Raw genomic sequence first — 144,179 nt, 5'->3', positions numbered from 1 at the left:
GCCTGTCCCAGGTGGCTCTGTGCCAGGCCCAGAGGGCTGCTGGATTTATTACTCATAACTACCACTTTTGTCCAGATTTATCACACCTCACTGTGACTGTTAGCACCCTTGATTACCTCTTCATCTTCACTGGTTTGAAACATGAGTTTGATGTATAAGTTCTCCTCAAGCAAGGACGTTTCCTCTCCAGCAGTGATGCTGAATGGTAGACGAACAACTGAAAATATCCCATCAGCTTTTTCAGATACACGGTTTGGGGCAAAACTTTCACTCAGGTCTCTGAATTTTATTTTAGATTTCATTTAAGAATATTGAGGGTTTTTTTCAGATGGCTATTCCATTCTACCGAGTAGCCATCATTGTATGCCTATGTTGTGCCCTTAATTTAGGATTTACCTCAGCAAAGAGAGTTAGTGATATCTAGCTTCCATAATAAGGAAAAAAAGCAAGATTTATCAGGTTTTTTCCCTCTCCATCTGCAATGCATGAACCAGTTTCAATAAATTTGTGGTGTGGAATTTTTCAATCATAATAATCCAAATGTGGGACAAAAATCTTAAATAATGAACAGTAAAGGGAAGGAAGCTTAGCTAGGAGTCACAGGACTCTATTAATTCTTCACACAAAAATCTTACTCAATACAATCCCCTGTGTTTTGACAGGCCTACCCAGAAACATCCACAAAGCTCCCTAACAATTGTCCATTAACTCTCAAATGAACAGCAAAAAACAGGCTGACTCTGGTATATTGAGGCTACTGCTTCTTTCACTGACACAGGGCTGTTGCAGGTTTTCCTTGTATTCTCTTGTCTGCCTGAATTCACCCATTGTCTCTTGCTGCATGCTGCAAAAACTGCTTGGAGCAGAAAACAGGTGGTTTTGTCCTGTGTTTAGACAACACCCAGTAAAAATTCATGCTAGGTCATAGCTATGTATCCAGTGATAACAGTAACAGTAAAGATGTCTCTAAAGCATACTGCAGAATAAAAGAAATTCTACTGAGCTTGTTTTGTACCCCCAGTGAAACATATTCCTATCACAGTAGCAGCAAACCTCATGGAAGACACCCTGAGGGACTGGGTGCTCCTGCTTCTCTGCCTGGAATTGATGGCAGGTAAGTTGTTGCATAAGACTTCTACAGGATTTGTGTTTAGATATATCTATTCTTGAGGGACATGATTCACTCATGCAATGTTATACAGGGAAAAACAGCTGGACAACTATGAACATTCAGAAGGTCCTGGGCCTGGCAGTACCAGGGCAACAGACCAGCTCAGTTACCTTGCCTCAAACAACTTGCTTTTCTCTCCGGCACACCAAAAAACCCCAGTGACTAGTGGGCACTGAACTATCTGTGAGCATGGCTACATGCAGGCACAGCGCTCACAGAAGCAAGGCTATGGAGACAGCACATTTCCCACCACTTTACACGAAATAGTATTTACCACATGAGGCAGTGCTAACACAGGGGATACCAGCCTGGTAAATCCACCTCTGGTAAGAAGCAAAACCATAGAAAATACCACAGCATGACATCTGACGAACTTTGCTTCCTTCACTCTGCCAATTTTAACTGCCTACGCTTCTCTTTGAGCTGTAGAATGCCCTGGTTCTCTCCCACAACAGTGAGGACCACAGGCTAAAAAACAGTTGTTTCAGAGCAGTATTTCAGGCAAACCTGGTGAAGAAAAAGGTGACAAAAAGTCATCTTATTAGGATACTGTAAAAGGCAGAGGTGTCATAGAAAGGGCACCCCAATAAATGGGAACATGGCAGAATAGGCTCCATCTTCACTGGGTATCAGAAAATACAATTACAAAACATGGTGAATAGAAATTCAGTTGCAATAACCATTGGAGTGCTTGTTTCACCATCTGCTTACAGGGAAATCCATACACATCTTTCCTCTGTACACTTTATCTCCAGTATCCTGAATCATTTTATTGTCATTCTAGACACCTCTTCTGCTTTTGCTCCATTCCCTCTTTCCTAGCCTGGCAATTTCTTATGTATGTGCCTTCTCCATAACTATAAATAGTCACACTGAGGAGGGCTGAAATGGCCATTGCCATGTCAGATGTAATAAAGATTACAGCTGATGGATAAGGAAGAGGTTCAAACAGTAAAATTGTAGTAATGAGTCCATCCAGTAGCCTGCACTGTCTTAGTTCGCTTGCCACTTGGATTCTAACAGCCACCAGACCACCTGCTTTCTGTCACTGCAGTTCAGCTGTTCCTCACAAATTTCAGATGTTTGTGCCAGTAATTAAATTGTGCCAGCAAAGCACTATTAAATTTAGTTATTGCAGAAAGGAGCTAAAATAATTGATCAGATCTGAGTGTATCATCAATGTGTTTTTGAATATAATGAAAATGAGAATTGGGTCAGCAGAAGGAAGAGGAGACATCAATTAAAAAATATATCTATACTGGAGTCTCAAAAGCCATTAACATTGATTTCAATCCATGACACAGGGCCTGTCTGGCAAAAAGAGTAGAAGGATAATTAAAGAGGATTTTTTTTTTTTATTATTTCTGTGGCAGAATACAATAACAGAGCTGCAAGAAGTGGAAGTAAATAGGATATAATCACTCCAGAGAGCTATAAAGAGTTATGGGAAGCTGTTGATGCTACTGCTTTTGTTTGGTCTCCTTTTCTATCTTCATTTGTATTTTTAAGGTTGAATATTTGCTCTTAATGGACTTGAATGCAGGACTGGGGCTGGAACTCCTTCTGTCACCTCAGGCTGCTCTTTCCACAGGCTCGTCATTGCCCTGAAGCCCTGTGACAACTCCTGTTGCTGAAGATGAGTCAATCAGTCAGGTTCTTCACAGCTGGATCCTGTTCAGGTAGAGGTGGTAACATGGACTAGCTTATGTTTATAATATCCCCACCATAAATAATGTAATTATTCTATTACTGAGTCAAAAATGTGTCACTTCTGAGTCAGCCCACTTCCATGGAGATTATAGATTACACAGATGTACTTCTGTCCCTCTGCAAGTAAACCTTACTCTCTGCTCTTTATTTTCAGTCTGTATGGTCTTCTTTGAAAAACCCAGACAGGATTCACTTATCAGAAAAAAGATTAGTCACAGAGGTGATAGATAAAATAGATAACCTGATAGGTGAGAACTTCACTGCAGATTGGATCCAAGAAGATTTTCAGGTCTGCTAGCAGCAATCTTTCTGCCTGTGTCTGTAAAGGATTTTCAAAATTGCAAGTACACAGTTACCAAGGCTAATTTTTTTCAGTGTGGCATGGAAATAAAAGTAAAATCACATGAGAAAGAACTGAACTAAAATCCAATCTCCATAAAAATGGAAAGCAATTATTTAATTCTCCCCCCCCCCATACTCTTGAACACATGGCTATAGCTCTGCTTTTGCCTCTTTGTTAGACCTTTTCTAATCTGATTCAACCCATTAATCCTGCAGAAACTCACCCAGGCTCAAGGGGTTTGCTTGTTTATTAGTTTGCAAGATTTTTTTTTTTTCCAGATAATAACTTGAGGTAGCTCACAGAGGTGTCCAACAAGTGCCAACCTCCAATGAGAAGGAAGAGATAGGCAGTACAATGCAGGGGTTGGAGTAGAACCTTCTCTTTTTGTCAGTAGCATACCATTAGTTTGGCCCAAAGATATTGAGCAACATCTCCTTGAGTGTCTGTGACACTCTTATTTCTGACAACCTTCTTGCAAATAGACCAATTCCTTGAAAGATGTGATTGAAGATCTTGACTGAAAATGCTGCAAATACTTGCCAAGAAACTTACATTTTTATATTCAGTCTTCAACCTTTCTTTCCCAAATGCGTCTTTCAACATTTATGATAACATTCACTTTTTTTTTTTTTTTTTTAATCAAGTTTTTGGACAGGGCTTTCCAAAGAACTATAAATATATCAGAGCAGTTTAATTATCCCTGTGGGATATAGATGTTCAATGGGAACACTGAGAGCAATATTGTGATTTGCTCAACATTCAACATGTCCTTTGAATGCTTCTCCAGTGTACTGAGCCGTTTTGTTTAGCAGCAGTTCCATGCATTTTCACCACTGTCAAGATCCATCTCCTTTCCTGGAAGTAGTTCTCAGAAGACTAACCTCACAATATTTAGTTCATACTTCCATAAAATTAGTAATCCCAAAGATATAGCATATGCATCACTTAAATTTTGTTCATATCCTACTTTAAAAGTCTAAGTGAACTTTAAGCCATTCATTGGCATTTGCTAGGCTGTCATTGTAGGGCAACATTCACAAGGAAGGAAGGTTTGTATTCTTCCTAAACTTACTATGTTCAGCCTAAAAAAATCAGAACAAAGCAATTCTGTATGTCCTCTGAGTATGGCCTTGGCTGGCACATTATTAGCCTTAATTCCACTAATTAGTGGAAACCAGCTGTCCAAAACCTCAGAGTATTCTGTTCTCTACACAGGACAACACTTGAAATTGCACTTTTAGTGCACTACCAGGCACACAAGTTAGCAAGTTTATGTGTGCCAAATCAAGTTACCCATCAGAGCTTTTCTGAAAACAGTGAATTACTTCAGAGACAAATGTAATTTAAGAAGTTGCTACCACATACATTTGAACTAGTCATCAGAAGACTGCCACATCTTGATCAGAGATGTTGTTGGTCTAAGATCTCAGAGATGGTGGCCAAACATATTCTGGGGATCTTTGCTTTATTCCATTTGTTTTTCCCATTGACTGCCAAAATCCAAGCTAAACGGTATTTAAGAAACACTGCAAAACTCATATCTCTTGCCAGATTGCTGCCTGTAGGTATGGGAATTGGAGCTAGTTGTTATTTTTGTATCTAGTTATTTCATATGAGCACTGTATCTAAAAAAGATCTTTATCCTGAGATGCCCATTCAGGTCATTTAAAAGAAAAGCAATTCAAATGCAGTTGTAGTTTTGCAAGGTAAACATTCCCTGACATCTGCCTGGTGGATACATTTACACCTGTATAATACCCAAAACATTTCCCTGTACATGCATGAATCCTGCATCAGATACCCACTTTATCAAGTTGGCTTAAAAAAATATCAGAAAAATAACCTAAGATATTATACTGATATTCTTTCTTCGCTATTTTAGATAAAAATCAACTGTGGTATCACTATGGTCTTCATTACATTACAAGTCAATCAGTAACACATTGCATATGACTGTGACACATTGCTGGGAAACAAAACTGTCTGTAAAATGGACAATTGCAGCATGAGCAAAGGATGGAGGAAAATCGGGAGAGACATATTCAAGACAATGCCACACTTTGGTTACTGTTTTGGAAATTAATTTTGCCAGAGTATTACTACACTTAGCAAAATCACTTGACAAATAAATAGCCCAGTAATTACTGTTTTACCATTATAGCTGAAGTCTCATTAAAGCTAAAGTCTCTGACAAAACAAACAAGCATTTTGGTGCAGATTAGATATACTTAATGACATGGAGAGGTCTGCAGATCAGTTGGAATTTGGCTCCTTTTGTTCTCTTGCATGAGCTTGCAGCATATTTTGGCATGATTCCTTGTCTTACATTTAGATCGGTCTGAGAAGAACTGATGAGTGATCTCTGAAACCTCTGGAGATAAACAAATATGTTGATTTGTTAGTCTTGTTTTGTTTTGATGTCTGAAAATTTGGAAACTTCAAGGGAGTACTTTATTAACAATTTCCTAACTCTTAGTAGAATTTTAATCTTTTGATCAAAATCAGAGGCTTAATTTAAAGCCTGTTTGCATCATAGTTATGACATTTATAGGCTTAGTGAGCACTAGACTGGCCCCCAGACCACCTGTTGGGGAAGCCATTCCATTTCTGTATTTGCTTAGGTAAATAAAACTCACTTTTAAACTCTTCTCAAGTGTTCTTTTGCACAGAAATGACCTCATGATAAATTTGAGAGTAAGGTTGGAATGGAGGAAGTGACACAGGAATATTTGCCCTTCACTACTTCTGGAAAAATAAAATCTCATGAGACCTCAGGCTCAATGGTATACCATGTGATAACCCTTCAATCACAGGACTAAAATATTCTTCAGTGTTCAGATATAACCCCATCAGAACAGAATCAAGGTCAAATTAAATATGCAACAGTCAGTGTTAGAAGACAAAAAAAAAAAAAAAAAAGTTTTAAGAGTTTGAGTAGTGAGGTCAGGGTTCATGGATTAGAAAATGAACCTGCACAACTTCTAACATCTCCTGGTTTTAGGCAAGCAGAATCAAGCATTGAACAAATCAGACTGAAGATATCAGTCATATTTCTGAGTCCAAGTCCCATGTACACAGCTAGATTTGCATGTTCAACATGTGTTGCACTTAAAAATTCAGATGCTAAAAAGGGTGTAATTTTTAAAACACAAAATGTCCAGAATATCTGTTTACTGTCTGCTAGACAGCAAGCTAACATATGGAAACCAGTAGGAGGGGTAGATCAGAGGCACAGCAGGCGTAGCAAGGGAACACGAAGAGCCACACCAGTTGAGTAGCCTTAAAGATCTGAGGGGAATGTATAGGTTGTTTGGACCTACACCTATGCAGACTGCACCTTGGACAATAAATAAGTTAGGTCTGAAGATAGACTTTTTTTTTTTTTTTCCTGTAGACTTCCAAGTTTCTTTGATTTAACAACCAAACATTCCCTGGGCTTTTCTGCTTCTTGACAGCAAAAATGCTGTACACTGTCTTGTACTTGTCATACCAAAACCACCGAATGCCCTCTGTTTTCAGAGAAAATGATGAGCCTCCCATTCATCTCAGACACTGGCTGCAAAATGCCTGCCTTGTTACCATACTTCCAGACCTCACATTTGTCTCCCTTGCCTCTTCCATCCATTCCTTTAACACCAGTTTCCACTCTGTCCCTCCCCATAATCTCTTGCCATCTGGAACAGCTTTCTAGTATCTCTCTGCCCCATCTCCTTTCAGATCTCATCTGCAAACATCTCTTCATTCCCCTGCCTGCACCTCTTAATTTCTTCCACTCTCTTCTCTCTGCTACTGGCCTTTATCTCTCTCTAATGTATTCTACAGGAAGCATCTTTCTGCCACAGTTTGTCTGTAGTTTATACAATATAATATCCATGGTCTTATGTTGTTTAAACTTGTAAAGCATTTGGGGATATAGTTCACATGAAAGGAAATATGAAAATTGAAGTTTTATTGCATTAATATTAGACTGTTAAGCAGAACTTGTTCTATAGCCACCTTCTTTTCTCTTTTCCCTTTCCCCTCCTTTCCCCTCCTTTCCCCTCCTTTCCCCTCCTTTCCCCTCCTTTCCCCTCCTTTCCCCTCCTTTCCCCTCCTTTCCCCTCCTTTCCCCTCCTTTCCTTTCCTTTCCTTTCCTTTCCTTTCCTTTCCTTTCCTTTCCTTTCCTTTCCTTTCCTTTCCTTTCCTTTCCTTTCCTTTCCTTTCCTTCCCTTCCCTTCCCTTCCCTTCCCTTTCCTTTCCTTTCCTTTCCTTTCCTTTCCTTTCCTTTCCTTTCCTTTCCTTTCCTTTCCTTTCCTTTCCTTTCCTTTCCTTTCCTTTCCTTTCCTTTCCTTTCCTTTCCTTTCCTTTCCTTCCCTTTTCCCTTTCCCTTTTCTTCCCTCCTAAGAGAAATCACTTCTCAAAAAATAGTATAGATATCACTTTTCAAAACAAGTATACATACACCCACATATTCATATACTTTCTGATTCCAGTTTGATCATGAAGAACACAGATTTAATCTAATCCATTTCTAGGAAGTGGGGACAGATATCCTGGTAAGAGTACAGGGATGATGCCTGGTTGTGTAGGGATGAGATCAGGAAGACCAAGGCTGGAACTGAACTGGGGAACAGATGTAAAAAATAAGAAGAGTTTCAATAGGTGTGTCAGCCAGAAAAAAGGTCAAAAGAAATGTACCCCTCATGATGAACATGACATGCAAACTGGTAGCAATGAACAAGGAGAAGGCTGAGGTACTCAACGGCTTTTTTGCCTCAGTCTTTACTGAAAACGTCTCTTCCCACATCTCTCAAGTGGATGGACCACAGGCCAGAGACTGGGGTAGAAAAATCCCTCCCACTATAAGAGAAGATCGGGTTTGTGACCACCTGAGGAACCTGAACATGCACAAGTCTATGGGACCTGACGAGATGCAGCCCAGAGTCCTGAAGGAATTGGCTTATGTAGTTGCCAAACACTCTCCATGATATTTCAAAAGTTGTGGCAGTCAGGTGAAGTCACCAGTGACTGGAAAAAGGGAAACACTGCACCCATTTTTAAAAGGGTAGAAAAGAGGACTTTGGGAACTACCAGTCTGTCAGCCTCACCTCTGTGCCTGGGAAGATCATGGACTAGATCCTCCTAGAAGCTATGCTAAGGCTCATGGAGGAGGTGATTTGAGGGAGGGAGGTGATTTGAGGGAGGGAGGTGATTTGAGACAGTCAGAACAGCTTCACCAATAGCAAGTCTTACCTGATCAACCTCGTGTCCTTCTATGATGGAGTAACTACATCAGTGGACAAGGGAAGAGCTATGGATGTTGTCTATCTGGTCTTCTGTAAGGCCTTTGACACAGTCCTTTACGGCATCCTTCTTTCTAAATTAGAGAGATATGGCTTTGATGGATGGACTGTTCAGTGAATGAGGAATTTATTGGATGGTCCCATCCAGAGGGTATTGATGTCCAGGTACAGTGTCCAGGTGGAGATCAGCATCAAGTGGTGCTCCCCAGGGGTCTGTATTGGAACAAATGTTTAATATCTTCATCAATGACATAGACAATGGGATCGAGTGCACCCTCAGCAAGTTTGCAGATGACACCAACCTCAGTGGTGTTGTTGACAAACCTGAGGGATGGGATGCCATCCAGAAGGACCTGGACAAGCTCAAGAATTCGTCCCATGTGAACCTCAGGAGGTTCAATAAAGCCAAGTGCCCTGAGGCAGAATATCAGTACAGGCTGGGGGATGAAGGGATTGAGAGCAGCCCTGCAGAGAAGAGCTCGGGGGTACTGGTGGATGAAAAACATGACATGAGTCACCAATGGCCTAGAAAGCCAACCATATCCTGAGCTGCGTAAAAAAGTGTGGCCATTAGGTTGAGGAAGGTGATTCTGTCCCTCTACTCCACTCTGGTAAGATCCCACCTAGAGTATTATGTTCAGCTCTGGAGCCCTCAGCACAGGAAAGGAATGGACCTGTTGGAGTGATCCAGAGGAGGCTCCCAAAAATTGTCAAAGGGTTGGAACCTCCCTCCTATGAGAAAAGGCTGAAAAAGTTGGGTTGTTCTGCCTGGAGAAGAGAAGGCTCTGAGGAGATATTATTGCAACTTGAAGGGGGCTTATAAGAAAGATGGGGTCAGACTTTATCAGGGCCTGTTGTGATAGAACTAAGGGGTAATGGTTTTAAACTAAAAGAGAGTAGATTTAGATTGGACATAAAGAAGATATTTTTTATGATGAGGGTGATGAAACACTGGAACAGGTTGCCTAGAGAGGTGGTAGATGCCCCATCCCTGGAAATATTCAAGGTCAGATTGGATGGGGCTCTGAGCAACCTGATCTAGTTGAAGATGTCCCTGCTCATTGCAGTGGTGTTGGACTAGGTGACCATTAAAGGTCCCTTTCAACCCAAACTATTCTATAATTCTACAATTCTAGTCAAGAAAACTTAGGTCCCTTATTGCTCTTCTACCCCTTAGACTGCTAGAGCCCATCACATGCCTCAGAAATATGTTCTGAGTCCAGAGTATCCACCTCCTATTATCACAACAGTGATGACTTTGCATAGTTAAGTATGCATGATTGGTAGGGTCTGAAAACAATGCCGTCCATGACACCTCAAAAAAAGGATGAAACTTTGAAACACAGGTCACCAAAAGAAAGTGGAAAAAATAATTTAATGTAATTCTCAGGCTCTTATGGCCTTGGAGAATCAAAGTGCATAGTCACACTGCTGGGCATAGAGAAAGAAGAAAGCAGCAGGAGGCTCTGACAGTATTATTTGTTAGCTTGCAGATATACCAGCATCACAGATCTAATATGAATGAGCTAGCAGGTTGGGCTGCACAAATAAGCACTAAGGAAAGATGAGGAGTACAAGTGTCTTCCTCCTTCCTGAAGGTCACTTTTGGGGAGTATGGTATAGGTGGTGGTGTCTCCAGAGCACAATAGTCACCTGACAGATTTCACATTCAGTGTATTAACCAAAAACTCAACAGCCACATTGTTGCCCACAGAGAGGTCTTTAATAAGTTGGCAAAGGGTCTTCCAGAAAGGGACAAGGTGTCAGGTCAGAATGAAACTTGGGAATGAATCTTGTCCGTCTGGTCAACTGAACAACCCAGCTGGATAATTACAAAGAAACAGCAAAAGCAGTCAGGCAGAATAATTTAAAATATATATCTTAAATTTATTCTTTTCATTTCCCTTCCAATTCTTTCTTCATAAACTGCATAAATATGAATATAAGTCATCAATTAGGGTAGAAGATCTTCAAAGTCTTTCATCAAATTCTCATTTTAAGTCTCCATTTTCATTTTGCCTTTCTGTTGCTCTCTTGTTCAGTCTCTTTTTTTTTTTTTTTTTCTCATTTTGCTTGCAATTACCTGCATGAAACTTATTTATATGTTTAATTTACTTTATGATTACAGGTACATTCTCATACTCTGGTAATTATCACTGGAGCAGGATGTGATTGGCATAGGTAACAATGGCTAGTCTCAGCAAGAGTCTGCAGCTCTCTCCCTTCCCCAAGAAATGATGTACAGGTTTCCTCAAAGATTCACAATGAAAAGGAAGTAAGCTCACCTTAGTCTAAAGGTGAATTGTTGTCATAGGTTGTAAGTAAGGTCCTCAGCTGGGGCAAGTCATTGTAACTTTGGGTTACTGTAAATGAGTTACAATGTCTGAAGCTCTGCTCCCTTATTTTTATGTACTGCCTTTCCTGCACTGTTAATATTGCAGAATATTTTATGGACACTTTTATGTTCTGCAGGTAAATGAGATGTTCTGAGATGCTCAGGGAAACTAAAGAAGAAAAAAAAAATATCTCTCATCAAGGTAATATTTATAGAGAAGAGAGTGTAGGAGTAAAGGGTAAAAAGGCCAAATTGCAGCCAAAGAATATCTGAGCAAAACACGCTCTGAGATTTATTGTCTTAATGTAGAGAAGGTTAAGAGTTATTCCACTATGAAAATTGTGTCCTCAGCCAAGAGGTGAAGAAAACAGCCCCACTAGCTGTACCTGGTGGCTGCTAGACAGCAGCATGAGAGGAAGCACTGGGTAGAGAAACAGAGGGGAAAGGAAGTCTGCTGTTAAGAAGCTCAGGATTCGTAGGTCAAGTGCAAACTCAGTCAAGAGAAACAAGAGACATCCCAGTGTCTTGGTCAGTACTGGATCTAGATCTGGCTGAGCTGCCTCATTTGCTACAGGCAGCAGTTCACTTCTGTCAGTGCTGGACTGCTGCTACGGGGTGGGGGGGCAATGAAATTTCAATTTAGGAGAACTACTTTCAATAATATCAGGTGGGTTTCCTTTCCCAGGTGAGTAATACATTTAACGAGTGAAAGAATACTAAGGGCAAATGATCTGATATTTATATTCAGTGATGCCTGGAATGAATCAAGAAAAGGTCCTTGTTTGTACCTCCAGACAAAGCACAGCCTAATCAGCACTACATCTTCTGAATTTGCATTTGAGGACAAAGATGACGGATTTCTTTAATAATCATGTAACAGAAATTGTGATGCAACAGATAAGAAATAGGGCTACACAATGGCTTGTTATGGATGAACTGCTGTGAGGACAAATTATTAGATGACATTTAACCTGTGCTGACATTTTTGTTTGCCCTTAGAACATCACATAATTAAATGTGAATTTATTCTGACAAGCCAGATGGTTCTGTGGTTACTGCACAGGAGTCATGACATACCAGATCTATTCCTGGCTCTTCCACTTATCTGTTCTATGACCTTTGCAAATCACTTAACCTCTTCACACCTCCAAATTCCATTTGTGATACCAGAAGAATAATGTGGTTTTCAGTGTACAAAGGCTTTGTACAGTTTAGTGCATTAAGATCACTAGTTAATAAGAGGACAATGGACTTAAGTTTGTAGAACTACATAGTCAGCTGGCATTAACTGGTCCACCTCTCCTGACTTAAATGGACTCTGACTAATTCATACTGTTTGAGGATTTGCCTTATTTTGTGCTCTCATTTAATTTGTAGTCTGAATATTTCACTGATAGTATTCTTTTCCATTAAGGTCCTATTCTACTACTGTGTTGTTAATAAACTATTAACAGATTTGTTAAAGGGTAAAAAATCATTATGAAGTCCTACAAGTTAATGACTTGCTTATTATCATTACTAATACATAACTCACATTTCAGCAATGTGCTTCCAAGGTATTTTATTAAAAATAATTATTATTATATCAGTCTTTATCAGTAGCCTTTAAAATGTTTTAGAAAGCAACATATGTATTTTTATACAAGTATCAGGGCCTGAACCTTATGATTCTTTGATTAAAAAGATGATAATATTTAACACTTGACTTTTTTTAGTTAATCATTTGAATTACATTTTAGATTAAGTATACTAGTAGATACAATGGAGATTTGTTTCTCATCACAGAGGAAACTAATATCCCATCTTCATAATGATTTTATTTCAAATTGCCCTTTATCTCAACCGTGAAAAAACAGCAGTAATCTGAAAACGAGCAAGAGTTGTATAAAATAAAAGAAAAACATTAACTCCAGTAAAACATGGTTTTAGTAAAGTTTTTCACCTCCATGTCTTTTTTTTTTTTTAATAGTAGTTAACTTCAAATTTTTAAATTATAAGTAATTTTAATCTCTTCCCAGCATTCAGTTTTTTATAAGACACTTCTACACCTTTGAAACTTACAGGGTTTTTTCCCCTTCCAAATGAAAACATTTATAAGAATTAAGAATATATCAAAACCTGCCCTTCCACATTTCTCACATTTTCCAAGAAATACCAGACTTACTCAGAAAATGACCAAATTCTGTGTTTACTAACAAGCTACTGTTAGTATAGTCATCATTTGCCAAAGAATAGATGTGCAAAGTGATTGGTTTTGAAGGAAGGAAATCTGGACAAAAAGCTGTACCATTACATGATGAATTATTTGATTACATTTGATTAAAAATTCTCTCCATTCCTTCATACTTTGCTTTCCCTGGAAACACGGGCTCAGGGTTATTCCTTAGGTTTACATAAATGTAACCCTTTCAATCAGACTAAACATGCAAACAAGTCAGAACTGATAGACTTTTCTTCTTCGCTTCTTCCCTCTTCTCATCTTCATGTGCTGCATTTCTATAATTTTTACATACTTGAACGATCTATTGCACATTTACAGATGGTTCTTTTGATCTACAAACTTCATCAAATGACCTAGCATCACTCTGGCAATAAATGGTTCTTTCAAAGTATTCTGTGTTTATTTACAGCCCTTCCGGTAAAGATATGTAGACTGCAAAGTAGAGGCAACTACTGTTTTTCCCATGTTTTGTTGATGTTGGAACATTCATTTTTCAATTTGAAAAATAATAATTTGCATATTTAATTATTTGCTTCTATAAATTCAGCTTTCAATACCATTGTGTCTACATCTGGATCCTGAGGTCTCTGAAGCATGCAATTAATTGTTAACACATTTCTCTTAAACACTTTGTCTGTTGAGTTATTTACTTGTTAGAAGATAATGGTGATGAGTGTGTCTTTTGCATACGAAATAGCAATAGCATAGTTGATACTCTTCCTACAAATACTTCCTGCCTTCCTGATGCTATGGATACTTGCTTCAACACCTTTAATAAAGAGGCATGATTTAATATGTCATTTTAAATAAAGGAAGGCAAAGTGTGAGAAAAAGGCATTATGACATCACTGATGTATATGGGATACCTACAAGAACACAGCTCAGTTTATTCCATCTTGGATTGTAATTGGCTGCTGGAACTTAAAATCAATAGAAATTGATAAGATGTAGAGGTTTAACCCCAGCTGGCAACTAAGCACCACACAGCCATTTGCTCACTCGGGCTCAGTGGGATGGAGAAGAGAATTGGAAGGGTAAAAAGTGAGAAAATTCATGGGTTGAGATAAAAACAGTTTAACAGGTAAAGCAAAAGCCACATGTGCAAACAAAGTAAACCAAGGAATTCATTCACCATTTGTCACCAGCAGAAGGAGTTCAGCTATCTCCAGGAAAGCAAGGCTCCATCATGCATTAATGGTTCCTTGGGAAGACAGACACCATCACTCCAAACGTGTCCCACTCTTCTTCTTCCCCCAGCTTTATAGGCTGAGCATGACATCATATGGTATGGAATATCCCTGTGGTCACTTGGGGTCAGTTGTCCTGGTCGTGTCCCCTCCCAACTTCTTGTGCACCCCCAGGCTGCTCGCTGGTGGGGTGGTGTGAGAAACAGAAAAGGCCTTGACTGTATAAGCACCGCTCAGCAGTAATGAAAATATCTCTGTATTATCAACACTGGTTCTAGCACAAATCCAGACCATAGCCCCATACTAGCTACTATGAAGAAAATTAACTCTACTCCAGACAAAACCAGCACACAAGGTCAGTATCAGATTAGATATTCCTATTAGAAATCTCTGTGCTTCATCAAGTAGACAGATGGCTACATTTCTGCAGGAGCCCAAGATGTATAATAGAGTTTTAATAACATCCCAAGAATCCAGTTTTAACAGCCTGATTTAAAAATCTTGAGAGGCAGTCTTTCCATTGGCACTACTGAGCTTTCAATCAATATGCTCACACCTCTAGAGAGCTTTCATTTACCCTGGATATACTACTAATGAGTCACCACACTAGATCACTGGCACTGAGCCCAGGCAGCAACATTTGGCTCTAGAACCAAATTTACCTCAGCTGGCGGATGTGTAGATCTGGTGTTTTGACTCAGACTCCTACTTGAAATATTATTCCTTTTTATCTCTTAACTGAGATTTCAAATTATTAAAAGATGGCAATCCGTGGTCTTGGTACCCTTCATTAGCTGTGCAATAGCACACAATTCTAGCAAAACTGAGATACTCCTTCCTGCATGTAACTTCTGTAACCCAACATCCACAGCAACTCTCCCATTGCTTCAGCAGTATGGGCATTATTCAACGTTATGCTTTTCCACACCATTCTCCTGGACTCTCAACACCCTTTCTCAAAGGCTTGCCTCTTACGCTGTAATTTGTTCCCCACCAACAGTGACAACAATCCCACTTTCCCAGGTAAAGGTCTGACACTTGTGAAAAAGATGTGCTTTGGTGACCGTACATGTGTTTCAGTAGGTACAAGAAAAGATGGTCTGTCTAGGGCTCTTAACTGTTTTGTTAGTCTACGCAACTCCGTACTGGAACTGGTTGCAGGCTGTATAAACAGCATCCAAATTATTTAATCTATCTTTTAAAGGCTTCTCAGTTCAGTCATGTTTACTTCTCTTGTCTTTCACGCATTTCACATGGATGCTTGAGGCTTAGCTGTGCATCACCTAAATACCCATCCAAACATCATTCTGTGCAAACAGAAGTGTTCACTTTCCCATTTCCTATTTATTGTGCATTATTGCATGGAATCATAGAACAGTTTGGGTTGGAAGGAACCTTAAATATCATCCCTGCCATGGACAGGGACATCTTCCACCAGACCAGGTTGCTCAAAGCCCCATCTAACGTGACTTTGAACACTTCCAGTGAGGGATCATCCACAACTTCTCTGGGCAACCTGTTCCAGTGTACACAGTTCCACCCTCACAGTAAAGAATTTCTTCCTTAGCTCTGGTCTAAATCTACCCTCTTTCAGTTTAAAACTGTTACTCCTCGTTCTATCCCCACGCTCCCTGACAAAGAGTTCCTCCCCATCTTTCCTGTAGGCCCCCTTTAAGTACTGGAATGTTGCTATAAGGTCTTCCCAGAGTCTCATCTCATCTCTTCTCGTCTCCTCTCCTCTCTGAACAACCTCAACTCTCTCAGCCTGTCCTCATAAGGGAGGTGCTCCAGCTCCCTGATCATATTTGTGGCCTCCCCTGGCCCCACTTGAGCAGGTCTATGTCCCTCTTATGTTGGGGGCCCCAGAGCTGGACACAGTACTCCAGGTGGGGTCTCATGAGAGTGGAATAGAGGGGGAGAATCACCTCCCTTGACCTGCTGGCCACACTTCTCTTGATGCATCCCAGGTTATGGTTGGCTTGCTGGGCTGCAAGAGTACATTGCTGACTCATAGTCAGTTTTCTATCCACTAATATCCCCAAGTTCTTCTCTGCAGAGCTGCATTCCATCCATTCATTGCCCAGTCTGTATTTGTGCTTGGGATTGCACTAGTCCCAATACCAACCCCTGAGGAATGTTACTCGTCACTGCTCTCCACTTGGACATTGAGCTGTTGACCACAACTCTTTGAGTGTGACCATGCAGTCAATTCCTTATCTACAAAAGGCTCCATCGGTCAAATTCATGTCTCTCCAACTTAGAGACAAGAATGTCATGTGGTAGAGGGTCAAATGCTTCACACAAATCCACGAAGATTAGGTCAGTTGCTCTTCCCTTATTCACCAGTGCTGTAACCCCATCATAGAAGGCTCCCAAACTTGTCAGGTACAATTTACCTTCAGTGTAGACATATTGGCTGTCACCAATCACCTCCTTATTTTCCATGTGCCAATTTGACAGTTGTAAAATGTTCACTAATTCAATTGGAGAGCAGAAACCTTGTCATGTGACAACTATTAACCCCCTGTGAGCAACAAGCGATATGTAAACAGAGCCAACTATGTGTGGATCTGCCATATGTTGAAATTTGCTTCTAGAAACTGCTTGATGAGGACTGTGACTAACAGGCACATGCAGTTTGCTTCCCAGACAGAGCCAGGGGAAACATCTGTAGAATGAATACCTTTGACCAGATTTTCTCATAGTATATCTGGGTTTACAATAATATTTTGTATGGAAAGTTACTATAGAAATCTCAAGTAGGACTGAAAGTGTTTTTTTAAAAAAGTCCTAAAAATTTGACATGTTGCTATTTTTTTCAAAATAACATATTCAGTTGGTTTTATTGGTGGCTTTATTGCTCTGAAAATATGAGTTAAATTCCATGTAAAAGTTTGTAACAATATTCTGAAAAATGAAGACTAAACATGGTGATACTTGCTGAGAAGATTGTATAAAGAAGTCCTCCTGCTATGAACAACACTCTGTGGGATTATAAATAAAGAGGTTGCTTCTGTTACATTCCAAACTATATCATGCAAAACAAAGGAATAAGAATGCAAGTGAACTCATCATAGTTTAAATAAAAACTATTTATTTCCTGTGTTTGGAAACAGAAAGTAATCCTTTGCTGCAAAACTAAAAATATCAGGTGTCTTTTCCATGAGTATGGATGAGAATCTGACCCTATGTAACTCAATGAGACTTTTGAAATTCACATTAACAGTATTTGACCCTCTGACCATAAAGGTTGTTACAAGTGTGTCATATCATTTCTGTATGGTAAAATTTCTGCTTAACTAATAAAATAAAAGGAGGAGGTGGGGCTGGAAGAAAAAAATCTTATTATTTTTAATTATTTTTTAGCAAATCAACTACTTTTTTTAATCTCTTTTTCTCTGAACAGAATACCTTCTTTCAGTTTCATTGTTGGGTATGTTTTGAATGTGGGCACCAATCACCTCTCTTGCAAATGACTTTCTGCACTGTGGAACCTGTTTCTCTCTCAGAGAAGGGTTTGTCTTCTGTTCCCTGGTGCCAACACACAGAACTATCCCCTACTTGATATCATTTAAAGATGTTATCAGAATGTTCTAAACTTTCAGCAGCACATTGATTTTCATTTTTTTTTTAATTCTTTGAACATCTGTTCTTCTTTACTTATGGTTTGTCATCAAATATAGTCCTGTCTGTTTGAGGGAATTGAACTTTTATGAAGATACAACGTGAAAGAATTTTCAAAAGGGTAAAGTCTCATTGCACAAGCCTGCATATTAGTTATTATTTTCATGGGCCTTCATAAGATGTTTGGGTTTGGCAAAAATGTTCTTTCAAATTGAAATAAGAGTAGATACAATTAAGAAGAATCTAAAATAAAACCAAATGTATCTTAGGAATTTGTCTGAACTTACATAAAATACTTTGTATGGAAAGTATTCAGTGCTTATTACTATTTTCTCTTCTTAAACCAAAGGCCATGATTCTCCTTTCACTTATATCAGCACTAACTGAGACTAATTACCTTAAAATTCATGGAGCTGGACTGATGTAAAACCATTGTATTTGGCAAAGAAATCAAGCTCCATATATTTATGTTCATTCCTTGATAATACAAATGCTTGATCTTTTTTAAATTTCTGATTCTGTTTTCAAAGCTAGAAGAAAATGACCCAACATGTTTCCTCAGACACACAGCTACAAAGTTCTTAAATTGATATCCACTTTGGTACAAGCTTCAGAAGCTTTATCCTCATTCAGAGCAGAATTCTCAATGAGGCCTTGGGAACATTCAATATCTGCCTCAAACAAATGAATCCCTTGGGAGATAGGTATCCAGCATCTTAGAAGGAATTAAAACTTTTCCTAAGTGAACAATTTTATTGTCTGTTACAGTCCTTGTATAAGTTCACTTAACAGAGAGTTGCCTAGAGGCCACTGACACTGTGTTTTGTGCAGGTGTTGATGCATCTTCTGGAATTCACAGGAAACTGCTGTAAATTTATAGAAGTTTGTTCTGGTGTGTCTTAGTCACAGCCGTGTGTGTTCGTGTCATAAGTAATTAGGCAAGCACAGGAGGTGTATAACATCTTTACTCCATCTAACCAACAGTCCCTTTTCAAATTCCCTCCCATTGTTTCCTCGGGAGGAGGCATGGCAATTTCTTCTAGCACGTCTAATTAAGTAAAGCGGAGATTAGTTAAGACCACTCTAGCTCCTGAAATTAAAGCACATTCTTCCTAGGGAAAAGACCACCAAAGTTTTTCTAGACCTGGTCATGACTGCAGTTTCTGAGTCCTAGAAATTTCCTGAATGCGCTTGATCTGTGTGTGCAAAGGCAAAGTTTGCTGGATTGGTGTGAGATGTACAGTGAAGATCAAATGATGCCATTGATACTATTTTCTCAAGTACTGCCAAAGAAGGGCTTTGAAGCACAGATTTTAGGTGTACCCTAGCTGGAGCCATCAGTTTCCAATCAGTCTATTGTACCTGTTCCACAACCTAGAGCTGCTCTGGGAGATCTGGGCAGTAGCATTTTTCCCTGGGAGGGTTTGTACCCGCTCACCACTGCCAGGGACAGTTCATCCATCAAGGATATGCTGCTGGGAGATGCACTCCAACAGAACTTGCAGCTGGTTGAAGTATTTTCTCTTATGAGGGCTGACTCCTAGACCTAGTAAATCACTGTTTATACTGCAGCATTTTAAAAACACCTGCTAACACAGAGGGAGAAGGCAGTAGGTTGTGAAGCTCTATTTAATGATGTACTTTCTGCTTTAACATGGGGAGAGAAATGAAAGCAAAAATGATACCTCAGATGTGGAAACCACTTTCCTTTTCAGTAATCCAGTGCTCAGATTTTTCACTCACCATGGGAGGCTATACCCTTTATTTTTTAGCCAGAAGCAAGAAAAGGCCTAGTGCTTATTAGATACAATTAAGCACTGTTTCAGTCTGGACACTCTAGAATGAGTGCTCTCTATAGACTATTACCTTTTTCTTTTTTTTTTTTTTTTTCTTCTTTGACTTCTATGCAGCCCATGAGAGATGAGCAATAAGAAATCTAAAGAAATCCAAATCCATAGCTATTCCAGTCAGTGAGATTGTTCTATTAGATAAGCATGGGCTTCCTTAGGGCTTTCTGAGCTGACTAATAAGATCAGTAGGGAGGACCTTGCTGGCAGATGAGGAAGTATTGTTGTTAAGAGTAGATTTTAATCTCTCTCCTTCACTCACCCGAGCTGTTACATTATCTGAAGTGTGAAGCAGCAGGTTTTTAAGAGGAGTGAGTATAATACAAATAAAATCTAGAAAAATCTAGCACACCTAGTGGCATTTACAAACAGGGAGAGAAACTGCTTCATAAGAGTCAGAGTACTACTGTCCCACTACAGCTGCAACAGTGCAATCACTGTGGCTTCACTGCTTCATCCTTTCAACTTAAGGAAAAAGTTCATCCTGTCTGCATTGCTTTCCCATAGACATTTTTCATTTCTTATGAAATTCACAAGGGAACTTCAGACAAGGTCCAACTTCAGAAAGATCTACTGAAAAGTCAGGAGCAATTCAGAACTTGGGAAAATATAGAATGCCTTAGGCCATAAAATTCATTTACCATTAGAAGAAAAAAGAACCTATCCTTTCTCATGCAGACAACTGAAGTTATAAATATATGTCTACGTATATAGAGAGAGATCCCACAATGATTTTATCCAATGATCCCGCAACACATACATTTGCCCTTCTGAAGTCATTATTAAATAAACCTGGAATTATTTATCTAAATTTAATTTCAAATATAAACAACAATTGAGTCTGTAAATGTAATTTCTACTGATTTGTAGTCATATTTAATCTTGGAGTGTGAACTCTTACTGAAAAACAAATGCAAGTGATGCTTTTTTATATTCTGACATATCCTGAAATAGGAACAATAAACACCATCTTTTTCATAATCTGTTTCACCACGGCAAAGAGCCATCTTCTGAGCATGACATAATCACTGAAATATTTGTCAGCTGCTATTGTCACTGATACCCTATTGAGAAATGTAGATCTGAACTAAATGAAATAATTATTGTATGTTACATTAATCAACGTTAGTCTTGCAACCTGTTAGAACACCATACACACCTATGTGCAATTTCCACTGTGTTTTTCTGAATTATCCTAATGGACAGTGTACATAAAGAGCTGAGTCCCAAAAGGTACCCCCCCCTTTCAGTAAAGAAGAATTTTGTATATTATGTTATTGTGCATTGCCTAGCTTGAGACATTGAGATTTGCTCCTGCCATCTTAAAAAAGCCATGTTATACTCCTTAGTATAAAAATACTCTTTCTCTCTCTTTTTGTTACATGTCAGACTGCATCAATTCTCTTCCACAAGATATGTCTTGCTACACAGCCTTACATACATGCTGCCGGAGGAGTCTTCTCAAACCCAAAGCTCTACTGCTCAGATAACACCTGAAATTTTACTTGACTCTAGCTTCAAGGTACAGAAAACTCATCTTATATGCCTCTGTTTTGCGGTTGCTTGTCCACAACCCCCTGGAGATACTTTGGCTATTTCTAGGGAGGGCAGGAAGTATAGTGAAGAAAAACAAAGCTGTTCTCACTAGTCCTATATTTGCAGCTCCATTAGTAATTTTTTAAGAATATATAGAACACAAAAGTTTGAAAACTTCTGCTCTAGGCTCCTACAGTCTACATGAGGCACTTGGCAGGACATGGAAGAAGGTCAAGTAACAAGGGAACTGGGGAAAGAAGGGATGCAACCAGAGGCATTATGATCTAGTAATTTCTCACATTAGAAATGGACATCTCAGTGATCCTGTCAAAGGGGTTGTATTTTATCTCATGAAAAAATATACAAAGCTTATTCTCCATCCTTTTTTAAAACAATGAATTTCTAATAAGTTTACAATGTGCTGTGATGAAGCAGACTGTTGACTATAGGTGGGGTTGCTCTTTTCTAAAAACAAGCATGTGCTTGAATCAGTACCATTTACCCACTTAATTAGTAGATTTCTCTGCCTCCTAAGACAGAAGAACAAATACATAAATTCCTAGGAGTTTCGGGGTGAGGGTGTTCTTTTCCTCATCCATAATGGTGAGCTTTTTTACTGATATTGCAGATGTTGACATGGATGGCATTATTATCATTGTTATTGTTGCTGTTATTGTTATTAATAACCTAAAAAGCAAACCATAATACTTAAGCAGAAAAATATCAACACAGGGAAAGTGTTCCATATGCTAGCGTATAAATTCTCTGGCAGAGAACATAACAATAGCTCTGCTACTGCTCTCTCAGAGCTGAGCTGATCCTGATAAAAACAATGGGTGACTGTTTCCTGCTGTCTTGCACTGTGGATGAGAGGGAGCCATTGTAATGGTATTGCCTATTAAAGAGGATGCAAGTAAACAGTAATTATACAACAGGAAGAACAGACTGAGTAGGTTTAAACATGTTCACAAGTAGGTTGTCTGTGTTGGAAAGCAGTGGCAAGTTCTGCCTCTGCCCCCAATACTTATATAGAAGCACATAGTGCTTTATCACCTCAAGTGGCTGCTGCCCTGTGCTGTGCTGTTAATCCCAGAATTACCACTTTCTGTGAGCAATGTCTGTAGTAACCATATCCTCACTCAGTACACCAGCAATTGGATGTTTTGATGTTGAATTGCCTTGCAGCTGCTGCCTCAAGGTTCCATGACCTAACAACAGTGAACTTTTAGTAAAAGGCAACACACCTGCAGTAGTAAGGGCAGGGAACAAATACAGTCATTAGCAGCGACAACAATTTACTTGTTGACCATGGTCCCCACAACAAATGTAATTTGGTGCTTTGTGATTTTTCTTTGCTATTTTGAGAGGTTGTGTAGCCTAAAGGCTTAAAATAAGGAGTAAATATCACTTACCTCATTTCCCTGCTCTGTACAGTGAAGATGCCAATACTAGCTGCCCATTGCTGAACTCAGGCAGAATAAATTATTTCGTATTAACACAGTTCTTTGAAACCATGCTTGAAACTGTTTACTGTTAAGAATCTTCATCCCAAAAGCAAAAGTAGCCCTGTCCTTCTGAAATGCTGGGGTTTCAACACCAAGCCCCAAATTAAGGTCGACATATAGGTGATTCCCACAGCCCTTCACAAATGGGGGGTGAGTTTACCTTTAGGCTTCCCCCCAGGGTGCTCCGGCCTGGCAGACAGAGCCATTGGGTAAATGAGCCCCAGGTGTCTGCATTAAGTAAACAAAGGTCAGGTGTCCCACTTGGGGATAAAAGCTGGGACCCCTTGCAGGTAGGGGCATTGTCTGTCTGTGAGGTGGATGTCCTGTGTGGAGTTCCCTGTTGGGGAAGGACCTCCTGACTCCCTGGGACTAGGCTCCAGTCAGGTCTGGCTTTTGTAAATGTGGGCTGTGTAGAGATTCAGTATGTGGCTTCCTTGGTCTTATGTGTTTGGCTTGTTGATTTGGTTGTTTCCCAACCCTTCTATGGGAGACTGCATTTCACCATTTATTCCACCCATTGTTGGTCATGTAGTGTCATTGTTGGGGTTAGTGGGCTTGATATCAATTATGTATAATCTGACTCATTTATTTGTACCCCCAGTGCTCACCCCTGTACTGACCCTTTTGTAGCAAATACAATTTAGTTATTGGTTTATCTTTATGCTGGCTGTGTCCTTTATGCTAGGCCTGATAACTGGCAAAACACCTTCATAGATCCAGAGAGGCATGAGGAGCTCTAGACTAATGGTGTCATCAGTGATTTCCCTCATCTAACCTAATTAATCAGAGAGGGCCTTGGAATACCCTGACTGATGAGTGTTCAAAGAATGCACATATGAAAATACTACTCATCAAAGAGGTCTTCCAAATTCACCACGTTGAGGGAAGAGGTGGAATAATTATTGTAACAGACAAAAAGGGAATAAGCATTTAGGCTGCAAAAAATGTTAGATGATACAAAACATCCCACATCCATGTTCATCACACAACATAAGAGGAGCTGAACCCACTATGTGACCTCAGAACCAAGGTAGCTCTAAAGATGCCAGTTATCTGATCACTGTGAAAATAAAGAGGGCAAACTCACATTTAACTTAAGCTAATAAGTATTTTTTTCACCTGGGAACAAATTCTATCAAAATAGCAACTGTTCTTGATTTTTTTGAGTGGGCTATTAATTGTCTATATCCTAAGAGTCATGATCAAAGATAATATATTTCCATTTTGTGGTAATACCCCTGATTACACCATGCAGGGGACCATGCAATGGACAGTACTTGTATGATTTAGTGAAGACAAGTATTTATCTTCCATAGAGGTGTTGTGGCTAGGCAGATCATATGCTCATTACAAAAATCACATCTGGGATCTGTTTCTCAATCTATCATTTTACCTGTTGAAGAATTGGAATGCCAGCTCTGAGCTGTACATTGAATTCTGGAGTACTGATGCATCTAAGGGGTTTTTATATCAGTCTGAGGCTAGATAATGATAAGAATTATTACATCTCTTCAGTTCTTCACCCCTTATTTTTGGTTTCTTTTAATGTCCAGAGTCTACCATTTAGATTGAATGGAAGTATTGTGTGCAGAATATATTTTTTCTATTTTATTGAAGCACATATTTATTTGTGTGTGTTTTCAAGGCAGATGGTATTGGGTACATAAATCTTTCTGGTTACTATTGATTAGGGAGAAAGTCCCTTCTTCCATCCTCCTCCTGAAAAGCTGACTACTTAGGTTTACAAACTGATGTTTCAATACAGGTCTCAGAATAATAAACTTTTTTCAAGTGTTCTCATCTTTATAGTGCAGAACAAAAACAAATTGTGAAACACTGATAGGTGTCACCAGATGAAATTGGCATTCTCCAGCCAGCTCTCATTTCCACAGTAGGCTCACACATGTCTTAGTCCTTTGTGACTTCATCTAACTGTGACTCCCTATGCAGCCATTATTCCACGAGCTGCCACACACTCAAGTGTGTCCTCAAATGGCTTCAGTGCTATTTAACTTCAAAATTTTTATCCAAGAGAAGGATAGCGTGTAGTCCAGATTATTAGACTACTGCTTTTCCAGGATTTCTGATTGGAAAAATAATGTCAGTTTTGCCAGATTTTAAACCATTAGCAAGGAAGTTGTATTAAAACCAACAGTAAATAATCAGGAATTAGTAAATCTAGCCACTTTCCTGCACATGCTTACTTCTACTGAAAAAAAAAACCACAGGTGTCCTACCCAAAGCCTGACCAACCTGAATCCTGGAGTCTAAAGTACATCATGAGATATCCAGAGCTCAGAAGTTCCTCATCATAGTGTGGGAACTATGGCTGGCTAGTGTTGTAGTTTAATCCCAGGCAATTAAGTACCACACAGCTACTCGCTAATTCCCCAAACCAGTGGTATGGGACATAGAATCAGAAGGATAACAGTGAGAAAACTCATGGGTTGAGATAAAGATAGTTTAATAAGTAAAAACAAAAAACAAACAAAAAAACCTCCAAAACAACAAAACCCAAACCAAAGTGAATCAACTAAAAAAAAAAAAAAAAACCCAAACAAACAAAACCCACAAGAAAAACCCCACAACAGCCACAACCAACCCAACAAAAAAAACAGGAAAAACAAGTGATGCAAAAAACCCAAATTGATCACCACCGGTCAACTGATGCCCAGCCAATCCCCAAGCAGCAGCAGCCTTGGCAAACTTCTCCCACCCCTGTATTTACTACTGAGCACATCACATGGTATGGAATATCCCTTTGATCAGCTGGAGTCAGCTGTCCTGGCTGTGTCCTCTCCCAGCTTCTTGTGCACCCATAGCCTGCTCACTGGTGGGTAAGAGTGAAAAGGCCTTAACTCTGTGTAAGCACTGCTCAGCAATAGCTGAAACATCCATGCGTTATCAACACTGTTGTCTTCACAAATCCAAAACATAGCACCATAAAGCTACTATGAAGAAAATTAACTTTATCCCAGTCAAAACCAATAGAGCTAACTACCAACAATATGGACAGAAAATGATGATCAAAAAACCCCAAATCTCCTTGCCCACAGACCCACACAGAGGCTGAAACTTAATCTAGTGGTATATAGTCAGAAGGTTTGAGCACAGAGTCATTCTTCATCTGGATTCTTATTAGTCAATTCATGAAGTTGCCTGTTGACTAAACTACCTTTTATGAATCTTAGGTCTTAAACCTCTACAGGAACACCCATGTACCTGGCTCAGGGCTGTGGAGTCTACAAGTTAATGTGGTACAAACTAGTTCATTTTGCAGGACTAGATCTAGCTGCTTATCCTTCAAAGGCCCAGAGGATGGCTTGGGATGATGAAAAGAGAGTTTCTGTCCTGTATATGTTTCCCCGTTTATTATTATTATTGCCTGAAAATGAGGGGATTTTGGTCTTTGTTCTCCAGCACATTTTGTTTAGGCTCAGTTCAGGTAACAGCTTGTAAAAAAACCTGAGATTGATATAAGGAACACTTTTCTAGGTATTGCTATTTTCTTTTCATAAAAACATGCTCAATGTAGATCAGAATGGTAATCTCTGTCACAAAGGACCACTAGAGAATAAGATGAAGTCTAAAATGTGCTGATGTTCACCAATACATTAATATAGGGAAGACTCTGGGGAAAAAAAAAAAGTTAAAAAACCTGTCAGGGAAAAAACAAACAAAAAAGCAAACCAAAGCACAGTAGTTCACAGGAAAAAAAAAAAAAAAAAAAGGAAATTTTCTGATGCATTTTTCTTTGATTTTAAAGAACAACCCAAACCACAGTATCCATGTTTCTGGTTACTAGTACAGTAGATGGGCCCTAATTCAATGAACCACCAGTACAGAGATGTAGTATTTATCATGTGTTTGAATCTAACCCCATTTCATGAATATTTAGGCATATAAATTTTAACTTTGTTGAGTAGATATATGTCTGGTTGCTGCTCTCTTAATAATTTGTGCTCTAGCACCTTTTCCACATGTTACTTGAAAAAAATTAATTAGAAATGTCTCATAACACTTCTTTGAGAGAGATAATCACTGTAGTGATTTTGCAGATTAGAAAAGGAAGCCAAAACAGATTGTAGCCTGTATTATTAAGTGCTTCACTTTTTTAACAACTAACTTGAAATACCAAAGACTGTATTCTCAGTGCTAACTCCTCTGCACAACAGCCACACACACATTAAACATTCAGCAGTTCAGCCACAGCAGCCTTATGTTTGGAGCACAAGTACTGTATACTTATGCTTGAAGGAACAGTTTTAAAAAGTGGTGTTTAAGTGATTCATTAAAGCAATAATCCTGACACCTGAGCTTATTCTTTAGTCCCTGAGGTCCAGTTGAGAACATAACATCCCTATTCAGGAAAGCAATCAAAGATCTGTTAACCTTGAAACCAACAGTTTTGTGCTGAACATTGAGCACTCACTCAGGTGTTTTCATGAGCTGATATTCTGATTACACCAGTGGGAATCACGACAGAGCATCCCCAGGTGTTAAAAAATTATCAATAAACACAGACCCTAGGTCTGACTTTCATATGGAAATAGGAATGAAAAACCTCTCCCTCATGGTTTACAAAAGTAGCCTTTTTACTTGAGTCAGTTGCTGTGCACAAATTCAGGTTTCATAGTAGTTATATTATTTCAGAAGTTAATGCAGTGACCTTGTGAAATGCTGGGGTTTCAACCCCAAGCCCCAAATTAAGGCTGACATATGGGTGATTCCCACAGCCCTTCCCAAAGGGGGGGTGAGTTTGCCTTTAGGCTTCCCCCCAGGGTGCTCCGGCCTGGCAGACAGAGCCATTGGGTAAATGAGCCCCAGGTGTCTGCATTGAGTAACCCAAGGTCAGGTGTCCCACTTGGGGATAAAAGCTGGGACCACTTGCAGGCAGGGGCAGTGTCTGTGTGTGAGGTGGATGTCCTGTGTGGAGTTCCCTGTTGGGGAAGGACCTCCTGCCTCCCTGGAGCTGGGTTCCAGTCAGGTCTGGCTTTTGTAAACATGGGCTGTGTAGAGATTCAGTGTGTGGCTTCCTTGGTCTTATGTGTTTGGCTTGTTGACTTGGTTGTTTCCCAACCCTTCTATGGGAGACTGCATTTCACCATTTATTCCACCCATTGTTGGTCATGTGGTGGTGTTGTTGGGATCAGTGGGACTGACATTGATCATGTATAATCTGACCGACTTGTTTGTACCCCCAGTGCTCACCCCTGTACTGACCCTTTTGTATCAAATACAATTTGATTGTTGGTTCATCTTTATGCTAGGCCTGATAACTGGCAAAACAGCTTAGCAGTTCAGGGAGTCAGGTATGGTTGTTCCCTGATGAGACAAATCAGGAGTAGAATATTAGCAGTCTTGGTATTTTATGAAGTTTACACTAGGATGTGACTTTTTCTAAAGGTTCTAAAAGACTTTGATGTGAATATTCTGAGTGGGTCATAATGTAAAGCAATTAGATTTACTTCAACTTGTTTGTCACTAACATCAAAAAAGGTCTGTGTATCTACTCTGGAGGAAAAAACATACTTTCTTCTTTTCAGAGAACTTATATAAAACTCTACTGTATCATCTGTTGGCTCTACAAGTGAGGTAAGAAGGAATTGCTCTTAGCAAAGGCTGTTCAATTGTTGAAACATGTGGTACAGTGAGGAAGAGTACAAATTATATGATATTGGTGGTAGAAAAAACAATTTGATAAAAGGACACTTGTTTGATCTAGCAGAAATCCACACTGAGAGCTTGGAAGGTGAAAGAACATATGAAAAGAAGATTTTTAGCTATTTCTCATTCTAAAGGTATTAGGACTAATCCTGCAATGTGGAATCAGGCACCAGTGGATCCAGATCTCTGTTTCTGTGTAAGATTACCACATGTTGTGATCTATAGTCTTGCTGGATCACCAAAAAGTATTAAAAGTGTGCCTGCAAGACACACTTCTAAAATGCTACAGAGCTCATTTGGTTTGCTGGCTGAGCTTGACCACGCATGATTCATTGCTCTTAATAATCATTGCGGAAATGTAGAACTTCATCTGAGACCTTTCTCTTTCTAATTTAAAGGCTTATTAGAAAGGCTGCTTATACTTGATTTAATACCAGCTTGAGCTACAAAACTATTGTCATGTCTCCTCAAGAGAGTCTGTTTCTTTCCATGCAAAGCAATTCAGCCAATAAGCTACTGCACAGGAATGTGAAAACAGGTAGTTTTATGATGTGCAATATTTAAATACTGCCAGGGTGTTGATACATTCTATGTCTGCTGAGTCAAACAGCATCAGAAAATTTTGTTGTTGATTTTATTAATATTATCATTATTAAATATATCTTATTGACAGGAATTAGCCTAAAATAATAGAAGGAAGCAAATAGTAATTTTATTGTTATGTTTCATAGGTGTATTTCACACTTTCTAGGTAGGAACAATATAATTTTCAACAAAGGACATAAGTAAATTCTCCAGGATTCTTAGGAATATACTTAAGTTCTTTCTGTGATGATAATAAAGATAAGGAAGGAAAAAACATAGCAGGGTTTTTAAATTTTACAGAAAAATATTATTGACTACAGTTCAAAACTGTATATATTTAAGAGCAGCAAAGATGAGTTATGGGATATGTGACAGTAACCGTTAATAATCTTATCTTGATTGCAAACTGAAATTTGAGAAGCTGTAAGTATACAGCTGGTATAAGTCAGTACAACTTCACTGCAACTGCTAGAAATAAGGAGAGGAATTCTAAGCAACTCCATTTGATAGACTTCTTTCGAAGAATGGCAGATAAGAGAGTAATGGTATAATAAAGGAAGTCAGACTTAGAATTTAGCACTTGATCATTAGTAATAGAAAGGTTTACGAATCAGTTCTGACAAAGGGACTCCAGTGTCGGTTCAGGAAGAGTGCAGTGAATTGAAAAGGGGCTTTGTACTGGACTAGAATCAATAGAAAAAGTGAAGAAAGTTGAATACATTTAACAAGTTTGGTGGCTGAACAACAGAATAGTGAATGAAGATCAGTGTTGGTAAATACAAAACAGTAGATGCTGAAGAAGAAAATAAGATATACTGATGCATTTTGCTGAAGTTTTTCAGTTAAACATACTAGTGACATAGGTATAATTCCAGACAGATTATCAAAGATGTGTTCAGTTTGGCTAAGAAAAGAAGTCAAAAGGATCTTAAGCAGTGAGGTTTACACCGATTTATTAAAAAAAAAAATATTAGCAATTTTATTAGAGCATGATACAAACCATTTATCTAAGTAGTGTAGTTTCATTTAGAATAGTACCTGCTATAAAATCACCCCATCTCAAGAAAGATACTGTAGAAGGGGATCAGAAGGGGAAGAAGAATTGCCATGAAGCATAAAAAAAGAGACCCTTGGCTGAACAGAGGGTGAAGAAAAAATATGGAATCCTTACCCTTAGAAAGTAGGGACATAGGAAAGAATATGGAAAAATTAAAGATCCAGTTAATCATTTCAATATAGGGATTTGCTTTTCCCACATGGGAAATTGTTTTTCTTGACACTTCAGACAAAAAAAACCTGAACACACCAACATGGTTGGAGCCATCAGTTGAGGTAAAAGAAAACAACTTTGAAACTTATAAAAGAAAATACATTTTTCACAAACTTAAATGAACTAACTGTAGAACACAGAATTACCCTGTACTTCTCAAAGTCAAGGGTGACCCTGAGCATAGACAAGGTTCAAAGAATGAGGCATTTCTATACATAGCAGCAATATCCTAAATAATAGTAGCTAATGCTAAGACAAACAGTAGGAGAGACAACAGAAAACATGCAGGACAATTTATGCAGCTGTAATTCTCTGGAATTAGGAGGAGACTTCTTGGAGGAGGCAGCTTATCTCATGTTTAGGGGAGAAACTGCTTTGTTCTTTCTATAGAAATACCTGATTCTGGCCATTTTTGGAGAAAGGCTCATAAATTTGCCAGTCTATAGATTGGGAATTCTTTACTTTCCTTTTGCTGTGAGTCTAAGGCACACAAAAAAAAAACTTCAAAAGAAATTCCAGCTGTGAAGGAGAGAAAGTGTAACATGTAGATATAATGAATATGGAACTTGCTATAAAGAATGAGATAAATAAAAGATGTATTTCTAAGGCCATATCTACAGAGGACTGTGACGTGTAATGCAGCAGCTTGCAAGCTGGCCATTAGAGAGCTGGCACACCACTCAGTACACTATAATGACTTGGGAGATACCAGCTCAGGTACTGAAAATGGAGCAGTCACAACAACATGAAGCTTCATCTGAGCCAGTAAGCCCTGCTCCATAGGCAAGCTAATTAGAAAATATTGTGCCTAATTGTAGAAGCACCTCTGTCTCTCTTGGCTCAGGACTCCTGGCACTGTGCAGTGTAAAACCTCAGTGAGTGTGTTGCATCACTACCAGTGGGTGAAAGGCAAAGGACAAAACAGTGTGATATTGTTCCTGACAATTGAGTGATGTTTTCCTGTAGTGGTTTGAGCCCAGAGGGCAGCTGTATGCAGCTGCTTGCTCACTGCTTCCCCCTCAGGAATGGGAAGGAGAAAAACCCCAAAGATCTCAGGAGTCAAGATAAGGACAGTGAGTGACTTACCTATTATGGTCATGGGCAAAAGGCAGACTCATTAGGAGAAGAAAAGGAACAACAGTTTAATTTATCACCACCACCAACACTTAATTTAATAATCAGAGTAGGACAGTGAGAAGTATAACCACATCTTAAAAGCACATTCCCTGATCCCTCCCTTCCCAGGCTCAGCTTTGCTCCCAATTTCTCCACCTCCTCCCCACCCAGCAGTGCAGGGGGTCAGGGGGTAGGGGTTGTGGTCAGTTCATCACATGTTGTCTCTGCAGCTCCTTCCTCCTCAGGGGGAGGACTCCTCACACTCTTCCACTGCTCCAGCGTGGGGTCTCTCTCACAGGAGACAATCCTCCATGAACTTTCTCTGATGTGTCTTTCCCATGGGCTGCAGTTCCTCCCAAACTGCACCAGCATGGTCCCCTCCCACACTGCAATCCTTCCAGCAACAAACTACACCAATGGGGGCTTCCCACAGAGTCCTGCCTTCTTCAGGAACAGACACCTGCTCCAGCCTGGGGTCCCCCACAGGCTGCAGGTGGGCATCTGCTCCACCATGGACTGTGTGTGTGTCTCTGCTCTGGTCCACCTCCCCCCCTCTTCCTCTTTTCTCCACTGACTTCAGTGTTTGCATAGGTGTCTCCCTCACAACTCTCTTCCTCCCAGGGTCTCCTTCTTGCTATCACAGAGGTGCAGCCACCATCGCTAATTGGCTTGGTGTTGGCCAGAAGTGGGTTCGACTTGGAGACAGATGAGCTTCAAGAAATTTCTCATGGGGTGAAGCTTCTCTGTAACCCCCTCCCTCATTCCCACACCTCCCCACCACACACACAAACCCAACAGGCTGCCCTAGCACATATGACAAATGAAACTACTTCCACTATCATTCAAATCAGCAACTCACTGGGCACCAAGGAGAAGGTGTTATCCAGCTTAGTTAATGGAAGTTTATCATTAATGTTTCATTTTAAATGAACTTGTTGTTACTATTATTTGAATTCTCATCTCAGCTGAGTGTATGTGTGATCACCATGAAGTTAAGCCATTTAAACAAGCAATGTTCTTCTGTAAGCATCACTGCTCCATTAAGTGACAATAGGCACAAAATACACCACTTGCAGAAGGAGAAATCCAGAGAAAAGAAGTATCCCATAGGAGAATGCTTCATGGGATCCTAAGAGGTGTGGGTTCCAAAGCTCTGTCCCCCCAAAAAACTGCATTCATTTTCCTGTTTGTATTTTCTACAGTTCTCTAAATGTATCTGAGCTACCTACCGAAATAGCTTGCTTAAAAAGTGTTAAGGAGCTCCTATTCTAACAGTTCTGGGTTTGGATTTATGGGCTGCAAAACCAGTAGTCCTCAGCACTCGTCTGGAGTCACTGGAGTTTTGCACATAATGATGCCAAGGATCTAGCTGCCCTGAGAAAAAATTGCATTTGAAATACCTCTTGGTCTTTTCCCAGTTAATTAAAATAAAAAGAAGTGCATGGCTTGCCTGACACCTGCCTTCCTATGTCCACACACCATCTCTGTGTATAATGCAAGTGAAGTGGGCAGGTTTCCAGTAACTGAGGCTCTCTGCAGGAAAATTCCACTGACACTTTTGCAATAACACAACTATTTACTTAGAGCCTGTACTGGAGGTACCTATTCATAGGCTCGAGTGCTTCAGGTTACTGTGTTCTTCAGTGTATGTTAGAGCTTCTCTGTCACTTTTAAAGGATATGATGAAATCTTCATTTCTAGCCACTGCCTCCAGCTAATGGGTACATGCGATGCACAGAAGCAGCCTTCTCCAGCTTGCTGCAGGGAGTCATCTTCCAAGGGGCGCAGCACTAGAAACAACAGATGTGACCTCGAAGGACATCGCACCAGATGTGCATCTAACTCTTGGCTTGCATTTGCCTCAACAGCTGCAGATAGACGCGCAAGTGGCAGCCGTCTGCGCGAAGGTGTGCGGGCGCGCGGACCGCTGTCCCGGCGGCGGGCCGGCCGCTCTCCAGGGTGCTGCAGGCGGCAGCTCCGCGTTCCTCCCGCCGCTCCCGCTGCTCTGCGCGATGCAGGATTTTCCTGTTTTCTCCCGATGAGAGACACTTCAGGCTGTAAACTCCAGAGTTTCAGGTCAAGGAGGTTCTGTGATTCTATGGTCAACGTCAAGTAAATCTTTTATGTGGTAAATAACCCACTCCACACACAATTTAGAAAGGATTTCATTTAACTCTTGGTCTTTTAAAAGCCTTGTGCCACAGCTATAAAACATATCCTGTTATAAACACAATCGTACGACTGCTTGCCCCCTTGTTAATGTTTTTTATGTCCCATATCACATAAATTGAGGCCGTGTTGTTTTCTTTCTCCTGAAAGTCACTTTTCTGTCTGTACTCAGAAATACATCTGACAGCCTTGAACTCACGCTATTCCTTCATTTTCAGCAGCTGTCTTTCCAAGCCTGGACCGGTGACGCTGGTTCTCAGTAAATATATTTTTTCAGATTGTTTTGAAACTGTTTTCAGATCTGCCCACCTATATACTTACTCACTTGGGACACTACAACATTTGCAAAGAGCAATTACTCATTTAAAAAAAAAAAAAAAGTGCAGATCTGCAATTTATAGGGCTTTACTGATAGGCAAACTACTTGCATGCTTACATTAAAAAGTGCCTCCTCAGCTTTGCTGTGCCTAGCGGGATGCTCTTCCAGATACTGTGTTTATCCTTAATAAAACAGTAGGTTTGATTTTCCAGTTCGCCACCTAGCTGCTCTGCAAGATAGGGGATCAGTTTGGCTTTGAAATTAGACTGAGCCCCGTCTAAACCTGCTGGGAATTTCCATTTCATCAGTGCTGTCTGTTTTGAATAATTCCTTGTATGTCGGCCTTTGAAAACAAACGAGCCACGAAAACACTGTCGTCGTGCAGGGGAAACGTGAAAGAAAAGCTTGGTGATTTTCTGTTAGTAAGTCAATCCTTTATGTTGCTGGCGGTGAAAGCAACACACTTCCTTGCTAGCTGTGATGGAGGACTTAAAGGTTTCAACTGGGAAGAAGAAACCGAGATGCTCTAAGCTCCCTAGCGCTAGCGAGATCCAAGCTGCGATGTGTCAATGTTTCAGTGCCTTCCCCTGGCAGATCTAACTGTGCTTTATAACACTCCTATGGGCGCACTGCTCTGGACACAGCTAAGTGATTACATGTCCTTTTCTGTTAAAGGTTTGACCATCAGCTTATTTAACTCATTTAATTTCCGCTAGTAAGTGCCTATTAGCGATGTATTTGCATGGAGTCTGGCTCGCCGTTGCCCCGGTTTGGATTTCTTCCTTCCTTTCGTCTTGCTCCCTGCGGTCCGCACCGTCAGGATGATTTGCTGTTCCGTTGTCCCATTCTAGCCAGCATTTTCTCGTCATCTGTCAAATGCCTGCCTCCCCCGTGGGCAGAACCATTAAAATCAGCTGTCCGTTGCAATGCTGGAGGTAAACGGGCGTGGAAGCCCCGAAGAGAGCTAAATAGCAGCAGAGCAGCGTGCCAGGGGGTGGCGAGCACACAGCCCGCAGCCGGGGTGCCGCGGGCGGGGGTCGGAACCCCGGGGCCTGTGCTGGTCCCTGCTGGGAGCGGGGTGCCCAGCTCGGCTCCCCCTCCCGCTTCGCATCTTGGTTAATGGCCTTGCGCTGTTAGGGGTCAAGCGCCTGTTTGCAGGCATCTCTTCTTCCACAGAGAGATTAGGGGCTTCTCTCTGCTCTTCGCAGTCCCATCGGCCTAAAACTGGTGTCAAAGACGCCAAGGGAAGAGGTGCTCCGAATAAACGTGGCTCTCGGAGCTACTTCTTTCCCCCGGGAGGGGTCCGGACCTCGGAAAGGAAATCATGCGTTCCGGTCTACAGAGCTCTCCGTCTCCTGGGCTTGCTCTCTCAGTCCCTCGAGAAAGCCGTCTGCTGGCCGGCAAGCCGGTCGCCTAAACCGTGGCAAACGAGCTGAGAGGTAGCCGAGCCATCGGGACCCCGTCCGGGATCCTGACGTCTAAGGGCGCACCCTCCCTTCTTCCCTCCTGCTGGGAAATGTGGCAAGTCGAAAATAACAAGCGATAAGGAGCGGAACTGCTCTCCTTACCCATCCTTACCCGTCTGGGGATAGAAGGGGGTAGCGGCAGGGAAGATCTCGTCTGTCCTGGTTCTGGGTAGACATTAAGTGCCTCTGGGAGTGCGAGGGATGACAGAAGTTTAGCCTGAGGTCTTCCGTTTTGTCATACTCCCCCTCTAATCCCAACTCTGTTGCAAGAGGGTGAAGCAAGCGTGAAGGGGCGCTGATTTTTTTTTTTTTTTTTTTTTGGGGGGGGGGGAGGGTCGGAGGGACGGACACGGGGAGGACGGGGAGTAAGAGCTCGGGGATTACCCGACCAGGACACTTTGTTCCCGGTCCCTCGCCCCTGATCTCTGCAGATACTCCTGTGGCCCCCGGGTGCTTAATGCGACAGGGGACGGCACCCCCCTGAGTAAAACATGAACGATCACCTTGGAAGTGCCCGCCGGGGACACCCCTCCTCCCTCTCCACCCCTCGCCACCCAACCTATAAAACACTCGGGACAGGGCTCTCGTCCTGCCGGGGCGCACCCCAACGAGGCAGCTCCACGCCCTGGGGAAGGAGCCATCTGGGACACGTGTAGCTAAAGGAAGGGACACGGCCCGCAGCAAAGTCTCGCTAGAGATCACTCGGCATCTCTGGATACGGATGTGATTTCTTTTAGAAATCTCTTCACTGAAAGTTGCTGTCTTTGCCTCCCCTCCCCGGGATCGTCTCTCGGTCCCTCCGCGGGAGGGGAAGATCACGGTTAGCAAATACTCGCTTCCTCACGCGCGCCTTTTTTTTTTTTTTTTTTTTTTTCTCTGAGAGCGAAGGGCTGAGCGCTTTGTTCTGTGGTTTTACGATGGCTTTCTCTCTACAGCTGTTTAGCACTCTGTAAATGACTGCTCCCCCGCCCTCCCTTCTCTCGCATGAGCTGGGGGCCGGATGAAGGGGACGCATTTTAGATGTTTTAAGCTCAAGAGCAGCATTTTTTTTCCCTCAGAAGGTGTGTCTAGCACGCAGTGCCCTAAAAGAGAGGAGCCGGTAATAACAGATGCTCTGTCAAACTTAAAACGCGCTGCTTACCACGGAGTCACCGGGTGCCATCAAGATATATCTGCTGAGATTGATTAAGAGCAGAGCTGCTCACACGCGTTTCGGGGGCGGGGGAAAGATAGCTCTCCCCGGGCGGGCTGCAGGCAAGGCGAGGTGGAGGTGGGGGTCACACGGCACCGGCCTTTTATTTCCACGGGAGATCACGGGGGGGGGGGGGGGGGGGGGGGGCGGGCGGGGAGAGGGGTAGTGCGTAAGAGGAGAGGAGATGCTCGCCGGCTCTGGCGAGGTTTACACTGCGGAGGATGCCCCTCCAGCCGCCCAGCTCTGCTCGGCGCTGAGCAGCGTGGCATTGGGGAGCCCCCTGCAGCTGGGTAGAGCCGCGCCGAGCCCCAGCCCAGAGGTACCTCCTCCCCTTCCCTCCAGCCGTGGGAAGCAGCGAGCCGCTGGGAGCGGGCCCTGCCCGACACTCCTGCCCCGCGCATGCGACGGAGGGAGGGAGGGAGGAAAGGACAGTCCCGAAGACTGGCCAGGGTCTCCCGGGACAGGACCTCCACCTCCCTCCCTGCTCCTCGCTTTGGGGAGGGCTGACAGTGCTCGCCGTTATTGAAAACAAATTAAATCTTCGAAAATCAGCGCGCACAGTCAAATGCTCGCGACGTCGCTGGAAGGGATAAAGAATAACAATAATAAAGGGAAAAGGAGGTGGGCATTACCCCTTTTGAGGCTGCTGATCATCTTGATTAATGTTAAAACATGTTAAGCGCCGACGTCTCGGAGCCAGCCCGTGGGAAGAGCGGGGGGTGGCCGGGGCTGGGACTGGGGCTCCGTCTCGCAAATGACGGGGTACCCAGGCTATGGGGGTGGCTGTCCACCGCCCCGGTAGCTGCACAGCGCGTTCCCCCACAGGGCCACAGCCAGCTCACGGCTTGCTTCCAACACCCCGCTGCCAAATAGCATCTCTGCCGCCCGGACAGCTGTCCCCTAACTCTGTTGTGAAGTCCAGGCAGAATTTCCTGTGAGAGGGCTAGACGTCAGGTCCCAACTGCCTTGATGCTCCTGAAGAGCTACAAGTGATCCGGCCCTTAAACCCTGTGTAAGTGCTTTCAGGTAAAGAAACACAGACTTGTATAACACTGAAATATGAGTACCTCCAAAATTCAGAGCTCGCCACCTCCAAATTAACCCTGCTACTCATGGCAGGGGAAATACCCACCCTAGGGCCGAGAAGAATATTTCCAGTCTTGCTACCTTGAAGGCACCTCATCCTCTTGGGGGTAAATCCACCTCCAAGATCCTTCCAGAAGAAACAGCTAAACGTATGAGAGTACTGTAAGCAGCTCCTCTGCCTCGGGCAAGGCCAGGCCAAGAAATACTTTCTGCAAAGTGAAGGGGCTTTTGGAGTTGAGAGGAGGGGAGTAGTTGGGGTGTGGCTTTGTCGGCCCTTCAAGAAGAGACGTGGGGCAGGGGAAGCAGCAGCCAGAAACCTGGTTCAGGTTCATAAAGTGCACCTCTCTCTCCTCTCCGCTTATCACTTCCCCTCTATTATTCTTTGGTCAATAGATGAGATGTGTTCCCTTCTCCTGCTTCCCACCCTGACAGCCCCTATCCCAAGGGGAAAGCATCACTCCAGATCACAAATCAATTCCTGTCCAGGCAAGACACAAAGACAAAGCAAACTTAAAGATGCTTATATCTAGATTTCCATCAAACTGGCAAGTTCCTTAACCAAAGTGAATGCTTCGAGCGTAGTGACTAGTAATTAAAGGGAAATGCTTTACACCCAAGGAGAATTAACTCTTATTCACAAAATGTAACTGCTTCCCCTAATTCATTTGTCGCTGTGCCGGGGAAGCAGCTTTCCATTAAAATTTCAGCACAGTAATCAGTTAAAAAAACAAAACTGGATTTAGTGTAACAACATTTTTTTCATAGTGCACGGAGACTCTGATGACTGCAATAATCTAAAAGCAAGATCTCTTTCTCCCTTCTGTTCATCTCTTTAGACTTACAGCTATCATGGAACTGCGGAGAAAAAAAAAAAAAAAAAAAAAAGTAAGCAGAAATAAAGAGAAGAACGTTGAGGGGAAAGATGGGAAAGAGGTAACTGAAAAAAAATAAAAAATATCGGTTCTGATGTGCAAATTATAGATAAAGACTTCTGATGAGGAAGAGAGTGTGTTGAGAGATAACAAGAACCACTAATTTCTATTCAGCAAAGCCACCAAATCAGAGAGCAGTGCTGATCTTATTGGAGGAGAGCCTTCAACAGCAACTAATCCTGTCATATTGAAAGAAAATTGTAAATGTTCTCTGCAGAAATTGCCTGCCCATTGCAGCTAATCGAGCCCACTTGGCGCTCACACACCCCCACGCACCACACACCCCCCCACACCCCCGCAGGCGGGCAGCAAAGGGACCCACAGCCGCAGCACCCCGGCAAGGACACTCACCCGAGATGCTCACCTAGGCGCCCCGCTTCCCTACCTCCCCACCACCCCCACGAAGGTGGCAGCTTGCCCTCATTTCCTCAGAAGCGCCGGGGGAAGTATGAATTATTACCAGCTCACTTGCCGGTCCCAGCTTCTGCTATTTTTAATTTCTCCAGTTCTGCCTAAACCCGTTAAGCCAGGTTTGATAGCACTATTGCTCTAAACATTTTATTTATTTTTTTCTTAAGATCAACTTGGCTGAACTGAGGCAGAGGCTCCCAAGGGCCAGAGCCACGGCGGGGGTGCGTGTATATGTGTGTGCCTGGGCGAGTGGGAGGGAGAGAGCGAGCGGGGGAGAGACAAAAACTCCATCAGCCCGGACAATGCCACCTCTCGTTTAAAGCTTCCAAACTGTAATTCTTTCCCCCCATTACCACGGTACCAAGTAATCTGTTTTTCCCCCACCCCAACCCCCCTCCCTCCTCTTGGAAGATATGGAAGAGAAAGATAAAGCGGCTGCCGCCGGGCTCTGACTGCGCGCCGCCCGCATGCCGCTGCCGCCCGCGCAGGGGCCACTCCGCAGCTGCCGCTCGCAACGGGATGGGATGCAACTTCTGGTAACTGGATCACAGGTAGGAAAGCTTTTTATTGACATTTACACTCTCTGGGTTTTGTGTGGTTGGTTGTTTTGTTTTGGGTTTTTTTTTTAAATATCTTTTTTCCTCTCTTCCATTTTTTTGTCTTTTTTTTTTTTTTTCCCTCCCCTTTTCTTTCTCGTCCTCCACCCTCCGCCCCTTCTTCGCCGCACCTAGGATTTCATCCGCTGCTGTCATAGGAAATCTCCCGCCAAGAAAATAATGTCCAAGAAACGAGCTTACGTTTTGCTTCCTGGTAGCAGGAGCAGAACAAAACATAGGGAAACTTTTGCTGAAAGGGTCCATAGCGGTGCGGGTCACTGGGGGAAAGACAGCTAGAGGACAGAAGGCAAAGCGATTGCCTCCAGCACAGAGCCTTCCCCTGCTGAGTTACAGTTACGATATTAATCCCAGAATCGAGTCTGCATGGTATAGCAGGGAAGGCGAGACGCAGTAGTCTGGTTTAGAGAAATCCTCGCATTTTCCAAGCTCTGTCCACGGGTCTTTATATAAATACTTCATTCCGACACAGGGACATTTCCCGGACTACCCTTCCCAAATCCCGCTGTGACATGTTTGTTGACGACTCCTGCAAAATGTCACCGGGAGCCGGGAGCGGTGCCGTCCCCGGGGAGCGGAGCCTGCCCGCGGGGCTGGCGGGCGGGAGGGCAGAGACGGGGCGGGGGGTCTCCCTGCCCTGCCGGGACCATGCAGGGATGCGGGGTGTAAGGGGAGGAGGCTTCCGCTGTGTCAGTGCGATCCCTTGTCCCCCAGCATCCCTCCTGGGGAGCGTGCGCCTGCCCGGGGTCAGTGCCCGTCCCCGCTGCCTCAGATCCCAGGTCCTGCCTCGGGGTGGGGGAGCGCGGCCGCGGGGCGCCGCCGGAGGCGGGGAAGGGATGGGGCTTCCCCGGACCATTTCCGACCCCGTTTCCCTGGCTCCATGACCCTGCGGTCCTGTCCCCGGTGCGGCCACGGGACCGGGTGCTGAGGGGGACGATGCTCCAGGCCCGGGTCCGGCTCGCCCCGCTGCCCCGGCCCGACGGAGCCCCGGCAGGGCTGAGCCGGTCCCGGCCGTGCCTCCAGGATCCTTCTCCTTCCGCTCCTGCCGCCGCCACGGGGTGCTTGTGGCCAGAAGGAGCGAGCTGACGCCTGGAGGGGAAGCTTAGATCAAGCTGTGGGAGAAAAACTGCCTCCCAGAAACAGCTCTGCCCCCCCCTCCCCCGAGTCCAGCCATTTCGGAGGCTCCGGAGGGGCAAAGTGCTTTCCGGGACGCTGCTTCTCGGGCAAAAGTCGATCCCGGGCACCCCTCCTGCTAGGGCACGCTTCGCTTCGCGCCGTCCCAGCGGTCTGCACCCCCCACCGTCCTCGCCGGCGATCCCGCGGCTGCCCAAGCGCCGGGGTGATGGCCCGCCGGGGGAGCAGACAGGCTGGAAGCGGCAAAGCCGGCTTCTCCCCTCCACTCGTTCCTCCGCAAGGCAGCCGGGCCGCAGGGCCTGCCCCAGCCGGCGAGGGGCTCCCGGAGGGCGGCTTTGCCCCCACAGCGCGGCCCGCCGCCAGCCCCGAGAGGAGGCTGCCAGGGCTTGTAACTCACTCCCACGGGCCTAGGGGTGAGCCTTTACCCCTTCGCTGGGGAAAGGACAAGGGACGCCTCCCCCCACAAGACTGGTTTTTTCTAATATTTTCACATGCTAAAGTCCCTTTAGGGCAAGGAAAGGTAGGCGCTTTTTTTTTTTTTTTTTTTTTTTTTACTGGAAAAGGACACTGGGGAGGGAGTAAATCTTATTGTAAATCTACCCAGAATATGTATTTCCCCATTTCTATGTGTCAACCAGTGTGTTTGCACACATTGCCTTGTCCCTATCGCTTAAGGAAGATCTTCCCTTTGCAGAAAAAAAAAAAAACAGAAAGGGGAAAAAAAGGAGAAGGGCCAACCTCTGTTTGACAGCCTGCTCTTACAATTTCAGGGGGGGGAAAAAAATCCAAACAAAAATAAGACTGACAATGAGGAAGGTAAGTATGGGAGATCAGAAGCATGCATGCTGTCTGCTTTTATGGTATTGCATCGTCTCCAATCGCGGCCCCTGTCTAAATACACACCAGCCTTGATCATATGGTTTATGACACCAGCTGCTCTTGGTGACTCATCTATAAACTGTGTTAAGCTACACAAGTATACTCCCTCTCTCCTTTAGGCTCTTTTTGATTATAACTTTGGTCTAACTTCCCCTCTGCAGCACCCCTGGACTGCAAAAGCAGCCGTTTGCTTTTGCATCAGGAAAGCAAGAAGTGCAGTGGGCTTGCTGACTTGGCCAGCATGTGCCCCACTGAGCTGCCCTCTCTGCTCCTGTCTGCAGCGCTCCATGATTTCTGCATTGCAGTCCACTTGGAAAAGGGGTTCAGTACATTGGGAGGGGGGTCCAGGATGTCCCCACATTGCTTTGGACATATAATAATATGTCCAAATAATAAAAAAGAGAGATCATGCTCTTCTCCTATCCAAAACCAAGGTTTTGAGTAATATCCTCCACCCAAAAGGTTGTAACTCTGCATCTGGGCAGAGCTTGGGGAGATCTGGACCATGTGTGATCAGGAGTGTCCTGAAGAGGTGGAAGGGGCAGCAGCCGTGCAGTGCTGTGCCATCGCCCAGGAGGGAGACCAAGACACAGAAAGGGGGAAAAAGAGGTAATCAGTGAAAAATAGCATCTGTGAACAAAAGATTTTTTTTTTTTTTCCTGTGTATTGGGTGCCCTGCCCCACTGTCATTTTGGTTGCCACCTCGGGGCTGACTCCCTGTGTGCATTTCATGACTCTCAGTCTAAGTTCTTGGACATTTTAGTCCATTGGGTGTCTGATTCAATAGTCTTTTGAGGACATCTACTATGAAATTTCCCACTGTTGTTGCTACAGTCCCAGGCGGTTACTCTGCCTCACTTCACTCCTTGTAACCCACTCACCCGCTCATCCAGACTTTCTCTTCTCCACTAATATCATGACCTACATGCAAAAGACTTATTTTCTAGTCCTGTTTCCATAGCAATGCAGCATGGGGAGCACAGACAAACCAGTAATAATGAAGCAGATTCCCTTTCTGTGAAATCAAGACCTCTTTGAAAGTTGAGTTCAATTTAAGGGAAATTAGGGATCTGCGGAGAGTTGGATTTCCAGTCCAAAGCCCAGATCCCCGCGCCCTCTAGTGCCAGAGGCAGACGAGAGAGAGTGTCCGGACACAGAGGATGCGAGATTTGATAGTGAATTACAGGCAAGGGAGAGAAACAAGTGGTATGAGATAAGGATATTGCTCCCAGCGTCTGTTTCCAACCAGCTGTTCTCTCTTCTAAATCCCAATTTGCAAAAAAAGGCAGGTGGGGTTCAACAGATGGGGTTTGGTCACCCAGAGGTTAACACTGTAGGTCCTGTGGGGTGGGTTAAACCATGGAAGAATAGGTAGGAAGAAATTAGAGCTGGGAAGCCCAGTCTGTGTCTTCCCATTTATTCACAAATTTTGGATGTCTCTGGCTTTGAGCTTCTCAGCTTGCAGTAACTTGCAGCTAATTCTCAGAGATTTGAAGGCACAGAAGAGGATTACTCACATGTGAAAATGCTGCCCTGACCTTCTATGGGTGCTTTGGGTGTGTGGACAACAGTAATCAGGCTAAGGAAAGCTGAAGGGGCTTAAATCCAGCTCGTATGAATGACAGGAATAACTTTTTCACAAGTGCTTGTAGCCTTAAATCTTAAAAAGCTTAAATTGTATGGTAGCATCTCAAGTCCTGTTAAATCTGAGTCCGGATTCCTGTCTCTAAGAACCAGGCTCCACAAAAGGCCAAGCAATGAGAACTGCTGTAACTAGATGAGACAATTAGCACACTCCTCACACACCACCCTACCCATCTTTTTCAGTTCCTATATTTTGGCAAAGACAACTTTCAATTTTGCCAGGGTCTCCACAGCTTTTCCTGGGTCAGTGCTGCCCCAAAGACACAGAGTTACCCACTTGCTTGTTCTCATCCCACCAGCTGAGCACTAACTGCCTGTGCCTAGCAGATTGCATTCCCTAGCCCTCCATACCAAACTGAGTAGGGATTTCTTGCTGACTTATCCCACTGCCCTCCTACATCTCCTTGATACAAGTGGGCAGAATGAAAAGATGAGGCCACACCTGGAGTTTTTTTAAATGGATGCATTCCTTTCCCATGGGCCCTGAGCTTGTTTCTATGTAAAAATGCTTTAGGCTGTGGAGCTGCCTGTCATTTTGGACCATCCCTCCTACCTTTAAAGCTGTATCCTTACCTATATCTGACACTGCCTATTCCCTGTAGAGAGAGATACGTATCAGCAGGTGTTCCAAAGAGACATCTCTCATTATAACATGATTTTAAGTCCCATGAGGATAGGACAGGGGAAAAGTGAGCGTTATCTCATTTCCATCAAGCGCTTCCTAAAGAAAGCTTGCCAATGAGACTAAGACATGCAATGGGATTTCAGTAGTCCATATGTATCATGTATTTGTTTTTAAGAATATGGTAAGGATAAAATGAAACAGACTATCATTTAGGGCCAGCTGTTTTGCTGAGAGCCTTCTGCATGTTTTCCTTTAGATGAGATGATCCTCCGATTCTTGTTTTTCCAGTATCTCTTTTGACTTCATAGGCTAGATTCTGATCTTAATTACATTCTTTCAAATCAGGGGTGATTCCACTGACTTTAATTACTTCTGGTTTATGCTAGTGCAATTGAGCTCAGAATTTGACTTTCACAGAAACATAGTAACTGTTGTAATTAGAATATGCCAGTGTTTTGACAACTGTTCACCGAACATCTCTGTTTTGTCAGCCTCTGCCAAAAGGGAAATGCAATGTGATAATGGGCATTGGGAATAGTATGGGGCACCTCTGACAGTGATGACAATAAAGATCTCTCTGAGAGGCTGCAACACAAATAGGTGAGAAATTCTGTAAACCAACATCTCCCAGGGTTTTCCTCAAGCTTTTAGAAAAGCTCTGTGGGCAGGTGTGGGTTTTTTTAGATTTTTGTACTTTTTTTTTTTTTTTTTTTTGAGAAAGAGGTGGAACAAGACAAAAAATATCTTCATAGAACTTTCTTCTGAATCATTGTGAAAATTAGTGTTGGAAACCAAGAAGATGAAAAAAACCTAGTTATTCAAAAGAATTCTCTTGCTTAGTAATTTCTCTGGACAGGATTTTCAGGTAGTCCAAGTATGTAAAGCTCTTCTGATTTTGGTGGAGACAGGATGATCTGCAAACTCTGAGGATCAGACCCTTCATTTTTATAATCCATTCCAGCATGTGAGAAATAAAAATTATCAAAATCTGCCCATGGGAAACAATGTTTCTGGTACAGCCCATAGCATTTTCATAGATTCCTGAGAAATTGTCTCTCAGCTTTGCAATGAATTACTGGTATCTATTTTAAACTCATCAATCTCACATTTAGTCAATTAGAAGGCAGAGTGATCATATATTGAAAATGATTCACAAATTTGTTCATGAATAATGGCAACAAGCTCTTTCCGCTATGATTTCTGAGTTCCTTTAGTGCAAGCTTGTGACCAATGATTTATTCATTAAAACATTCATACATCTGAAAAGTTTCATGAACGTTAGCGTGAATAATTAACGGAAATTGTGTTATTTGTTATCATTACTCATTATTTTCCTATTCAAAAAGGCATCAGTCATCTAGATAAAGAACATTAGAACATAATAATTGCAACATTGGATCAGGCAGGTGTTTTGTCTTGTCCACTTACCACATGCATTGGATCAGGCAGGTGGAGGGAATGCTGCCCTAGATACATGCACTGCCCTCAAGTAAAATGTTTTAATACGCACCAGCTTGTGTTTGCTTGCTGCCCAGAGACCATTTCCAAATGAAAATAGATACCTGCCTTCCTCACCAAATGGAAACTTCTAGCATTTCTAGACAAACTTCAGACATACTTGCTGGCCAGATAAACAGTTAATCTGGTTTTGCATCCCAATAAATTCACTACCTTAGTGATAGCATGTAGCAGTGAGTTCAGCAGGTTAATTACATATTTTCCTGGGAAAACCACACTCCAAGCAACCTTTAATCTATTTAAATTGGTTGTCTCTCAATGTTATTGCTACGTCTCTGTTATATGACATGAAAAGGCCAATGGGAGCACCCAGTTCATTGTATAGGTGACATTCATTTATTCAACCATGAATCCTCTTGTTCTTTTCTTCCCTCAGTTAGACAGTCCCCAGGGTTCCCAGTCACTTTACATGTCTTAAAAACTACTAATTCTTCTACCTCCTTTTTTTGGTGATGGATTGACCAGTGTGGACAGTGTTCTCCAGATGAGGACTATTGGCTTATACAATAAAACTGGTTATGTTTTAACACATTTTACTCCTATGCACTAATGATTTTTTTTTTTTTTTTTTTTTTTTGGGGGGGGGTGGGTTGGACTGCTGCTGTAACTGAGCAGAATTTACAACTGGGTTGTCCACAGTGATGCCCAATATCCTTCCTTGAGTGGTCACAGCTGGTTTACAATCCAGGAAGATTTCTAAGTATTTCACTCCATCTGCGATTGTCCTTCATCGGCTGACACTTATTTTCATTTGTGATCCAAATGCTAGGTTCAACCAACTTAATTAGCATTCTCTGAAATACTTTGATCCTTATTCCCTTTTCTAACAGAAAAAATTTCAGTAGAGAAGTTATATGTAGTATAGAATCTTGGACAATACAACTGCTACTCTTTTACAGTGGAAAATGATCATTCAAGTGTAGTTCCTGCTTTTTCTCAAACATCTTCCAACTTGTAACAATAAGCTACTTATTCTACAATGACTTAAATGCTTCAAAGGAAATTCGTCAAAGAATTTAAGAAGATAAATAAATATCTATATATGTACACTTATCACATTGTTTTTCTTGGTCTATTAGCTTGATGCTTCAAAGAATATGTAGAAGACACAACATATCTTTGAAATAAACTTTTTTTTTTTCTCTCCTGTATGTAATTCTAACTTTTGTTATTTTCAATCAATTTAGCTGTAAGTGAAACAAGACTTTACAGTATAGATCAATCCAGTGCATGTCCTAAAGATAGGTATGCTAGCTGCTCTCCTCCAGTCCTTCTGTAGCATATCTGAGTTCAGCGACAGCTTGCCTATTTTGTTATCAGCACAACCACTTCATTTTCAAATGCTTTCCAAACCCTTGAATATATAACCATGAGGTCCTTGTGACATGCTGCTATTTGGTTTATCAGTTTGTTCCAGTGTTTCCCCTTTCAGCATTTCACATTCTGACAGCTCATGTCTTTTCTTGTCTTGAAAAAAAAAATAGGTCTAGCATGGACATTGGCACAGAATCAATTGTGGGGAAGATTTCCCCAAATGAATCATTCAGAACATCTGCAAAGTCCCTATGCTCATTAAATATTCCTGTTATCCCCTGGATGTGTAACAGATCCCATTGGTTCCCTCCTAAACTGTGTGAATTTAAGACCTTTGAGAAATGTCCTGCCATTCCCCCCTCTGCCTCCCCCTGCCAAGTTCTTGTCAGTTAACGCATCCCTGGCCCTCTTCATTTACGGCTGACATTTTGTTTGTGTTTTATTATAATATCAATCTCTTAGCCAGGGGCTTCACCAGAGCTGAAGTGTCATTGCCTGAAAGCTGGTTGCTTGGCTCAAACAACCTCTTGGACCTTAACATTTCACAATACCTTTTTTTTTTCCTATCTTGCCTTTCAGTTTGCTTTCTGCTTGACTTCACTGAATCAGAAACTGTCTGTTAATATACCTGTTGTTTTGAATCTATGGATTTTACTTTGATTTTCTTCATTCTTTCCTTTTCATTTTTCCCCCTATTTTCTTTCTACCTCCGGTACTTTTTAAGCACTCCACTAATTATTATGAGTTTTAATCTCATGCTCTTAATGTAGTAATAAGATCATTACTATAAAGTGGCTTGACTGTATCATTTGTTAACTACTTAGACTAAGTTAAGGATACATACTGTTCTCCAGTTATTCTAGAAATTACCTAGAAATTGAGGTTTTTTAAACTGTTTGTACCAGTTGACCTACCAAGGTACAGTTTGGTGAAGTCACCAATGATTACCATTTTATTAGACTTAGATCCCTCTTTGATCTCTCTTCATATAATCCCAGACATTTCCTGAACTAAGCGTGCTAATGCTTTGTGCAAGCCTCAGGATTTAATTAAAGAAGGATATTTTTGTGCTTTGCACACTGAACAGAGACTAAGAAGAACACAAATCCTGACCATGCCACCAACCTTTTGCCTGACCTTTGACATATTTCTATGGCCTGACACAAAGCCTGCTGTGGTCAGAGACATACTGTTACCTTTGGGTAGGCTTTGGCTCAGTATCCTGAGGTGGGGAGAGTAACTCTTCCTGGTCTAATGACAATATTGTGCGGATTCACTCACCATAGTTTGTCAGGTATTGAGGTTCAGCTGTGGTGCTGCCACCTGAAAACAGGAGCAGACTGACTCCATCCACAGGGGCTTTCTTTGTACTGGGGTGTTGCAAAATTGAGCCTTTAGGAGCTGATTATCAGGAAAGTTTCTGTTCAGAACAGAGGGGAAGCTAAAATGTTCAGCATCCCTCAAACATAAAAGTACTGAAGCTACTGCTCCAGATCTTGGTGAGGAGAAAAAGAAAAAAAAAAAAAAAAAAGAAAAGGCTAACAAGGTCAGTTTTACATGGAAGAAAGTAGTTCTCATAATCTGGTCTTACCTGAAAAAATGAAAGAAGAGAAAAATAAACTGAAGGCAATGTTTAACAACTGGATCTAGGTCTGAGGCTTTACTCAGTTCTGTGTGTTTTCTTCTTAGTTAAGTAGGGTAAAATTGCCAAAGTAGGGTTTATTATGCCATGATCTTGCTCTGATCATATACTGCATCAGAGCTGTTCACAAAAATTATAAGGACTTGCTGATCCTCTTGCTCCCCTCTGTCCCAACACTATTTTCTCATGTAAAACAGAGTTAGTGAACTCTGAGAGCAGGGTACACAGGTGAAGCAATGTCCGTGTGTGGACAGAGAGGGTACACTTTTCTCCTCCATTACCTAGGGTCTTTGAGGACTTGCGTTATCATTACTGTGGTAGATAAAGTGTAGTGCTTCGCACTTCAATCGATACTAAGGCCAGATGATGTATGAAAAAAGGTTGTCTCTGAGACTCACTTTCCTATGTGTCCAGCAGCATTCTGCCATGGTGGGAAATGCAGTTTACTCCCTTTTATACGTCATATTGCACGCCAGTAAATGAATATATATATATAGATATATAGATATATATAGATATATGTGGAGAATGAAGGCAGATGAGGGCTAGTGGTGGAAACTGTAGGGAGAGGCTTGGTAGGGAACAAACATATGGACGATTTGCTCCTCACTGAACTGTTTAGAACTTTAGAACTGTTGCTCAACATGGATGTTGGGGGAAGACTGCTTTTCAGAGGAAGGGAACTGGCCAGGGAGATGTCTTCTCTGCTGTTGCTTTTCCATGCTTAGGCTAAGCTGCAAACTGATATCCTGATCCATTACTGGCATCTTTCACCCACACTAATTTCACTTTTCTAGCAGTGTATTCTCAGCTGATGAAAGCTATCAGAACATGAGTGACATGAAAAGAGAGGCTATCACCAAACAAGGTGCTATATTTAACCTGGCAATGTCATGCCTTCTCAGGTTTAACCTTGAGCCCTATCAGAGACGATATAAACAGGGCATCTTGGTTTTAAAGTTTCTTACTTTAGCTGAACATAGAAGACTTGAAAAAGAAAAGCAGACAAGAAAGGTAATGCAATACAAGTTACCCTTCTGCTTTTGACATGTGTGATAGCCAGCACACTTCACTGCCACTAGAAGGAAAAAGTACATTAAGAGCTCACTGTTAAATTCTCATTAAAAATGTCTGTTTGATGTCTGCAAGTCATTTTCACAATCTTATCCACTGGGAGTAAATGTAGGGATCTTTACTGTAAGGTTTTGACATCAGAAGCAGTTCCCTGTGAGGAATATCCCACTGTTATTAATCATTTTGCAATATGATTCAGTAAAGGGAAAAAAACCCCAGAAGTATACAATTGGAAAGAAACAAGGAAGGAAAAAGAAAGAAGATGAAGAAAACCATTTGTTTTGTCTGAAGAAAGCTTGTAACTCTCTCCCTTTTTTTTTGCGAAGAGTGAGATGGTATATCTCCTGCTTTGAAGCACAGGGGAATGCAAAATATCTCATTTAAAAAACCCCAGATAACTCAAGTATTGCCATTCTTTCGAATGACAAATCTGACAATTAATATTCCACATTATTATTTTTAATGCCTCTTAAAAATCAAAGAAGGGTGTGGAAATGACACATAACTAAAAAGATGAGGAGCAATTTTCTTGTTACTTCTTTCAGAAAATAGTGACAAGGGCTGAATTCCTAGTTTCATCACAGATTACAGATATGGCCTCAGACAAGCTCAGCAGTTAAAAGCTGTACTTCAGCTTCTAACATGGAAATTGTATAAAATAGCATTTGCATTCTCACATGCTTTGTCTGCCCTTCCTCTTTAGATTTTAAAGTGTTTGGCAGCACTTCTGTAACTGCCTGCACAGAGGAACCTTACCTAAATTTGGGCATCCGTAGAAAGAAACGAACGATAGAGTTATCTTTCAAATATGCAGTTACTTTTTACTCCATGTGAAAATTAGTTTATGACATCGACCTGATCTTTCTTTTCTTTAGAGAGTAAGAGCCTTTCCATTCACCCCTCAGTGTTGCTCATACAGGCAGCTATACATGGGATACCTCAGCAGCATCTGGAGCAGTCCATGATAAAACTCCTTAAACCCTGAGAACAGTTCTGCCCATGCTAGTGCTGCAAGGATACAGAGGAACTGGGAAAGGTACACAGGAAGGTGACAAAGATGGTGAGAATTACCTGCCTTTCAGAGACAGTTCAATAGACTAGGACACCTTATCCTAGAAATGATATGACATATGAGGAACATAGGTCTAAGCAGCCTTGAAGAGACGGAGAAGGTGGAAAGGGACTATTTCAGGTTTTTTTCACAACATCAGACCCAGAGCTCTCAGGTGGATGTTAACAGTCACAAATTTAAAAAATCACTGCATGGTTGAGCTATGGCACCTAGTGGCCTATGATGTTTTGCTGATTCCAAAGGTATAAATGAGTAAAAAATTATAAAACTAGACGGAATACTGCAAGAAAAACACTACCAAAAGCTTTGTGATGCAAATAAAGTCACGGGGAGCTCCCCACACAACTGTTTCAACATAAGTATGCTGGGGTGGTATCGCTGTATGCCCATCCCCTTTGCTTGTTCATTGCTACCAGCTGCTTTTGAGAGAGGACAGTGGGTGAGCTGGCTTAGGGAGAGTTGCCCTTGTATTCAGAGCCTCACTTGGAGTCATCAGCATAGCCGTTTTCTTTGGACAATGCTCAACCTGTTTTACTTTTGCTGCTCACCAGAAATTTGTTGTCCTTCTTGGTTAGGTGCTTATCAAAACAATCACAAGAAACTCTGGAAAGCTGTTAATTAACTCCCGACTTCCAAGAAAGACCTCCTACAAATAAATTCAAAGATTCTTTGTTTTATTTGTTCATTGTAACAGTTGGAGAATTTTAATATACGCATGGTTCCCAGTCAGATCTCAATGCCAGACACAGAGTGTGCTTTCCTGCCCCATTGTAACTCCAGTATAACAGCCTGAGATAACCTCCTTGCAGACACACTTCTCTTTCAGCTTAACGCTTTTGTGTTCCCTTTATAGGTGTTCCCTTTACAGGGTAACAGTGAGTTGAGAAACGGAAAATGTGGTCACAGCTCTGACTTTAGTCTCTCTTTTCATTCAGTCTTCTACTTCCAATAAGTAAACAGCCTATACACACCAAAAGTGAGGAAGGTTGTGACAGGCATTGAGAGACCTTTGTATCCCTGTAAATCTAACAGCAGAAAGCCTCCCTCAGGAGTTGCATATATACAATTTCTTACCTCATTAGAGCAGACCTGCTCCTCCCAAATGCCAAAAGAGAGATAATTCCTTTTTATTGCTTTTCACTTGAAAGCTCCAAAATCACAGCCTTCTCAAAGCTCTGGATCATTTCATGTGCTGTATCAGGATTTAGACAATAGCTTTATAAGTAGTGAGTCCTAGGAAAGAAAAAAAAAAAAAACACCAAACCTCTACAGAATAGAAAGCTAAAGCTGAACTTATGATGAAAGAGAGACTCCCTGAAGATGATGTCTGTTCTGTTGATGTCTTTTATGTCTGTAAGTGGTGGGACATGTGTTCATTGAAAAGCTTTCTAGGTCAGTTTTCCTGTTATGACCATGGTCCCGTGGGAATCACAACATCATTCTTTCACCTATGCAGGATTGCTCTGTACTGCAACAACATACAAATTTAAAGGCATGAACTTAAAGGTGAATTGAAAAGCTTTGAAATGAGCAGAAGCCAAGCTTTCTGTTTATTAAGAAACCCACACAACACTAGTGTTAAAATTACATTTTCAAGCTCATGATAGCTGAAGCCCCCACATTTTCTGCTGAATAACTGTAAAAATTATTTCTGGATGCTTTGCTTGCTTAAAAATCAAGCTGTTAGTGTGTGTTTTTGACTATGGCTTTAGAAATTCAAGTTTAGGTACAATATTTTTAACTCTAAGCCAAAATCTTTAAAAGCAAAGCAAAATAAATCTCAAGGAAAATGTGGGCTTCCTTCTAGCTGAAACCTAATTTCTTTCTTTGCTACCCACAAAGCTGTAAAAAGCTGCAGCTCTGCTTGGGCTACCCTACAAAGCTATTTTATACATATACAGATGATTGCAAAATACTGAAGACTAAGTAGAGCCAAGCCCATACCACACAAATTAGGAGTGCATTTTTTTCTGGTTTGTGGGTTTTAGAGACCAGTGGGCAACTTTGCAAGTAGATCCTATAACATTATGGCAGAACCCAGTGAGTTGGAGTTTTTTCTCTTGACAAATATTTCAATGGCATTCTCCAAGTTATTCTGAAAAGATAAGGAAAGGAAGATACTTTTGGAGACATATATCCTTGCTTTGTCAGCCAAAAGGGAAGACACTGTTCCCAGCTGTTTAGCACTGCCTTTCATCTGTAAGTTATCAGTTCCCATGATCTACCTCCAGATAATTTTTTTTTTTACTTTTCCCAACTCATTTTTTTCTTTTGGTGATTTCCTCAATATATTTGGTGACACATATGTAAACCAAATAAACAATGTAAACCAATACATCATATGTTATGTATGTTGTTGTAATAGAAATTCCCTCCCACTATGGCTGGTTTGTACAAGCAATGTTGAGGCAGGTTCACATGCATGAAGATTTATTAGTGGAGTCCATAGCTGATGGCCTACATTGACTCTACCTGTGAAAAATTGGGGAAAAAATAAGCTGGGGAAAAAATAAGCCATGGAAAATAAAACAAAGACAAGAGACAGAAGAGAAAAGGAAAGCTCTGCTCATGACACTCAGCTGGGTAGAGAAGCAAGTATGGTTTCCAGATGTCTCCTGGTCATTCTGTGCTGTGCAGCAGCTGGTTCCCCCACTAATACTCTTTTCACAGTAACTGTAGTTTCCACCAGGACATGCTCAAACCTTCACCTGGCTGTCACTGCTTACTGTTAGTGTTGATTGAAGCACACATTGATCGGGGCAGAGGCTGCATGGCCAGTTGCTCGTGTGCGCATGAACTTTATTACATACCTTGCATAAACTTTTATTATAGCTATAATCAGAATCTAGCGAAAATGGAGGAAAAAGGCTGATTCTTGTACTAGTGGCAATCACTGCCCATGAGAACCCACCACAGAAAGACTAGTGGGGTGTGTGTGTGTGCAAGGCTATAAGGCTAGCAGCATGAGAATAACAGTGCGGGAACAGTGAGGGGAAAACACTGCCTCAGGGTTCAGAAAACATTGTCCCAGCAGCCTGGATGGGAGGGTACAGAGCTGTGAGGGAAAGGCAGGATGCAAGGTTGCAGAAAGTCCTTAGCCAAACAAACCAACAACAGTAGTATTTTCCTAGTATGGGAAGCTGTGACAAGGTGACATAGTGGCACCCTAGAAGTCAAATGTGACTCTGTTCAAGGAGAGGTATTGGCTCTGGCTGCTTTGGACAAAAGGTGCAGTTCCTGAAGACTCAGTCCCACTGGAGGCTGTCTGAATTGCCTTTTCTTGTGTGATCTGGGGCACAGGCTGGATGGCCACTTCCTCTCTCAGAGGGAATCTTCCTGCTGGTGACTTGAATAAGAACAAATCTCTTCGCCTCACTCCCTTTCCCCCTCTCTGACTGTTTAAGTAAGAGTTGAACCATCAAGTTTCCCCACTGCAGGTCAGCAGACAAGACCAGCTGAGGATGTGTTGAGGATGACAGCTGATTATGTGCTGAGGGTGATAGCACAAGAAATACCTACAGCACAACAAATACCTACAGCACAACAGCAAAGGAGAAATGCATCCTCTGCATTTCATTTTTTGGTACATTTTAGGTGCTATGTTGAGTTGAACTCAACTGGAAGGAGCAGAGACTCCTGATTGAAAGTCTTAGCAGTGAAAAACTCTCACTTTAACTTGTATTCCAGGTAGGGTGGACAGAGCAAAGAAGGAGGTCTTCAGCCCTTTACTTCAAGGCATGAGGAGGCTGTGACTGAGCTTGTTTCCTAACCCTCTGCCAGTGTTGCTAATGCAACACAGCAATAAGAACAAGGATTAAAACACAGAGTGTTCTCTTATTCATTTTTGTTTGGGGTTTTCTGGGTGTGTGGGGTTTTTTGTTATAGATTTATTTCACAAGAAGAACTCCATACCAAGATTTCATTTGTTGCACATTCTTGCTTCATAAATGAAGGAAGAAAACTGAAAACACAACAGCCAGGAAGGAAGAAATTTTTTGCAGCTAAGCACATAAAGACGAGATAATAACTAAATAAAGAAGATTAATTTACTTATTTTGAAGGTCTATTAAGACCTTTTTGATGGGGTTCACACCAATTTATTTCTTTTTCTTGCACTGGCAAGCACCCCATCTCTTCAGCCTACTGTGCTCTGCCATGAAGCCAGTTCCTGCACTGCAGTATTAAGAAGTAATTATTACCCTTTACTGTGTAATGATTAGTTATTGCACAGGCCACATAGAAGACTTCTGCAGTCGTCATGCCAACTCTCTCCTCTATCCTCATTTAACCCACTCTACTCTGCTACAACAATCGGCCATGGGGGTGTGTGTGTAGGGGCACTCAGGCTGTGAACATCCCATTCTGATTTCACTGCATCCTGAACACTAAAAGAGCACATGGTCTCAGCTAGTGTGTACAGGCCCAGGGATTTTAAAGACTGTTATCTCTTGGTCAGCCTGAGCTTCCCTGCCATGATCTGAAAGGATTAATATGTATCCTGAGTGCCAGACCTCTTGCTGCTCTACAGTGATCCCCTATGGGTGCTTAAAGTGCAGCCTCAGAAGGAGCCTAATCCGGTCCTTGACAGCTGGCAGCACGTTTCCTCTGATACCAGGGCTTGGCAAGCTGGGGCTTGATGGGTGTTTGGAAGAGATGCATGTAAGCAGGGAGAGAGGTGCTAAAATGAGGCAGCATCTCACAAAGAAACCAGATGCACTTATTTTCTACAGTAGTAATCAAGGTGTCTTTCCAGCTACCTTTCAGTGCTGCTGTTGATGCTTAACCTGGCTGTTGATCCTTTTTTTGGGGAGAATTGCATAGCTGGAAAGTAGAAACATCACTGCCTTTGCTTTAAAATGCTGGGTACGTCCCAGTGGGGAGAAGGCCTGCATGTTGTCTGCTCTCCCACTGTTCCTTGAACTCCGATGTGAATTGCACAGCAAGGAAAATGAGAGCTGGTCTTTGCTTAGATAAGCATTCTCTCTCCAAGCAAATTTACAAAATAATGACATAGCTGTTTGCATTCCTGTAGGAAATAATGTATATATCATCCCAGCTTTAGGCTCAGTCCTGTAGTCCTACATACTGAAGGGTGCAGGACCAGACCTTCATAGCTAGCTTAGCTCATGAATAGCTGGGATTTGATACAATACCTGTATTTAATACAATTTTTTTTCTTTTACTGCTTGCTGCAATTAGTACCTACAGCCCCTCAAGGGGAAAAGAAAAAAAAATCTGCAAAGATACTTCATGTTCTCCACAGAGCAGATCATGTCATGCAGTTGTTCTTACTGTTATTTATACACAGATGATTATGTTATCTGCCACACAGTGAGGATTGAAGAGCTTAACTGGACAAATAATTTGAAAATCAAAATAATTATTTTCTTGGTGTTTCTTCAAAGAATAGATTTTGCCAATATTGCTATACATTTACTTTTTTTTTTTTTTTTAATAATCAATTCTGTAATTAAACATCTAACTGAAGGGAGCAATATTTTCCTGAAAACAAATCAAATATTTATTATTTTATGGAAAGCAGCACTCTGGTAAACAGACTTGACAGGATGCAGTGAGAAGAGGATGGGGAGAGGAGAGAGGAAATTTTCTCTCTTCTGTCCACATCCAGTAGACTGAAAACAGAGGACTCTTCCATTCAATTCCTTTCTTTCTTATTATTCTCCTTTCCATATGCCTCTCCCTTCCACCATGCCATTCTCATCATTCTTCAAAAAGAGACAGCCCAGACAGTCATCAAATGACATAATCTGTTGTTGGAGTCTTTGAGTTATGTGACCACCTAAAAAGCCTCAGTCACATGTAGAAGTACTTGTTTTGCTTGGTATCACACATCCATTGTAGAAGTATTGTAGTTTGCAATCTGTCTCTTTTGTGAGAGCTGTCTGGGTATTATCTCTGACCCCTCAGTCTAAGGAAGAGAGGACAGGGCACAAAAAGTTATCAAGCTATAGGTAAAGAATTTATAAAGAATATATGTGGGACAAAACCTCACAGTTCTCTTATATTCCAGCCAGCTGCTCTGCTCACTCAGCCTTGCTTGTGTAGTTGTTATAAGCTTGTGACATTCTCCAGGGTAATGGTGAAGAAATTTGTTTGCAAGCAAGTAATCTGATCAGGCTGGTGTGCTGGAGCATAATGCCAACACAAACGGTTATTATGGGGACATAATTAGTAGGCTTCTATGCAGGAAAATGGCTGTGAATGATCGATTGCCATTAACCTGAAAGATGTGAGAAAAATTTTCGGCTTTCCAATAACCTCAAAGACAGTTGTGTGAAGATGGGCTTTTCTGAAAACAGACATTCCCTCATCCTGAGTGACTGGACGCTGGTCTCATCAGACAGCTGATGCTCTCTTTTGCTTTCAGATCACTGAAGATAAAATGACCTATGCTGAACAATCTGTTAATTGTCATTAATTTGTTCACTGGATATTTTCCCCCTATATTTTGAATTGTTCATCTGCAAGTGTGCTGGCTAAGCTTAGCAGTCTGATTAATAGTTTCAACAATCGTGTCAAGGCCGAGATTCTTCTAAGATTTTCATGTTCAGCATTGAGAATTTGGTATTTTTTTGCATGTGACTGTTCACTTAACTCATATGACATAGCTACCTTCTTCTTTTTTAATGTCCTGATACTTATAAAAAGAAACTGAATGTGGTCTAGATAGTGGGACAGGCAGATAAGCTGGCCAACAGTTATTCCCTTTTGCTTTAAGAAGGGCTCAGGGGCAGCATAGCTGTGGGGACATATACCAAACCAGAAAGATGTTGAAGAAAAGACAAAACCAGAGGGGCGAGCTGTTCAGCAGGGGCTGTTTTTATTTTCCTTTTCCTTGCATCAGACAATTATTGTGAATCTCTGGTGGCTGACTCCATATTTCAACTTGTTCTTGACGAGATCTTGCAGAAGGATCTTTTGGTTCAATGCCTCTGAACATCATGGTGATATGTTACAGTTTAAGGCTAGAGGAGGCATTAGTTTGCATTGTACACTTGTCTATTTAAGGGGAAAGGTAAGTGCCTTTAGAGAGGCATGAAGGCCAAGTGCAGGTCCATGCTGTGGCTATCTTTGGGACAATGATGGACAGCACTAGAAACTACCTTTGGGGATGTTTTCATTGATTACACCACGACTGCCACCACACAGGATAGAAACCGTGCTCCTCCACCCTGGCAGACGCACAGGCTTCTGTCCACTCCAAAAGTACAAACCTGGCTGCCTGCACATGTCCCAAGGGAAAGTGTGTGATCCCGAGACAGGTATGGCTTCCCTAGGAAGTTAATTTTTGTCTCATGGTTTCCTTCACTTCAGCATCTTGCTGCTCCATCATCCCCTTTCTTGAATGCGTTGGACCTGCAAAGCAGACAAAGGGATTCCACTCTTAGGACATTTCTGCTGGTTTAGCACTGCCTTTTTTATATCATCTGCTGTCTCTTCTGCTCAGTGTAGGACAGATGCTACCGCTCTTCTATTCACTTTGTGTAGTACATCACCTTTGAAGAAACACCCCAGAAATGTTCGCTGTATCAACTGCTATATACTGTGAGTAACAGTGCCCAGGTCATAACAGAATGAAATGATGTCCAGCCTGAGCAAAGACTGCAAAATCTTTCATGATCTCTCTCACCCACATTTCTTAACATCTCTTCTCCCACACATACAACCTGTTCACACATGCTGAAAATACAGGACAGCACATTTGAAAATGTTTTCAAGAGATATTTTACTCAGTGACTTTCATGCTGTTAGTGTCAGACTATGGGCAGAAACTGAACGAAGGTATTTAATGCATTTTTAAGAAGCATTCGTCAGTCACATGGAAATAAGCATCACCTCCAGGTATACTAATTGTTATACCTTTTATGATCAAAATTACTAGCGGTATCAGTTCTTATGTGCTTGGTTTTACATTGATTACCAAGCCAGAGTTTAAAGAGGTACCCTTCTGCTTAAGAAAAGAGTGGTGATTGCTGAACAAAGTGCATGATTTTCCCTTGAAGCATGAAATATAATTACTATATGTCACTACGTATAATTCTGTACTCTTGGGTACAGGCTTCAGTGATCTCTGCTTACACGGAGATTCTTATGTTTCAAAAATGTCCCAGACTCAAAAGAATGACCAAAAAGAGTGCGGGATACACACAGGGCATGAGAGACCACTAAATAGACAGAGAAGTGTCTCAGCTAGCACGGTTAAAGAAATTCTGTTGGAGATGTCACTTCTGAAGAGTCTGTCCTTCATTTGGCACACTTTGTTAGAAAAGTAGAGTTTAAAAAATCTATTTCTCTGCATCAGAGTAAACAAAGGCAGAAGGAAGAATAAATGTCTTCTGTGTAGTCTCATGTTGATGCCAAGGGGACCAGAACCCAGATGTCCCAACTCTGAATTCAACACCATGCTCTTATTATTGGACCATCATTTTACATGGAGCTTTATTCGTATTTTTTCACATCAGTCAGGACTGAAGGAAAAATGTTATGTATAATTACAGAGCAAGACAAACTAAAACGTCACCCACCAGAATCACTTAATCTCTGGTATTATTCTCTGTTCTTACTCACCCTCATGTCAGTGCTGCCTCTCCCTCCACCTCGAATCCTTAACTCCTCCTTCCTCTGACAGGATGTACAATAGCCAGAACAGTATAAATCAAAGCCTAGAATCAGGAAAATTAGAATAGATTGGAAGTGCCAGTTCCTCAAGAAGGAAAAGAAAGAAACAAGACCGCGGGAGATCAGAAGAGTGATTGCAGCTTGATTATGAGGTCCGTTGTATTGTTGGAACAGGTTATTGCCTGTCACAAGCTGTTTTCATTTTCCAGCTCCTGACTGATGCCGAGCTTGATCTGAAATAAATGCCATCTATCCACTTTATAAATCTCCTCACTGTACTCACATTTAATGTTTATTGGTCTTCATATTTTTCAAGTAAAATATAATTTTATTCTTGTGGTATCTTTATTGTAAAGCAGTAGGAGAGAGATGGGGGCTACATAGGAGCTCTTAATGGTCCATGCTGAGGTTGGACTGAGAGGAAATGAACTCAGCCACATCAAAAGGCAGGATAAACTGTGGTGAGTCTTCATGCAGTGTACTCTCAATGTAAACTGCTTCCTTAATCTGTGTCAAGTTCAGACATTAACAACAAATCATATATGGGGTTAAAATACTCCAGTAATGAATTTTTAAAGATATCTTTCATGAATTTACGTAGTTAAAAAATCCTACTCATTTCTCCCCAAAAATTCCATAATATAAAGTTTTTGATAAGAGAAGGGTTTCAGCAGCATGTCATTGGGAGTTTCAGATTTCAAGAGAGCAGTAAAAAAATACCTCGAGCAGAAAGATGTAAAGATGGTTGCTGCTTGAATGCTGACTCTTTCTCTGCTAAGAACCTTCACTGAGAGTAAATCTTCATATTGACTTTTGTTCTAGTCAAAGAAAAGGAAAAAAAAATCTTTACGATAAAGATTTTTTAAATTTTAAAACCTATGTGTAAAACAATAACTGATCTTTATATTAGCAACAGCTATAATTTTTACACCTGCTATTTACACAGCCAGCACAGTATACCTGGGCATGTTATTTAGAAGTTGTTGCATTTGCTGGTAACTGTAGCAACATTTACAATATAGCTCAGGAATTACTGGGAAGGCTTATTCTCCCTATGCTATGTAAATAGCACAGTGCTTCAGGTTATACTTTTTGAGTAGTTGTAGTCTTTAAAGCAGCCTCAGTGTCCTTAGCCTGAGGTAAAGCGGGTGTTTTTCTCTTGTTGAGAAAGTTTTGAAACTGTCAGTCTCACAAGCAGTCCCTTGGCTGTAGGTAGGAGATTTGTGTGAGTAACGGTGTTTGTTTAAGTGAGGACTGCAGAATTGGACTCCTTAACTGGGAATGAGGAGCTCTCTTTGCATGATCAGTGCCTGTCTCCGAACAGTGAGGGAGTGATCCAGCTCAGATTTCCTACCCGTGTGTTGGAACTCTGCAGAGGAAGGCTGCTAATGACATGGCACAGGAATTAATATTTTTAGAAAATGCAGAATGTAAGTGTACATGTATAAGCATGAGAAAATCTACTAGTATTCAGTATTGCCTCACTGTAAAAGCTAGTAATGAACAAACTGCTTAGGTTAGTTATGCATCGGTGTCACTGCACTTCGCTGATGAAGTTTTCTCCCCCGATCTGATTAACCATGTTTTTTAGTACATAAGTCTTGGAAGACAAAATGTTCACACCATGGTTTACAATAGATAGTTTGTGACCAAAATGATCTTATTTTGGTACTTTAATGAAGTGTCACAGTGTTGCTTTAGGTTAACATGTTATTAACTTGGTACTTGTCCTGAATCGACCAGTCTAAACTGAAAGATTATGGCTGCAACGGGAGTCAAAAAAATTTGTCAGGTTTGCTTCATATACCTATTCCTCACCTCAGATGTGTTTTTACTGTCTACATGGAACTGAAGAGGATAATTTCAACTATGCTTACCTCTACTGAATGTCCGGATTTAGGACTGTTACCATTTTAGGTAATTTTTTGTCCCTTTCTCTTTATACTCTCTAATTAATTTTTAAGACTTTGACCTAACACCACAGTTGCAAGGAGCTTCCCATTTCAGACACTTTTATTAACAGTCTACCTCTTTCATTTTCAGTCATTATGATGTTTCTTTATGCATTAAATTTCCTTATTAGTATACATATTATAGAATTACTACTGTCTCTACTGAACATATTCCAGAGAAGAGGAGCTTTATCTTTTTTTTCAGATATAATAATTTCCCATGTATAAGCACTAGAAAACACATAATAAGAGAGGAAGATAAAAAATAAACAGCTCAAACTGCCAACCACTGCCATTTATTTGTATTTTTAAAAATGAATGCAAAAAAAAAAGAGACAGAAACTCAAGAAAGTTATTATTCTAATATACTTCTTAAAGACTTCTCAGTAAAATGTTTTAATTTGTAGTAGCTAAAAATCTTAGTAGAAAATATCTGCCTCTTAAAAAAAATAATTTCTTCTTAGAAATTAAAAACAGTGCATTTTTCAGTATTTGGAGAGTTCATTGAACAATTTTCTTTTAATTTCTTTCATTTTTAAACAAAATTTTAAAAACTTGCTGAACTTTTTTGCTTAATATTGTTTTGAGAGATGACAGTGCCAACTCGGGAGTGTGCAAGGTATATGTGGAGAAACCCAGTACAGTGCCAGAGCAAATTAGTGGAGGCAAAGAAGACAAGGATAAGAACATCTGTGCTTTATGAGATAATGGTAATTTTATGAAAATATATTTGTTGTTACTGTGATTTAGCCCATGAAATTATAAGTCTGTAACCCAAAAGCTTGGTAATTTTTTTGAGTAAAATTGTGTCACGGTTTAACCACAGAGGGAAACTAAGTGCCACACAGCCACTCACTCACTTCCCCCCAGCAGGATAGGGGAGAGAATCAGAAAAAGTGAGAAAACTCATGGTTTGAGATAAAGATAGTTTAATAGGTAAAGCAAAAGCTCTACGCACAAGCAAAGGGAAACAAGGAATTCATTCATCACTTCCCATCAGCAGGCAGGTGTTCAGCTAGCTCCAGGAAAGCAAGGCTCCATCACTCAGACGGTTACCTGGAAAGACAAACACTGTCATTCTGAATGTTCCTCTCTTCCTTCTTCTTCCCTCAGCTTTATAGGCTGAGCATGACATCATATGGTACGGAATATCCCTGGGGTCAGGTGGGGTCAGCTGTCCCAGCTGTGTTCCCTCCCAGCTTCTTGTGCACCCCCAGCCTACTGGCTGGTGGGGTGGTGTGAGGAGCAGAAAAGGCCTTGGCTCTGGGTAAGCACTGCTCAGCAGTAATGAAAACATCTCTGCATTTTCTACACTGTATTCAGCATAAATCCAAAATATAGCCCCATACTAGCTACTACGAAGAAAATTAACTCTGTCCCAGCCAAAACCAGCACAAGTACATATTTTATTTGACTGAATCCATTTATATTTGAAATGCCTTGCAATTTCCTATACAATAGGTCTTTATCTTTATTTTTCTTTATCAATAGGCTACTATGAGAATTTCTTGCAACAGACTGCATCAATTTGCTACAAATACACTTTCTGAACCTGAAAACACTTTTGCATGTCTAACTTTGAACAGAAATACTATTTTTGTGCCTTCTGTGAGACTGTCCATGTGTTTGGGTAAAGTGGGTACGTATGAGTTTGTAGGTAACCGTTGTTCCAACTTTTACTGTTGAAAGTCTTGTAGGGTGCCTTTCTATCAATATCACCATAAAACATAAGTACTTGTGTAGGATGAAGTATTGTCACAGTTTATGATTGCCTAACTATATCAGGGCTTTGACTACCAGGCAATTGCATTGCAGGTTAATTTTCTTCAGATTGTCACCTGTTTCAGTTTCTTTCACCAGATGGACACTTGAAGGAGGGAAAGTGTTTTGGGGCTGTTATTTTCTTCCATTAAATTTCCACATGAGCACTAGCATGTATAGACACATTCTTATATGCTACTAAATTTAAAAAACATGTGCAGGCAACATTTTTCAGTGGGGTTCCTGTGGGTGATGTATTTTGGACAGAGATATCACTGAATACAGAAGAAAACAGCAGTCGGACAAACCATCACTTGCACTAAACCTGGTAGGAGCATGTAGGTGGGCAGGCAATTGGCAGACTGTGGGACATGCCCATTTTGGTGCAGGCATGAACATACAAGAAGCACTCGAGGTGTGGAGGGATCTGAGAGTGAAAGTGGGATTTTAACCAAGTTAAGGGAGAAATGGGACTAAATAAAGGGAATTGAGGGCTTACACCAATATGAGCAGGAGCACGTGACATTTCAAAAGATAGAGAGGACAGACCATAAAGCTGGAGAGAATAATGCTGAGACAACACTTTTTTGCCTAGACAAAAGCCAAAGGCATCCCCATGGCGTGGGGAGGATAAAATCCTATTAATGACATTGCTGCTTTACAGTTTCTACTATCTCACTGGCTCTGGAATAGCAGGTTGGAGCAAGACGAAGGGAGAGAACCTGAAACAATCAACTCTGCTTCTTCAGGAAATAACTCAGTCTCAAAATCTATTTTCTGCTTGGAGCTGAAAGAAAATCATTATAGGATCTGGAGGCGCTCACCCATACATATATATAAAAAAATTATACCTCTGCAGAAGTTATCTAACTTATATTATGTTTTAAACATGATTCCAAACTAGTTAATTATGCCTCTTCATTCTGAGCTAAAATAAGTAACCGACACCTTTCTTATTTTTGTTGTATGAAAAAATATATGTGAAAAGAAATAAAAACATCAAAATGCTTCCCAATATCTGTCCATAGAGAAAGTAATTTAAAGGTGAAGGAATGGGTTAAGAAGACAGATTGAGATAGCTACTGTAACACTCCAACAAAACACAGGCAAACCACATGAGTGGGAAATGAATGATGTTAGCAAAACATGATCATTTTTTTAGATAACTAGATTAGGGATGGAACCATCCCTGTGCTTGGGGGCCAAACTCTGGTTTACCTCTTAAACACTGTTTAGCTGTCAGTCGTTCCTTCTTCAGCTGTCTTCCTCCCTATCCCATTTTTCTTTAAACTAGCCTACATTTTTGGGTTCACAAGGAACTTGTATAAGTTATCTAATTTATTAGAATTTGTCTTTTTTTTTTTTCTCTTTTTAATTTATTTTTTTGTTACATTTCTGTTTTACATTTCTTTTCCATTCTGCTTTTTCATTTCTCAGGAGGTTTTTTTTACACTCACACGCAGGGATTTTTCCACCTTTTTCCTGCCTCTGCTTTCTCTTCTCCACTTTCCTACCTCACATTTTATTCCCTATAGATGTACGTTCACCTGTAGTGATTTTACATAGTGAATGAGATGGCACAATTCTTTCCTCCAATCCTTTGCAAGCAATCAGTGTCACAGAGGGAATCCTAAAACCAAGTGGAGTAGCTAGGATTTGGTTCACAAATTTGGGACTTGGCTTTTATTTTACTTTTAATGTACACTCCTGAAAGTACAATACAAACTAAATTTTCTTTTGTTGGGTCTCTTTTTTTCTACCTGCATTGAGGGTTTCAGTGTTCCAGCTCCTGTCACACAGGGTGACAGAAGCAGACCTATCACAGCATAAATTATACCTTGGTTTCCAGCAAAGCTGCACCAGCTCTGTGCATTACACCATGCCCTTCCATCATACCCGCAGATAGATGCTGGCAAAGAGAGTCCAGCCTCAAACCTGTTCACATTACTAATCTCTGTAGTGTTTGGAGCAGGCTCCCTCCAGCATTTGTACGGCAGAAGTCATGCTGCTGTGGCAATTTCTGTCAGAGTACTTGCATTTGTATTTCTTTTAGAAATATCTGGATACAAGAAGAGGGTAAAAGCAATCTATCTCCATCACACAGTCAGCTACCAGTAACAGCAATAATTTCAGGGGCATCTGATGCCAAATGAACAACCTTTTCCTGCCTTCTCCCACCACCCTTACACATGCAGAGAACCACCTACAAGCAGTGGCCACAATCGCAATAATATAATGAACACTAAATTAGACAGTATAGCAATTGCAGGCTAAAGGGACTTCAAAGGTCTCCTATATTAAGCACTTCATAATGAGCCCTGAAGAGCAGCCAGTGCTTGGAACAGAAGTGGGAGCATACATGTGTCAGCTCCATTCTTGCCATACTACCTTAGCAGAGCTTTTGAGCCCAGGGTATTTCCAAGCTCTCTGGGCTGCCCAGATGTATTATAGCCACCTTATGCAGCTTCTGCTCTATGTTAGTCTGCTTAGATCAATGCCCTGACTGTTCAGAATGTGCTGCAGCAGAGCTGGCAGAGGGTGATTTCTCCTCAGCCACGCTCCCCTGGGGTCAACAGAAGCGTCCTTCGGATGTAGATGGGAGGGAAATTCTTCTCAAAGCTCAGGCTGCTCTGGAAATAAAAAAGAACACAGTTCTAGTCTTTGTTTGTAATCTTCCTGTTGTCTACAGCAAAAGATATTTTTTCTGTATATTTATAAGTAGATTTAAAAGCAAAACAAACAAAAAAAATCCACAAAGAAACCCTATCTCCTTGTTCTTTCTTTCTCCTTTTCTCTTCTCGTTTTTATTCTGTGTATGTGGATGGATTTTCTTCAAGTTTTACTGAAGAAGCTCCTGGAAGGCTTAGGAGAAGTAAAAAGATTAATCTTAAAGCTCTGCTTGCTGTTCACTTAGTGGTGTTCCTCAGAAGGAGAATTTTCCTTGTTAATGTTTGAATAAAAATATTTTTGTCATCCATGACTGCTTGCAGCTAGCATCCTTTTATCCAAGAACAGTGGGAACAAGTCTTCCAGTTTACCCTGAAACTATTTAGGATGTAGTCTGGTCTTTTGATTGCAGAAGGAAAACAATTCACAAGATAACTGGAGTTCACGGACAATATATACACCTACATAGATTTACAGAAAGCCCTCTACTGAGGGGAATAGCTTTGCGGTATGTTGCAGAATTACCTGACATCTGGTAAATGGTGATTCTGTGTGACACATTATCCTGCTGTTTAATAAAACAAGGAGTCTAGGTAATGACTTAAAGTCTGGGATAGCAAAAAGCCCCACTAGAGAAAAAATAATTGAAATACCTTTAAAGAGTCTCTTGTTCCAGGATATTACCATGAGGTAGCTTGCTGTCCATTGCCTGCTTTCTGATAAGATGCAAAATATTTTGTGGTACTGCTTAACTAACTGTGATGCAGTTTTAGGAATTAACATGACAGTGGCAGAAGCAATGAACATCTGCTTTGGCTTTTATGTTGGTGCACACTGAGATGAGTTGCATTCTGAATTTGTTGGTGATATCCTGTACTCTACCAAGATGTTCTACCCAGTTACCTCTGATATGCACAGCAGTCTGTTCCCAAAATATGATATTTTTCTTGGGAGCTTCAGTAGTCCGAGAGGAAATCAGGTTTCCATCCATTTAACTGGGAAAAATCAGTCCTTCTAAAACTATGTTTCAACTGGTAGGAAGAACAATCATTTTCTGAAAGCAAAAAGTAATAAATAGATCATCCTCCAGGTTTTTGTTCCGTTGTTGGTGTTTTTTTTCTTTTTGTCCTGCAACACATCACAGCCCTTTACGGTAATTTTGTTTTCTCCATTTTATTCAGTTTATCCTTTAACTATGACATTTCTCTGCCTGCCTGTCTTTTAGCTTTTAGACAAAATTATTACAAAATAGGAAAACCAAAAAGAAAAACATACCAAACCAAAGTTGGTTTTCCAATTAAGTCTCTAAGCAAGACCATCTTTAAATGAGAACATCCTGCTGGAGATATTTCTGTTTTGAAAGAGCAACTTTCCCTTTAGATAAATGTCTAATTTTCAGTTTAGTTTGGTCAGTAACATTAATGAGAAAAAAGATCATCATGCTCTACATATCCATTTTTAATTTAATGTATTCTGTAGTAAGCAGCATATGATTTTTACTGGGTAGGACAGCTGCCCCTTGGATTGTTTTTTTTGCTTTAATAAGTGTTCTTTGCCACCTGTCATGAATGATGCATAGCAGACTTATAGAAATTAGGAGCTTTCAGACACTGGCAAAGCAGCACGCCTCCCTGAAAATTAACCTAATTTCCTGAGCTTGGCATTACAGCAGAATCACAAGGCTGTGACACAAGAGAGGGATAGGTGCTCTTTTACCTTCCTCTCACTCTAACTAATTTATTTTTGGCATGACTGTTTGCCCAGTTAAACAAGCAAGCAAGCAAACAAACAAAAGCAAAAGTAGCATAACAAACAAAATTCCAAAGCCATTAATCAAAACTGTACTGTTAAAGCCATTTGCTCTTCAGGCAAGATCATGTCTTTCTGTAGAAAGTGGTGTTGAATACTTAATAGATCAGAACCTTTGTGAAAAACCTGTTTGTTCTGCGACCACTGTTATGTTCCTGTGAAAAATTGTCCTCTACACGTGAGGATTGATGTCCCATCTAAAACACAGTTATGAAACACACTATTTTGATAACTGTATTATGAAAAAGGACTACTTCTGCCAGGACAAAGTTTTTGATAGTGTAATGTAGAGTGCAGTTTTTTAAAATACTATGTGGCTATCTCAGTTCTGAAGTTCAGCCTTTTAGTGCACAAAATGGCTTGTGCTGTGCTTGAGATTTTTTGGTACATAGTTTGTTCATTCTCTGGCATTAAGCAAATGACTAGCACAGTGCGGAGTGAGCTGGCAAGGAGTTAAAAATCTTAATGTGAAAGATAATCTCTGCTGAAAATGCCAGGGACACTAGGGTGTACCTTGTCCCACTTGATTAAGATTCAATATCTCATGTTTCTCACAGCAGAAGCTAAACTTATCAAAGAGACAAGTTTTTGTAGCTGACCCCCAGCAGGCTATTTGTTTCAAATATGCAATGATACAGCTGGTAAGAGTTTTTTCAAAGAGTTGTCTGATTTAAGTCCCTGAAGGAAATGACCACCCATGGGCCAGAGTAGGATTGTCTCTGTGCAGGCAGGTATTCTCTTATTTTGCAGATAAATTCCTCTAGGGGCTGAAGACTCTGATTTTCTTGAAGATAACTATTGGACTGCTAGTATTTTAGAATACTGCCCCATGTAAAACTCTTCAGGATCCAATTCTCTTCTCTCCTTTTATGGATACTTCTGATGACCAATTGTTTCACAATCATAATGTTTTTAATTGCACAGCCCAGCGTGGATTAAATTATTTGAGACCTCTCTTTTATCTTATTTTCTGCCACAGTGTTGCCAGATAGCAGCTTGGTTTTATAGACAATTAAAACAATTGTAATAAACCATTTATCATTTCCATATTGGTTATAACTGTTTGATGGAAGAGGGCACGTGACAGTATTTAGGGACAGGCAGTTTGCATGGTCAGTTGCTAAGATATTGGATAATGTCAAAATCATGACTGAAATGATGGATGGCGCTGTCCCTTAAAAAGATTTTAGCTGCATGTTGGTCTTTATTTGTCTTCAGAAAAATGCTGGCCCTTAGAAGAATAATTTCATTTTTGACATACTGCAAAAACTATATGACTCAGCAGAGTGAAATGCCCTCTAGATACAATATCCATCAGCAATTATTCATTAGTTCAATAGTACACAGTACACAGCTCACATCAAATAAATTCTGCCTGACTTTGCCTGTTAGGTAGAAATCTCAGGTCGCAAGCAGCTGTCATGGGTGAGATCTTGTTTCCACAGAGGTCAAAGTAGATCTTCTTTTGCTTCTGGTCATCACAAAACTTCAGCTTATGTCTCTGTGAACAGGTAGTATTAGACAACATCTTACTCCAAATTAAAATGAACCAGCAGAGACACACCCCCAAAGCTCTCCTAAGAGGTAAGGTTTTTTTTAATCTTGTGAGACGGCTGTGTCTCTATAAAACAGGTATCTGTCCTGATCAAGTTCTCCATTGAAATTAGTGGAAATTTTTTACTGGAGTTCACTCAGCCAAGGTTCCACCCTGGTAAAATTTTTAAACAAATGATAATCAATTTCTCCAACATGTTCCTTTGACTAGTAATTTTAGGTAGGCAGGAACAGCCTTGACTTGGCAGGACTCTCATCTTATTTCACCTCTGCGGTGATTATAGAAATGACTATCTAACCAGAGCTTTCATCTTGTCTGTGTTGCATTCCCTCATGTTACTAGCAATAACTACAAGAAAGCCTTCATTAGCATTTTAGGGAGGCCTATGAGGCTGATTTTATGAGATTTTGGGAATCTCTTGATTTCATAGTCTTCAGTTGGAGCTGTTAGAGCCTGACACTTCCAAAAATCATGTTAGATTCTCCATTATGTTTAGTCAGATGCTACTGGGAATGGTTTACATTTTCATGTTATCTGTCACCTTAAGGGAGTAATAAAATTTCTACCAATTGATTGGACTTCACTACACAAAACTCCCCACTGCATCATATTCAGTACACTTCTGGGTTGAAACATCAGCTGGGATGGTTCAGAGTATTTAGCAGAATTAAATGTTATCAAAGCATAGGAAATAGAGTATGGTATCCCATTGCAATGCTAGGTAGAATTTTAAATATTGGAATTTAATTACCCAAGTCATATTAGAGTCGAAGTTCTCAATCTCCTTTAATCCAGCTCATTATCATTTGAGAGAAGAGAGTTCCGAGTCAAACACAATTCCTGGTAATTAACTGCTGGGGATACCAGTGGTCTCTGGAGGCAGTTTTATCTGGCCCTTGTAATATTAAAAGAGAAAGACCCAAAAACAGAACCATTTAAAGGAACAAGTGAGGAATAAAAGAACGTCTACTTTGAGGAATGTCTTTCACATAACTTCAAATCAATCACTGAAAGACTTTGCAATCTTGTCTGCAATAACAGCTGAGGCCTAGTATTTTGCAGACAATAATATTTTGTAACATCATAGTGGTAAATCTGAACTCTGTACTCCAGACCAAAAGCCACTAACAGAATTCATGGGTTTTGGAAGGAATAGATTCTCTTAAAACTCCTCTTTGTCTTCTGAGTAGAGAGGAAATCACAGACTAGGTTATCTCTTGAGATCTGCAAAGGAGCTTTGTCCCCTTCTCCAGAGAAGCAAATTCTGAGTAATAGTGGAGATGGACAGTGAACACTTGGCCAACAGTTACTATATATATTTAGGTATGCAAAAGAAATCTTGGAGCAGATCCCCATCAAGGATGTTTGACACAAACAGAAACAAATCTAAATATTTTCTGTATCCCATTCCCAAGAAAGAACATTGCAAGCTCTTTATTGGCACATTTATCAGTCTGCTCTTTGTTGACAGTCAGGAAGTTCTTAAGAAACTTTCTCTGGTGGTGTGCTGGAATTTACTGTTATAGTCATAATATCATAACGGAGAGTAACTGAATGCAACACCAATTACCTTTTTACAGTACTATGGTATTTTGCTGTCAGTCATCACTGTAGCTTATTTGAAGTATAGGTTTACAGTCCTACAAAAGCAGTGAAAGAGGCAGGAGAGGCAAGTGAAATGATCATTGGAAGGTAGGGCTACAAATTTAATCTCACTCTGTTTTTCACCTTCCCTAGTACCCACATCCTCATTCTTTAAAATTTTCTCATGCAAATTGTTTTAGTAAAACTTTGTTCAGATTCATGCCTGTTGGAAAGGAACAGGGAACAATGAAACTACAGTGCCATTACACAGTAAAGTGATCAAAATGATGCCTTGTAGGAAACTTTCAGGAATTTAGTGGATCTGTCAGATAACATGTCTTTTATTTATTTTTTTCCTTGAAGTTAGATTCTCACACAATTTTTCATTCTGAGAAGAGAAATTCTTCCCATCAGACTCACAGGTTTCTGTGGGTTTAGTCAGCAGCAGTCCATATATTCCAATTGGACTATTTGAAGAATAATGTTTTAGTAAGCAGGAATCCCATACATTTCCATACAGCACCTCAGGAAGTAATGTACTATTTGCTATATAAACTGAGTATAAGTCATCAACATAATTTGAATTATTGCGGATATGTTTGCTTGAAATGACTGTTGGCAAGTTCATGAAAGCAAGGAATAAGAGACCATTTGTTCTTTCTGCTTATATTCATTATTTGCCCCTGCTGTGACATCATAAGCACATCTGCTGCAACTAAAGTTAATGGCACAAACAGCCTTGTAATTTCAAACGAAGAGGAAGTGGCAAGAGCAGATACACACCCCTAAAAACCCTCCATTTTAGCTCATGTCTTTTGACTCTGGGACAATATTCACTGAACTATATTGCAGAAGAAAATAAACACCAAACACATCCGTTGTAGAAACCAGAAATTTCTTCAAATCAAAACACATCCATATAAGACATCTTTACAGGCATGCACTGCAAGATGTAGCAATAATTTCTTTGCTTTAAGTAATACTTTCTTGATACAGTGTACTTTTCCAAACTGAATTGTCACTGACATGTCTTTCTATAGTTTTAGAAATATGTATCATATATATCAATACTAAATATTAGATTCTGCTTTCTTGTAATAATAATGTAACATTCTTTTCTACAGTTCTGCAAAAAGAGAGGATTAGAAAGTAATTTTTACTATGCTTTTGAACAACATCCTAAATGGGTGCAATGTTTTCTCTTTTATCCTGAGCTACCCAGGCTTTTACAGAGTGAGCTGACTGTGTGTGCTTCTGTCCTGTGACAGGCTGGTGGGGCATGCATGAGGAATCTAGTCTCTACATCTCCTCTACCCACCAGAAAATGTTGTCATGTGTTGTTATTATACAGCAATAGTGAATAATTACTGCTTTCTTCCCCCACCAAATTAATAAACGATCATTCAGGTCCCAGAAAAATGAATGGCCAGCCTACCTGCCAATCTACAGGTATCAGGGCTTTCTAGTGCCTGATTTTCTATGTGTAGTCGACTTGTTTGTGTACAGATGCACAATTTATCCTTTCAAGAGGTAGACTTAGGATAAATTTGCCTCTCTACTCATGTATCCATAACCTCAGAAGATATCTGTGAGTCATGAAGTCTCCAGCAATTATCACTTGGGATGTTTTTTTTCCTTTTTCTGCATTATCTTTCACTCATCTTAAAAAAAAAAAAAAAAAAAAAAAAAAAAGATAAAAAAGATAAGCACAGCTTAAATAGATTGCCTTTTGCACAGGCACTGAAAAATTAAGAAACGTAGGCTGCAAATCAGTAGGAGAGATGAGTTCCAAAATAGATGCCTATTTGCTCAAAATGTTCTGCTATCACTCCCCGGTGGAGCAATCTAAGGACTCTTGCCAAGAGTGTCTCACCACACAATCTAATCAACACATTGGTCAGCTGTTTGCATAAAATAATAATGTGGTATTTAGTCTTTCTGTGGACCTCAGCATACCCATCTGTAAAATGCATAGCATGTTGTAAAATTCATATAATACCTTGCAGGGGTTTTGTAAAGCTAAGCTAATTAATGTCAAACAGTCAGCTGAAATTTGCTCTTTAAGTGAAATTAATTTATCTAAACCTTCACAGGAAGAAGATTTCTTAATACTTTTTCATAAAGATCCTATAGCTGTCATGCTGACCATTTATTATTTATACATCAAAACCAAACTGTAGGAGAGAAAAGGGCAAGCCAGAAAGCTTGAAAATAATAGCCATAGGTTGTAAGAGAGGTCTCATTAGGGACACAAAAATGAAGTACAGAGTCAGTGGAACCAAAGAGCAGTTTATGACATTGTATTTGCATATTTGGCAATGGCAGGAGACCGTATTGGAAAATCATCACTCTGCCGTAATATCTAATCTTCCTTGGACATAAGCATGTGATTTGGGGTTGGAAGGACTCTTGTTTAGCAGGTAGAAAGACAATCCAGCATCTGACATTCTTTCAGAAATACTTAGAAAACTCCTTCTTTTATAAAACTTTATTGGCCAACCAAGAATACCTTTCATAATAATTTCTCACTTCCTTCACCATCCCTGCAAAACAGAGCAGTCACCCAGCAAACTTATTCAGAGATGGCTAGGAAAGGTATCAGAGATTTTGTAATTTCTGCTGGGGGTCTCTGCCTTGATACTCTAACTGATACAGAATCTACTGAGTATGGAGGGTGTAGAATGGCTGCCACTTAATCAAATGATGAAATGAAAGGTGTGCATCACCTCTTGTCCATCTGTATCAAACTGTGCTATGGTGGAAAAGAGGTGGTAAAAGAAACAAATGAACTTGCCTGTCATAGAAGAAATGGTAAAGGATTCAGCAACTCCTGGACTGTTCAACGCACTGAGGATGAAGAGGAGTACCCCCACCCACTGGAGGTAGTGCTGTCTTCATAAGTTCATAGTTCGACACCATGGATCTCCAGGTGGGTCAAGATTATAGAGATACACCAACCTGGAGGACTCCATGCTGTTGAGCTGTTCATAAGCGGCGGAAGCCAATAAGCTCTTCTCAGCTACCAGGTTATTTTCCCTGTCTGCCTCTGGAGCTCTTCTGACTGCATTGTTTGCTCACTATGGAGGAAATTACCCATGGAGAAAACCAAAAATCTTCCACCACCGACAAGAAGGAGCAAACCATCTCTCTGCTGGGAACTAAAACACAATCAATACTGATATACAGCTAAAGAATTTCCAGGTTGCTACCAAGTGTGTGCATGTGTGTGCACGTGTATGTACTTGCTTCTGTGGTGGATTGTCTTGCACCTTTCTGTGAATGCTGTAAATTTCCATTCATTGTCAAAGGGAGAGGCTGAATGGGCAAACTATGTCCTCTGTGAACCAGTTAAAATACTAAATGGATAGCTAGCTAAAGCAATCAGGCATGTTCTGAAAGGGTATGCCTACACTATCAAAAATGTATAGGTATGACCCTATTCTCAAACCCACACCTGGCTTCCATCCACAGTGACTACCTGCAGGGGTCTTAACAGCTCTGGATTAGGTTATTCTATGATTTTTTCTGAGAGAGGGGAGCCTGAGCCCATTCCCAGCCTCTGCATGAACCCAAGTTCTCGTTTAAATGATATAGACAGACCAGGTTGTGGTAGGGCAGAGCATATTACATTCCCACAGCATCAGCAGATATGTGAGATACAGCTTTTCCATGTATAATGTGGACATTTGAGCTATAAATACCAGTGTGGATGGAAAGCTTTGAGGTCATGGGAAATGGCATTCTTACATCCACTTCTGAGCCCTCTTTTCACCTCGAAGTGTAGATATACCTACAGAGAATCATGTCTTCTGCATGATAGTAAGTATTTGTATGCATTGGTGCAATATTCACCATTCAACATTGAGTCCTCTGTTCTCTTGGGTAAAGGCAAGTCTTGTCATAAGGGAAGAGGGGAATTAGAGCAGAAGTGAGCTGCTCAGGTCAACGACCTTTGTGTTGTTGGGGTCACTTACTTGTTACACCTGAGAGCACTGAGACCCTTCAAGGATGTTGATAATGAGCCACTGAAAATCAGTTTTGCTCTGAGGAACGGTCAGCGGTAAGGCTTAGGCCATTGCTTACTGGACTTATATACATTTTGCATTTACTATACACGATTTCTATTTGAGGGTTGAACAGGAGGTAGAAAGGGAATAGATGTGAGCAAGAAATGTATAAAGCAGAATGTATCCTTCTGCATGCTGTGCTGAACTGTAATTTAAATATATTTGGGCTGCCACTGATGAACAATTTAAAAGTGGTGCAATTTTCACAGACCTCTTTTGGTTTCCATAAGACTTTTCTCTTTAGGGGAAGGAAAAAAAAAAAAAAAAAAAAAAGAGAGAGAAGAAAACAGAGCAAGAGAGAGAAAGAATTATTTGGGGAATAAAATGACTTCTGGAGATAAACAATGCATCTGTATTATATGGTATTAATTGTGACATAGTTGTGAGTTACGTGGAATTACAAGCTCTCTTGCTCTCTGTTTCGCTAGGGTCATTCCACATGTTATGAACTGATGTGTGACCCACAACTGATGTGTGACCCACAGCTGAGTGACCATTTGTTTTATTCTTTTACCCGAGCCCTTAAAGCTGTTGGTAATGATTGGCAAGAGGGGGAGCTGATAACCAGGGAGAGTGGAGGAAGTGGATTACTCACTTTCAAGTGCCCTATTAGCATACTGCTGAACTGACACCAGGGTAACAGCCCTGTCCAAAGCAATCTGTAGTAATGCCACTTGCCAGCAGCAGACGGAGAGCAAGAAAGCAGCTGGGGTGTCATTTTTTTGCTGGTGACTTAATGTCATAAAAGAAACTTTTTGGATTTCAAAGTGGCCAGGAGTCACGTGATCATTGTTACTAAGCAAAATATTTTTAATCGGGAAGAAAGGAATGCCCCCCCTTACTCAAAAGAGCTTTGTGGTATAGTGTATTAAATTCTGTCTGTGTGAATGGGTCATGCTCAAGCAGATTCCTGATGTTTTTGAAAATAATGTTCACCCAGTAATGTATCTTTGATTCTCCCCAAACAATTCCTGGAGCGGAGTAGGACCTTGCTGAGGCAGAGGGGCTCAGATCTGTCTGTAGCCATCTGTCTAGACATGCCTGGAGCGAGTAGGGTGTAATCATTGTCCCTGTTTTTCCCTTGCCTTCTGAAGAAAACATATTCCTACTCCCTCAGGTTCCTTTAAGAAACTCTACACTAACTTTTATGAGTTTATGGCTTTTTTCCCCTTATTTATGGCTTTTATTTTTAGACTGTGATTGGTGCTGAATTACAATACACCATGACAGCTGCTTATTCACGTTATAGCTGTAGCTTTAACTCCAGTTGCTCTGTATCTCATTGCAAGTCTCTTAACAATGCAAACGTACTTAAAAAAATAGATTATATTTTGAACCAAAGGGGAAAAAAATGACCATTTTCATTGTTTATGAAATTTCATGGCATATGAATATTTGTTAGCAGGCTAAGTAGTTCCAGCTGCTGTGTTTAGTTTGCAAAGTGTAAGGCGTACTACAAACTGGCTAATCAAGTTGCCCTTTTCAACATGCTGATTTTATAAGGCTTATAAATCTATAATTTCTATTTTGGTATGGATAAACAGTGTAGCAACTTTTTGAAAATGATCCACATAAAACTGGGTACAACAAACCACAAAACCAATCCATCAGACTAATCCAGTTTAATATGGCAAGGGGGATGCTTCTGAAGCTGTTCAGCATAGTGAACCTTAATACAGGTTAGAATTTGCTTTTCCCTTTCCGTCCTTTCATTGTACACACATGGAAAGAAAAAAAAAAAAAAGGAGTAGAGACTAGTGAAGGAAATTTCATCTTCTAGCCTGTAAGCTAATAGAGTAAAGGTCTGAAGTTCTGCCACCATCACCACAAGTAAGGGTTGCTGTCTTTCCCCTCTAGAAGCACAAGCCACTTCATATATAGGACACTAAACAGGAACACAGAAACCTTTATACAGTGTTAAGATTTCATCTAGCATTAGACAGCTCCTTTGTGATTTCTTTCTACAAACATCAGATATAGACTCAGCTTCACCTCAGCCCCACGAATCTGCCCAGATCAGTCTTGCTGGACATTGACCATCACCAAGCATCTTTTAAAATAAAACATTCTAGTTCTCAATTCCTTCCAGATGTTAGAAAGTTTTGATAGAGCAGAATGAGGACTGGAGACTTACTTTCTTTCAAAATCTTAGATGCTATCATTACCTGATTCAGAGAACTGGGATTTAAAGGAAGAAAAACCAAATAGAAGAAACATATGACTCATGTTAAAATTACAGGATCTGGCAGTACTAGATTTTGCATCTGATTTATAGAGAATTTTTTTCCCTACTGGATTATTATTGTCATTTTTAGAATAAAAACCCACTACCAAACAACCAAAACCATAAATAAAGATGAGTTCTCAGTAATGGCTTCTTCCTCCAGCTGGAGCTTCTGAGATTAAAATTCTGTTTGTTGTTCAATAACACTTTATCAGATAAGGAAATTAACACTCTTTTGAAGGACTTCAGTAAGATGAAAGCCAGTTTTAAATAGGAACAGAACCTATTCACGTTGGATTATTGCTCTCCCTTTCTTTCTATAGTTGCATGAAGGATGAAGCCATCTCATTGCACTGTTTTCTACTCAGAGAGTAGAAACCATGACCATCATGCATGTTTCTTCCTACTCTTTATTAAGGCATCTGTGACACAGGTTGCTTATTTGAGGGTTAGGCAGCAGGAGAGATCCTTCACTAAATTCCCAAATTATTGCACTAAATTCCTAAATTATAAACTAATATCAGGCCACTCATGCTTATATTACTTGCTGCCTTCCTCAAGATGGACAGGAGGAGGCTTCTCGCTCCTCTGCATTGAAGGTCTTCATTATAGGCACTCCTCAGCAGGTACTTTTTGTGGGCTGTGGTGGAGCAATACCATTACCAATGTAATGAAGGAACAATATACACAGCTAATGTAGTCTCAGTCTAAACTGTGAAAAAGGCATTCCTTTATCCACATTGTGTATGTGTCTTTGAAGATTTCTGCTTCATTTACTGGCCAAACCAAGATTTTCTATTGTTAGAAATGTAGAGTTATTACAATCTAAAAGAACTGTGTTCTGATGTGTGCACTATTAGCAGAATTATCAGTTTATCAGACTTAGTCACTGTGCTTTTATTATAGGAGGGTTTAGACATGAGGCTAGTTTTGCAGGGCTGTAGACACTTAGGTTGTCTTTTTACTTGTGCCCTGAGCAAATATGACATAGAAATCTACATAAATCAGCAAATATGGACTAGAACTCTACTTGATACTTTCACAGTGTGGCTTTTGTGGTTACTACTGATCTTTGGAATGAGGGTTAAAAAATCCTATTATTACTCAGTTTTGTTTCCAGAACTTCCTTCCCTCTCATTTCCATCAGTTGTGAGTTCTGTCTCATACACATAATGGAGAGAAGGAAATAATACCTTTAGCTTGAAAGCTTTCTAATCACAGGCTAGAGGATTGACATTTTATCTAACAATAGCCAAAGAAATCTCAGTGTTTTAAGAACCCTTGCTAATGTCAAAGAAAATTAATAATAACTTTACTATTTAGTGAGTACCAAGACTTTCATATAACGCAGCTGTGATGGTGTCTCCTTTTTGTAGTGGGAAGCTCTACAAGTGAAATCTATTCAGTCCAGTAGGGTATTCTGATTTAGTACTGGAAGCAAGATTCCTCTCACTTAGGTTTCAAAGTCTACTTACAAGTTGGGCTTCTAGTCTACAATGTCTGGCTAGCATTTCTCTATAGTAAAGAAAAATGGTGCCACTAGAGGAGGATTCGAAGTTCCCAAGAAAATTCCCCTTGTACTAGATGCTGAACCAACAGTCAGTTCCAGATTAGCTCCAGGAAGCTTAATTTCCTGGACATTATAGTTCCACAAAGAAATTATTTTCATAAATAAGCAAATAAACAATGTCCCACTGAGATACTGCTGTCAATGATCTTAGCCCCCTTTCTAACGATGTTCTCTGTGACTCTGAGATGTGTAATGTGAAAACTGATCTTCTGGAGAGGGAAGAAGTATTGCTTGGGGTTTTTTTTACTTCTTTTTCTAACTCGTGTTATTTTATAAAACTAAGACTTGCTGCAGTTTCATTTGCACTGTTTATCAACTACAATTATATTTACCTAATATAAAACTTTCTGAAAATGTCAAAGAATTTGTTTTCCCAACAAAGAAATTAGATTTCTTTGAAAAATTACTAAATGATATAAGAGGATTTTATTGTGGTCAGATATTAATTTTAAAATAAATCCATCCAAGCAAGATTCTAGGCAATGAAGTTTGCATTTCTAAATTTTTTTCTGATACCAGGCAAAAAAACAGTGAGTGAGTCATTTTCTTCCTTTGAAATGTACAGATCTCAAAAAAATGTCATTGAATTGGGGCAGTAGTTTGTGTGGTTCCATCTTTATCTATCTCTTCTCTTGAAACAGCTAAAACTTGCCTCAATGCTGATTTCAGACTGCCTTTTCTCCATGTGGTTTTAGTTTATCCCAAAATTAAATTGCTGTAATATAAAATATTGAAGAATTACCAAAGCCTACAAAATGTCTTCTTCTGCATACCCCACAATAGGTGAGTTCCATGTTAGAAAGCCAGAGACATTTAAATTTATAGTGCAGTTAAGTTCCATGCACTATCTTATATGTATACTAGCGATTTCTGGAGTTTACACTTTTTCTCCTGCTGTGAAGGATTGCTTTGAACTCCTAATTCTCCTGATAGCCTTTCCAAAATGGACATCTATTTGAAAGTAATGCCCAGCTGAATAACTTTTTAGATGTTCTGTCAGCAAAGAACTGAATCTTAAAAAATGAAAGTACTGGAGGGGTTTTGTTTTACTCTGAGGTCACTTCACTTTTGTTACCATGCCCTGTGGCATTTTACAAATATTGGAACTGAAATTTCTTTTCAGATTCCAAAGATCTATGCAGGAAATTTTACATTATTTCTTTTACTCTTTGACCCATTTAATTGTCTATTTGGTCTTGGCAAAAGTATTAAGGGAGCCCAGTAAAAGTACAAAGTGACTTGATTTAAGAAACATAAATAGATAAATGCTTGTATTTTTAGATTGTATGTAAAGATAAATGACTGTAAGTAGAAATTACATTAAGTCTAAAGGCATTATATCTTCAGCCAGTCCTAATGTCAGTCTCAGCAACTGTTATGTGGCACAGCTCCATTACAGTCAATAGAAGAACACTTTGCTGTAGCCAAGAAACTATCATAATATTTCCAGTAGCTCGGAAACTACAGGGAGCCCTGTGCAGAAAATTTTTCTTACAATGACTGCAAGTCATACAAGTTACCTTTTAGAAGGTGCATGCAAGCAGCTTCCTCAAATTAGGTCAATATCGATAACAAACTCAATCATACCCACACCAGAAATATTTTTTTGTTCTGTTCTCCTCACTTTTACAACCATCACCACCACCACCACCACATCTGTAGGTCTTCTACCACTGGTTGCATCAGTTTATCCTTCCTGAGATCATTCCAGGATTTTCTAGGAAGAGAGGTGCATGCAGATGGTGTTACATAGCTACACTGAACTTGTGAAGGAGAGCTCTTTGTTTCTTCCCATATGTTCACATTTTATATGAGAGAACCCCCTTCTTCATATAGAAGAATTACTGGTTTTTTATATAGTTTATCCCAGCCTGATGTAGAATAGTATTGTTCTGTGCATTCACAGACATTCACTGTACTAAAATCATGTGTGAGCACAATAAGGTAAGGTTGAAAATCACCGTGAGTAAAAACAGAAAAGAGCTATTAAACCACGCCCTGGTGTATGCCTCTTCCCTTTCAGGGTTTTCCTGCAAGAATTTTAATGGTGTCATGGTTAGACCTGTTAAAAATTGTACCAGTAGATGCTAGAAGGGGACTCATGGTGCTTTTACTCTTCCTCTCTGGAAGCAGTATCAAGGATATCTTGATTATCCTTGATAGATCTTTGTATAACCCGATATTAAAGACTTCCTTGGATAGAGATGCTACAAAACTTTTCTGGTACACTGATCCAGTGTCTAACTCTCCTTGTCTTTAGAACTTTCTCCTAATTAGGAACCCAAATCTCTTTTGTTGCAGGTCAGAGTAATTATTCCTTGTGCTATTCCTTGTGAGTGCAGAGAACAGTTTCTCACCCTTTGAAACAGCCTTCTGAAATTCAAGTTTCTCTGGAATAAAAAAATACAATTCTCCCATCTTTCCCTCTATTGCATGATTTCTTCAGCTCTGATCAATATAATTCTACTGCCCGGGATCCCTCATAATACATCTGTGCATTTCTGAAAGTGATGTGCTAAATAGAATGTAGTATTCCAGCTGTGTACTCATTATTGTAGGGTACTAGAATAATTATTTACCTACACATTCCATAATCAAATTATCTTTTCATAGCAACATTGTGTACTGGGTCCTAGCAATATTCAGATCTTCTTCTCCACAAGAATTTTATTCTCCATTTTGTGTTTGTCCATCTAATTTTCACTTCCTATATGTAACACTTTTTTCTTGCCTTTATTAAATTTTGTTTTATGATTATTTTTTTTTTCAATGTACTGGATCATTTGAAATTCTGATCCCTATGCTAGGTGCTTATCATTCTTACCCACATAGCTAACACTAGCAAAGTTTGTGAACAATCAGTTCTCACTAACATATTCAGGGGTTTTGGAGGGACAGATTGCCATTTTTGTGGAGCCCTCTGTAGTTTGCCTCCACCTGGCCCACTGAAGGAAATACGCTAGTCCATGTTTAGTTTCATCACAGTGATGCAGAAGAGCAACTGCTGCTTTTTGCTTGGTAAATGACCTTTTCAAGGAAAGTGTTAAATTTCACTGTTTCTTGGTATCTATACTGAAGTGTGATACATTATCTCATTAATGTTCCCTATTGCTCAGACCTCTCTTAGTATATTATTTTTCTCATTTTCATTGCATATTTGCATTCTGACTGTTTCTCTTCAAACTTGACAATTGATATAGCTTTTCTCCTGCGCTGGTTCCAAATCTCCTGAGAACCCAACACATGAAAAAATCCTCTTGAAGGAAGTGTTTAGAAAGATGTTTAATGCTAATCCTGAGTTTTAAGTCAAAATGACAGCATCACCTTTCACAGCTAAGGGGAGAATAACTCGTCCCCTTCTCTCATTCCTGTTAAAGTGCATTCACAAGGACATATGACAAAAAGTTATGTCATTGTGCAAAGTCTTCCATCAATATGCTGGCCACTGCCAGGTCTAAATATATATTCCTAAAATTTTACATGTCATTTTAAAGAATTTTCCTGAATAAGTCACTGTTTAAGTTTATTGCCAAATCAGAGCTCAAGCTAACTTGTATTATTTTTCTATCTGCTCTATTATTTCCTATAATGTATTCACATTGTTTCATTGCTAAGCTGTTTATGTTCTTGTATTAATGAATATGTTAAATAAAATCAAATCAAACAGCTCTCCCAGTAGCCACATTAGACGATATCGCTCCCCAGATCAGACATATCACAGAACTGTTATCTTTTTCTTCAGTCTTTTGTTTTCCTTAGTTCATGGACAGTAGTGTTCCTATTTAAGTCAGATGGGGTTTCTGGGGAAAGGAACATTTCATGGAAATCTACATTAGATAGTTTAATATAATATGCCTTCATTTTGGAAAACTATTTGATATTCTGTCTCCTAGAGCATTACATGCAAAATTAATATGCAGATAGGGTTTATGATATGAATGCAAATTTTAAAAATCTATCTATTACTCATTTATATTTCAGAACTGACGGTTCTTCTACTCATTAAACACACTGTGATCTTTCAGTGAAACTATGTGGTGTTGATGCACATAATTCAGAGCTGGGTTATAGCTTCTCGGTTAAGACCAAAACTTGCTATCTCCAGCGTAGGGGACAGGACCAGGTAGAGAAAAAAGGCATAACTAGGAGAGGGACCCAGGAGATGAGAGCCTTGGGGAAGCAGTCAGCAGCTCCTGCTTGTATCAGGAGCCATCATTGCGTCAGTGTCTGCATTTAGGTGCCTTCTACTCTTTTCCCCCATCAGCAGCAACTGGGAATTTCCAGAGCTGTGGCTTTGGCAAAGCCAGCAGCAAGACCTCAGCTGTGTTACTGGTCTGGTTATCTGACACTGCACAGAGTGGGTGGTTCTTCCCACCATGAAATCTGTTGCTAAGAGTACTGCAACCAAAGACTTGTTAGATCTTTACTGAGCTGGTTAAAACAATACCACTCTCTAGTATGAACAGGATCCATTCTGGAGTCCAGCACATGAAACATCCAACTTCTCATACAGCTGATCTAAATACAGGGCACTGGTGGCACTGCTGTGATGTGCTCTAGCAGGCTGGGAATATGCAGTCAATCTCATTTCATTGCAAGCACCAGATGCTACCCCTCAGCTCAGGCCATGGAGGTGATAAGGCAGTGTACCAGGTCTATTTATAATTGTAACCTTTAGAGAGTTTATTTTCAGGGCTAAGCTCAACAACATGATAACACCATGGGGCTGCATCTCAGTGTGGTAGTGGTGTAACAGTGTCACAGTGGCATGGCATAATGTGGTGTTCTCATGTCATTTACTGGCTCATATCACTTACAGATAGAAAGCACAATAGCACTAAGTGCTCTGGGGGCAGGATGCAGTCTTCTCTTAGACAATATCTGATATTAATATGGTACTGCTCTCAATTGTATTTAAAAGCATTAGGATGAGTGACCCCATCCTGAAGCACAGTCAGAAAGCAAGATTTTAATGGTATTTTATTCTTCCATCAATATCCTCTAGCAAGATCTACCATATATCTTTCCTAAGGTAAGATTTATGGTGATCTGTTGAAAGTAGAGATAGGTGGTAGAGCTCTGTTATTTAATGACATGCCTGCAACATCAATTTTTGTCTTTAATTTTTGTTACCGAGAAAAAAAAGGCAAAGGAAAAAAAATATCAGTCTTCCTCTGTCAACAGGCTCAAGCTTTTCTTCCTACACATGAACAGAACAAGGATCTTCACTAATTTTAGGCTGCTTCCAGCTATCATGTGGCCAGAAATCAATTGAAACTTCTGAAGCTTTGAACATGGGTAATTCACCACCAACAACCACTGGAAAAATCCTCCAGGACAAACTCGTGCTGTGTCTGTAAAAGCTTCAGAATATCTCATTTTCCTTTTTTCCTGGTTTTCATTTTTTTCTCTCCCTATTTTTATGCCCTTTATCCTCCTCTATTTTCTCCCCTTTCTCTGGTATTCCTTCTGCTCTCCCTATTTTCACTCCTCTATTGTTACGTGCTTCCCATTGCCTTCTCTCTTTAATGTGAAGGTTTCAGTTCTGTGATAGAGATGGTGCAGATGCTCTCACAGAAAGTAATCCAAACAGTTTAGAGACACCAAGCATGCTATAAGGGAAATCTCTCAGATGCCAGTATTCAGCCAGGACTGGGGAGCCACTCATCGCATTTCAGGTCCCGAGACCCCAGAGACCCTCAGTGACTTCAGTGTCTGTATCCCTGGTGAGAACCCAGCAAGGTACAACCAGTGACCTCGGAAGATTGCTGTGAGGTTTTGTTAATCAATAGACACAAACAGTTTCAGAGACATCATTGTAGAATAAAGCTCTACTTATTGCAGGAGAGTAAACCTGTGTTCAAACCTGTGTTCAAACCTGCCAGTGGCTGCAGAAGGCTTTCAACAGAAATGTTTTTACATTGCAAGAGGATTTGTATTCATCAGGTAGCCTCTAGGACTAGTGGTCCCAAGTGTTTTGATAAGAGGTCATGTCCCCAGAGGATGTCTGATTGGGACATGTCATTTCTCCTGTAAAAGATTATTACAATAGGCAGACACTGACTGTCTTCTAACATTCTTAAGGTGACAATTTTTTTAAAAAAAAAACCCAACCAACAAAAAACCTGACACTTCTTCTTCAAGGTTGTTCAGTGCTGATGAAAGTTATTATACTGATGACTCTGAGAAACAAAGTCCTCTGTCTCATAGCATAGGCACTGTCAGTTTTAAAAAAAATTTGCATTTTTAGCAGCACCGCATGACCAGCAGGGTTTAAACCCTTACCCAGGGACAATCCTCAAAGTCAAGGATAACATGACTTTCAGTTCTATTCCGGTGCGAGGAGCCACTGCCATGATGCTGCATATGCCTCAGTCCATGTTCTCCATATAGCCCTTGGGCAGGTCATGACCATTAGAATAGATAACCAGCCTGCAGTTTAGTCCTAAGAGATTTCAGAAATGGACATGGATTGAGATGGGAGATAGCTAAATTATTTCTGGGAGCTTCCTCTTTGCTACACTCTCTTCCCATATCACCTGACTAGAAGTGGACCCTCCTGTCTCCTGCTTAGATGTTGTGCATGTCATGCAATCAAGGTATCATAGGATTGGGCACAAGCCTGGTGCCTGATGAGGATGCCTGCACTCTGAGTCTCTGGAGGAAATGCCAGGGTAAGCAGTCCTCCCATACTTTTTTTAGAGGCAGAGGTGCCTCCACATAACCTTCATAAGATGAAAGGTTCTTCAGCCATGCCCTCAGAAATGATGAGACCACATGTGAAACCTAATCATTATTAAGTGGAAGAGAGCTGGAAAAAAAAATAATCTAGAAAACAGAGGATGCAAATTCTTTATTGGTTCTTCCACAGAAGACTGAATTCAGTAGAACACAGCCCAGTAGAAAATTTCAAGTGTAAATAAACCAAAATTTGCTTCAAACAGTTCCCTCCTCATCTGTTTATTCAGGGCATACAGTGTAATGTCAAAATTTAAATACATGAAGCCATAAAAGACAGTGAATAGTTCACTGTGCTCTCTTTTCTAGATTTTTCATTTCCACTGTCCAGTTAAGTTTTCATCACTCAATTTTCAGGAGTGTGGTAGGATGAACTGTTTCACCCTATAGTGAGGTTTGAAGTGTTCACGTAACAGTGACACAGAGACTACACAAAAAATAGACATCCGTCTTTCTTTTGCTTCTTCCTTCTCATTTGCAACTTCCTCATATCCCCACTTAATTATTTTTCCAGTGCTGAAATCCGAAATTCACATTTACCCTCACTGGTCAGTCTCTGGGTTTCAGTATCTTAGTGCTCCTTTCCAAATCTACATGCTTTTGATTACACCGTATTACTAGTTCAAATAAAAGGGACAAAACAGAGACTGGTGGCCTATAGAATTGTTTTCCTGTTTTCCTTTCATTCTTCTGTGATGTTTTTATTTCTTTCTTAATACCGTACCATTCTTCAACTCATATTTGGACTCTAACCTGTAAGGTTAAAGGTTGATAAAGCTGTTTTCACCAGTCAAACCTTTAAGCTAAATGACAGTTAAAGAAAAAAAAAAGGAGAAAAGACACCTTTTAGACTAACACATTATTTAAAAAAAATAACTGCAAGAAAATAGCTACATACCAGCATGAGTAACATTTCCAAATGAGCCTTATTCCATATGTGATGGAGAAACGTAGGAACCAAAATGTTTTTTGGAACTCAATGAAAATTGCAGATACCCTACTGCTCTTTTAAATTTGCAGCCTTCTGAAATAGCTAGGCATGCTTCAATTTTTCCTCTTTTCTACTGCACAACTGGAGGTGTAAAGATTATAGTCAGTCCAGGTACTCTCTTGCTGGGAGACACCGGGCCAGTGCAATATGCCATGCTGTTCAGTGACTCTGCTAGGGACTCATCATAGTCCTGATGCCAGAGTTTTCAAAGTACCTTTGCACAGAACAAGTCCAAATTCCCCTACAGCAAAAACTCGGTTCCACATTTGCAAACATAGTTAAAATACAATCCTTATTCCCATCACTCTCTTTCAGACATTACAGAATGAAAGGCTAGGACAAGAACCTGGAGCATATTTTGTTTTCAGCTGTGTCCTCAGACTTCCAGATCCCAAACATATTCTTTATCGAATTTTAATATTGAAAAAAGTAATGTAGCTAAATGAGATAATTACTTGGTGGTGAGGCAGAAATAATTGCTGGCATTTCAGCTTAAATAAACACCAAATTCTTGCTTCAACATGTGTGGACCTTCTGGAAGGACTTCTTTCTCAAGCATGCCACTTTTCTTAAGAGGGGTAATTCCCAGTTTAGTTAACATTTCCCTGCCTCTCCTTCCAGTCCTGTGGAATTTCATGAAATGAAAAGGATTGACTTCTTTTTTTTTCTTCTGACTTTCAAATATTTACTTATTTATCCATTCTTATTAGGTTTGAATAGACAAAAGATACTAAAACTCCTATCTAAAACAGTGCCATCACTTCTAGTGCTGCACTTTGATAACCGCCCTCCTCTTGGACACATCTCAGAAATTGCAGTTACCTCTGTTTATGACTAGGGATTATGAGCCAAGATTTCTGTTCATAAAACCAATGTATTTCTCCAGTTACATAGTGGAATTTTGCCAACAGGAGATTTGGCAGAGAGTCAGACTGCTACAGCTAGAGAGAAATCATAATGGAATTTAACAGAATTTCCTTGTATTTGTTGTTAGAGAAGAGGGGAGGAGAAAAATTACTAACTATAAGATCAGATTTAATTTCACTCACAATCTCTCAGCTAGAAACCTAAACTTATTATTTTATGAGAAAAGGCCCATTCAAATTCCACAATTGACTCTTCCTAGTGACCTTTTCCCTTGAATTTCATGTAGCCTTGAAATGTTGGCATTGGTGGTGCAGAGAGTTTGCAAGATGCTTGTTAGTGCTAAGACATTTTGTCCCCTGCGCTTCCATAGTAGGTTGCAGCCTCATACACTTCTTTCTCAAGCCAGAACTAGCAATCAGGTTGTCACTTACATCATGCTTACCTTCTTCTGGCAAGAAGAAAGAAGCAGTGTTTTCTCTGAAAAATTTCTACAACAGTGTTGCCAAATATAAATTAGCCAGCATAGACATTTTTCATTTGCTTAAAAAACTAGACTTTGAGTGTTAGGTCAGGGCATACAGAGTAAGTATAGGGAAAACAATGTAATTAGATCTTTAATCACAGTTTTCCTGTGAAAGGGGACTGTGACCAGAAACACTAAGCTCAGCTATGATGCAGTACCCCTGTTGTCTCACCTGAGGCCTAGAGTGCAGGGCTTTGGACAGAAGTGGCCTTCAGACTCATGCATGCAGTCTGGAAAGTTTCACACTGTGGATGAAGGTCCTCTGCATAATTCAGCTGGAATTAAAATGTCAAGATTATGCTAGAAATTGCAAGCAGAAACCCACTTTGAAGTATGTCAACCCTGTCACCCATCATGATTTTAGGGACAAACTGATAACTGAGAGGACTGTACAAAAGTAAAGTCTGTGGGACCAGCCCTCCACTACTAGAAGTGTATTAAATGGTGTCCAGATGTGGTTGAATCTGTATATTATATAGTCAAGGACTGTTGAATGTTGGCAGTTTCATCCATCCTTAATCACCCTCTGTAGCAAAAAGCTGAATGAGCAAATAATTTCCAAGTGCTTCCGTGCATTTAGTACATAGCTTCTCCCTGGTTGACCACCACACGTGTGTTTAAGACATAACAGTTGAAAATTATTTCTATTGGAAAAACAGCCTCCACAGGGATCATTGTTTTCCTCAGGGAACATGATGTTTTCTCACAGTTCTCTGTTACTCATATTGTCTGGAAAGGAACTTCAAATACTTAGGCCTAACATGATAAATAGACACTATCATTTGCATTATCAGAATCCTAAATTCTGCATCTTGGTGAAGAATTTGAAAGTAACAGAAGCAGAGGGGTTTTCAATTTATGTTAAATTCAGTGGGGCATTTTCCTCCAAAGTTTTGCTGTTCATGGTCAAATTTTTTTTCAAATACCTTTTAAAACAAAAACGTATCTTTTACCCTTTTAAACAGGGAATTTACACTACAGTCCTGTAAAATCTTATATACACCTAAAACATTAAAATAACTCCTAACTGAAAATTACTTCAAAATACTTTCTGAATGTTTAAGATTATTCTGTCAGCAATATCCAAGGTCTTTGTCACTTCTAATATTCTTGTGTTCTTTGGTCACTCATGTCCAATGAATATTTTGAAGGCAGCCATTTATTGCAAGATAACAGTTCTTCTAATATGAATATCAATTATGCAGAAATATGAATCATAAAAATCATTTTCCTGAATATGAGATAACCTGAAGAATACATCTTAACTAGTTACAGACAATTAATTCCAAATGCTGGGTACTTTGTAAAGCAGAACTGAATTGACAGTTGTTGTAAACCATGGAATTAACATGGATGCCTCCATGAAATGGGCTGTGTGAAACTTCTGTTTCTCTAACACTGCCAAGAATCCAAATAATATATTTGCCCTTTTTGACCAGATGCAGTATTTGGCTTTGTACTAAATTTTGTAATTCAAGGAACTTTTGCCACTTCTGATCGTATTTTCTCTGACAAATATGAAAGCAGCCATAAATAGCGACGTCAAATTGGCTTCGAGAATTCCAATAGTCTGGCAGAGTAGCTCAGCCTTTTGCATCTTTCCTGATCAGTGTAATAGTACAGAAACACTTTTGACACAAAACATCTTTTAGTTAAGTCCTACAAAGTCTCTTATATGTTACGATATGCCCTAGGGTGTTTTAAAATGCAAAGTTCATGTAGAAGATGATGGGCTGTTCTCCTTACACTTTATTAGCTTCATAGGTTTGTTAGTGGCATGTGGCAATTAATTTTTTTTTTTTTTTTAGTATTGAATATATGTTGCAGAGAATCTGATCTTTCATTCTTCTTCCCTGATTACACTCTACAGTATCTCTATTTTTAAAGAGCAGATAGATGTCTACGCAGGGAGTGTTTGCTATGGACAAGCCATACAGATGATTAACCTTGGCATAGTCCCATGTCTCAGAGTAAAATTTTCACCGAGTGGCTTTCAGGTAAATCATCCAGCCCACTTCATTTAATAATACCTCTTTAATATGCTCTGCAATTATACCATTTGTGCTGTTGAGCCTGGCCATTTTCCTTCTTCGTTATTCATTTCTCCCCAAGGAATGGCAGTTTAACAGACATTTCCAGTGATGGAGGTAGTTAAATGAGGCAGTGAGTTATCTCACTGACCACACGGTTTCTCTCTCATGGCAACCATTGCAGTCTGGTTTCATTTTCTTTTCCAGAAGAATTAATCTTCCAACATAGGCCACTTGGGAAGACTGGTAGAACAGATCCCTTCCCTGTAAATATGAAGTAGAAAGTTGGACAGAGAGGACCGTGGTTTGTATCCCATTCTATGGTTCCTCTGGTGTACCCATCCAGCTTCCAAAGACCCCAGCAGCAACAGTGCTCAACAGCTGGCAGAAGGCACCAGAGGGATGCTCCAGCCATTAACTATCCATGGCTGCCCCATTGGGTTTTGATTTTGCAGTTTCCACATCCCTGCCAACAGGTTGCAGAGAATGACACAATTCCAAACCTCAATTTTTATATGAAGTACCTGCACATTTTGATGAGCACGTTCGTTCCGCTTTCTGTAATGGGAGCTCTCACCATGAGGCAGAACACAAAACTATACTTACCTCACCCAATTAAAGCTCAGATCCAGTTCTGACAGGGCTGTGGTAGCTTTTATCCTTGTGCTCAACCGGTCTTATTTTCTTGTGGGAAAGAGATTTTCTTTCCCATTCTCCTCTTGTCCTTCCTCTCCTTTGCTCTTTTAAATGGTGTGGTCATTTAAAAAGTGGGTTTCTTATACAGCATGGGCATTCATGCACTTGTGATACTGTCAAACCACTGTCACCTGACTCTAGGTTACCCCTTAATTGCTGTCTCATTTTTGCAATAAGCAGATTTAAAATCTTTTGAAACCTACTGATAGGCAAAGACCACCTCCTCTTTATAGCAAGAAGAGAAACTATCTTCTTGGACAAGAAGGAGTGCTGATAGGAGTGGTGTTAGCATCATTTCCTATGCAAACTGCAGTGAGGGCTTCTGGTAGGATGGTGAAATAGTGTTAGGGTTCTCATACCTGTGCACATTTGAAAAGGAATATTACCTTGTGGTTCATTATGTGTTTTATCTGTGACTCCACAGAGTCGTATAATAGCCCCATAATGTCAGCAGCTAGGATCATAAATGGAAAATAGTTAATATACTTAGCAGACTTCCTGAATCAAAGGCATCCTGGTCTGATAACAGCTATTATGGCACAGTTTCACTTCTGTAGGAATGTTTGAAAAGTTGTAGTTTTGTTTCATTGCAGAATAAAAACCAGCTTAAGTCCATCAAAGTTGCCCTCAAGCAGAACGGTTTCCTTCTGAGAAGTGGGAAATAACATGCCAGACACAGATCCTGTGTGCAATAACTGGATGCAAGTGAAATGGTATTCAGAAAGTGTCATCCTCTTTAGGGTGAGTTTCCATATGTTTAAGCACATGATACTATGGCAGGATCAAGTGCATATGGAAGTGGAATAGTCAAAAAATATAACTGTTTTAGTGAGGTATTTCAGATAGCTATAAAAAATGCATTTATCAGTGCATAAAGTGACCTTCATAACAATGACTGGGCATAGAGGGAAAAGAAGTCAGGAGGAAATGTAAAAGAGTTTACATAGAAAAGAGACAAAGTCTTTTAAATATAAGCAGACACAAACAAACGGAAATATTAATAGGAAGAATATGTAGCAGAAATTAAAATCTGTGTACCTGTGATCTAAACTGAAAGGAAGTTGCATAGAAGAGTATCAGGACACAAATACAGTAATGATTAAGAAATCTCTAAACGTGTCATAGAATTCTTCTTGTAACATCTGGTTCCTTTGTATCTGTGTTTGACAAAATGTCATCGTTCATTTTTTTATTTTGCACAAAAATGTTTTGGAGAACAACAAGGTACTCCCATAACCATGAACAAAGATATAAGAAAAATAAGGAGGAAAGGTAATTGCATGAACAGGAGAGCTAGAAGCATCATAAAAACTGGGTTCCAAACCATACTCTGTCATTGACTTCGTAGACTTTCCTTTGGAAAAGAGTTCAGAGCAAAGTTTTCTTATTTTTATTTTAATTCACACTACCTGTGAAAAAGATGGGTGACCTTCCTGCTTATACTCGAAAGGAATTTCTCAGTGCAAATTAATTGTAATGGGAGTTTGCTTCTGTCATTTTCTTTCCTTCTTTCCCCTGATGAAGCACAGACAATAGATCTCTTTTACACCAGACCTCCAGCCATGGAAAGTCCTTTTAGGGGACACCAAGCTTAAGAGCTGTTCTAAGATACTATTTGTCTGCGACTGGCCATGTAAATTAGTGTGCTGCGATGATGTTCTTGATGTCTTTCCCCACTCTGCTGCAGAGATTTCTCAGTGAGGAAGAAAATGTACCTCTCTATGACTTTATCTCTTAATTACTTGCCTGTAATAAGTAAGTTTCATTACAGAAAATAATATTTATTTTCTTCCATGCTATCTATCTAGCTGATAAACTCATTGAGAGGGAAGTGTTTCCTTCTTCAAATATTCAAGGGCAAGATGTCCGGGCACTGGTATAATTGAATTAAAGACACAATGAAGTTATACTGATTTACCTGAGTTGGTGTTTTTACCTTGAAAACTTTAAAGGAACAAATCCTGTTCCTGTTAGTTTGATAACCCTAAAGTGTGGAAGAAATCTGTTCTGCCTTGAAGCAGATATAAGAAGTACTGCCATCAGTTCAGACAAGCAGCGTGTTGAAAATGCTACATTCTCCAGGCTTTGATGCATTTAATATCATCTTCTGCAGTTGCCCTACACCTCCTCACCTTGTTGCTTTCTATTAGATTCTGAGAAGCTAATAACACTGTCAAGACAATCATTCAGTTACTAGACAGTGTCCATTCCTATGCTTTTCCCCTATCCTGTTCTATTTTCAGAGCAAGTGTACTGTCTATATACATTGGAGATTTAGATTAATCTCTTTATTAGAATCATTGTTTGGCCATGAACTGTGTTACCTGAAAGTAATTGAAACTTGGAGAAAGTTGTGGTTGTGAATACAGGAGAATGCTAATGAACTGCAACTCCTTCTCAATCCATAAGATCCTAGAAAAGTTATTCTTGTTGAGAGAAAAGCTCACATTCAGATTAGGTTTTGACTGAAGTTAAGATTGGTGTTTGATTAGTGGAAATAAATGGTTTATCTAAAATGAGAAATGACCTTAATATTAACCTCAAGCTCAAACTAAATCCATTTTCAATTATGAAAAGATTTGGTTCATGTGTGCATTTGTCCTTTTGTTATTTATCCATACATGAAAATACCAACAGAGCAAAATAAAGACTGTTCTCATCAATTTAGTTCAAAAACCAGAAGAAATAGGAACTCTCAGAAATATCAAGGAAAGAAGTGATCAAAATTTCAAGGAATGAGGCCAGCAACATTTCAAATTCTGGTAAACAAAGTGGAGATCTATTCAGTAAACAAATTTCTATTGTATTTTGGTTCATTGTGACAAAATAAGTGATTTTCATGAAATTTTCAGTGGGATTTGTTTACCAAGGTTCAGAGAAAGTCAATTTACTTTCAGGCAGAATTTTGAACTCTTGGATGCTTATCTAAATTCATTTAAGCACTTGGAGGGTCATCTACTGCAAATTCAACCCAAAACCTTAAAAAAAAAAAAGAGAAGTTGATTAAATGTTCAAACGGGTCACCTGCTCTACATGACTCTACTTGAATAGAAGGGTAGACAAGACAATCTCCACAGGTGCCTTCCAACCTCAACCATTCTGTGATTCTATGATTTATATTTGTAATGTTAGTATCCTAAGATCACCCTGTTTTTTTAAAAAAGTACAATATATTCACTTTTTTATTCGGGTATCAGCACTGAAAATTAAAAGAGACTATAATCCAGCTCTCTGGCACCTTCACTGGTGATGTGTTAATGCAAGTCATGGTTTTGAAGGATAAACTGCTATGTGCATCTGTTTGCTTGTAATTTTGTGCGAAAAGCCTCAAATTTTCATTGCCAAAACATTTATGGAGTGTCAAGGTACCTGCTCAATGTTGAGTCTGCTGGACAGCAGAATTGTAGAGCAGCCTTGGAGTTGATGAAAATGCTTGTTACATCTCTTCTTTAAATGAAACTCCGTGAAGGACAGCAGCATTTCCAGTGCCATGCTTCTCCCAAAAGTCTTTACAGGTGGTGTAGCTATGCAAGGAGTGTATAGGCTGGCACCCCAGCCTCTGGTAGCATTTGGCAATCACTGGTAACTCAGAAGGACTTCAGAGACCAAAGCCTTGGTGGCAAGGAGATATGGGTCTTAGCAAAACACACTTCTATCTCCTCTTTTTTTAGCATGTTTCAATAATTTTAAGTTACAGCCCTAAGATTTCTGTGTCCAGAAACCTCTCATCCCGGCTCCACATCAAAATTACTGTTCAAGCATGGGTAAAATCCAACTACTCATTCAGGCTCATTGTATGTTCATAGAGTTTGAGTCCACTAGTATTCACTAGTGGAGCTGAGGAAATGTCCAAGGTACAGCAGCTATGAGTAACTGAAGACTTGAACTCATGTTAACTTTCAGTATAGGCCTAAATATGCTATGCCTGCATTCTGAGAAGGGAGGTACAGACACAGTTTAATCTCTTCAACTACTCCTACCACATACCACAGAATCATAGAATCATAGAATTATTTGGGTTGGAAGGGACCTTAAAGCCCATGCAGTGCCACCCCCCTGCCCTGGGCAGGGACACCTTCCACTAGCCCAGCTTGCCCAAAGCCCCGTCCAGCCTGGCCTTGAACCCTTCCAGGGAGGGGGCAGCCACAGCTGCTCTGGGCAACCTGTGTCAGGGCCTCACCACCCTCACAGGGAAGAATTTCTTCCTTATATCTAACCTAAATCTACCCTCTTTCAGTTTAAAACTGTTACCCCTCATCCTATGACTACTCTCCTTGATAAAGTCTCCCTCCCCATCTTTTCTGTATGCCCCCTTGAAGTACTGGAAGGCTGCTATAAGGTCTCCCTAGAGTCTTGCCTTCTCTGGGCTGAACAAACCCAACTCTCTCAGCTTGTCCTCATAGGGGAGGTGTTTCAGTCCCCTGATCACCTTCGTGGCCCTCCATGTCACAAAAGCCAAAGCTCAGTAGACAAAACATATCTTAGATGTGCCTAAGTAGGCATGAAACAAGGTACAGTGAGTGTTATTGTCAGGTGCAATATAAAAATCTTCACTGTTGTGATATAGGCAAACGGAGCACAGAATTTCAATATGAAGTGGTCTTCTCCATGAGTATCAATTAGAATAGTGTGTCCTGTCCCACTGTCATACTTGCTCCTAGTGATAGCATAGATAGCCCCTGCAAGTATTGATAGATGTACTGTTTCATATCTCATTTCCATTCAGAAGTGTCTGAATTCTCCTGTATGATAGTACTAGTTGCAATTGTGCACCTTTCCACTGTAAGAGAGATGTTGACATTGGCTAACTGAAACAAAGACAAATAAGCAGAAAGACATCAATGTCAAATTTTAGCACCAGCTGTGCAAGAACACATCGTTGCAGTGCATTTGCAGACAAACTTTAATAACGTGCCTCTCACCCTAAACCAGAAGAAAAGGAGGGGGAAAGGATTATGGGCCCAGCTCAATCAAGTGGACACATGGAAGAATCATAAATTTATATTTTGTAATGAGACTGTCCTAACTTTAACTTCAGTATATTTTTTCCTGATAAAGTATTCAAACTAGAAAAGAATGTAGATATTTATGTGCAGAGTCAAACACACAAGCATGCACACTATATACATGTATAGATGCATATATATTTACCCATAGACATACCTGAAGGGCAGGTGTGAGTGAACTGAGTTATGAGGTACAAAGCCTGGCTCACCACTGCTTTTTTTCAGTGTTATGCTGCTGTAATATAATTTAATTTCATGTAGGCATGCCAATAGAAAAGTAGATTAATATAAAAAGCATTTATATGCTGCCTGTTGCAGATAGAAGGGATGGTTACACTGGTAGTAGTGTTCACTTCTGGAGTCTGAATATCTTTATATCGGTCCTAGGTTTTCCCTAGGAATTCAGCATCATGATTCCCATGACAGTACTCATGGCACTGACAGATGCTCATGACACATGGCAGAGTGGCAGTTAGTGCTAGGATGTAGGAGTCACTGTACCTAATGCTGTGATACTGTAGTTACAGGCTCTCGACCATGAGTGCAGCAGATTTTTATTTCCAGCATGGTCTCTGACAAAAGACAGTTCAGGTGATGAAGTGTGTTGGTCAGAAAAAAAGATCTGCAACTTGAGGCAGGAAACACTTCTTCAGGGGCTACAGAAGTTTCCCCTTCTCTCAATATCCCCTACCATTTACACGGCTGAAAACTCCAGACCTTAAGGGTAAAGAATTTTAATGCGTAATCTGAATAGCCTCTGAAAAGAAACTATAGCAATAGGGTTAAGAGAATAGAATTGCTGCCAGGAAAATGAAAATAAGTTTTAAAAAGAGAAACACTGGGAGTGGAAAAACATCTCTGGGGGGAACTTTGTTGCATTGACCAGCTCTCCCTTGCAGGATTTTAGCGATTCAATTAGAAGTCTTTACAGGTTTAGCAGCTCGCTGTTGAAAGTACACCTTCACCCTACATGCCTGCTGTTGACACATAATATCTGGTTCTGCATAATCAGGATTTCTCTGTGGATCAGAGGGCAAGTGAGCCTTAGGAGGCTCTCACATCTGCTGAAGAGCACTCGAGGTTTTAAAAGTGGAGCAGGGATAACCCATGGAGAGAAACAATGAACATCAACATCTAGTCCTAGAATGGGAGAAGAGAAGGAAAACAAGTGTGCATGAGAATTAGAGCTAAAGGGACTTGCCCTCAAAGGAGAAGCTGTTTTCTCAGGACATACTGTTGAGTTTCTGGGGTGAAGAAGTCTCAGTGTAGCTTTTTTAGCCTTTGAAATGTGCTGCATGGAGCTGCAGGGAGGTGGGTAAGAAGGCAAGGGGGGAGGCTGGGGTTTGGGAATGAAGTGGTTGTCTAATCCAACAGATGGTCAATTTGCAGTGTTTTTCCTCACACACATTCCCATAGAGGAAGAAATGGGCTTGAGTTTGAACCATAATAAAAAATGAATTCAACTCTGATTTAGGGGGAGAGTAGCAATTCTGGTCTCTTAAGTATTTAGAATTTTATCTATGATGATAAAAATGACATTACTCAAGTGGCAAAGTGTTCAGAGATATGTTTGTTTTTCACAAAGAGACGGCAAGAGGCACCACTGTGAGAGTTTTTCATTTGTAAGCTATGGCAGACCTCTCCATTTCTATTTACTATTACTTTAATTTTGAGTGTAACAGTTAAGTGTCCCAGAAAATAATAATGGAACTTTATATTTCACCCAGTTTTCATTAGGAAGTCTAATTTGTTCGAAAAAGGCTCTATATTTGAAAAAACAGGGTATGAGAGATGATGAGTAGGAATCAGGCTTTGAATATGTTGTGAAACATAAAGTCAGAGGCATGTTGCGTGGGTAGTTTTCCAGAGAACTGCTTACACTGCTGCTGCTAAAAATCCTCTAACCTATTATGAGTTAGCTTAAGATAGCACCAGTCCCCTTAGCTTGCTTGCAAAATGTGTAAATTTAAACCCATTTACCCCACGCAGTTACAGAAGAGCTTTAAGAATTGGTATTTGTGAAAGGCCTTTGCACACAAGTGGTCTTCTAGACTGTGATATATAGCAGTATTCTACACAGTGATCAGTAAGAGCAACTAAAATCAAACCACAAAAGTACAGTTGTACTCACTCTTTCCAATTACACAGGCAATGAAGGGAGATAGAAACAAGTCAGACAGACACTTCTAATATGGAGTTCAGTAGCCCAAGAGGATGGGAAGGTGAACAGAAGGCCAATATTAATTTAGAAAATGAAATGACTTGATGTTATTGCACTGTGCAGTTTGATAACATCTGAAAGTACAGTAGGTACAACCTGCACCTGGAGGGAAAAAAAACCCAAATCCTATTTACAGTTTACTCTGTGGCCGAATTCTTCAGTCACATTTGATCTGGTTTCCCTGGTCCAACTTCCTCATAGTTCATCACTAAAGAATGAAAAATTCCTTTCCACTGTCTCAGGTGGCTCCGCTGAAGCGCAGCACTGTGGGATATCCTTGTGCCTCACCTTGTGCCATTCATTCCCACTATTAACAATCAGCATAAACCTGCCACTTCCAGGAGGAGTAAGAAGTTGCCTGTCAGCATGAAACACTTCAGAGTTTTCTACAGGGCAAATTTAAGGAGAGAAAAAAAACATTTGAGGGAGGGAAAAAAGTTTAACTAAAATATTAAATTTCTGTCATATGCAAAAGGTCAGTGTAATTAAACCAAAACCTGTGAATACATAAATATATAGCCTCTGCTGACATCAGGCACCAACTTGTGAGGAAAACATCTATTATTTGTTGACAGAGGACACACATATGGCAATGTCTTCAAAAACCCACTTTCCGTTTCATGTAGGCACAATACCCAAAAGAAATATTTATGCCTAAATTATCTGGCTATTCTTAATGACTTCTGTGATCAATGCAGAGGGGTAAGCTCCTCCACAGAGAGACTCTGAGGAAGTGCCTAAATTATGTGCTCAAAGCCACCTTGCAGAGGCTTCTCTTTCCTTTGGCCCTAGAGAAGATGGCAGAGGCAAACCAGGTAATTCATGTGACTGAAACTGGATCTGATTTATTTCCCTCCTCCCCAGTCATGCTCTCTGCTCATATATTACCATAGTTTCCCAGGGAACTTCTCTACTCCAAGGTTAACTCAGGTTACCAAAGATGGAGACATGCAATTAAAAGCAATAAAAACTCTGTGTCTTATTGAGTTACAGCTCATCAACTGATTAGAGGTAACTTGTTAAGCCTCAGTAACTCAATTTCTTCCAGTCATGTGCATGTACCCTTAGAGGCAGCTTGATTCCTCTGGAGCTGGCCTCCCTTGGGCAAACGTGGTCACGCTGCAAACATTGAAACTGCGGAAAGAGACTGGCTAGTGACACACTCCATGCAGGTATCAGCAGCAAGTGGCTGAATTCCCCCTTGCTGGTCTGAAAATAAACATTACACAACCTTTAGCCCAGGCCTGTAACAAACCGGATAATTCAGCTGTGTTGCAGTATGGCAGACTATATGCCCACTCTTAGCAAGCCCCCATGCCCAGATAAGCAAGACATCAGACACTTCAGTTCATCTACCAGCACAGATGCAAAACACAGCCAAGGCATCTAAATCATTGCTAAATTCAAGTTAGAGGCTCTCTGTATGTGCAGGAGTTCATCTAGGAACAATGCTGAAGTTATGCTAACACTTCACTGAGGACAAGCCCTCCTCAGAGAAGGATTAAATTGCAATGGCATACAACCTCTTAACACTTGAAAGCGGACACCTGCAGGATTTTTAATGCACTTTAATTCACACCATTAACTGATTCATTTTGCCTTTGTTGCAGGTCCCCAGGTAGCCAAGCCTGCAGTGAAGGTTAGCGCACCATGAGCTATCTGCCTGTGGTGACAGAGATGAGATGAAGCTCCCTTAAAATCTAAAAGGTGGCATGTATTTTGCCACAGAACTCTCTCATCCAAATAAGCCAAGGTAATTCAAATAAGCCAAGGTAAATGGAACATTTAATTTTGTCAACTTTCTCTTTTCATGGTTATTGTTAAAAAAGATATTCCAGTTCCACAGATATTTATCTGCAATGAAAACCAAGATTTTGGTTCCTATTAGCTGGGTATTAGGCTCCATTTTGACATCAGAACAAGATTTTCTCCTCCTTTATTTCCCCCAGTATTAAATTAACAACAACAGCAAATAAAGACAACACTACTATAATTTATCAAAAGTATTTTTATGAAAATGAAAATTAGACACAGTTAAGAAAATGTGTTAACCAGGGAGTCAGCACTAATTCCTGGCCCAAGATTATGAAATTAAAACAAGTGAATTTCTGAGTTCAAGTAGGAAATTGTGGTGTCTTTCTAAAACGCACATCTCCTCAAAATGCCCTTTCCCTGGCGCTCTACAGGAAGAGTGCTTGCATGGATGTTCTCTGTATCTTCAGTGAACCAAGTAAGAGTCCTCTCAAATATGTTCAATTTTTTTTTTCTGCTAAAAAAGTAGAGAGTAAGAAGAGAGAAATCTAAAAACTTTTGACTGAATATTGTCCTTAAAAATCTAGAATATCAAAGAAAGAAAAATAAAATAAATAAAAAAATCAAGGTGTTTTTCCTATAATAGCAGTTATAGAATATTTCAAGCAGAACATTTCAAACAATTTTTTTTTTAATCTAAAAAAACCCCAACACTGATATTTCCAGTTATCAGGATAGATAGGATTCCAAAGGACTCCTAAAGGATTACATTACATATCAAGATGGCAAATACAGACACACTCAGGACTGTCCATGTACAGTGATAGACTTTGAAAACAAAGTAACATTTCTAGGGAAAGAAAATATCAACTAAGGACTTCTAGTTAATGAGAAACAAAGCACTGAAAAGGAAGGAACTAAAGAAAATAGAATGTGAAGTGTCTCATCCACAGTGCTTTCAGCCTTCTTGTCTTTGGTTTCAGTTGTCTTGTCCTTAAAAGACAGAAATGGGAAGTTCCAAAGGCACTGAGGGAACACATAAGAAGGAATTGAAGAGGATAGGAGAGTCTACTCTGAAAAGAAAAGATTTATATCAATCATGATTGAGTTATAAATACAAATGAATTGCCTAGAGAAGGCCAAATAGAGATGTCTGTTTACCTTGAGTTCTATAATACAGGATGCATTAACAGGGAGCATATGTACAACAGGGGAAAAGAAATACAGCTTCATGCAACATTTAATTAAATTGGAGCTTCTCATTGCAGGGAAATTTTATTGACACTAAAAGCTTGGCATGATTTAAAAAAGATTGTGTTTGTATGAATTATATGGAGCATCCATTCCTATGTCTTGGACACTGGTTAATTACAGAAGAGACATTATTGCTGAATGAGGTAGATGGCTGGAAACCTGGGGCTTGATCCCATTATCAGTAAAGTATGTGTAGAGCTTTTAGGATGGGAAGAATTTCAAGCCCCTGTCCTGCTATGACCCCACTATTATAAATGTCAAGAATATTATTGACTTTAAATGGTAACAGAATAAAACAAATTCTATGCACTTTTTGGAAATCCCTTCTTTAATGCTTGCTCTGAGACATTCAATGGCAACCAAGGTGGCAGACAAACTATTGACCTTTTCCAGCATGCACCAAAGGCCGGTTAAATACTTCTCATCTTTATTCCTTCAATACAGTCCACCTCAGCAGTATGAGGACTCTGCAGTCTATAACACTAACTGACAAGAAAGAAAATAGAAATATTTACATGGTTTACCCCAGGTTGTTATTGCTGATTCTCTGGCACATCTCCTACCATGACATACTGGTAGAAGATAAGACACCAGTAACAAATCAGCAGTCACACATAAAAACAAGACTAGGTTTGCACGGGAGACAAAATAATTTTAACAACCCTTGTCAAGTGCTGTTTTATACAACATAATAATATTAATAGACACAGGAATTGAACAGTATAATGATCAACAACTCTATTTTGCCCTATTTTATCCTACACAGTTTCACAAGGCCCCAGTCCCCAAACTGTTGAAACACAGTAGAGAAAATTCCTCTGACTTTATTAAGCTTGGATTCCACTCCAGAAGTACATTTAATTTATGACATAACCTTTTTTTGATCAGAAGGCCAGTTTTCTGTGTTCCTTATCAATCCCAGGTGTCATTCATTTGCAATTCTAGACAATTCTACTTTATAAATATAATTTGGGGAAGCTAGGGAGAAATGCCTGGAGAACATACACTAGCCTGGAAGACATCTATCAATGGAAAGGGTTGCTGCAGTGAGTTAATCGTGATGATATGTGTCCAGTGGTACGGCATAGTATTGTCCCATATTAAATTTACATAAAGCAAAGAGTTAATGAAACATGAGATTTGTCCTATCGTATTTTCCATAACACAGTTTTCTAGGAAGTTTCTTCTTTTCCAAGCTTGGCCTCAAGCAAGGAATTGCTCCCCTAAAGGTCTGTGGTGTCCTGCTACCTTCATTCTTATACTAGTTTTTATCTTGTTTCTCTTCCTACTAGCTTCTGGAAGTCCAGTCTTTAGACCCAAGTGTAATTTTTAATAATAAATATAGACTTGGATAAATTCCCCAAATGAAAGTAGTGAAGGAAGAGTGCTTTTATCTCCTGTGATATACTTCTGACAAAGTATAATTAAAATATTTTCATGCTGGCTTGCCTGCTCTGTCTGCCTTTCATGAATGATGAAGTCGATCAAGCTATTTGTCTACACATTGTGCAAGGAAGGATTAAGCCACTGAAGTGTTCAATATCATAAATGATCTGGAACTCCATAAAAACATCAATTATTATGCAGTTAAAGATGTCTTAGTGCTCTCTCAGGAAACTGGAGTTTTGTCTTTGTTCCTCTGGTGGTGGAGTGTGGGGATGAGTGTCTCCAGAGACAGAGAGAGCATGTACAACTAAAATGTAAGCTACGGGACTGTGCAGAAAAGAGGGGATTTTCTCAGGTTTTTATTCAGATATAAATGGAACCTAAATCACTGCATAAAAAGGTGCACTATTTATATCTCTGAAAAGATGGGCTCCTCTGCCTAAGTCCCTCCATTTTGGGCTGACACAATATAATGGGACCATGTCCTGAAGTCACATAAACTGAGATTTTTTGACGGAGCAACCAAGAAGTATTGTAATTAATTTGAATGTAGTAGTATCTGGCTGAGTAGTAGTAGCCTGGAAACCTACTGACAGTGGAATGAAGCCCTGCTCAAAGCCATATTGTCACTTTTTTTTAGCTAGTAGGACTCTGCTAGCTTCAATGTAGTTGTGCCTATTTACTGCCAAAGAGGATCTGAAACACCAAGCAGACATATGCCTCACTAACTTCTCTTTACAGCCTCTGATGTCTCAGCATCATGGCTCTCAAACCTGTTAGCACAAGGGTGGCACTTCATATACAACTGGGGAGATACCACAAGCTTCACCTTTAAGGCTCTCCACCATTTCCCTAAGTATAAAAAGAGTTTGAGCTAAAGCAAATAATATATTTGGGTTTTGTGGGAATTGCATATAAGCCTCAATAATAACATACAAAAAATAATGCTGGTGATCTTAAATTACACAACAAAATAAGAGAGGACATCTTAAAATTAATTCTAACTATTTAAAAGCATTACTCAGTTAATGAATGATTCATGATTCATATTGCTCAAGTTGCCAAACATTACCTCAAGTTATAGATTGGACTCATCCTTTCACCACTATTAATAATTGAAATTATGTCAGTACAAGTACCTTCATCTACAAAAGCCAATATGTTATCCCCTCCAAGCCTTCCTGCCTCATCCTCAGACTAGGACTAAGCTAAGGTCCTTAGAGTACACAAGGGTGCAGAGAACGAGTACATTTCTTCAAGAAAACAACTTTGGGAGATCTAATGGTCTAACGAAGGCTGAAAGTCTTTTCTCCAAAGTAACATTGGCAGTGTCTGATATCTCGGTAGGTCAACGAAATAAGCCTTGGTAGAAACAGAAGACATGAAAGACATTTTCATCTGAAATATTCAGAGATAAAATTCTTAACTCAGTGTAGCTATTATACAGCTCGGAAACAGTTGCTTAAAGTACTTTGTGGTAAATGCTGGAATACAGCTTTTCTTTCCCTTGTAGTTAAATTGCTTGCTTACTTATTTACTCACTCACTTGTTGGACAACAGGGAGCATTTAAGCTCACTTCTGAGGTAATGAAAACCATAATTGAACTACGGTATGAAAAAAAAGGAATGTAAATTACATTTGGATCTTTTCTAGCAGGGAATTTTTCATGACTCAACAGGAAAACAAGGAGTGGGAAATCTTCTTCTACAGTAAAGAGCCTAAAGGTTCTGACTGCTGTAGTTCCAGGATTAGAAGATGTAAATATTGTGGAGTCGTAGAAGTATGAGATTAGCTAGATGTTCAGATTTGGATTTCTGAAATATATTAAAAAGAAAGGTTTATTGACCTTTCTAGAGCTGGGCGTGGTTTAGTTTCAAGTGCTAAAAATCAAATCACTCTTTCTTCATGTCAAAAGATTGAAGAGGGCAAAGTCACTTTGCTGCTTATTGAAATAGATACTGAAGTGCCATCACTGCAGTCACTGACCTTTTGCCTCTGTTTGACTCAGGGTGAGAAACTGAGCAACTGCTTTCATATAAATTTCCACTGTTATCATCTACAGAAATGTTCTTGAATTTTTCTCATTTCTTTGTTCCCCCTCCCCTCACAAATCACTCAAATATACCCTTTTCCCTCCCCAGTGAATGTTACCACACTAGTTGTGTACCAGCAAATTTACACTGCTCAGTTTACTGGTAGGTTTTCCTGTGTCTACCCTCAACTATGTTACCACTGCACTCTACTTAGACTGTTTAGACTATACCATAGCTTTTATTCCCCACCCTGAATGCCTCTGCTATTGCTCTGGAATCTCAAATAAATGATGCATAGCTGTCTGACATGCCAAGGAAATGCATTTGAGGAACATCCAGTTGCAGTTGCCTACTCCATATCAACAAAACAAAATTTCAGGAGAAAAATTATGGGGAAACCCTTGCAGTTTTATGACACAGTTTATCTGCCATGAGCTAAGTCTCTCCACCCCCATGAGAGCACAAGTGCATGCAGATTTGACTTGTAACCCAGCACAAGATGAATGGGCAGCATTAGGGAAATGACACTTGCAGCTGAACATAATAAAAAGCATCTCACAAGGGAGGTTGGCTGGTCAGCTTTATTGCCATATTGTTTACTTCACTTGTTCAAGGTATTTATAACATACTTGATTGACTGTCATTTTTCTCCAGATGAGGTTGCACAATAAGTTCTGGAGGGGAGATAAGACAAAGATGAGAGATTGAAACACTCCCTAAGACTAAACTGAGTAACAGAATAAATGGCACAGTTCACTCTTTGGCATGATAGGGATTTATGCTCCATATTCCCAGGCACCCAGCTGAAGTGTTTGGGTTAGGAGCCTAAGAGAGAGCAGGGAGAGACTTCAAGAGGCTAATTCAGAGCTCTGAAGAGCCAAATCACTGTGAAGGAATCTCTCTGTCTTCACTCCTTGCAGAGCTGAAGATGAGGCTGCTTACTTAGGTACCAGAACTAAGTATCAACTGCTATAGGCATGAAAACTCTCTTTCCTCCACCCTTCTTTTGTTCTACAATAAACCAGTAACCATTGCTAGCAGCCAGGTATTAAACTGCATGCTGGCACAGCAAAGCCCTTACACCTTTGTCATGATACCATTCTACCCGCATGTCTTTTATTCCTATCCACGGACAAGGACTTTTTCCTATTTTATCCCCTCTTTGATTTTTACATTTTCTCACTCTTTATTTCTTTACTTCCTACAACTTAGTTGCATAATCCTGGAGTGGAGAATCCTGAGTAGGCTCATGAAATTTCGGAAAAGGTAACTGCTCATTTCTCACCCTTCACAAGGCTGAAAATGTCAGTAAAGTCTGTTATCATCACCGTTACAGTCAGTGCATAAGTGACTTTTTTAAAGGTAGCAGGCTCAGTCATGCTTGCCAACAGAGATGAAATCTCCTCTAAGCTGACATACATCACACATATCACTTGCAATATCCTGCCCTGCTCCTCTCTATTTACAAATAGATTTGAAAGTAATTTTAATTGCAATTTGTAAAATCCTGTATGCAGTTCTGATAAACAAACAAGTCAGTCAACAGAACTAGGTGAAATGACCAGATCAGGCCAGAGTTCAGAAGCCTTAGGCATTTGTTTGCTGCTCTCCAAAGGTCAAACCCCCTAGTAGACATTATTCCATTATCAGTCTGTTTCCAGTTTTATCCTGGAAATGTCTCATATGCCAATGCATGCCTGTAACAGTAACAGTGAACATGGCTTATCACTCCTTAGATTTTTCTGAAGACAGGCATTACCCCATTGCTGAAAAATATGACTCCTGTGTGCAGGCATGTGGTAAACACAGCACAATGCAATTTCCCGGGACAATCCAGAATGGTTTCTTTCCTGTTAACCCTGAAGTCCACCACACTGAAAATATTTGGACTGGAATGACTGAAGATCTCTGTTGTGGTGGTTTGTGTTCCTTGGAAATTTGCTAAACAGAATTACCCTGCCCATGCTTTTAAACAGTGAATCATCATCAATATTGCCATGAAAACAGAAACTGTTGGCACTGAGGACTCGGGCATGAATCTTATTCCTTTTCCTCACTGACTTTCTAATGCAGCTCTGTTCCTTCTAAAGGTGGTACACGGCATCCCAATAATCAAAACAGGGCTTCCTGTCTAACAGTCACATGAGGCTGCTAAAGAAGTACCTGGACGAAGGCAGCTCAGCTGCTTCTTCTCAGGTAAATCTTGGTTCACGTTCTGGGAGCTCTATTGTCAAGAAGGAATATGAATACTAAATAACAGCTATTCAGTGCACAATTTTGTCCACTAGCGCAGAAGTGGGTTCAAAAAACCAGAGAAGTGTTTATTTGTGAAGTGAATGTACCAGTGTCAATATTAACTGGAATATTCTTTGCAGAAAGTTGCTCAGGTTCCTATTGAATATTATCAGATATGCCAGGAAATTGAAAACAACAATTAAAATTATACTACTATGGGCACCCATATTGACTTCTTTTACAGGATTCAAATTAGTGACAGTAATGTAGAATTTCTCACAAGGAATGTGATAACTGTAGCTTTCTTTAAAGCTGTGAGCTTCTCCATTGAAAGTATACTTTAAAGTGGTATTTCAAGTATTTATTATGTTGTTAAGTAATGGAATAATCTCATAAAGGAGATTTTAGACCATGAGTTTAGCCATTAGTTTTCCGGGCAACTATTAATTATTTTTAGTTTATGTAACATGAAGTGGTGATCATCTGGAGCAATTCTTGAGACTGAAAATATTACAAAAAAGTGAATAAGCATAGAAAGAATAGGATCTGTGGTAGACATAGATGGTTCAGGGTAAAGAGCACTTCAGTGATGCAACCTGCTTGAAATCCTTCTGACATACAATATAGTAGAGAACATAAATGTTAGACAATGAAAGAAATCGTTGAGGAATCTCAGCTGGTAGATTCCCAGCAGAGTCTGGCAGACTGCTGAGTAACAGAAGAAGAGCAGGGGATGGTAGAGCCCCTGCTCACATAATACCTACAAGGCCAGAAGAGGTGGAAGGAGGAAATAACCAAGTGGTTTTCTACTAGGCATCTGTCCACAGATGTGCCAAAGATCTAAGGGAGTGGGTCAGTGATCAGAGAACACCACTTGCACTGCTGAATGCTGCTGCCACGTGCTTGCAGATAACTGAGGGTTTATACATGTTACAGGGTTTATAGATTCCTTCAGATATCTGGTGCCTCTGTGTACTTGTTCCAGTAACAGGTAGAAAGAGTGTTGGAATAAGGCTGGCGTGATCTGAGAGCTCAACAAATTGAGGACACCAGTATCATTTTGCAAAAAGCTACCTTAGCTCACTGGAGCACCACTAATGGTGAAGGACTGGAACTGGAGACACAGCAAGGAGCAGTTACAAGTGACAGACTGGAGCACTTGTTGCTAGGGTCTCTGGACTTGGAGAGCTCTTCAGAAAGTTTGTACAAATGTTTGCAGAAGGAACAGCCAAATGTAGAAAACTTGCTCTGAAACCACAGAAAACTAACCATTTGAGAAGACATTTCTTAAACATCTTCTAAGCACCACAGTCCCTCAGATCTCAGAACTGGCACTTTCATTTCCTGAATGTCTACAAAATTGGAAGCAAAAATTAACAGGAAAATAAAGCAGGCAGAATGTGTTTCAGAAATTTGTTTCAGAAGAAAATATATTTTCATTGAATAAAAAAAGACCATGAAATAAAAATGCCACTTTGAAAGCAGCCCTGTGGAGTCATCAAAACCCAAATAACTTATCTTGGCTAATCTTCAGGGAGGATGGCAAACAACAAGAGAGAGAGCTGGTGCACAGCTTAGTGGATACAACTGTTGGAACACACTGTGGTGTGCATCAAACAATCTTTAGGGAAGCAAATGTATTTGGAATATTTTCAGCAGTTTTAATTCAAATGGCACCAGAGGACCAGTTAGGGAAATGGATGAATTAATGAGTCAGAATGTATAGACATTCATGAGAGTTTTTCTGTAAGTGGAATAGCTGATAGATATTTTAAAGCAAAAGAGAGATGGTTATGATGACACATACCATCTAGCTGGTATCCTTGCTAAAAACTACCTAATCCTTGCTGTCAAAATGTATTATAGTTGGTCAAGAAAAGTAGAAATTATTTGGGATGTTTCTGATCTTCTGTGTTATGCATTATGCATAACATATATATATACTGTCTAAAGGACTGTATATATATAATGTACTGTCTAAAGGACAGTAAATGTTAATGAGTAACGATGAAAATTTAGGTTTTGCAAGCATCATACTAGGTATAGATCTAGGGTTTTGTTGCATGAATACCACGTGGTCTCCCAATACCAATTCCTACACTCTTAAATTCTGATCTCCTAGGGTTACTCTGGTCCTCAGAATAAATATAATTTAATTAACTTTGCAATCTTGATAATACTAACACAAGGTAAGAGTTTGGGACTTAGTTGTTTTGTTTTGTTTTGGGTTTTTTTAAGGGAGGGAATTAAGAATTTGTTCATCTGTGCAACAATCAACTATCACCCTTCCTACAATCCGAAATATCAGCATACCTTGCCTGTTGTACAAAGTAGCCGTAAGCCAATAACACATTTTAAAAATCTAGTTTATATCTGTGTCTCCCTCTGAATGTTCTTTCCTACTTCTTTGTATCACAAGGTACACAGCTTTCAGTTCTGATTTACTGCACCTCTTCTTGGCCTCCTTTTTTCTTCTTTAATTTTTTTGTATTCTACTATATTCCTATTTTTGTTCTGCTGCTGTCTAACATATCCCTTATCATTTATTTCATCTTCATCCTAAAATTATTGTTCTTTCTCTCTTTACTATACCCGTGCTTCCCTTCTCTAAACAGTTCAAACTCCTTGCACAGTTTCACATGTGGCAGTGAACCATCCCAAATTCTCCCTGCCATATGGAGGCACAATCATGCCTCACATTCCTTCCATCATATTACTGGCTCCATCTTTCATGCTGCTCTCTGATCACCAACTGCTGTTTGACATATGCACTATCCATAGCAGCAGAATTTTGTCAGGAAGGCAATGCAGAAATACTTTTACCAAAACATGGATAAGAAATAGATTCCTGTATACACCAGATCACAACTGAATATGATTTTTGAGCAAATAATTCAGTGATAAAAGTGCTTAGGCAAAAGATGAGCACATGATGCTGTAGGAAAGAACGTCACCAGTGCCAATTGTAGAAACTCACTTTTTCCACAGTAGCTGTCCTGGGAGAGAGATTGTAATTTTCTCAAAACAAATGAGATCTGACAAATCCAAGACACTGTACTAAAGAGCAACAGTGACTTTTAGAGGTGTTAAGCCTGTAAGTTCCCTTTGGGACAGGTATGACATGATTCACTCACATTCTGGCTGAGGAGACCCCAACTTTCAGGGTTGCTTTCCGCCTTTGGAAGGATGCAGCTTTTCTGGAAACAATGATTTTTACATTTCTTTAGGACTGGAATAGTGACATATTATAGTGTCTTAACTGTAGTATTCAAATTGGCAACATTTCTGCAATATCTACCCATTGCCTCAGTACTGCTTTTTTTTTCCTCTTCATATGAACATCTCAGGCAATTTAAAAACTCTTTAGTGAAATATAAGATTAAGCTAAAAGCATGTTAGTAATTTTGACAAGGGCTGAAAGTGCAATGGAAATGCTTTAAGAAGAAACTGTGTTTTATAACACCTGTATATCATACAGAATTACCTGTGAATACACAATAAGAGGAAAAATATTTAAATCCTTTCTTTCATTAGATCCATCTTCTGGAGCACTCATGAAAACTGTATTGGAAAGGCCTGTGTGAAGTAATGAGGTAAAGCATCTTCTGGATGAGTCATGAGCTGGCCTCCTAAAGCAGTGCCTGAGATGTGCTGTCATCAGGGAGAAAAATCTTCTCTGGGTTTGTGAGCCTTTGTCATTACAGTAATATTCAAATAGCTGTTCAAAATGAAACCCTGATAGTTAGCTAGCCTACTTCTGCAAATACACAGAAGTAATCTTTTCTCACTACTCAGAAAAAGCTGAATGCTAATATTGGGTGCTAGACCCACAGTTTAAAGATGAGTTAAAACACTAACACATTTACGTGATAAAAGTCCTCACTTAAAATGCAACTACAGAAAGGAAAATATTTTTAAGTCTGTTTTTTTTTTGTTTTTTTTTTTTTCCCCATAGAATCTTCCTTCTGATATTCTCCAGTACTTTTTGACTGGATGAAAATATCCCAGAATACTTCCATCTTGTGCTTTTACAGATACTATACTTTATACAGATCCTGTGGGGCAGACTGAATTGAAATTCTGCTCACAAGCAGTCCTGTTGGCAGCACTGGGATTATTTTCAGGCTTGGGACAAGGTATTATTGAGTTATTCATCTGCCTCAAGATGTATATAGTCATTTAATGGGGCTTACAAAAATGCCTAAGCAGGCTAGACACCTAACACATAAAAAAGCTAAGAGGTGCTAGAATCTAGCTCTGGGGCATGATGGAAGTTCATCTTTAAAATTAGGACTTGCTAGGGATTCATCTTTCAGTAGATTGACCAAACAATTTTTGGTACTGGCTTAATTTCATCCTGACAAAGGAGGAAAGAGACACCACCCCCCAATGACCCTCTCTGCAGGAGGCTGAATTCCCCTTGCAGTGATTAACTGGGAATTAAATTGTTGCAGAGTTACAAAGCTGCATATTGACTGAGGATACAGGAGCGTTAAAGAAGCTACAGTGAATATCAGCAGCTTTACAGTCCATTTGTCAAAGTGCCAGTGGCTCTCATTTCAAGGCAGGTGAGGCAGTAATATATAAGGATTGAAGAGATGACGTTTCCAGAGTAGTTTAATATATAAAGAAGGTGATGGCGGTTGGAGGTAGTGGGGTTCTTGTTTTTTCTTGCTGTTTTTAGGGAAAATACTGCAAACCTGTCAGGCTCTTGCCAGTTCTTGTTTTCTAGTGAAAATAAGAAAGTACTGTTTCACTTCAGTACTGTTTCACTGAACATACCAATATGGAATAAGGCCTCACTTACCTTCAGCATATAAAGATGAAAGAGAAGGGGGATGATAAGCATGAATCAGTTATTATTTAGAAGTCTTTCTTGGGTCAGTTTTGCCAGGATCACACCAAATTCATGATATAATTTCAAGTCTTTGATCCAGGTTTTAGCTCAGCTCCATTGCATTAAATGAATCCTTTTATCTTCCCTTACTCTTTTCTGAGACCCTGCTTTCTCCTTTTTTTTTTTCTCTGAGTGTTGTTCTAGACCTCCCTTAGCAAAAGGTCTGTGTGTGTAGATGGAAGTGCCTGCCATAAGTGATGTGACCAAAAATCCCACCACTTCCCAGCAAACATGGGCTCTGTGTAACAACGGGGAAACACAAATCTAAAGCCAGACTCAGTCTTTTCCCATTTCACTGGATGTGCTGCCTGAAAACAAGCAACTGAAAAGGGGAACACAGCTCCAGCTCCGTCCTATACCTCGAACTGTGGCATGTCATGTACTTACTTACTAACACCAGTGTCTTGAAGACCTTTTGTGTCTGACATTGCTCAAATGTGAGTGAGATACCACCCATGCTGTAAATCTTTCAGTTCTGATTTGCAAAATAATCTTGGAGCAGAAGAAAGAGACAAAATGGACAGATGGAAATTGAGAAATACTTTGCCATAACCAATATTATTTGGGTGCCTGAGATGCCTTTGAGGTCAGAGGTGATGTGTTGTGCTCCCATTTTTCAGGGACAGACACCGATTCCAGACAAGTTCAATATAAATCATTGTTTTTATGGCAAAACCCTTGTTCCTTCAAAGCTGTGTCAGTGTGCAATATCTCCATCGCTTCTAATGTAATGGTTCTGCCCTGACACATCCTTCCAGTTCCTTCACACTCAAGCATTTTGCAAAGTATATTTCTGATACTATTAGGATAGCCAAAAAATAAGAAAGTTGATCCGGTTGTTAGAGCTGGACTAATTATGGAGATAACTGTTCACTGAACATCAGTATCACTTCTGGTTATTCTTAAAGTGGATTGAACTGGTATACTCTTATCCTCTTCAATGATGGATGAAAATGAGGACCACCATGTTAACAGCTGAAATGATAATACAATAAGCCTGGCTACTTTCCTGCAAGCCTTTGTGGTCAAACTGTATGTGATTAAGCTTCTTGATGCTTCTGTGCTGAGCCTTTACACTGAAAAATGAACCTAAACCGAATCATCATTGAAGACTGCATTCATGTCAAGGTTATTATACTCAGAGAGGAAACAGCTGCTCCTTCAAGGTTTGCATGCTCGGGACCAGAGACAGACAGCACTGTTGCTGGCAAAAGCAATTTGGAGGTGAGGGAAAAGATACACACAAAGTAATAGAGATAGAAAAGCTTACCTCTGTGCGATCCTGTTCACTAGTATTCTGTGGGTCTGCTAGGGCCTGTTGAAACAGTAATTCCTCTAGCTTATGCATAAGCTAGCACTTGTTTGGAGGACAGTACAGAGCTTGGGATCTTCTTGTTTTCTTCATTACAACAGGTATGTGAACTTGTGGTAGGGCAAGGAAAAAAATAAGGGTTAAGGGCAAACTTGGAGCCTGATTCACCTGTGCTTAAAGGCCTTTTATGTTGCTATGAGCTGAGGTATGTACCTGAATAGTCACTCTTATGGTTGAGTTTCACCAGTGTATAGCTTTTCTCCCATCATAGATGTCCTGCTCACATTGTGCCTTGCACCAGGAAAACCGTGGAAGTGGAGTAGAACTGGAAAAGTCCGATCTGTGTTCCTTAAGCTGCTCTCTATGAGTCTTTCCATCCATCCTTGGGGTCCCTTTCTTTTAGACAGGCTGCAAAGGGTACCTGATTGTCAACAACAGGTCAGAGCTGTGGAAATCAGGGCAGGGAGGGATCTCTTACTGATTCTCTAGGGCAATCTCTTAGCTTCAGCTCCTGGGAAGCAGCAGACATCCCACACTGTAGGCTACAGGCCGGTGACTCCCCTGGGCAAACCCTGGGGCAGTTAATTCTAGTGCAGGCCAGATACTGCAGGAGGAGCCTTGACTTGTATGTGTCACCTCTGAATAAGAAGACAAGGATTACACCAATTCCTTTTTCTCTCCAGTGTGTTTTTGCCAGACTCCCAGACAGCTTTCTGCACAATCTTGTGGGTTGCTTTCATAAAATATGACTCAATATTAAACAAAAGTATATGTGTTCTTGTTTCCCTGGTCCATAGTACCTGTGGACATCATGGCATAGGCTAGAATCACATAACCTCAGAAGCACAGAACAGCTCAGGTGAAAGGAGCCTCAGGATGTCTCTACTCCAACTTCCTGCTCAAAGCAGGGTCAGAGTCGAGTGCAGAAGAGGTTGCTCAGGGTTTTAACCATTGTGTCTTGAAAAAGTCCAAGGATGGAGCCTGTACACAATCTCTGGGCAACCTGGTCCACTGCTTTGCTGTCCTCAAGGTGAAATAATTTTTTCCTTAAATCACATCAGAACCTTATGTATGTTTTTTGTCATCCTCCCACCACACACCACTATAAAAAGACTGGCTCCATCTTCTCGGTAGCTTCCCTGTAGTATTGGCAGGCTGTTGTCAGGTAACCCCAAAGCCATCTCTCCTTCAGGCTGAACAAGCCCATTTCCCTCAACCTTCCCTCACAGACCACATACCTCAGGTTATCAAACAGTATATCTATCCTCTATCACTGATCTTGGACCTATGGTTTGCTCTCAAACTACTTTCCAAGATGCCTCAGTCATCAGTCATCAGTTTCTTATTAGAAATCTTTGCTAGCATACAGATATTTCTGATCTGCTGGACACAGGTCTCCCTGGACATACCTTCTATCTCATGGCAGATGTGAAATGAGGAGCTATCCAAAGCCACTGCCCATTGGGTGACACCCATCACCACCACATTGGTAACACTTAGGAGAATCAGGGCAGAAAGCAATGTGAGTTTGAAGGAAGAAACACAACATTTCTTTCAATGGTGATTCTTATCCCCTCTTTCTTGCAGGCAAAGCCCAGTTGCCCCTGGGAATACTACAAGGCTTCTGTATGGGTTCAGTAACTGAACTGAAAGAACCAGTCTTCCATTCAACAATTCTCTTAGAAACTTTCTGTAGTCTCCATTGATTTTTTTTGAGAGGAAGACATGTATATAGCATTGCCTTTTGCTTTTCCTTGTACACAGAGAGAACTTTAATTAGTGCCCTTTGTGTTGAACCATTAGATTTGGCCACCTGTGGTATCTTGAAGTTATTCACATTTTTAAGTGGTTTTAAATGTTGGGTCTAAAGCACCCAGAGATTTTTCCAGCAGTGGGAAAATATTCAGTTGCCTGGAATGTCTGCCATTACCTTACACCACAGGAGTGGCATAAAGGAGTTTAAGTATAGTCTGAATCTAGTACTAATGTTTCTACTACAGGGAACATAGTTTTTCTTTTTTAGGAGATGGCTGGGTGAATGTGGGAAAATTCAATTTGTTTTGCTGATATTTATTTATTCCTTTGTCTTATTCACTCAATGACAAGACCTGAGTAAAAATGATGAAGATTTAGATCTTTCTAATTTTTTTTAATCAGAGAAACACTTGGCCATGGCGTTCATATAATTTCTTTCTCCTCCTTCTGTTTGCAGTGTGATGACCTCCTCTTTGCCAGGACCTCCCCCATCCCATCCCATCCCATCCCATCCCATCTGCTCTTCTCCTTGCAGTTATTTCCACAGTTTAAACTTACAGTTTTTAAAGGAATGTCTGTTGTCCACATCTCCTCCACAGAATAGGTAAATGGCAAAAATGGGATTTTATTCCTTAGCTGTTCTGCTTATCGTGTCTGTTTGTAATACTGTTACCATGCTCTCTGTTATGATGCTTTAACTAGCCTGTCATTTATGAAGCACTTTTATCAGTTAGAGATTCCATGTTACTTTATGAACTTAAAATGGTTATATACATAGATTCATTTGGCCATAAAACAAATGTGTTGGGCAAACTGCATCAGGTGTTTAAAAGTGGGGAAGCACTGTACAGTAAATACACTGGGGAAAAAAAGTCTGCAAAGCAAACTGCATCTACAACTCTGGGATATTCAGAAGCCCATTACGCTCCAACCATGAACCCAATGTTATACTTTACCGATTTGTTTTGCAATAAATTATGTGTGCCAACTGCCTGCCAACAGTCACAGCCCTAGGTAGTTTTGCATCACTCTGTGCTAAGGGGACAAAAGGGAAGTGGTGTCCTTCAGAAGGAGGATACACTTGGTTGGGCACTCAATGTTACAAAGGAGTACTGGAGACAGATTTTCTCCTTAAGTGATGGAGAGTAAGCGTGATCCCATGACGGTTTACAGCAGGGAACAAAAGAATATAATTCTGGATTCAATAAAACAATGAACTGGGACTAGTCCCCAGACACCAATCCTGTTTTTTTTCCTTTTGCAGAAAAGTCCTGAACCAACCAAAAGCAACAACAGTTTTGCCATTGGCATACACAGGGCTTTTGACCTATTGATTTTTTTTTCTGAGCAATTTACCATGGGGTTTCAGACTCTGAAATTGGAGTTTGGATGAGTAATGTAGCCTATACAGTAGACCCCTGCTCTCAGTGCTCTCTGAGTCAGGCTTCCACTGCCAATGCTGATGGGTGGAAATTCACAACTCACTTCTTGTTATTTCTGTACTATCCTCCAAGTGGTTGCTGTTTTAATGAGCAGCCTGGTATTTAATTCATTCTTAAGAATATAAACTTGCAAAAAAGTAGCATGTTTGCAGAGCAGATGAAGTGAATCTAACAGAAGCAAATATTATCTGTGCATTTTTGTCATGAATCGATAGCTCTGTTAGTTTCAGAGGGAGCTCAGATTAATTCTGTGAATCTCAAAACCAAACAGTATAGAGGAAGAGACATCAGAGACACTGCAATGGGTATGCACTTTCTATCAGAAACACCGGTTATTGTTGATTAGCTCATATAATTTGATTATATTGGATTTACTGTCCTTTGTCTGATATTCACAATTCTGTCCAAAACCCCTGTGTACACCACAATAAGAAGACAGACAAATAGGGAAACTGCAATACAGATCAACTATACCAAGAAATATATCAGTAAAGAACAAAAAGGTTAAGAAATACCAAAACTACAGTAGAACATAAATATGCATTTCATACATATACACACAGAGAAAGAGAGATTATGCTTTGCAGGCATTATGGGATTTTGATTTTCTATCTGTTGCAGAACAGATTCCTTTTAAGGAAGCAGGAAAAATAATTGCTTGAATAGTGATCAGTCCTAACAACCTTTTGTATTTTCTGGAGTAGCTACTGTCACTGTTGGTGATATAACAACCCCTTGAATAAAAATAGAACAAAAGGAGATAACCAAGGCAACACAATGGGAATAAAGCATCAGGGTCCAGGTTGTAAGAGGAAGGAAGGAAAACTCTCATCTCCCTTCCTTAAAAGGAAGGAAACAATACTGGATTAGAATGGTGTCAGCTGAGCTGAGTAGGATCAGATACACAATGCACAAGAGAACCTTCCTGCTGTGTGGAAGAGCAGATGCCAGAGATATTTGACACTGGGATGCATTTATTTTCTTTTTGTTCACAGACTTCCTACATGTGTCCTCCAAGAGAGAAAAGCACACGGGTATCTTCTGTATATTCTCAGAGTAGCAGGAGATGGGCTATGCTTCTTAGCTAGCTGTGCTGATTGAGCTATACTGCAAGTTCCTTGAAGGTACCTGTTTAAAATTGCCTCTTCTGTCCAGCTAATGTTTGCAACAGTGAAAATAGGAAGTGGGAAATCCGAGAGACTATCTGTTGCCAGTTATTAGTAATAGTCTAAGTGAAACTGTACAAATAACAAAGTCTAATCTGCCAAAAGAACTCCATGGAGAAGTAATGCATTTTTAAAGAACTGTAATTAAACTTAATTTGAGAGAAGTACATTTGCAGCTCTTTTGGAGACCAGAAGATCATTCCATATACCTTTGGTATGGTTTTATGATTTACCTGTTATGGACACAACTATTCCTTAATCAATACCTTGGTTATGTCACAAGGCTTCAGACAGGGTAAGGACCCTGCTGTGCTGGGCACTGCCCAGCAGCTCCAGAAACAATCCTAGCTGAAGCTCACTCATAAATTCAGTGAAACTGTACAGTGGCACACCATGCCATGCTTAGTTCAAATTAAGGTATCAAGAGCTAACCGTTCCTAAAGGAAGCCATTAGCCAGTAAATGCCCAGTGTCCCCGAAGATAACAACAAGCATATCAATGCCAAGATCAGACACAATCTTTTAAGCTCAATAGATGGGGCACAGCAGCCTATTTGGTTAGTGAGGTCCTTCCCCAAGGCTCCCAGCTGCAGGGTGTACAGGGGAAAACACACGATGTGAGACACTTCCCCAGCTACAGTGTAAAGGGCTGAGCTGGTGATGGGAGACTGTGCCTGGGCTAGAGGGGGCGGGCAATAGATGTCGCTTCAACATGATTTTTGCAGAAATCAAGCAGAGGCCTTCTGGAGCAGAGAGGCCCCTGCAGGGTGCCTGCAAGGGACAGACTTTTTTAGTGCTCAGACCTGTCAAGGGAAACAGACAGGACTCCTGTAAAAAAATAAATTTCATTAGCAAGTAGTTGCCCTGTGTCATAAGTTTCTCACTGGAAATAGTCCCGTCAGTCAGAACAGTGTTAACCACTGAGGCTGGCGAGGAAAAAAAATCATGTGGGCTGATTCTCTCATAGCTGACAAAAGCATTTAGGAAAAAAACCTCCCAAGAATTCAAAATACTTCTTAAACCTCAACACTGGTTTTAACCTGCCTAGGTAGGGAGAGACAAACATACCTTATTCATAGCAAGCTCTTACTCAAAATGTTCTTTTGAGGCTGGAAAGAGTTTTCATTTACCTTTTGTCCCAGGAGACTTTCCAAGGTCCCTTTCCTGGGCTCGAAGGTGATGAAAGAGAGGAAGCCACAAACTATGTGTCTTGACTGTCTGGGAACAAGAAATGCCTCATTCTTATGAGTGGTCTTGAATTCTTAGGCTTAAGTCATATATGAGCACTCTAACAGTCAATTGTTTATCTAAAGTGAAACACTAAACTCCTTGGCATTTCCCATCATTTATACTACTACCTTTGTCAGTTTACTTGTCTAAAAACAACTTTATGAAATTTCCTTTCAGAAAGAAAAATCTCAGACACGTTTTGTCACCTCCTGTATTGAGCCTTGAAAAAACAAAACTTTTGGTCCACTCATCCAAATTTTCTACATAAGTTTTATTCTTATATGGACCATAATAAACCCAGGTAGATCGAACCACTTTCTGACCACAGAAGAAAAATATGCATTATAAGATTGCAAAAGAGAAACTACGAAGCCTATGAGCTTTTCCTCTTTTTGCTACATTGTCTTTATTCTTAGCCAAGTACCAGTACACTCTTTGCATCAGAATAGATGGGATCACTATTTACGTGTTCTCAAATATCACACTGTTTTCCACTATTGAAAGAACAGAGGTATCACAAGCTATGGGAAGCAATGACAAATTTGATAAAAAGCCTGAAACTCAAATTTCTATTTGTGTTTGAAATCCATGTGTATTTACATGGGAGTTTAAGGCATATTGACTCTGGTTAGTTCAAGGTAAATTGCATCAGTTTCTCACTATCTGGAGCATTAAACCAGTCCATTGATGAAAAGCAACAAACCCCCTTCACCTGTGAAGACTACAAGGCAGCAAGAAGAGATTCTCACAGGAAAAACGTAAGAGTTCAGTTATCTTCATTTCTCTGCTAAATCAGTAGTCGAAAATAACTATGAACTCTGTTACTATGCTCAGTTATAAACAGACTGTGCAGAAGTATGCAGTATGAAATAACTAAATCACAAAGCCCAGCAGGAGTAGCTAGAAAAGACATTTGTCCAATTACCTGATATTGTTATTTGGGAATGCCATCTTTTGGATGCTTGATCTTCTTTGCACAGGTGATGCAATTCAAATATGCTATCTTTGATCTAAATGGATTATGCATTTGCAATACCTACCTTGGAGATAATGAAAGAAAAAATTAATATACTTCTGTGTAAGATTTAAGTAAGGAATTGTCCTATACTTTTCCGCATTCTTTATATTTTTTTTGTCTCTTGACTGTTTCCAGCCTGTGTGGATAACTGAGACATCCCTTGCGTCAGGTCTTAGATGCATAAGCAACATTGTTGATGGAAATGAAGCAGCAATGGTACCACTCTTCACTTCTTGTCTCAGCAGAGTTCCCAGGGCCCCGTGGAGACTTATTCCTATATGCAGGAGTATGAGAAACAGGAAGATATCCAGTTATTTTTTGACCTAATTGTGCTGTCATTATCTGTTGACTACCTAGCTGATGATAGCGGTCAGCATCAATCATGTTAGCTGATATTATGAGACAGGGTGTTGGATACCTTTAGACACTCTGTTGTTAAGTATTTCCTTGCCATCTAATCATACAGGGCCCATCCTGATCATTTAGTTAAATCAATATAATTTTCAACTTTCTGTTGTACTTGACACTCAATATAGCAACCGTTTTCAAAAGCAGGACACCCCCCACAGTATCCTCCATAAAAAGAAAATAAAATTTGTTGCCTGCTTTTCCAGACATTTGAGAAATTGATATGAAAGTATAGATAATGTACTGACATAGTTTGTACCTTATGTAGAATCCATACTAAATTACTTCCTGAGATTTATTTTCTATTTGTCAAAATGTTAATAATATAGAACTTTTTCTGGAATGTCTCTACTCAGGACAATGCCACCCATTCCCAATTAGTTACTGATATTTTTACTACCTGGGTTACTAAAAGGCTCTTCATTTAGATGCAAAACCATAGTCTATTAAGATTGAAATGTTTCTAACATATGGTGAGGTAAAGGAGAAAGCACACTATCCCTTGAATTACATGGTCTGAGATATGCAAACCTCAGACAATTAAGAAGAAAATATATGATGTTCTCAGTGGGATGGTGGGTTGGGTGGCATTTGCTTAGGATGACCAGCATGAGTGGATACAAAATTATTATAGATCTCTGTAAAGAGAGATGACTGACATTTTTAAATGCTCATTTGCAAAGTAGTAAATGTAAAGAAGCAAATAATTATATTTAAAGGTCATTTTCTAACCATAACATTAGAAAGATTAAGAGGTTAAACATTAACCTTACTATAAATCACTCCATTATACAAACAATAGTGTCTGCATTTTAACTATTCAGCATCTTTCAGTGTGATTGCACCTCATATCAGAGACTAAAACAGATCCATATTAACTCATTTAAAATACAAAAAAAACAAAAATCCTCTAAAGCTACTTTACGTATAGTTTTATACACCTCTCTCTCAAAGATACACTTCAGAAACTTCATGAAAGCCATTCAGGACTTCATATATGGGGAGGACATTGATGTTATGGATAACATGTTTAAATCCTTGAAATGGACTGAATTTAGAACTGAACCTCATTTATGCTTAGAAACAAGAGAAAATGTCATCTTAATGATGTTGCCTATGCCACCAACCTTTAGAGAATTTTCTTATTTACTTTATGACTGGATATATAGCAGGGAGCAGAATATGTTTTTGCATGTGCTACTACCGGAAGTCTTGATATGAAAAAACCTGAGAGTCACTATCTTGGACATCATTCCAACTCGAGCAAAGGAGCCTGCTTTGAGATGGAAAGTCATTTGCCTACTCCTTGACAAGCCCACTTTAAGATGACGGCATCTGGATTGGGATCACGCAGCTGTTTTCTCCCTCACTGACCATTTCTTTTTGTGGTCTTTGTAAAGTAAGAAGGAAAAAATAACCCACTGAGAAGCAGTTACACCAAAGTATCTTAAGCCTGTTATATCATGAGCGGAAAAAAAAAAAAAGAAAGGACAGGCACACAATATTTCCCTTTTTCCTTTTTTTCTTTTTCCTCCAAACATTTCCTTTCAGATCTTTCTTTGAAGTCACAGGCTTATAGTGTGAGTGACTGAGAGCAAGGAGCTGTGAAATGCGCCTTTGAGCCATAGACTTCTCAAAGAGTATCACAAGGCAAATATGACTGGGGTACACAACATCTAAAAATCAGAATGGCATTACTGAGGTTTTGTTTAGCCTCAAACTATGGGAGCTTCAGAGAACTAAAAACTTCAGCGAGGGAAAATAATTTCTCCCATCCAGATTCTACCTTCCCACTTAGGAGGTCTCACTGCTGCTGTATGTAGTGTCTGCATTGGTGTAATTTGCTTATGAAGAAATACTTAAACACACACATACAATGTCTATATAATTGTTTATTATATGTGAATAAATTAGGTATAGTTACCAACTTCTGTTCCACTCAGCCCTGCTATTGCTCTGCTGCTACTGGATACTTCTGCATTGCTAAAATTATGCAGCCACTCCTCTGCTGTTATAAGGTTGTTCCTTCAAACTACCCTCACAATACACCACTCTTCATATTTACTAAAAACAATTCATGCTTGGATGGATCTGATTTGCTTTATAATCCAACACACAGATCAAGCAGAACAGCAGAACACCTCAGTCCTACGTGGATATGTCTCCTGATTCTCCACTCACAGGTGTTCTGCATTTCTCATCCAAAACAATTTTCATTACTTCTTTTACATAAAAGATGGTCTGACCCACTGATAATTCTCAAACAGGGAGCAAAACTGGTTCTCATGATCTTAGAACAGTCAGTACTGACATAGCAGTTTCTTACAAACTTCAGGGAAAAGCTGATGAACTTTAGGACTCTTTCTGTAAGTTGTCTGGTAGAGCCACTGGTCAGCCTCACCCGTTATTCATCCCGAGTGGGAGGGCAGCACTGTAGTGTGTCTGTCATTACAGCATCACTTCCTGCTAGACCTGCTGGAGGTTTATATGAGACTGCATGAGGGTTTTTTTGCCTTTCTGCAGTTTAAAGTGCTTAGACAAATGGGACCTGAGCATTGCCAGCAAAGGGAGTAACAGTTAGACCAGAAGATGAGAAAAACAGCACAGTGTAACCTAAGGAAAATAACAGAAGACTGATCTGAACAGCAGAGAGGTGGACAACAAGATGAGAAAGATCAGAGAGGCTGAAGGGTAACCAGGTGCTACACCAGGCAGCAAGGAAAAATGGAAAGGGAATGAACAAGAAGAGTGATGTGGGTCTGTCCCAGATCCTGTTTCTCCCTAAAGCAGAGCCACTGCAAAGGGAGGTGTGTTGCTGTTAAGGAGAGAGGCAGCATTTCGTAATACAACCAGGAGAGGGGGGGAAAAGATACCAAGACAACTCAAGTTCCTGAGACATGACTTCACAGAGAGTTGTGGCTGTTCCACTGTGCTGAACTGTGCCTCTGCCAGTTCAGCTGAGACAGCAGGGACATGGTGCGCTGGGGCCACCAGGCTCCAGTGGTCCCCAGTTTTTGGTCACAGTTTCCCTTCACTGCTTACTTTATGTAATATCTTTCTGTTGAATTTTTGAACATTTTACCTTCCCCAGGGATCAAAGGCAGAAATATAGAAACCTTCCCTTTGAGAAATGTCAGCTTTACCTGGAGATAAACATCTGAATCCTGCTTGACTATCTGAATCTCATATCTTTTGGAGGCAGATCCATCATGGAATTGGTCATTAATGGTCCCAGACCCATTCTGCTTTGCTGCAGAAATGAGCAAGAAAAGAATGACAGGGAAAGGGGGAAATAAGTTCATGACCACAACACAGATAACAGCACAGGAAAAAAAACCAAAAGCAATTAACGGGGGAAAAAATAATCTCTATAGGAAAATTGAATACACTGGAATTCCTAACTAGGGAAAAAAGGATAACTTTTTAAAAAAATAATTTCTATCCTCTTCTCCAAAGAGGCTATGGAGGCCAAGCCTCAGTGAATGGTAGCAGGATTTATGAAATTAAATATCTGAATAACTCTTGGAGGTGAGATTTCAGAACTTCAAGTCACTTCAATTCTTCAACAATAGTGCTCAATGCACAAGATGTGAAGGAATGCTAGCTGATCTCTCTGTGGACTGGTATGGAATAATATGGACAGGTACTGAAACTAGGATCAGGGAGAAATTTCTTTTGAAAACAGGCAATAAAGAGTAACAATTCAAAGAGCCCAAGGGAATGCTCTTGCAGAACTTTTAATTTCTCTTGCATTCACCCTTTCTTGCTTTCTCCTCATTAACTTCTTTTTCATTCACACCTCAGTGTTGTCCCCATTTCCTCCCTCTTACTTTCACCCCATTTATTATTTTCTCATTTCTCTTGCTCCACACCTACTGATGTGTCTTTTGTCAGGCATGTACTGGTTCCCAACAAAGAGGTTTGTGCTGTGTGGAAGCACGTTGCAATGCAGCAGTTGTTGCTGAGTGGTTCTGCTGCTATTGCATGGCACAGTGGAAGGGATTTAATCTCAGACATGGCACACCAGGGACTCAGCAGTTTTATGGAGGAGATTGTTCCCTAGGTAGTATTCCTATCTAGGTAGTATTTCACTTCCTGTAAGTTTGCTTTACTATCTAGTCCTAATTTAAAGAGTTGTTAAGTAAAGATGGAATTAGATTGAGAGAAGTGGACCATGTAAGTGACACTGCAGAAGATGAGTGTAAAGTAAAACCTCAGGAAACAAAATATATTAGTTAGTAGATTTTTTTTCTCCTCGGACATATTTGCTGCGGAAAGGTGGTGTGAGATAAGGAAGCATAGACAGCAAACTTGCAGACAGTAACAGGAAAGGAAGCAAGAGAGTAACCTACAGCATAACTATGGAATTTCAGGATATTAATAAAAACAGTTTTGAGATCCTCAAGAACAGAAATGGGAAAGCAACTGACTTCATGCAAGTGAAGTCATTCTATCAACAGTCTTGGTGAAGATGACATGGTGCTTCTGCCATGACATAAAAGAGGCTCCCATACAGTAAATATAATGGTGCGGTCTCTAGAAGTCTGAATTTCAAAATCAACCTATTAGTCTCAAAAGTCTTTCTTTTTCTTTTTCTTTTTTTTTTTTTTAAATTAGAATGAAATGTGTAAGTCACATCAGTATACTCATCACCATCACCCTGTGGAAGCTTTGCATCCCGTAGACTTCATTGCTAAAGTAACAAGATCAGTTTGCAAAACCCCCTATGGAGTAACAGTATTTTCTCTACACGCTTGTCTCCAAGCAGTTCCTGTGATGGGGACATAAGGTTTTGTGTTTAGCAATCATAGTAAACTGTGTCTCATGAGGGAGAACCTGAGCTGAAGCCTTTTCACCTGGGGACAATATTCTGTGTAGCTTTTTCATGCCTCACAGTGCAGACCTATGCATACAATACTCACTTGCTCTTCTCTATCCTGTATTAGATAATGCCCCTCAGGGCATTTTAATAGTTTTGGTTTCAAATAACCACAATTAGCACTTCCGAAACCTTGCATTTCAAATGTTCCCACTATTTTCTTTTTGCAAGAGAGGTCAAAGTTTGATGTGAACAACCTTTGCAATGTCTCTTTAAAAATCAAAATGAGAAGAGAGATTAAGAGTATTTGCTTATGCATTTTAGTCTCCTTGGCCCAGTGATGTTGAATATATTTTTAACAGAACGTACATGGTCAGAGATGAGTCCCCCACTTTCCTGTTATTAAGTTAACCTTGTTAAACATTACATTATTGTCTAACATAGGATAGGGGCTTTTCTTAATACCATGGTGAATTATTCATATGCAAAGTTAAGGTATTTTTACCTTGTTAAGTGTAACTGCAGCATGTTGAGACCAATACCTGGAGCCGTGTGTCATAGCCAGATTTAGACACGGATTTCTTAAACCTGTACTGTAGTAAAAATGCAATTACTCTGCAACTACAATCTATGTAATTAAAGTAGGTAGCAGTTATTTAGTGAAACGTAGCACAGCCAGAGACTTAGAGAGTCTATAATAATGTGGTAGCTGTGAACATAAATGCTGGAGAAAAACTGATAAATAAATATTTCCTTCCTTTGGCAAGAAACATGTAATCTTTGAGGTTCCTTGTCCACAAAATGGGAGATGATCATGCAGTCTCACAGTAAACATTCATAGCTCTGATCAACATGTTTATGATTAGCTATAGCAAATACTTTATTTCAGATTTTCAAACATTTTACAAACATCTTTTTAAAGTATTGTTAGCATATCTCCATCTTTCACAACTTCTCTCAGAGTGCAGAATGGGCTTGGAAATATGGATTTTGATTTGGGAATTTAGGTACCACTCCTTTCTGGTAAGGTGAAGAACTAATCAGTTCTTTATAATACATTATCACTGCCTTAAATACAGTCTGCAGAAATACAGGAAAAAAAATAATATTTTTTGCCCTCTCAGAAATAAGTTTGAACTTGAGTTCAATATATGCTTAAATTCTTGCAAAGAATTTGAGCCAACTCCCTTCATATCTGAGTCAGCTTTCTTCTCTGTGCTTATAATCTACATTTTAGGTAAGCTGTTAAGTAAGATGTAAGATGTATAAAAATTCCCCAAGATTAATGGACACAGAAGCAGAACAGACTAGATTTTCAAGCTCTTGAGAACTTCAGGTAAGAGTGATCCTGATAGACTTAACAAGAATTTTAAAAGCATTTGCTGGACAAAGAAACTGGGTACTTTCCAAGGCAGGTCCAAGGATCATCTAGAGGTATCACAAATGAATCTGCTAGATCATAAGTGAGTGAATAAGGAAATCACTGATAAACAAAACATACTAACACCATTTCCAGCTAAGGGAAAAGGAAAGATTTTCTTGAACTTCAGCAAGAGTCCCGCTGGGCCCTCAGTATGTTAATATTCCTGTCAGAGACACTACTGAAGGCTGCAAAATCTCTGAGGAAGAGTGAGAGTCTCCATGGGTTTTTTCAGAGTCCCAAAAGACTTGGAGAGATTTGCAAAGGTTCACTGAAATATCACAGTACCTTTTCTGGATTCACTGGCAGGTGGAGGGTGTTAATGATGCTTTGAAATACTGCCCTGTACTCTATTGCAGTTCTCTGCTATTTCGTTACCATATTCCTTAAGCCTTTAGCAGGAAAAAAAAAAAAAAAAAAAAAAAAAAAAGTCATTTAAAACAAGAAAAACTAGAAATAATGTGGGATTAGTTTTTTGCCTGTGTTGTTTTTGGTTTTGTTTTTTTTTTTTAAGAACTACCCATATGTGTTTTAAATAAGAGATGCATTTCTGTTATGCATTAGCTCCAAGTATTCAGAACAAATTGTAAGCTGGTTTCAGTCAGCCTTCTGAATCCTCTTCTCTTTTGCTAGCTTTGCCACTTGTCACCCAGGGACTTTGAGTAGCTCTCATAAGGTTTTTCTATTTAATAGCACAGGCACGATAGCTGATACGAGGATAATGAAGTACTGTGTCTTCAATTCACGCTGGGCTGCAGAGGGAGTACTTACATATCATGGTACAGTTCCGTCAGAGAATATATCCTGGAATCTAGTGATTTTCAATTCGATCTTAACAGAAGCTTAAATAAACCTTCTGCTAAGGGAACATTTCTCATGGCTGAAGATAGGTATAATTTTAGAGTTCTGGTATGAGCATTTTATCTAAAGTACTTGAAGAAGATAGTTATAGTCAGATAAAACTTGTCTTGTTGGGTTTGACTGGTGTGAGGAGCTTCAGTCAAGTTCCAGCAGCAGTGGTGGAGCAGAAGGAGGAACAAAGAAGTGGTTTACTGAAATCTCACTTTGATCTCCCTTTTCTAGCTAGCCTATAACCTCTGCAAGTATGATTTCAGCATAGGTCCACTGATGAAATAAATGTGTGTGTGGCATGAGCTAGTGCCTAGTTTTATTGCCTTTTGATGAAACCAGCCACTCTTCTGACCCATTTACAACCTGCTCTGAAACAAGACTTTGAGCTGGATCACATCCAAAGTGATGACTACATCATACTGGTTGGAGTGGATAAGCTCAGGCCTGAGCATGTGTCTCTGTGCAGTGGATACCCCAGTCTAATTATACGTCAGTATTCAGACTGTTTGCTACAAGTGTATCTAACTGTAATGGTTTCAGAATTTCATTAAATTATATCTCTTTAATGATAATAAAATGGAAATTGCAATAAAATATGGGGTTACTCCACCTCAGAGATAAGTAAGTACCTACATTTTCAACACACTGAAACCATCCTAGTGCTAGAAATGACTGATTTATGTGGTAGCTGCCTTTCTGTGCCTCTAGATGGAGATCCTATCCATTTAACTCAACCCTCTAGAGAGAACTGTGGGATGCTTCAAGAGCTCCATTTTCATACTCCATAGACCAAAAATTACTTTGTTCTCTGATTTCTAGGTTATAAAATTCTTTTGATCTTAGTAACTAGATTTTCAGACCACCCTACTTCACAGCTTACCAGAAAAAAAAAAAAAAAAAGAAAAAAAAAAAAAAGGAAAACTGTTATTCTGTTCCAGCTTTCCACAGCAAAAGAGTCCTGAGCTATATATTTTACCTGAAATGTTGTGGTGAAACCTCCTGTCTTTTCAATTGCCGTTCTGCAAATTCCCTCCAGTGTTTAAGCACCTCTGACAAGCTGAGGTGCACAGTATTCCAGGTGGGACTCAGAAGGAATGATATGGACTATTGTGTTACCCAAAAAGTGAATTCGTTCCCTACATGCAATGAACCAATCTTAACACACTCAGGAGAGATACTGTAATTTATTCAGGCCTGGGTGCTCTGTGGACATTTCCACAGATCAAGCACCACCAGCAGGTTTTAATGCTCCTTTTATACACAAAGATCAGAAGTTAGTACTTTTACATAACACGCCTATTAGATACTGATTGGTTAGTGATTAACACACAATTATAATAGGGCTTACCTAATGTTTCCAACACTATACATGCTCAGGGGAAGGGTCTTAATCTGGGCAGGGATCTTTTTGACCTGTGGGTGTGGTTTTTAGTATTATAATGAAGGCAGTTCAATTTAAGGACACCCAAAAGTTGGTTTCATTGCCAAGTTAACTGATTGAGTAATCACTCTGTCAAGTTGTCAAATAACTCATTCTCAGCACAATTCTATACATTGTCTTTATGGTCCAGGACATTCTAGTCATTTTCTAGGGTATGGAAAAACAAAGCTTATTCTTTAAAAATTTCAGTGTCTCACCTGACCAATCTTATGATTATCCCCAGGTGTGCAATAGCTATAGCTAGTAGCACAATCATTAACCATAAAATTCAGAAAATATGAAGTATACTATATAAATTGTATTCAGTCACTTTTACCATATGGGCAACCATATCATATGGTTCCACCAGAGTGCATTGGAAAGGCTTGCCGAAATTCACCAAGAGACAGCTATTTGCTAGCTGGTCTGGGACAAAGGGTTCTTTATACGCAGTCCTAGCAAGAATAAGGAGACACCTGAGTATCTCCTCCAGTCCAGGCAGTAAAAATCCTTTTTTGTAGATCAAAACCAGTTAGATAAAACCCTGCGTATCAAGCATATTTTTCAGGTTTGCCCAATGCATTAAGATGCAGAATTTAGCTTGTAATGATGTCAGCTGTCCAAAGACTGAACACAAATTCTCTCTTGATTACACAGGTCCTGAAAAACAGATATATCTGCAGCCAAAACTACACTTACAAAATGATAATAAATGAGGTGCTCTAGTACCAGTGGGTGACTATCAGCATAACAATAGTAATAGTAACAACAATACCAGTATAGTAGAAATACATAATTATCCAGACCTTTGAGGAAAAACTGCTTCTTATCTGTTATTTCCTGAAATGATAGAGATTATTGTTTCTTCTGTTTTTTTCTATATTGTCTATATGTTTCCTTGCATGAGTTTGAATACAACCCAGCTGGGCCTGTGACACTATATTTACCTGTTGTAGACTATAAGAACAGCAGTGAGCAAGATGTAGTTAATAGTTGTACAAATGCTCAGAGCCTAACAATAGCACTGAGGCAGCAACGCTGATACCAGCACTGCCACCTACTCATGTGCAGTACCCTGTTGCTTTTCTGGGAGCACTCTTTTGTTATTTTATCTCAATTGTTGTTAGTGTCACAGTGTTAGTTTGTTTTTCGTAATGCTCTTCTACTCTGATCTACTTGTTCTTTCAAGATATGTGCAGAAACTGTTTATTTTTCCCTTGAGTACTCTTCACAATGAGACGGGGAAAACTAGATCCAGACAGGCCCACAGAATATCGGTTTTTGTAGAACATGTGCTGATTGAGAAAAACAAAAATGCATGAAAATAAGAAGAATGGACCACACCGAAGCAGTAACACTTTGCAAAGATGTTTCTCATTTCAAATGGATTGCAGAAGGTAACCCATGTGGTGAAGATTTTAGCCTTCTGGTATTTGGGGATTTTCTGAAAAGTATTTTTTACCAAAAGCCCAAACTAGATCTATAATCTCTCCTAAAGTCTGCAATACATTCTGACTTATGTGCCTAGTATATTTGTCACAGGTTTAGGGATTTTGTTTCTCTCTTTTTTGTCACACTGTGGCTTTAAATGATGCCAGGAAGGAATTATGGAGAAAACCCAGTGCTGTTCAGGATCAAAACAAATTCAGGAAAATAAAATCTATTATTGCTACAGCAAAAATCAAATCCATTTTACATAGGTTTGGACTGGAGAGGAACTGGATCAAAGAGGGGAAGTTAAAAAAGTATATTTTACTTTTGCTTGAGAGTTGAATGTTGAAAAATGCTCAGAGTAGCAATGCACATATGTTCCCGGGTAATCCCATTTAAGTCACAAATACAACTTTCAGGTACAGATTGTTTGTTTCCTCTTTCATGTCTCGACTTTTATAGGGTTTCAGAGGATTCAAAGAAGCCATTAAATCCTTACCATATTTAACTTGGCAATATGCGGAATACAAAGAAAGGATTTGTCTAACAAACTTTGACAGGCATGGCATATCAGCCAATTTTTTTTTATATACACATTTCCATAGTCTGTTTTGTGACAAATGTTGTAGATATATACTAAATTTAAAATTACGGTAATTGCTACAAGATTCATCTTCACCAGAGGGATAGGATCCTGTCAGAGCAAGTGGAAAACACGCAGTCAGCAGAGTGTAATACCTAAGTACCTCCTATCTGAGGATCATGATCCTAAGAGTGACATGCAGTCCCAGTCCCATCTCCTTGCCCTCCCATTTCTGAAGGCCTCCTCCTCAGGGTCTGCAATGGAATAGGATGAGTACCCTGCATGGCATCATTTTGCTCCCTCACCCTCACTGCAGTTCCCTTTTACAATGAACCAGCTTACAGACTTCACCCATCAGACCTCTGTTTCACTGTTCCAAGTGACTCCTAGGGAGGTAAATGAAGGAAAGCTAAGCAGACCATGGCTGTCAGCATGCTCTGTGAAGGTTTACTCACGCCTGTGCCAGCCTGGACTACATTTCTCCTTGTGAGTGGCAATGGGGATCCAAGTCAACCCAACCATGCCCTGCTTCTGCCTGTTTACTACTCACTACCAAAAGACCTGACATCACACCGGGCCAAAAGTGCATGTATTTGTAACCCACCAAAACCCCCAGTTCTGCCCCAAAACCTTGTCTAGTCAAAAGAAGGGAAGGGAATGATTTTCAGCACTTCGAATTATTTAGAGGGGAGAAACTACTGCACTGGAAATGTTTCCCAACTACATATCGAATATCAAACAATGAATTATTTTATATATAGATTTCTTGGCTCTGAACATTTTCCATGCAGTGATTATGGTGTTTGCATTTCACAAAGTCATATATATTTTGAAATACATTTCAGAAAATGAACTTGGCTGGTTTTCAGGTCACAAGAGAAATTTCTTGCCTTTTCTGGGTATTCTCTGTTTAGCAAGAATGCACTTAGCATAGAGGATAAATGATGATAGCCCACGGGAGTCAGTGCCATATTGTGCAACTCACACAAACACCCATGGGCTTGCAGAGGAGAGCTCTGTTCGTTCAAGAATAAGATCTGGTACTTCTCATAATGGGAGGTCATATTACCTTAAAATGCCTCTGCCCTGGAGGTCTGCCTGAGGAATAACATCTGTTCCCATAACAACTGCCTTTCCAATAGGAGAGATGGGCTCCATGTCATGACAAAACAAAGACAAAATCCACAGGCAGTTCTGTACCCAGGGAGCAAGTGGCCACAATAAGAAAGAGAAACCTCACTACGGACCTGATTCAAACCCTGCTGGAACCAACAGGAAAGAGCCCAGAGTATTTCAGGGGGTCTTGGGTTAGGGAGCATGCATACCCTGTCTCTGCTAATATAATGGCAGTACTGTCAGCAGCGATGATATATGCCTGTTGAAATCAAAGGTTTCTTCAGCCCTATACTTTCTCATTAACACACACATGGTTCACTTTACAATCATATTGATGCAAGCAAAAGAAGATTTTACTGGAGCAAGTGATAGCAGGTATGTTTCTCCATACCTAAGAAAGCTGTGTCAATGTAATTTGCAGTCAAGAACTACCAGCCTTCTCATGGCAGGAAAGTTTTGTGCAAATAGAGACGACTGGGTAAGGGACTTCTTTGCTTCTCTTTGAAACAACACAGTGAAATCCTATTCCTAACAAATAAAATTAGCTTTTAGCTTTTATTCATCTCCTCGCATCCCAAATAATAAAATCAGGGGAATTTACACTGAATTACCAATATTTCCATGTAACTGGGTAAAAAAATCAGCAGAAAAGACTTAAGAAGAAATTTAGCTGGAAGAGGGTAATTTGGATTCCAAACAAGTTTCAAGGTTTCAAAATTAATTTTAGTTCTTCAGCGGAATGAAAACAAAACCTCTGAACATTTTGTCAAAATAAAATCATAGAGAAACACTAATTTTTTTATCATAAAGTACTTTTTTTTTCAACTCTGATTCTCTCTCACTCTTTTCGCTTCTTGCTCCCTCTCTCACTCTCTGTCACCAGAGGTAGCTGCAGAGCCCTGGATCACAAACTCTTTTCAGCTGAAATTTTTCTGAAATCCATACATCTCTTTGAGTTATTTTGTCTTTTCATCAAAAATGCATTCTGTTAAGAATGCTCATAAACAACTCTGCTTGGGAGAAGTTCTTAGCTTGTCCCCAAAAATTGATATCTTACACATATAACTGGATCACCAGCTGTTCAACTGTGAGGCTTTGGGTGAAAAGCACACAGTGAATTGCTGAACTGACAGTCCTGTATGTTAAAGATGTCTGTTCTGTCTACTTTTTGCACAGAGCATAAATTCCGTTTTATTCTACTCAGCCTATTCTTACTGTACAAAGCATATATTTAATTAAAGCATTCCTCCTCACAGTTTCGTTCTCTTGAACCTGATTCCACGGATTTTAGGGATGTACCTGTGAATACATAGTAGAAAAAAAATTTATATCTAGTCTTATGTTCCTCTATTTATCCATGTGTTCACTTCAACATGTAATTGGCAAATAAATCTTAGTTGTTTTTAAAAGCAAAGGCAAATGCATAAGCCTCACCTTCTGCCAGTTATATTTCTTTAAGTATAAATCAAAAGATTAGAAAGTTGCCTCAGACAGAAAACCTTTACTCTGGTGTAGCATTTTGACTTTTCTACAGAGACAGACTTGCTTATTTTTCTTACAGGTCAGAAGAGTTTTTGCTGTTGTGCTGACATTTTGCATCATCTTCTTTTTGCATCTGAAAGAAAATATGCAGTGCTAAAATGACAGTCAAAATGCATTGCTCCGTTTAAGTTTCATGGATTGTATATGTCTGTGCATCAGTAGGGTAGTCACAGGGGTCAGAGGAGGATTTGTTAACCCCTGCTGTATAAAGGAGCCAAACGTAACTGAATTTTTTTCTTCCTTTTATTGCACCACCACTTTTAGAATCTTCGTCTTAAAGGAGTGATGCCTTATGAGTGGGGAAAGATGGAGCATATTCCAATTAGAAACAACCTAACTTCTCTGTCACATCTGGCCTTCATGCCTCAATAATCCCTTGAGCACAGCTCATAAATAATGAGTGCTCAGAGACTGACTGTACAATTCTAGTGCATTCTATTGACTTCCAGGGGATGCACAAAAGGACAGTACATAGCTGGAAGGCAAAAGCACGTGTGGTTTTCTTGGTCTTCTAACAAATGCATATTGCTAGTAGTTTAATTGCTACTTATTGAGTACTGCCAGTAGGCTATACAGGGCAGAGAAAGAATTGCTGTGTATAAACAGAACTGATTTTTATGTGTTTCTTTATCATTACCCTGCTATGCATTTCAGACCTTTTGTCATAGCTTTATGTGATACAGAATAAAAATATTGTGATTTTTAAAAAGTGAGAAGATATAAGTAAGCAAACATCAACAGAAAAATAAATCATGATTAAAAAAAAAAAAAAAAAGCAACCAAATAAAAAACAACCCTTTTTCCAGGTACAAATAGTCAAAAGGTGTAAAAAATAACTTTAAAGGAAAAAATAAAAATAAAAATTGTATACATTTAACTAGATAGACAGATGTTCAGCTGAGGTGCGTTTATAAATTCTATTTACTTCAACAGACCTAACCTTTTTTTGTTTATTGCCAGATTAATAACTTTAGTTTGATGCAGTGCCAAAATCTTTGTGTTGACAAAAAAATAACTGCAGTGTAAGAAAATGAGAGGGAGACATGAAACAAACTTGTTCCATAAATCTCACAGAAGCATACCCAGGTGGAACATGAAGGAAAGATGGAAACATAAGTCACCTTCATGTGATCTGGCTGATGGTAAATAACATTTTCACCTCAGATTACAAGAATGGCATACCCTCAGGACCAGAATTTTTTATTTGGACAGGGTTTGAAATGATCAAAGTGAACTAATTTATTAGTAGGAAAGAAATCAATATGCAGATCTAGTTCCAAAATTTTCAAGTCAATATTAATTTTATAACAGAACAATAAGAAAAATGCATCTGAGAACTTAAAAATCTAGATCTGGATTTAAATGTTGTGTCTTTGTCACTTGTTTAGAAGTATTCTATTGGTTTGTTATTCCTTAAGGGGTATTATATGTTGTAAGATGTTTTCATCAGCCAAAGATGACTGGTTCTTCTGAACACATCTTCTACCTTTAAGCTCTTTTCAAGTAGGTTTTCTGGGATCCATTTCCTAAACACAAAGGGACTAATTTCATGATGGTATCTGTTTTGTTTTCTTTCCTCTACAGGCTTAAGTGATAACTGGGTATCTTGCTAGCAGAACAGAAATGAATAATTCAACGTACATAAACTCTTCCACTGAAAATGTGATGGCTTTGGTGAGCCCCTATAAAACTGTTGAGGTGGTCTTCATCGTCCTGGTAGCAGGTTCTCTCAGTCTAGTCACCATAATTGGGAATATCCTAGTCATGGTGTCAATCAAAGTCAACAGGCATCTACAGACAGTCAACAACTATTTCTTGTTCAGCTTGGCCTGTGCTGACTTGATCATCGGCATCTTTTCAATGAACCTATACACCCTCTACACTGTGATAGGTTACTGGCCCTTAGGGCCTGTGGTGTGCGACCTCTGGCTGGCTCTTGACTACGTGGTCAGCAACGCCTCTGTAATGAACCTCCTCATTATCAGCTTTGACAGATATTTTTGTGTCACCAAGCCTCTGACGTATCCTGTGAAGCGGACCACTAAGATGGCAGGCATGATGATCGCAGCTGCGTGGGTGCTGTCTTTCATTCTGTGGGCCCCTGCAATTCTCTTCTGGCAGTTCATTGTGGGAGGAAGGACTGTCCCGGATGGGGATTGCTACATCCAGTTTTTTTCTAACGCTGCCGTTACTTTTGGCACCGCCATTGCAGCCTTCTATTTGCCTGTTATCATCATGACTGTACTTTACTGGCAAATCTCTCGAGCTAGTAAGAGTCGGATAAAGAAAGGGAAAAAGGAAGCTGCCCAAAACCAAGATGCTGTTTCTCCCAGCCTTGTCCAAGGCAAAATAGTAAAACCAAACAATAACAACATCCCAACCAGTGGGGATGGGTTGGAACACAGCAAAATTCAGAATGGAAAAACCACTGGGGAGTCTGTGACAGAGAACTGTGTTCAAGGGGAGGAGAAGGAGAGCTCCAATGATTCCACTTCTGTTAGTGTGGTCACCTCCAATGTGAAAGAGGACAAAGCTGCCAAAGATGCCAGCCAGGCTTCTGCCTCCCAAGACCATCTCAAAGTGGAAAACTCCAAGCTGACATGTATCAGGATAGTCACCAAGTCCCAAAAGGGTGACTGCTGTGCCCCCAACACTACTGTGGAGATTGTAGGTGCCAACGGGGAGGAGAAGCAGAATAGCGTAGCCCGGAAAATTGTCAAGATGACAAAGCAGCCAGCCAAAAAGAAACCACCTCCTTCTAGAGAGAAAAAAGTGACAAGGACAATTTTGGCCATCCTCCTGGCCTTCATTATCACCTGGACCCCATACAACGTGATGGTGCTCATCAACAGCTTCTGCACATCCTGCATACCCGGCACTGTATGGACCATAGGTTATTGGCTCTGTTATATCAACAGCACCATCAACCCTGCTTGTTATGCCCTCTGCAATGCTACTTTCAAGAAGACCTTTAAGCACCTTCTTATGTGTCATTACAAGAATATAGGAGCTACAAGGTAAAAACAGTATTAAAAATAATTATGGAAAAGGGGAAGAAATTCCTAATTAAAATTAAAAAAATAAAAATGCCATAGCACTTTATGCTCTTTTACGGAATGTGCAATCCAGGATGTTAGTGGAAATACTGACATAAAGCATCAGCTCCACCCCTGAGAACTACATTTAAAACCATTTTTTTAAATAACTGAAAATAAATCTTGAGGACATGGGGATGTTTGAGGAATTATTCAAGTATGTGGACTGGAGGCACAGTTCCTTGCTTTCTGAGAGTATTCTGAAGAAGGGCTCTAGAGTCTACGATTTTTGGTCCTTCTGTGTAAAACATCTGTGGGTTTTTTTGTTGGTTTGTTTTTTTTCTGTCTCTGTTTGGTATGTCTTCATCTAGAAGAAAAAAAAAGGAATTTTAACAATAACTTTTTGGAAGATCATTACATAATCCAAATGAATCATGGTAGAAGGTTTCTAAAGCTCAAAGCTGTCTAAAGCTTTTTATCACTGTCATGTAAGAAACTTAATGTTAGGTAAATAATGATGAAAGTTATTTTATGTTGTTTATAATGCTACCATTTCCAAAACTGCATCAGTTCTGAAAGTGTACTTATGCTCAAATCATAATCATTGCTAACCTGTGTATCATTTGAAGTCTGCCTCTTGCCCCCTTCTAGGGGCTTTTGTTTCGTGATTCCTTCATCATGCAAAGATAAAAATGAAAAAAGTCAATCTTTTCCAGTTTGCTACATCCCAAGACTATTTCAGCATCCATGTAAACCAAAGCTTTTGGGACAATTTTGTTCACTTTGTTTGTTGTATAACATCCACCCATGGACTTGTCTTTAACCTCCATCAGCCTTTTCTTCCTTTTTGTACCTTACTTGTCCAGGGCACAAAGGTTGAATATCAAATTAAGTTGTAAATTCAAAGGTCTCATCCAGTCAGCCCCCATGGTAGACAAAGGGCCTCAGCTGAAGAATAGAAACAAGGTCATTGCTAGGAAAAGAGGTTACATCCTTTTAAAGTTGGATGTACAAATGAAGAGGTATGCTGAGGCTCCACGGAATGAATAGTTAATATTAGATGACTGTGTTCTTGACCAGTCAAAAGATGATTTACACTCACTTATTGAGAAAAAGAATAAGATGGACTGACATACCTACATGGATCAAGCTCTGCCTAAGCCCTTAGTGTGAAACCATGGTCCTTCTTAGATGTATCTTGGACAAGATGTTTCCTTTATGAAAAAAAGATATTAGCTACATTGCCTTTTGTGCCAGCTGGGAGCAATATTTTCACTGTAAGCCAAGGGATAACATTAATAAAAAGGCAGAGAGGAAAGCAGTGATTACACAAAACCAGACACTGTAATAGTCTGGATGGGGAGCTGGCAGGAGTATAGTTCAAATATTATCTGCTACTCCACACCAACTCAAATCCAGATTTTTTCTGCTTGGCAGATACTATTTCAATATTTGATATTTATTGTAGCACAACTGAGCACTGTGTGGATAGAACAAAGTGAATAACAGCAATTGTTTGCGAGTTATGCATATTCTGGTTACCTCCTTCTTAGTAACTCTAACCTCCAGGCACTAGTGAAGGTACATGTACAGATTTTGTTACCCAAAAAAGTAGTTTGCTGCATTGTCAGTGTCCTGAGAGGCTCTTCTGGAGCAAAAACCACCTACCAAATAGGACACAAAATCATTCTGTTGTTTCATGCTACCACATTACAGTCTTCCAAAATGCATTTAAAAATAGCAGCCTTCACAGTTATGGGGAAATCATCTCACAGACCTAAGCTTTACATTTGACAAACTTATTGGAACACAGTGTCAAAGCACTTTGACAATATGACAATTTTCATGTTTCGAAGTACAAATTCCTAGAAGAAAGTGAAAATTAGGAGATTAAAGTTCAGTAAATTAAGACCACATTAAACTCAGTATTAAAGTGTCTTAATATGCATTAGTTGATTTTATACCCCTAGTGATTTCATTCTAATATATCTAAGTATCTACATGCAGCCAAGGATCTAATTTTGCACTCGCCTTGAGTCATATTTACTATCACTATTTACATCTTCCTTTTTGTAAGGAAGAATTACTCAATGATAAGGCTTGCAAGACTGAGTGCTGCTTGTCTTTCAAAACTACATTCACTAGCCTTATCTTGACAGGGTAAGGGAAAGACTTACATGATCATTTCTAGATCATTCATTCTCTTACAGTGTTAAAAAATCCAGATAGAAACCAAAGAGAAAAAGAAATCTATTCATTTTCTAAATTCTCTAGAAAAGTTTCATAAAAGAAACACACCTGCTTCTTTCTTTCAGCAAGTGCTGTGGGTATCAATAGTACAGGTACTCAAACTGGAAAATAATGGCTTGGAAATATTATTCGATCTTTTAACTCCAGTTTTCCAGCAGGTGTTCAAATTCAAAATATAATAAGAAAACAAAACAAGACAAAACCCAAACAAACAGGAAAAGCTTCAGTTTGAAGCTTTGTAGCACTTTTCCATAGCAGCACCCACACTTTTGATCCTAAAGGACAAGATGCTTTGGTGTGTGATATAACATATTATAAAGGCTTGCAGGATACAATCCTGCATGTTTCCACCTTGTACCAATTGACTGAAAAAATATTTCCATGGTACATCCACATTCACAGTCAATTCGTGTAAAAATAGATGACACAATGCACCTATGTGTGTACACACAGGCATGTAAACACACAGTTTATATACTTGAAAAACAGTCGTCTAACAGTGTCTGAGTTGTGCTCATTGGCAGCTGGTGGGAGGTGCAGAGCCAGCACTTGCTCGTGACACTGTCTACCCCCTCCCAGAGGCAGAGAGGAGACAGAGCCTGCCCTGCAATACTCTCTTGGGTCTTCAGCTGGTTGTGGCTCAGTAAGACAAAAAGTGTGATAATCTTTCAGAGTCACAAAATAATTTGTTCTTTGGAACATCTTTTGAGCTCTCATGTCTTTCCTTTGTGTCCCAAACCACGTTCACCAGGTTTCACTTCCCTTCTGAGTGATAGTTCTGCAAGAGGTAGATGTGGGTCTTGAAGAACAGCGCTTCCTGGGTACCTCCTCCGGCTTTCCCAGCTGTCACCTGTGCCCCATCGCCCCCAAGGCCCGAGGTGGTCCTGCTGCTGGCGTTGCCACATCTTCACCTTGGGTTCGGCCAGAGGATCCCAGTGGCATGTCCCCACCATGTGCTGCGCTGGCCACTTTCATTTCAAATAGAAACTGAGCAAACTGTGCAGGTGATTCATGAGGGAAAAAGAAACAAACAACAAAACCTGCAGCTAGCCCTTCTTGTCCTGTCTTTTTCTTCCTCTTAATTATGCCCAGAAACAGGCTAAAACTGAAAAGGCACAACCAACCCTTGACAGTAACTTTGCCACCCATGGGGAGTGACTTGTAGTGTCACAGGCCAGCCCTACCTTAACTCTCCAGGGAGAAATCAACAGCCTGAATATTTGTCAATCCAGCTGGCACATTTTCTGGGTATTAAAGACATCTGTAGAAAAGAAAAAGAAAGAAAAGAAAAGAAAAGAAAAGAAAAGAAAAGAAAAGAAAAGAAAAGAAAAGAAAAGAAAAGAAAAGAAAAGAAAAGAAAAGAAAAGAAAAGAAAAGAAAAGAAAAGAAAAGAAAAGAAAAGAAAAGAAAAGAAAAGAAAAGAAAAGAAAAGAAAAGAAAAGAAAAGAAAAGAAAAGAAAAGAAGCTGAAATAATGTTGAGAAATCTGTTTTCCAGTGAGGACAAAATCTAAGAAAAATTTCTATCAGCCTTCTTTCAGTTTGGAATTTTCAGGAGGAATTTTTGAGGATCTGGTCAGAGTTAGGAAAGTGAACATCATCTGATGAAAAATTGTCCAGAGATAACAAACAGTTCTACATAGGTCAGATTGCTTATTCCTTCCTTCCTTCCTTCCTTCCTTCCTTCCTTCCTTCCTTCCTTCCTTCCTTCCTTCCTTCCTTCCTTCCTTCCTTCCTTCCCTCCTTCCTTCCCTCCTTCCTTCCCTCCTTCCTTCCCTCCTTCCCTCCCTCCCAAATGCTCATGGGGATAAGAGTGCTCAAATGGACCCCAGGGATCAGTTGTTTGGCACGTGCAAAGCATGAAAGTGACAAAAGCAAGTGTTAAATCTACCAGCCTTCTGGTTTATGTTTTTCTGGTGGAGGAAAACATATTCACAAGAGGAGGCATCCTTAGCAAGTGTGGCTGTGGTGACAACAGCCCATATAACAGTGAGGAAATCCTTGGGGTGACCCAGCTGCTCCTGGCTGGCCCAGCTGGAACAGGGGCAGGAGGGGATGGACATTTTTGTTTGTTTCACCTCCTGATGGATTTGCATGTGTCCATGTGTTTGCCTTGCGGTGGGGTTTGCTTGTAAACTCACTGTCCCCTTCCCCTGTTTTGACCTATTTTGATCTCTGTTCTTCATTCCGATGGATGCGATGGCTGCCCCAGTGCTGCCTGGGGATACAGCTCCTGGTTTCTCCTGTGGTGCTGAGGTGGCACACTTTGAATTTTTCACCTCGACTGGAAGCACCTTTCCTTGCCACTTCTGTTACCCAAAACTGATCCTGGTACCGGCCTTGCAGAACCAAAGGTAAAGCATCCTCACATGCATCATGCTGCAAAGCTAGTGTGATGCAGCTTGAGGGGAGCAACAGTGCTGCTGGTATTTGTTTTCCTTCCCTCCCCTTACAATAATTCCTAAAAATATTTCCTTTTTGAAAAATCAGGGTCCTTCTTGTGTGAAGCTGAAGTCTTAGGAAAGAAACAGCAGGAAAACAAATTCTGGTTCTTGGGCAGTGGGGGGTGTTTGCTGACAGTGGGTCTGGCATCTATAATAGCTTTTGAGATTTTAAAAGATCTCCTCCATGATGGCTCAGTACTCTCAGCTGAGAGCAGTGCAAGTGGTAGAAATTGAGAAGCTTTTTTTCACCCCTAGGTCTACAGATTGTTCACATAACATGTCTAGAGACACTTGCTAGGGGTGTGTTTTCTACACAATATCATTTTTATTGTACTTTATATCATGAAATGCTCTAGACTTTTAAGAAAAGATTTATTTTTTTAATTTATAGAAACTCTTTCCCTGAAGGAAGCTGAGAGATGGTCCTTAATTTGCTGAGGCTTCTTTTCTTGTTTCTCTATCTTTTTTCTTCTGTCACAGTCTTGACAAAAAGCTTTCCTCTTTCCTCACTTTAACAATTATGTTGCCTGTGTTTCAGCTACAGGTGTGCGGTTTCTCTTGCCTTTCAGGCACTGTGAATGCTGGTATTCAAACTCTTTAACCCCACCAAAATACTGCTTTCCCTAGCATGCAAATCCCCCTCTACTGAAGCCCAAATTACTCTGTGGAGTGAGGAGTTCCATGAATCCTTTCTGCATGGGTTTTAAATTGGAAGTAAAAAAACCCCTCACGTAAAACAAAGCCAAATCATTTCTCTTCTTCCCCAGTTTTGTCATCACTATATTAGAAACAACGGTGGATAATGACAAAGAGTGAATATTCTTGCAATAGAATATCATGCTGAAACATGCATGGATTAATGTTATGCCCTGTGAAATAATAAGGCAGCCCTCCCTTCCCTTGAAACCCTTTTCATTCCTCTGCTTACTAACAGAGTATTCACTGAGAAGCCAAGCCTAAGAATGTAATTATAGCAAGGCTGAGTTGGTCATGAATCATTTACCACAACCAATGCAATTATTTCTCCTATATTTTTCCTTCTCTCCTTTTGCTATGGCCTCTTTTGGTACATTGTGGAACTAGTGGGTTACATGAGCATATCAGTTCTTCCAGGCCTCATAATTCAGGGTACTGGGTAGATTTGTTATAGGTGTTTCATTGCCATATTAACTAAATAAAGGGAAACAAATTTTGGTGTACTTTTGCCTTCCAAAGCTCTGTATAACCTGAAAAGTGCCATTAGCTAACTAAACTTTTTCATCTTTTTATAGTGAGTTGTTGGTTTGGGTTGGGTTGGGTTTTTGACCATACTTGCCAAGAAGCACACACAAACTATATTCTTTGAGATGTCCCAAAGTGCTCTGACTCTCTGGTAGAAGCAGCTGTGGGTGGTATGTGAGGCTGTACAATCACAGTGACCTTTGGAAGGAAGGATTTCACTGGGTGTTTAATGTTTGGATGGACTGACTGACTTGAGAGCACGGAAGAAAGCACTGGGGAACAAGCTTGGTGTGCCCTGACTTGCAAAGGGACAGACAGGTCACATTGTATTGCTTTTCCACTCCCCCTACTCATGTAGGCTGTGGGGAGGGGGGCGTTGGATTTCTGCTGCCACCGGAGGCTCTGTCTCTAGACCTTTAGACCTTCACCCCAAAGACAGCCCTTCTCTGAAGCACATCGTGGTAGCAGTGGCAGTAATAATAATAAAAACACTGGTGAGAGTGTCATGGTTGCCAATAAACAGATATTCTTATATCTTATCCCTTATTTCTGGTGCCACTTTGCAGAGGTGGTTGGTAACTTAGAACCTAGCAATTTGTAAATACCTTTAGATAGTGTGTTTTAACATGACCAACACTGTATCTTGACTGTGTAAAAAATAATACATCATGTGTAATACTATCCAGATAAGGCTATAATGTAAATATATCTACAATGAATGTCCAATTATTCTTCAAGCTCTACGTATGAGGAAGAAGCTCTTCTTGAGACTTTTTTAATTTAAGATTATGGAAAACCTGTTATTCATTTATATAAAAAAACAACTGCATTCTTTTCTTAAAAATAAAATATTACTGCAAGAAGGAAAAGAATGCATTACATGTATGTGATATCCAAAATCATATGGTAAAACTGGGAACTGAGGATCTTACAAGTCGGGGACTGGTCAAAGTCTTGATGCCGTACATTTGATCTCATATAAATTAAAATAAGCACAAGTTTATGGTTAGCTGTGTAAAGCTGACTCACTTGATTATATATACATTATAGATATATATTTATATATGCTGTATAGATATATACATATTATACACAACATTCATACAGTGAAAGCAAAGTTTGATAAAGTCATATTAACTGGGAATTTGGATGTAATGTTGTGCCTCATTTGGAAGAAAAATGTCTGTGTTATTCAGCAACATTTAAAAATGATATGCAGGATAAGGAAGAAGGTGCTTCACCAGAGCAACTCGTGAAGGACTGAGATGATGAGGGTTTGAAATATCTTGAATACACAACTAAAATTACATGCAATATATGTGTATGTACTTCTGCTGAGTTGTATTCCTAGTTAAAGCATTGCATTAAATAACAAATTATAACAACAATAAAAATGTTTTTGTATGTGATATGTCTGGTTGATTTCTTTTTTTACTAAGTGCACTACCCTATGAAATGTTTAACTAGGATAATAAGTGGAGAAAAATAGTTTCCTTACAGTAACCACAGGGCTGTGAGACTGTCTGCAGTAATCATGAGAAAAATTCTGACTTTCTTTTCCCCAGCCTTCTTGGCAAGTGTGAAGTTCAAGAGAGGTCTGGAGTACCACTTTACTCGTCCATGTCTGTTCCTCCAGTTCACCTCCTCCAGTGACTCTGCTTCTGCCAGAAGATTTCACCTTTAACTGTAAGGTCCCTTCAGCAGCATGGCAAGGGCCTCCAATAAGACATTCTTCCATATATTTCTATCATCCAAGTGTTAACAAGGGAATAGGCAAGACTCTTTTGTAGCCACCCTGTTACATCAAAGCAAAATAAATTTTTAGTTAGTTATGGGGGGAAATGGCACCACTAACAACCAAATGTATTTTGAGCCCCCTTTGCCTTATGAATGCAAACCTAGCTGCATGGCATACCTAGAAAGCATATAGGGGTAAGAATAAAGAACATAGGTTGTATATCTTCAGCTCCTCAGGGACTGAAGATGCTGCCTCATCCCCACTTCAGGAGCAGGCAGGGCTCAGATGCAGCAGAGGAAGCCAGTGGTAGTGACTGGGGACTATCCCTGCCCAGGTAAATCTGGCTTTTGGTCTAGCAATTTGACAAGTGATTGAAGATTGGGTCTCTTGGGCATAGTGGGTGCATCAGCTCTGTCAGGATCAGGATACTTCGGCCCAGCTGCTGCAGAATGGAAAGAATAAGGTGGTGTATATTGACATCATCTTTATAAATTATTTCTGCATTAATATTTGAGGATTTCCACTGTTTCCACCTTTTCAGGACTTTACACCTATTTCCATTCTCTCTGTCTACAGCTTCCCACCACTGCCATTTGCTCTGCTGTTTCTTCAGTCCAAGCTCACCTTCAGCCATTTCACCACCTTCCTGTCCATAAGATTTCCCCAATGAAAGCCAGAAAAGACACTATTTCATCTGCTTTTTTCTCAAAACAATCAGCTAAATTTATGTGTTTGAATGCTTGCCCTCTATTTAAGTCCCTTGCACTCTGCAAAACATAAACTCTACTGATAGGATGTAAGGTAGGAAAATACTATTACATCTCTTTCACAGGTAGATCCTGACAAAGACACTTGTCAAGATCACAGTAGAGACACAAATACATACCTGAACTCTGTTTTCCTAAGTCACAGTCTACTTATTTCTGATTTATCTCTTCTCCTCAAAGAATGGATTACTGCCTTCAGACCCCACTATGCTAACTGTCACATCACAGACTATATGCATAACTCAAATTGTCAGTACACTGCTA

At 40.0% G+C, this 144,179-nt stretch overlaps 1 protein-coding gene across 2 annotated transcripts; it reads left to right on the top strand.

Annotated features, from left to right (window-relative positions):
• The first annotated feature begins 38,991 nt into the window (after nt 1-38,991).
• Nucleotides 38,992-142,819, top strand: CHRM2 (cholinergic receptor muscarinic 2). 2 transcript variants are annotated; one of them, XM_074902033.1, is made up of 3 exons: nt 38,992-39,525; nt 134,047-135,479; nt 138,499-142,819. In XM_074902033.1, exons 2-3 carry the CDS (start codon nt 134,086-134,088, stop codon nt 138,518-138,520), a joined length of 1,416 nt encoding a protein of 471 aa, XP_074758134.1. In that variant the 5' UTR covers nt 38,992-39,525; nt 134,047-134,085; the 3' UTR covers nt 138,521-142,819. The 2 variants fall into 2 exon arrangements, with proteins under 2 accessions (XP_074758134.1, XP_074758135.1); XM_074902034.1 differs by lacking the exon at nt 138,499-142,819 and having other exon boundaries at nt 134,047-135,483.
• Nucleotides 142,820-144,179: the final 1,360 nt, after the last annotated feature.

The sequence above is a fragment of the Athene noctua genome, chromosome 3 (genome assembly GCF_965140245.1).
Source record: "Athene noctua chromosome 3, bAthNoc1.hap1.1, whole genome shotgun sequence".
NCBI classification, from domain to species: Eukaryota; Metazoa; Chordata; class Aves; order Strigiformes; family Strigidae; genus Athene; species Athene noctua.
Note: the sequence above shows the minus strand (reverse complement) of the source record. Positions and strands in the feature narration are given on the sequence as shown.

Coding starts and splice junctions, on each gene's coding strand:
- CHRM2 (XM_074902033.1), top strand. CDS start 134,086: ATGAATAATTCAACGTACATAAACTCTTCCACTGAAAATGTGATGGCT. Junction 135,480..138,498: donor AAGAATATAGGAGCTACAAG/GTAAAAACAGTA, acceptor CACGTTCACCAG/GTTTCACTTCCCTTCTGAGT.